Here is a 144179-nt window from a genome sequence, read left to right as displayed (position 1 = left end):
CATGAGTAACAAGAAGAACTTTGCCTACTTCGTGTCTTGCTTGCTGTGTAATTATATTGCCTTCAACGTTCCAGCGAATAGGTTCAAGCTACAAACCTATCAGATGCAGACTTCTTCCTGTACCACTGCTTGAAGAAGGTGTCTTCCAGAAACTGGCAGTAGGACTGGGAGTTCAGCTTGACTCCATCCTCAACCCGAAGCACACCTTGTGCTTTTGGGCACTCCAGTGATGTTGCAGCTCTGAAATATGGCCAAACTGGTGGCAAGTGGCATCTTGGCAGCTGCACGCTTGACTTTTCTCAGTTCATGGGCAGTTATTTTGCGCCTTGGTTTTTCCACACGCTTCTTGCGACCCTGTTGACTATTTTGAATGAAACGTTTGATTGTTCGATGATCACGCTTCAGAAGCTTTGCAATTTTGAGACTACTGCATCCCTCTGCAAGGTATCTCACTATTTTTGACTTTTCTGAGCCTGTCAAGTCCTTCTTTTGACCCATTTTGCCAAAGGAAAGGACGTTGCCTTTTTTTTTTTTTTTTTTTTTTTTTTTTGGTGTCCCGTTTGGATCTTTAGCCATCAGAATTGTTGTCTTAAGGCCAAGAAAGATGCCAAGCGGATTTATTTTACCAAGTGGATCATCATGGCCTTGCCATATTGGTCCATTTGATTGACCTTTATTATAATTATGAATTTATTTTATTTTCAGTTGCTACAAACGGGACAGACATGACTGGGGGATAGGACAGGGAGAAAGAATGAAAGAAAGAGAGGGAGAGAAAGAGAACCAAAGGGGAGAAGAGACGGTGAGAAGGGGGGGAAGAAAGAAAAAAAAACACCTGGGTCACCTGTATGGAGAAAAAAAAACAGAAGAGTAAGCAAACAACAAAGAGCAACATAATAAAAAAAACGGCACCATCACAATAAACTAGCTAGCAGTAGATATCAATAGATACTAAATAATAAACGATATTGTGCAGCACGCAAGATAGACAGCGCACAATGTGCTTTGAGGCAGCAGCCAAGAAAGCTGTAGTCCGCGTCTGTGAATACCCGTGTGTACACCTGTGTGCATACCTGTGTGGATCAGCATGCTTGCATTCCAAAGGTTTCTCCATGTAACGATCTGCTAGGGAGTGTGGGGAGCCACAGCCCCGTCCTCCAGGGTATGAAGCAGGTATGGAGGAGATCAAACCTCCAGACATCCAGAGGCCCCCAGAACACAAGAGACCAAGGAAGACCAACAGAGGGGCAGCCGCGCCACTGTCCCAGTAAGAGCTGAGGAGAGTCCCAGATGAGGGCTCACTCAGCAGCCGCGGAGCAGAAGCCAGGGGGAGTTGCAGTGACGCGCCCGTGAGCTCCGCCGGCAGCCAGCTGTGCCTGAGTGACCGAGCCCCAGGCCGAGAGGCCGGGGGCACCCCACCTCCGAAGTGGCCCGAGCGAGCCCCAGGCTCCAGGCCCTGATAAGCGGCGGCCAAGGAGTGAGCCGGTGTGTACCTGGACGCCCATCCCCAGACACAAAGAACCACCAACGCACCGACACCTGAGGGAGTCCGCCACTGGCAGGGGAAGTGGTGGTGGGTGGAGATAGGCCTCCAAACCTTGGAGGGCCTGAGATGTCCCCAGAGAGGTGGCGTCTGATACCCAACCTGACATATAGACACGGACATACAGGCACACACAGACACAAACATCCATTCCAACCCTCATGCTCTCATATGCACTTACTCCACACTCAACCAACGTGGAGACAGACATAAAGAGACGCTGTACACACGATCACACTCCCCAAGCGTACTCTACGAACCGGGTCTAGGTACCCTTGCCCCTGGAGGGGGAAACTGCACCCAGACCCAGGTGGTGTTACCCTTTTCCCTGCGGTGGGGAGAGGCAGACTCCGCAGCAGCAGGGAGGCCCGACACTCCAGACCGCAGTCAGACAGCCAACTCCTCCTAGCCCCCCCGCTCCAGCAGGCCGCAGAGAACGGGGGTGAGAGAAGACTCCAAACCTCCCTCCACCCGCTCATTGTAGTGTTGATGCATGTGTGTTCTAAGGTGCAATTAAAACCCAGGAGGGCATGGAGCTACCTGCCAGAGAGCAGCAGGTAAGCGCATAGTCCCTCCTGCTAGCCCTCAATGTCTACGTGTATTCAAAATTGAGAGGTGGGCAACGACGCCAGGGGTGAGGTGTACACCCTGATGGTAATTTGGACTCCGTGTAGCGTGCCCACCCCCAAGATCCTATATGTATGTGTAATGAGAGTGTGAGTAATGTGAATGTCTAAGTTGTGGGATAAAATTGAGGCAGAGGCAGCCAGAAGGGGACAGAGGGGGGGATAGCCTCCTCTGCACCCTGGTGACATACCCCTACTCCAAGGCCCTGCATGTGTGGGTGGTTGTGGTGGAGCGGGAAGAGGGAGGCAGCTGGAGATGGGGAGGGAAGGAAGGGAGGGGCAGGTGACCCCTCCCTGGGGCCAGCTCCCCCGCTGACCCCAGTAGGCACTCCCATACTCCGCGACCCGCCAGGGAAAGGGGGCCCAGGCCCAACTGCAAACTGCTGCAGACAGGCCATGCTGTTGTAACAGATGCAGCATGCAGTATGTCTTCAGAGGTAGAGTTGGGGTCATCATCGGTGATGACTCAGACCTCCTCTAGGTTATTGTTCAATTCATCCATCCATCCATCCATCCATCCATCCATCCATCCATCTTCATCCGCTTTATCCGAGGCCGGGTCGCGGGGGCAGCAGCCTAAGCAAAGAGGCCCAGACCTCCCTCTCCCCTGCCACCTCCTCCAGCTTATCCGGGGGAATACCAAGGCGTTCCCAGGCCAGCCGAGAGATATAATCTCTCCAGCGTGTCCTGGGTCTGCCCCGGGGCCTCCTCCCGGTGGGACATGCCCAGAACACCTCACCCAGGAGGCGCCCAGGGGGCTCCTTTCGATGTGGAGCAGCAGCGGCTCTACTCTGAGCCCCTTCCGGATGGCCGAACTTCTCACCCTATCTCTAAGGGAGAGGCCAGCCACCCTTCGGAGGAAGCTCATTTCTGCCGCTTGTATCCGCGATCTCGTTCTTTCGGTCACTACCCACAGTTCGTGGCCATAGGTGAGGGTAGGGACGTAGATCGACCGGTAAATTGAGAGCTTCGCTTTTACACTCAGCTCCCTCTTCACCACGACGGACCAGTGCAGCGTCCGCATTACTGCAGCTGCAGCCCCAATCCGTCTCCCTTCTCCCATCACTCGCGAACAAGACCCCGAGATACTTGAACTCCTCCACTTGGGGCAGGAACTCATCCCCGACCCGGAGTGGGCACTCCACCCTTTTCCGGCTGAGAACCATGGCCTCAGATTTGGAGGTACTGATCCTCATTCCCGCTGCTTCACACTCGGCTGCGAACCGTTCCAGTGCGAGCTGGAGGCCCTCACCCGATGAAGCCAACAGAACCACATCATCCGCAAAAATCATATATTTTTCTTAATGTATATTTTTAGATATTTTATTTATTGTTGACTCTATTTAATTTGTAAAATATGTGTACACACACACACACGTAGAAAAATATTTAGTATACACATCCAGAAATGCATATACTATTATATATTGTACATATATTTATTAGTTTCAGATGTAGCCATTCTTGTATTTTGCTTGTTTACATTATTGTATTTTGCACGACTCTGTTGCTTGTGAAGCTCGCACACAAGAATTTCACTCACATGTGCTGTACCAATGTACCTGCACATGTGATGTGACAATAAAAGTGATTTGATTTGATTTGAAAATCAGAGACGAGATTCTGAGGCCACCAAAGCGAAAGCCCTCCGCCACTTGGCTGCGCCTAGAAATCCTGTCCATAAAAATTATGAACAGAACCGGAGACAAAGGGCAGCCCTGGCGGAGCCCATCACCCACCGGGAACGAGTCCGACTTATTGCCGGCAATGCGAACCAAGCTCTTGCAACGGTTGTATAGGGATCGAATGGCCCGTAGCAATGGGGAAATGACCCGGAAATTGGCGGGTCATTCCCCTCATCCCCAGACTCTGCTTCCTCCTCGGAAGACGTGTCAGTGGGATTAAGGAGGTCCTCGAAGTATTCCTTCCACCGCCTGACAATTTTCTCAGTCGATGTCAGCAGCGCTCCGCCAGCACTACAGTGCAGGTAGAGCACCGCTTTCCCCTCCTGAGAACCCTGACGGTTTGCCAGAATCTCTTCGAGGCAGTCCGAGAGTCTTTTTCCATGGCCTCTCCGAACTCCTCCCACACCCGAGTTTTTGCTTCAGCCACTGCCCGAGCTGCATTCCGCTTGGCCTGTCGATACCTGTCGGCTGCCTCCGGAGTCCCACAGGCTAACCAAGCCCAATAGGACTCCTTCTTCAGCCTGGTGGCTCCCTTCACCTCTGGTGTCCACCATTTGGTTCGGGGATTACCACCACGGCAGGCACCAACCACCTTGCAGCCGCAGCTCAATGCAGCGGCTTCGGTATAAGGCTTACATGATTTACTCATGAAAGTGGCCACTTTCTCATTACTTTCATATATTGTTTTAGTAAGTATCCAAAACATACAAATTTCATTTAGCGTAATTGTCGGGCTATAAGCTTCTACTTTTGAACCCTGCGGCTTTTAGTCAGGTGCGGCTTTTCTATGGATTGTCCATGATTTTTGTCATATCGTAAGACTATTTGTTTTGTTTGTTCCGCTGTTGTACGGCACTACGTTGCCTGGCGGAAGGGCATATGATCAGACACACAGTATCGGGGTTCAAGAGTGGTGTGTTGGTCACATGTCCATTCACCAGGGAACATAGTGCCGTACAAGTAGCGCGGAAAACAAACTTCAAAATAGCGCTACGCGTTCAGCGGGAAGGCGTGGATGACGAGCGCCGATAAACTTGTGAAAAGCAAGTTATGCTCAACTGCACCAGTGGAATCTGACAGCATGGAAAAGTGTGAAAACATCCACGATCACCAACGGATTTCGAAGGGCTGGACTGCTGCATGATGGAGAGGAGGACACCGCCACGGCCCTTCAGAGGGTGTTCGACTCTGACACTGACAACGAGGATTTGTTTGGTTTTGAAAGTGACAACTAAGGAAAGAAGCTGAGAGTGGATGATGAAGCCACCCTGAGCCTATTCGTTTCCGACACTGGAGAAGAGGACTTCGGTGGTTTTAGTTTGCAGGAAGAAGAGAAAGATGGTGGTGAATGACTGACTTTTCTTCTTGTTAAAGCCGTGTCACTGCACCTGAGCCTAAAAGGTAGTCCGAATCTATTTTTCTGGTGTGCTGTAGGTTATTGTTATGTACTACATTTGTTACTCATTTATGAAGCACAGTACATGTTTCGTACTTGTAATTACCGCTACTTGTACATATACCTAAAAAGTTATGCAAATATGTACCCATAACTTGTTTTTCAAAATATTAATAAAAGGGGTGTATCTCCAAACAGCCATCTCTTTCCTGACAATTCCCTTTGTGTCAGAGACATGCAGAGCGTGGAAGGACCCGTCTGAATCGGTGAATATATAATTACAAACTTTAATAACACAATTTGTTAAATATATTACGTAGATGTCTTAACAGTAGTAATAACAGTAATATTCCAACTTTTGCAGATGGATAAGAGAGCGCAGACTCTCATTAGCATCACAGTTGATTCCTTTGTCACACATTAGGTGACCATTCAAAAGGCTCTCCAACCATCCACAGCAGGTCAATGATTGCCAAACCCAGGCCCAAGTATCCTCTCTGTGATTTTGACACATGTAAACAGTATTCCAGGAATCACTGACAGAATGTATTTAAGGAACACAGTTATTTTTTACACTTTGTATTTTCCCCAACTTTATAACAAAGTTCAAATGAGGGATTTTTGAGTTTCTCATTTTGGTGCTTGTTGTTCAGCTGCCGCGCTTCATTTGCATATTGTCACCTCTTAATGATGTGAAATAAGAACCAAGATGGCGGCGCGCACAGACGCAGCGGCCCGGAGCTCCTACACTTTTGCACTTTTGGTGGTACTGTGTATTATTTCACACAGTCTGGGGTTACTTCAATACAACAGAGATGATCTACTACAACTAAGCCGTGGAGATCTTCAACTAACATCCGAGTATCTCATCCCCCCGGAGATCGTTAAGCAACCCCCGGGGCTACCCGCAACAGCAAGCCGCAGGAGGAGACGTTGCGAGCGGAGGCAGAAGAGAGGCAAGCGGGGAGGCCTGTGGGCACGGCTAAAGACTAGTCCGTTTAAACCACCACTCCCGATCATATTCCTCTCCAACGCCCGTTCAATCCGTTACAAACTGGATGAAATACGACTGCAGATCGCCACTCGACGGACTTTTAATAACTGTTCGTGCATGATTTTCACTGAAACCTGGCTGGACAGCGCCATTCCCGATGCGGCTATCGATCTAGCAGGCCGCACCGCCTATCGAGCCGACAGGTCTGCGGACTCGGGTAAGAAGACTGGCGGGGGGCTGTGCATCTATATTAACAACCTTTGGTGCACGAACGTCACGGTAACGGAAAAACTGTGCAGTACAGAGGTAGAACTGTTGGTGTTAAAGTGCCGTCCATTCTATCTCCCTCGGGAATTTTCTGCCGTTTACATCTGCGCTGTTTACATTCCACCAGATGCTAATGCTAAGCTAGCGTTAGCACAATTGAGCAGCAGCATCAATAACAGCCTGGTAGCACACCCGGACAGTGTCTTTATTGCGGCTGGGGATTTTAACCACGCGGACCTGAAATCTGTACTTCACAATTTCCACCGTAATGTGAAGTGTGCTACCAGAGGAGATAGAACGTTGGACCAGGTGTACACCAACATGGCGAATGCGTACAGAGCCCAGGCTTATCCCCACCTGGGTCTGTCAGACCATCTCTCCCTTCTGCTACACCCAATATACACACAAAAGATCAAGAGCACTGGGATTACAACCAAAACCGTGAGAACATGGCCGCAGGATGCTATTCCGATGCTTCAGGACTGTTTCCACTGCACAGACTGGGATGTATTCAAGGTGCAGGACACTGACAATCGTGTCGCATTGGACAGTTACACCTCCACTGTCTTGGACTACATCTGTTTCTGTGTGGACAATGTAACAACTTGGAAACGATTCCGTGTGTTCCCTAATAATCCACCCTGGATGACACACGGAGTTCAACAACTTATTCGAACAAGGAACAACGCTTTCAAATCCGGGGACCAGGAGGCATACAGTGCTGCCAGGGCCAACCTGAGAAGAGGCATCAAGACTGCCAAGCAGCAGCACAGGAGGCGTATCGAGGCCAGGTTTGAGAACAACACAAACCCAAGGCAGGTCTGGGAGGGCATCAGGGCTATCACGGACTACAAAAGAAGAACACCATCACCCTCAGCCGACAGTTCTACTCTGGCTGAGGATCTAAATCTCTTTTATGCCCGTTTTGACAGGGAGAACACTCCCCTCTCCCCTCAACCGACCCTGCTCCGGTCCTGAGCACTCATGAGCTGAGGCGTGTGTTCCGGAGCATTAACACCAGGAAGGCGGCCGGGCCGGATGGAGTGCTGGGCCGGGTGCTAAAAGACTGTGCTGCGGACCTGGCGGACGTCTTCACCTCTATATATAACACCTCGTTGTCCTGTTCACTGGTACCATCCTGTTTCAAAGCAGCAACCATCGTTCCCATCCCAAAACAGTCAAATGTCACATGTCTGAACGATTTCAGACCTGTGGCACTCACCCCCATTCCCGCCAAATGCCTGGAGAGACTGGTCATTAAACACATCAGAGCTGCTTTTCCACCATCCCTGGACTCGCACCAGTTTGCATACAGGGAGAACCGGTCAACCGAGGATGCGATCGCCACAGTGCTGCACACATTACTGAAGCACTTGGAACACAGGAACACCTATGCACGGCTCCTCTTTGTAGACTACAGCTCGGCTTTTAATACCATCCGGCCATACAAACTCCGTCCCAAACTCCACCAACTGGGACTTAACTCCTCTCTGTGCAACTGGATTGTGGACTTCCTCACTAACCGTAGACAGAGTGTCAGAGTGGGTAAGAACACCTCTTCCACCCTTGTGGTCAACACCGGTGCCCCTCAGGGGTGTGTTCTGAGCCCTCTGCTATACACTCTCTTCACCCATGACTGTATTTCCTCCTGCGCGTCCAATCTCATTGTTAAGTTTGCAGATGACACTACAGTGCTCGGACTTATATCCAACAACGATGAGACAAACTACAGGACAGAGGTGCAACAACTAGAGTCATGGTGCCACGACAATAACTTGGTCTTAAACACCAAAAAGACCAAGGAGATCATTGTAGATTTCCGGAAGAGGGGTCATAACAACCATCTGCCTCTCTTCATTGGCAGTGAGGCGGTGGAGAGGGTGAGCAGTTTTAAATTCTTGGGGGTAACTGTGACCGAGGACCTGTCCTGGGGCAACCATATCACCTCAGTTGTACGGAAGGCCCAACAGCGCCTCTACTACCTGAGGAGACTGCGGAGCGCACACATTCCCAGATCTCTGATGTTGAACTTCTACAACTGTGCCATCAGCAGCTTCTACAACTGTGCCATCAGCAGCGTTCTGACGTATGGATTTCTAGTGTGGTTCCCCAGCTGCACCAAGGCCGATCAGCAAGCACTCCAGCGGGTGGTGAAAGAAGCTGGCAGAATTATTGGAACAAGTCTGCCAGAGATCAGTAATATCTTCCCCACTCGCTGTCTGAGGAGGGTGCACAGTATCCTGCGGGACCAACATCACCCTGCGCGCCACCTTTTCCATCTGCTGCCCTCAGGGAGAAGGTACAGGTCTATACAGGCCAGAACATCCAGACTGGCCAACAGCCTGTATCCACAGGCTGTGAGGCTCCTGAACTCTCTGCCCCCCTCTCACGGACAATAACCATATCCAACTTCTTAATAGCAATGAACTGGTCTGCATTGGTGCATCATATCTTTATTCTCTTCCCCCTCCTGCCCCCCCCCCCTCTTTCTTAAATAGATAACTATCATATCTGATATCATATCTCACAGTACAATAATATTGAATGGGTTGCCTTGTTGTATTTTGTCATGTTTCTCAGGTCTTTGTCTGAATTTCTACGAACATTATTGCTAAGGATTGTCTTATTGCATTGGAGTCACACTGGGTTAAATATGTACACTTGGGTTTTAAGGGGTATTTATTATTTTCTTCTTTTTTTTGGGTTGTATGGAAGCCCCAAACGCAATTTCATTGTTCTTGACAATGACAATAAATAAATAAATACCTAAATACCTAAATACCTTCTACAGACAAGCAGCAACCGTCCATCTCTGCCTGTCTGTGAAACCTTCTTAGTGAATGCCATTAATGGTTTTTGTTCTTTAAAAAGATATTCACAAAGGATTTTTTTTAGATTTTTACATTACTGTTAGTATGCAGTCCAGAGTATGTTAATAAAACTGTTGTTAATACATCTGCAAACTTGTTAACATCATGTTGAATTTATAACAGAGAGTAACTTAAAATATGCTTAAGTAATTTCCACTTGATTTAATGACCGGGGCGATCGTGGCTCAAGAGTTGGGAGTTCGCCTTGTGATCGGAAGGTTGCCGGTTCGAGCCCCGGCTTGGACAGTCTCGGTCATTGTGTCCTTGGGCAAGACACTTCACCCGTTGCCTACTGGTGGTGGTCAGAGGGCCCAGTGGCGCCAGTGTCCGGCAGCCTCGCCTCTGTCAGTGCGCCCCAGGGTGGCTGTGGCTACAATGTAGCTTGCCATCACCAGTGTGTGAATGTGTGTGTGAATGGGTCGATGACTGGATATGTAAAGCGCTTTGGGGTCCTTAGGGACTAGTTTCTAGTGTCTAGTTTATGTCAAGAAACAGTTTTAAACACAAAGCTGCGTTCATGAAAACTCCGACATCAGATATCAGTCTTTTTTAAAAATTCTGGGATAACTGTGAGAGCTTTATGCTTGAAAAAGTTGAAGGTTTTAACAGAAACAACAAAAGCTGAATATCAAGTTGTTTCCTGTCTTATTGTGAAAGTCTTTGTCTTATGTTAGTGTGTGCAGCTTAGCTCCCCCGTCTCGTTAGCCCTGATCTCCCCCAGCTGTGTCTCCCTTCTGTTACCCATTCCCTGATTACCACCCTGTGTTGTCCTCAACCCAGTGTTGTGTTGTACCCTCAGATCCTGACTGTGTGTTCCAGTTAGTGTTTTCATGTTTGATTTCTGTTTTGTTGGTGCCAGCAATAAAGCTGTGGTTTTCAGTTATATTTCCGTCTGAGAGTCCTGCACTTGGATCCACATCTCCACCTGCCCGCACACAGAGCCCTGACACATAGGAGTTTAAAGAAATAAATGAAAATATGAAGTTGCAACCTACTACACTTCTGCTATATTTTTTTTGTATTTAACAAAATAAAAATGCAGACATAAGTGTACACATTAGGTTTTTTTTTTCAAGTTTATTTATTTATATAGCACTTTTAAAAACAACAGCTGTTGACCAAGGTACTGTACAATAAAATAGTAAAATCAGAAGACATACCAGATAAAATAAAATATAGATTAAGAGAAAATAGAATCATGGAAAGAACAATAGTAAAAGACTCATATTGATTTAAAGGCCAGAGAATAAAAGTTGGCCTTTAGACAGGTTTTAAAAGTATCCAGTGTTGGGGAGGTCCTGATATGCAGGGGCAGCGTGTTCCATAATTTAGGTGCAGTCACAACAAATGCCCGGTCTCCTCTGTGTTGTAATCTGGACCTTGGGAAAACCAAAAACATTTGGTCCGCAGACCTCAAGGATCTTGGGGGAGAATACCAGGGCCCTATTTCAGGAAGCCGGTTTAGTGCAAACTCTGAGTAAGTATACCCTGAGTCAACGAAAACTCTGGGTTTTCAGTTTCACAAAGCGAGTTTAGATTAATTCTGAGTGAGTTACTATGACGACACACTCCGTGAAGCTAACCTGCCCCCTAGCAGGTTTACTTCAACTAACCCTAACTTTCTCCGCCTCTTTGTCGGAAACCTGACTGTAGGAAGTGTCAGACATGGCGTGCCCCTTCCTTGAAGAGCCAGTAGATGTTGAAGCCCAAATTCTCCGCAGAGCTCTCCGCCGGGAGAGAGTGATTAGAGCGCGTTTGGACATTTTATCATTTCCTGATGATTTTCTGTGTGAACGTTATCGTTTTTCAGCACAATCTATAATTTATTTGAATAACATCCTCAGGCCTAATATTGCTCATGTGACACATCGCGGACATTCTCTCAGTTCTGTACATATTATTTGTATTGCACTTCGGTTTTTTTGCAAACGGGAGCTTTCTGTATAATATTGGTGATGCTGAGCACGTTTCCAAGGCTACCGTCTGTCGGGCAGTCAGGAATGTTACAGTTGCACTGAAACGTCTCCTGTACTTGTTTGTGGTGTTCCCCGGTCATAGACCCACAAGATTTATCAAAGAGGGATTCCACAAAATTGCAGGTATCAGGATGAACAAAACTTAATTCATGATGTGGTGATACTTGAACTACTACTTAAATTTTACATTTATTCTCACGGTTCCCAGGCGTGATTGGCTGTATAGATGGCACTCACATTCCAATCATTGCTCCTTCAGTAAATGAAGGAGACTATGTGAACAGGAAGTCTTTCCACAGCATTAATGTACAGGTACATATTTCCCTGTAGCATTTCAAACTAACAAATTATTTCATTATAGTAATGGATGCTAATTTGTGTTCTCTGCACTGTGAAGATCAACATTATCACAAATGTGGAAGCCAACTGCTCAGCCTCTGTGAGTGGTGGTGGTGGAGGACCTCCACCTGTTTTTCGGGCCTCTGCTTTTTTTCTAGTGGCTATAACGGGTCGCAGTTGAGCATACAGAGTAAGCAAATATGTACTTGTAATGTGCTCAGATAATTTCAATAAGTGCTTACAGAGGGGAAATTAATGTAGCCTCTAACTGCAATTGATTTACATCGGACAAACAGACCAAGCACTATGGCTCATAATACAATTACACCTTACCTGTTTGGACTATATTTTTATATTTCATTTTTACTTGCTGCCAGGAACGTTTGGGGCCTGTTGGGTTGCACCTGCGCTCACATCACATCACAAAATAAAATGTATGAAATAAAAAATAAAATAAAAAATAATAAAATAACGTGTTAAATGGGTGGAAATCCCTAGATCAATGTTTAAATTAACACTCACACATTGACTCTGTCGGCTATGTTTTGCCATGCATGCTCCCTTTCTTTTGCAGCTGAGACTGTGTTACTTTTTTTCCGCAAAATTTGCATGTTATCGCCCAGCCCCGTGACATCACGCTCCAAAGCCCTATACTGCCATCAGAATTTCGGCCTCAAGCGCTGTAAAATACTTTGACCGCGCCTTCTTTCCCTCCGTCTCCATGGTGACTCACTTAATCTGTGCTCCACTAATCAGGGCTTTATGTATCCTTGTGCGTGCGCTTAACTTGGGGTTAAAGCAACTCCACGTTGATTGAACTAATTGTTATCAGCCTTTCTGAAACCGAATATTCCGAGTTGGACAGTTCGGGGTTACTTAACCCCGTGTATCATTTTTAACTCTGAGTTTTCTAAACCGGCTTCCTGAAATAGGGCCCAGGTTAGGAGATCAGGGCCCTATTTCAGGAAGCCGGTTTAGTGCAAACTCTGAGTAAGTATACCCTGAGTTAACGGAAACTCTGGGTTTTCGGTTTCACAAAGCGAGTTTAGATTAATTCTGAGTGAGTTACTATGACGACACACTCCGTGAAGCTAACCTGCCCCCTAGCAGGTTTACTTCAACTAACCCTGACCTTCTCCGCCTCTTTGTCGGAAACCTGACTGTAGGAAGTGTCAGACATGGCGTGTCCCTTGCTTGAAGAGCCAGTAGATGTTGAAGCCCAAATTCTCCGCAGAGCTCTCCGCCGGGAGAGAGTGATTAGAGCGCGTTTGGACATTTTATCATTTCCTGATGATTTTCTGTGTGAATGTCATCGTTTTTCAGCACAATCTATAATTTATTTGAATAACATCCTCAGGCCTAATATTGCTCATGTGACACATCGCGGACATTCTCTCAGTTCTGTACATATTATTTGTATTGCACTTCGGTTTTTTGCAAACGGGAGCTTTCTGTATAATATTGGTGACGCTGAGCACGTTTCCAAGGCTACCGTCTGTCGGGCAGTCAGGAATGTTACAGTTACACTGAAATGTCTCCTGCACTCGTCTGTGGTGTTCCCTGGTCATAGACCCACAAGATTTATCAAAGAGGGATTCCACAAAATTGCAGGTATCAGGATGAACAAAACTTAATTCATGATGATACTTGAACTACTACTTGAACTACTACTTAAATTTTACATTTATTTTCACGGTTCCCAGGCGTGATTGGCTGTATAGATGGCACTCACATTCCAATCATTTCTCCTTCAGTAAAGGAAGGAGACTATGTGAACAGGAAGTCTTTCCACAGCATTAATGTACAGGTACATAGTTCCCTGTAGCATTTCAAACTAACAAATAATTCCATTATAGTAATGGATGCTAATTTGTGTTCTCTGCACTGTGAAGATCATATGTGATGCTGCCAACATTATCACAAATGTGGAAGCCAAGTGGCCAGGCTCTGTGAGTGGTGGTGGTGGAGGACCTCCACCTGTTTTTCGGGCCTCCGCTTTTTTTCTGTTGGCTATAACGGGTCACATTCGAGCATACAGAGTAAGCAAATATGTACTTGTAATGTGCTCAGATAATTTCAATAAGTGCTTACAGAGGGGAAATTAATGTAGCCTCTAACTGCAATTGATTTACATCGGACAAACAGACCAAGCACTATGGCCCATGATACAATTACACCTTACCTGTTTGGACTATATTTTTATATTTCATTTTTACTTGCTGCCAGGAACGTTTGGGGCCTGTTGGGTTGCACCTGCGCTCACGTCACATCACAAAATAAAATGTATAAAATATAAAATAAAATAAAATATAATAAAATAACGTGTTAAATGGGTGAAAATCCCTAGATCAATGTTTAAATTAACACTCACGCATTGACTCTGTCGGCTATGTTTTGCCATGCATGCTCCCTTTCTTTTGCAGCTGAGGCTGTGTTACTTTTTGTCCGCAAAATTTGCATGTTATCGCCATATACTGCCATCAGAATTTCGGCCTCAAGTGCTGTAAAATACATTGACCGCGCCTTCTTTCCCTCCGTCTCCATGGTGACTCGCTTAATCTGTGCTCCACTAATCAGGGCTTTATGTATCCTCGTGCGCGCGTTTAACTTGAACTAATTGTTATCAGCCTTTCTGAAACCGAATATTCCGAGTTGGACAGTTCGGGGTTACTCAACCCTGAGTATCGTTTTTCACTCTGAGTTTTCTAAACCGTCTTCCTGAAATAGGGCCCAGCAAGATATATAGGAGCTAGTCCATGTAACACCCGGACAACAAGTCCAGGTGTTTAACACTAAAGTTCCATTTAACACTAAAAACAAGTATTAAAATCTTAAAATCAATTCGAAAGCTGACTGGCAGCCAATGTAATTATGCAAGTATGGAAGACATGATATCCCACTTGCACGTGCCAGTTAGGAGCTGTGCTGCAGCAATTTGGACTAGCTGCAGTCGGCCAATTAATGTAGAAGTAATACCACAATAAAGGCTATTACAGAACTTGAGGTTAAAAGTTAAAAGGTCATTAAAACCTTTAAAAAAAAAAAAAAAAAAAAAAAGCAGTTTCAGTGCTGTGGTGCATTTTTAAACCAGACTGGAATACTTCGCCAATGTCATGTTGATTTAAAAAGGTCTGGAGCTGTAGAAGGACAATTTTCTCCAGAACTTTTGACAAAAAGGCAATTTAGAGATTGTCTGTAATTTGATACGACTGTTGCGTCCAGATTCTGCTTTTTTGGGATGAGTTCCACCACAGCATGTTTAAAATCAGAGGGGACGGACCCAGACTGAAGACTGCTATTAACAATGGAAAGCAAACATATACCAACAGAATCAAAAACTTCTTTCAGTAAGCTAGGTGGAATGATATCCATAGTACAATTTGAAGGCTTCAAGTTACTGACTACTTCATCAAGTAATGAAAGAGACACTGGCTCGAAGTAATCAAAAATGGCTGAAGTTGGAGTATAAACACATGGGTCATAAATGGGAGGGATAATGGGAGACCTAATGTCTACAATTTTGAAGAATTTCATTAGATTCTCGCATGTTATGTTCGCTGCTATATGAGAATCACTAGTGGGAAGATTAAGAAATGAATTTATAATACCAAATAAAATATGAGGTTTATGATAGTTGTTAGACACAACCTTAGAAAAACACTTTGTTTTTGCTGCTCTTACTGCTTTCTGGCAACTTGACAAGGATTCTCGAAGTGCCTCAAACAAAACTTTGAGTCGGTCCTTTTTCCACTTTCATTCCGCTTTTCTACATGCCTGTCTGTATTTTCTGGTATCATTATTCAACCACGTTGGGTTTTTGGTTTTAGGTACCATAGTATTTCCTAACAAGCTGAGTTAAATTGGGAAAGTAGGCTATCAGTGGTCAAGTAAGTGGGCCACTTAGCAGGTAATGCATGATTTAGATTTTTATAGAAGCAGGCGAAGTGATCTGCTGTATTTGAATTGATCGTACGAGATCGGAGTTTGGGCATTGCTGATCTACTTGACTGACCTGAAGAGGAAACTCAAATAGTCAGTGTTGGGAAGGTTACTTTTAAAATGTATTCCACTACAGATTACAGAATACATGCCCCAAAATGTATTTTGTAACGTATTCCGTTACATTACTCAATGAGAGTAACGTATTCTGAATACTTTGGATTACTTAATATATTATCATGCTTTTTACAACTACATGAATGTACTATTGCTGTGTGATTTATTACTTTTACTGAACATTATTCACCATACCAATAGCAACTAGATTTTTAAATCTTAATATAAAATGAGTAACAGTAGGGTGGACAATAGGTAAGGCTGCACTTTTTGCAGCGATCTTATATAGAAAACTATCCGCGGCTTCGAACCGTAAAGGCATAAAACCGTAAAGAGACCTCTGGCTAATACGTCGGGTTCTGTGTCGGCTTCCATCTCCGTTTCTGGTCAGTGACATCTCTTACTTTTCGACTCTTTGTCTCCCTCCCTGGTGCTCACAGACACATAACGGGTATGGCAGTCCATTCTCCCTGCAGCACGGACTACACTGCCCATGAGGCTACATTCTTTAGGGCTATGCCTGTAACACTCTGCCTATTGCCTTCATATTAAATCATTTTTGTGAATAATTTTTAAAAATATTTCTTCACGTCATTATGCGGGCTGCAAGTAGAAGTGACATGGACCGCGAGATTGAGACACAGACATGAGAGCCTCTTAATATGTGTTTTGTTTGGGTTTCCACCTACGTGGAGACCAAAAATATAGAGTTCATAGCCTCATGAAACAGGGAAATACCGCCGCGTAATCCATTCATTTCAACAAAGTAACTGTATTCTGAATACCACCTTTTAAAACGGTAACTGTAATGGAATACAGTTACTCATATTTTGTATTTTAAATACGTAACGACGGTACATGTATTCCCTTACTCCCCAACGCTGCAAATAGTACAGGCATATGGTCCGAAAAATTTATGTTACAAATTTCAAAAGTCAGAGAGTGACAGGCCGCAAGAAGGTACAAGTTTCAGGGTATGACCGCGTTTATGCAATGGGCCTGAACAAGATTAAAAGAGTCTAAGATTTAAAAAATCATCAGTCAGCAGAGCAGCGAAGCAAACATGAATATTAAAATCCCTTGTGATTAAAACACTGTCATACTTTGGTAAAATTCCTGCCAAGAATTCAAAAAATCTTGTATAAAGTTCTTATTATATTTAGGAGGTTGATACACCAGTGCACATAGCACCAGTGTTGGCAGGTGCAATTCAAATAGCTGCAGTTCAAGCGTCAGCTGTTAAGTGTCGACAGCTAAAGCAGTTTTTATAAACAGTGGCTAATCCTCTGCCTCGACCGGTCATTCGGGGTGAGTTGAGGTAGTTGCAGTCTGGGGTGACAAGTTCAGAAAATGGACTCAACTCACACAAGTTCAGCCAAGTTTCAGTCACCAAGAGAAAATCCAAGTTACGAGAGATGAAAAAATGAAGGTTTTATTGGCTAGCGACCTAGGGTTAACCAGGGCCAGTTTAGCTAGCACATGATTCCCTGCCAGCTGAGATGATCGACATAGGTTTTGATAATCCACTCCACCCCTGCAAAACGTGGGGACCGATGCCGTAGGCACTGGATATTAAGATGTGGAATCACTGGTATGATCCAACGGGGAGTTGATTCCAGGGAACGCCAGGAAATAAACCGCTTGTTGTCCAGGGCAAGGTTCTTGAGCTGGGAATGTAGCCGTTCATGTCGCCACACAATTTTTGAGCTTGACCAGTATTCCAGACCATTTCCTTCGGTGGGGTGGTGAAGCACTTTAGGAGGCCGGCTGCGAAGCCAGCGGAGGCGACGAAGCACTTCAGGAGGCCGGCCACAGAGCCAGCGGTGGTGACGAAGCACTTCAGGAGGCAAGCCATGGAGCCAGCGGTGGCGATTGGGCAAGTCCTGGAAGGTGGCCGCCAACGCCAAACCAGAGGTGGACGAGGTTCAGCAGGCTCAAAAGACCCAGGATCGTGACAGGCGCCATCTTTCTTGAGTCAAAGCACAATGCTGAGTTTTTTTTTTTAATAAATAACTCTCTCACTGAACTAACACAGCCAATCCCTCAACATACTTGTACTCTCTGCTCATGTTGCCTTCATATTAAAATTTTTTTTGCTTTTTAAAGAACTTATTTTAACATTGCACTAAACAAAAGACAAAAAAGGGCCAAATTGCATTATATTTCTTCACGTCAAGTAGGGGTAACGTGGGCCACAAATGGCCCCGGGCCACAAGTTTGAGACCCCTGTTTTAAAGTAAAGAGCCGACAATAATACTGAAAAAATCATGTGTAGCTAACTATCCAAGTCCAATTTATTTGAAGAAACCGCCATCTCTTGGTGACACTCAATTGAGTAAAAGTGTTGTGTTTATAGTGGAAAGTAGCTACGCCCCAAAGAAAGGAGGGTGGTCTCCCAGCCGGCTGACCTCAGTTTTGAGTGGCTGTATCTGTAAGTGGACAAGGATGGATGGATGGATGTTGTCAAATTTTTTTGCAATCAAGGGACAAGTTATATTTGACATTATAAAAATACTGAAAACATGTTTCATTATTTCCAAGAAAGCACTTCCTGCTTTTCTCCAAAGGATTAGGGGCTAGTGTAGGGGTTTTCGGTGCTGATAACTTGAACCTGACAGAATTAAAAATCCATTATCATTATTATTATTATTATTATTTCAACTAACATCTAAAAACCACAATTTTTCTCATTGCATGTGGTGAAGTTATTCGTTGTGTAAGGACAAGTTTAGTCTTTACTCTTGATATATTTTAAACTGGCATGTTACAAAATTCATATGTGAGTAACATTAAATACCTGTAACCACTAACAGCAGTCAGGCAAACAGTACCCATGTTTAATTTCCCGGAGAGGCTGTGCTTGTGTCTGATAAAAAAAAAAAGAAAAGAAAAAAAAACAGAGATGTCACATAAACTACACTCATCGATTACATATAAACATAAAAAAAACCCATCCACATCACCCTCTATATAACCAAGCTGACACTAAGCAGAGAGCTTTTGGAACTAATGGAGTTCAGTGAGAGGTTTTTCCAAGATGTTTCCCCTGGGAGGAAGACAGCCGACAACAGTCCATCATTAATCACAGAGCAGGCCTGGGAATTTAGAGTAAAAGACAGTGTTACTTAATAATCTAGTGCATTAACAGAATCGTTTACTTAAATCAATGGTTGCATTTTTGAAAGCCATATGGACTGTAACACACACACATATACATATACACACATATATACACACATATACATATATATACACACACACACACACACACACACATATATATATATATATATATATATATATATATATATATATCTGTCATATATATATATATATATATATATATATATATATATATATATATATATATATATATATATATGTATATATATATATATATATATACACACACATATAAATATAAACAGTAAAGGTTTGGAATGTTTTCTTCTTTTAGTAAATAAAACACGAATGCTGTTTTCCAGTCAGACTTACATTAAGAAGGTTGCACTGCTTAACAATGTATTTGTTGCAGATGTTCAAACAAATATGGACTTTTCAGGTTTCTCTGGAAAGGTTTAGTGAGCCTCAAACCGACCCGCTGCCAAACAACCAGAAATGCAACCAAGCCCTTCAGTGAGCACAAAGACTGTTATGGGTGGGTTTGAAGGACAGCTGAGAGTAATGTGAAGACAAATCCTTCAATCTGTCTTAATGTTTTTTTTAATAAGCCTGTATTATGGATGTTTGTTGACCATTGAATCTGCATGGATAGATGGTGATACTTTGTGATCCTTAAATTAATATTTTGGCTTTAATCAGTAACGAAAAGCATCTATAGGTGGTACCTTTGCCTTTTCATTCTTTTTATCCAGGTTCGCTATCATGCCCTTAGGAAGTGTGTGTTAATTATTACATCTACCTGGTTTTTATGGCTCAGCAGTAAAATCATCCCAGTGCTCAGAGAAACTGCAAAAAAGGCTAGTACTACATCTCAGAGTCTACAAGCCTCAGTTAGCAGATTAAATGTTAAAGTTCATCAGAGTACAATCAGAAAAGTCTGAAAAGAATTGCCTTAAGGAAGCCGCTTCTTTCTAAAAGTTCCTTTGGACAAATGAGACCAAAGTAAGATGTCTGGCTATAATAGACAGTCCCACGTTTGTTAATAAACAAACAAATACAGCATATGAGAACAAATACCTCATAACAACTGCCAAGCACGGTGGTGGAGGAGTGATGACGTGGGCTTTTTTTTTTTTTTACAGCCACAGGACCTGAACACCTTGGAGTCATGGAGTCAATCACAAAATCCTCTGTAGACCAATAAATCAAAGGTGAGACCATCTGTTCAACAGCTACAGCTTAGACAAGTCTGGCTCATGCAACAGGACAATGATTCTGAATGAGTGAAAAAGAAAAAAGTCAACATCAAGACCTTAAAAGAGCTGTACAGAGCCCAGAGCAGTACAAACACAGTGGCAAGCCTGGTTCACTTGTTTTTAATATTTTCTTTTTGAAGGTTTGATATTTTAGAGGAGAATTCTATGGAGACAAGCTCATTTTTAGACCCAGCCTTAAATGGCCATTCGAGAAAATGCAGTTTGTAGTACAAACACTTTATATTTCAGCTCTGGAATTTGGCGCCTGTATTGGCCAGTTCTATTTTTAAACCTGCATATTTGTTGTCAGTTGGCTGCCTGTTTAGTGACAAGTGACAGGGAGTGGTTGCTATGGTTACCTGCAGTTTAAAATAGTTTCACCATTGATTCTTAGTGGCTATGTGTAACATGTCCACATATATTATTTCTTAACTAATATCATATGAATAACACATGAAGGCCAAATCTCTAAAAATACACACAAACACACTCACATATAATTCACATTCAATGAAATGCACATATTAATTTAACACATATTTACTGACATGTGCACACTCAAATATGCCGTACATACACAATTACACCACTGACATGTCACATTTTTCATAGGTGGGGAGCAGTGTGTGAGAGGCTTGCTGAGAAATGGCACACATCCCAGCCTGATCACACACTGGTGGGGCTATGTGCACCTATTTTCTGCTCCACTGTGATTTGTAAATTATTAATACAGTACTGTGGGAGGCTGTGCAATTTATTTTGACTGCTGCTGAAATTACATGTTTGACAGTGACAAATCTGAATGTGTTGTAGAGGGATGGATGTGGGTCGCCGGCTTGGTGTTAGTTTAACTGGGGGGTGTTTTGTGTGTGATTACATATAAACACTTTACTCGTGCCATTTTTTTTCTCCTTACCTGTCCATATCTTATTTACCAAGTAATTTAAACGTGTTCACATGTGCATTAACATACATGAGCACATTTATCTCCTGGTTAAGAAGTCAAACAAGGAAAATCGCTCTCAATCTGTGCTTGTCTGAGGCTCACATGCACACTCCACCACCAATTCCACATCCCAACTTTTACACACATGTGCTTAAAGAGAAAGACTTTAATTGTAGCATTTCTTCTCTAATATTTCCCTAGAGCCAGTGTAATTTTTCAGACTCAGGGGAAAGCATACATTGTATTTCAACATTAATAACTTGCAGCTGATGGATTTTCAATAAATAATTGCCCTTGTTACCTTGATTACTTCTGCATGAATTGCATCCACAGTATGATGTGCAGCCAAAGCAAACACAACAAAATACCTCAAGCAGAGAAAGCTTGATTCTAATGGAGTCAAAGTGCTATTCAATAATCAATTAATCATTAATAAAAACAGAGAGTAGAAGTGGGACTAATGTATCACCTTGCTAATGAAAATCACTTTATTTAGTTCAAATTTGTAGCCGCTTCATTCAGTTTTTCCTTAGACTTAGCATCCAGCAGGTCACTAATGAATTATTAAGAGCTTTGCTGCATTTTAGCCACATGTTAACAAGCATATTTTCAGATATTAGAAGATTTTACCTTTTTAATCGTCTTGTCTTGTATTGTATTCAATTTGTCCATTTCTTCTCATATAAGGTTTTCATTTGGGTATTTCAAAAGCTACGCTTTTACTGTATTTTATTTTAAGTGAGTCATCTAATAAATAAGGCTTGAATTTCATATTGTTACTCACATATGAATTCGTATTTCCCCATAGTTTTCGTCAACGACCATTTTTGTTTGTTTTTTGGACAAAAACAACCACTGTGGGTTGCCAGCTCTTCTAAAAAAGCTTGCTAGCATTTGCGCCATCTTCTCCTCTGCATAGGGTCAATTCTGTATTTAAATTCTGTTATGGTGGCAGTCAAAATGCTAATGTTGCAGAGTCCAGAAATCAATGGGTGAAGTTAAAGTGGATTTTTCCATCTTTTATATAAAATGTTTTCTTAAAAGCTCGGGCAACACTCTGCAAACTTAAATAACTACATGCAATGTGTGAGATCACACTCCCCTACGTGACACCTTTGTTAGATAAGCTTTCAAAAAGTAACAACACCTTCATCCCCAACACCTTACTTTAAAAATGTAATACTTCCATGTATTCAGCTGGGTCTGACGGTTCCTAAGTCAGAAATAAATTCAACAGGAGAACAAGAGACTAATCTTGTTAACAAGGTAATAGAAACCTGCTTCAGGGGAAATCTGGATTGTAGCCGAATATGAATAAATTGTGTGAATGAAGGTGATGGGGAAGGGAAAATTAGAATCATAATGAGCAGTTCTTTGCTGAGAGAACAAAATATATTTATAGAGAAGACACACTTTATTAATAATTCTAAAGATGAATTAATGGCTGGTCAATATGTCATTTTGCAGAGCTTTTGAATCAAACTTGCTTATTGTACCATGCAGTAATTTGAGCCTGTGCTTGTGTTTTATTGTGACAACCAGATCACTCCCAAGCAGTGTGCGGAATGCCGCAAATACAAATTGATAGTTGTATGAAGCCACGAGTTAAGTGATCCTCCACTGGGACACACCTGAGTGTAAGGCAATTTCATGGTTATTGGTTTTTCCTCTGGCTGTGTCTTCCACCTTGATTTGGTCCTTGAACTCTCCCATAGACCAACCTGTGGTAAGCTGGATGTTTCTTGATGCACAGAGCAGCTTTCCCAGAGGCTCCCATACAACACTGCTTCCCAGATGGTGTAGTTCATTAAAAAAATAAATAAATAAATCAGGGACTAACTTGGGTGAATTTAAAAAGGAGTAACAGAATATATTAAATCCACCACTCCATGTAAAGGAATAAGCTGTATCGCCAAGCTTCCTCCCAGCTTCCTCCCACACTATTCAGAGATCAAAGAGAAGCAGGGAGAGCTGAGATTCCCTTTGTGGATATGAGTAGTAAAAAAAAAGAGAAGAAAGAAATATGTTCTAATTTAACAGGCTGCAGGGATGAGATAGGCATTGCCATCCTTTGGCAGCTCATCAAAACAAAATCACAATCTGCTGCATTGCCACTTCCTAAGGTCATACCAGTGTACTGTAGATAGCACACAGGCATCAAAATCTATGGAATGACATTTATGTCATAAGTATGCACAAGCAAAAACATAATCTGAGCAACTTAGTTTATTTCACAGGCTTAATTAAATTCCTTGCACGTAAATTTAACAACCCGTGCGCGTAGAAGTCACACTCGAGTGTCAGCTCTCGCAGGTAGCTCTCTGCGAACATTAATGCACAGTTGTTATGAGTTTTTTGTTTGTTTGTTTTCTAAATCCTAGAAGTTACGTAATACCGTATAACAGGTTAAAGGGACAGCAGTGCAGAGGGTTCACAACTTGCCTTAGAACAGACCTTCCCAAAGTGTGGGGCCGGCCCCCTAGGGGGGGCGCAGAACCATTGAAGGGGGGGCGCGGTGTGAAAAAACAAACAAACACAAACACAAACGCAAAGCAGGAGATGAAGCATTGCTGAATATGTTTACAAAACAACTTCATTTTAAGCCAAAGACTAGAAATGGCTTAAAATTTCTAGTCTTTGGTTTCACCTGCGCAAGTGCCAAGGTAGGTCTCCCCTGCAGAATTGGTTTTCCCTTCCTCGGGAGCAGCGCTGGGCTCTCCAAATCACGGACAAACAGTGTTCCACATTCTTGATTTTCAGTTCACAAACACTTGTTGTAATGACTAACTACTCCTGACATTTTGGAGATGTTAGCTCTTTATACAGTAAAGTTACAGTGGGATACAAATAACATCAGGCTGATCCTGCCATGATTTGTTCCCCCTGTCTAAATCACGGACAAACAGTATCCCACAGTTGTTTATGTTTTTAAACCCATTTTGCACAGAGAGGCATTTTTTGAAAAATGTATTGATAGCAATGTTGAACATTATTACGCAGGGAAAAAACAACTGCATGTAAAATAATTACACCGTGAAGCCTCTGCCTTTCTAAATAGAGGGACAGTAACTGCGTGTTTATATGTAAGCGTGTAAAACCTGAAGATAGAGGAGTCATTCCATGAAAATGGCACAATTTGAGTCCCTCTCACCTCTTATGGTGTATTTCATCTATTGGGTCACCAAACTTTCTATTTAAACAGCTTTACATATATATTGAAATGTACCCTTTAATACAGTTTTTTCATTTGACACCATCTATTTTGTCATGTCCCTCATGGCCTTGATGAAAGTTTACTTTGAAAATACCAAATAAAATTATTTAAAAAGTCAATAAATTTTGGTATCAACCTAAACATCTATTTGTGCTCTTTTGCTGTTAATATTTCTTTTTTTCAAATTTAATTGTTAATTATTCATTAAAATCACAATTATTCCTGTACCTGACTAACCTTTCAACCCCGTTACATGAATGATCCCACCCCCATAAATACAATGGTGTGATCCAGAATTTCATATACATCAGGAAGTGACATCACTGAAGTCTTTTGGACAACAGGACCACAGAGACAGGCAAGTTGCTCCCATCTTTTCCTTTATTTTAGTCATTTATCTTGTGATATTGTGGTTGTCAACCTCAATGACTCAACACCGTAACATGAAAAAAATATATAAAACTATAACTTATGAAAAAGTTCTTTCTTAGTTCATGAATATATAGTGATTTTGAATTTCATGCATGCCATGTGTTCTCTGTCTGGTATTCACTATATTGAGCAGCGGCCAGTTTGTGCAAAAATCTCAACCCAGTCACACTCAACCCTGTTATGTTTTTGATTGTAACGGTGTTGTGAGATCGTGATGGGGTTGAGATTTTAATACTTTGGTTGTTAAGTTATCCAATTATTTAAATTAATTATTATTATATTCAATCACCCTTCTTATACTGCATGCATGCTGAATGTGATTTATGTTCCATGTTAAAGATGGCACCAACAACAGCAGCAGAAAGGCAAAGGAAGTATCGGGAACGCCTTAAAGCTGATCCTGAAAGAAGGGAGAGATACCTGCAGAGTGAGCGTGAGAGATGGAGGCAACTGTCAAGGTGACAGTCAAGAAATCTTTGGAGGGCACACAAGAGGACTTCATTGAGCTCTTCCTCAGCTTTGTAAAGAAATTTAAAATGCATCACTTTAATATCAAGCAGCAGTATGCCTTCTGCCGTGAGCTGAAGAACAACATGTCAGGGGAGGAGACTTTGATACATGTTGAATTCTCAGAAAACTACAGCTGTAAATACAGTTTTCAAGTTCAGGTGGTCCACTTTGGGGCTTCATATCAGCACTGATACATGTGAGACTTCATCAGAATTGTGAGCATCACAGCAGATGCCTTTGTGTAAAAGTAACTGAGAATAAAACACAGAAAAACATGAAGGAGATTTTCCTGGTCTGGCTTTTTATAGCAGATAACCTTAAAAATATTCTACAATGTTCTGCATATAAAGTTTAAATTTCTTCAGTATTGAACAACAGAAAAAATAGGCTTTCTTGTCCGAGGTCATTTAAGTGAAAAAAGAAAAGAAAAAGACAGCAGCCAACAGCGCTGTAAACAACGGTAGACTGGTGGGTAATAAGCAAATGAATAATACAGAAAACAGAGATTGGAGACGGGAAACTGTTCTTGAAGTACAGAGAGAGATAGAGAGAGCTAGCTGTGCATGAAGTGTGATTTTAATAGTCGTGGAAGCAAAACAGCAAAATTCATGACGACATTGATCAAATGTGAAGCGCAGTTTGCTGCTTCTTTTGGTGCTGGCTTGGTGAATTTTGGTTGGAGAGACAAAACCTGCAGCTCAGAATCAGCGCAAAAAGACGTAATCACAGCGCGGACCGGACGCATCAGAATCGCTAAGCTCCGACAGCGTGTCCTTCTACGGGCCGTCGGGTGAGAAAGCCGAGAAAGACAAAGTTGATTCTGATGCGTCGGGTCCGTTCTGCGTTTACGTCTTTGTGTGGAGTCCGTGTACCTGCTCTCATCTGCTGTTTGGTTGTTGTTGAAATGGTTTTGTGAGCTTTAATCTGAGAATCTGGCATTTCTGGCAAAACACAGTTATATTTAAAAGTCGATTCAGGATTTAATGAATTGATATCGCTTTATTCAAGCTACTCACCTCCCACTTCCATCTGCACTTTCAACTGGACCACGGCCAATCAGAGAGGTCCCGCCCCTTACTATCTCTGATTGGTTTAGTCCACAATAGGGGCATAATGTGTGTCTGTTGTTGACCACAGGGAAGGTTGCAGATTTTTATTTTTATTTTTTTTTGCTACCCGAACATTTGGTCGCACAGGTGCAACCAAATATTTTTTTTAGTCGCACCACTAAAAAGTTTGGTCGCATTTGCGACCAAATTGGTCGCACTCTAGAGCCCTGATACACACACACACACACACGCATTATGTTACATTTGAGCAATTCACTTTACAATGTTTGTTAGTTGTTAATGTGCTGTTGTGGTTGTTTTTACTTTAGATTAATAAAACTTAATTCTACTGCAATTTGTATCTGGTGTCCTTCCTATGGTTACAAAGTGAGATATAATGCTAATGGTAAGCCCTATACATTGAATTTAAGAGTAAACAACTGTTTATATGTAAAGCTGTATTTGTCTCTTCAACCCTGTTATGCTAGTCTCAACCCCGTCACACCTACATTTTCATATATTATTTTGTTAAAATGTTGAAAAAATAATTTAATGTTTGGGGATTTCTGTCTAAAATATTGAGCGCTATCATCTGATCATTGATTTTGATTACAATTCTTAGTTAAACTAAATTTTTGATGAAAAATGACAAGATTGCGTTCACTCATTAGTTACATTTCAGGATTTAAGAGAGTAAAAATGTGTGATTTTATGTCGTTTTTCTATTTAAAATTATTGAATTGGTATGGGTGACATCTAATTAATGTAAACATATTGATTTCTTTAGAAATACATTTTAAGATAATATTCAGAGAGCCTCCAAAATGTCCATAACGGGGTTATGGACATTTTTACATTTTTACAGTCACTACATCTTGAAAATATGATCAATAATAAAAGAAAACTAATGCCTGAGATGGGAAAATGCATTTTTCTGATAGTTAAATATATCCTTAATGATGTGGGATATACATATAAATAATACATTTTGGTAAAAAATGTGAAAACATCCAAGTCCAATTTTAACCATTCTCTTGGAATGACTCAGAGACAAAATACTGTTAATCTGACTATCTGCCATTCTGCAATTCATCTCATGTAAACAATAACGTGGCGCACAGCGTGACGTGAAAAAAGGCACATACCTTTGACGTTGCGTGACGAACTCTGTATTCCTCATCCACAAAACAGCTGCGTTTTCAAAAATACCCGTGTAGGTGTGGAAGTAGCATAAAAGAGTTAGTAGTTTATTTTCTTACTATCTGTAATTTATTGCAGATTACTTGTATTTGCTTAATTGTTTACTGAATGTTTGAGGTGTGAAATAAACCGCAATGGAGCAAAATATGGGTGTGTGTGGCTGGAGTATGTGTTTGTGTGCGCGCGGGGGGGGGGGGCAACATTTTTCATGTAAAACAAAGGGGGGCCCAGCAAAAACATTTTGGGAACCACTGCCTTAGAATCATCTTGTTTAAAGGATTTCTTGAGCAGTGAAGTAATCCTGTGACAGTAGTCAGTATTTCCACTGCCGTACAGCAAACCATAACTGTTGATAATTCAAACGGCAAACTTTATTTTTCAAAATATAAACAAATACAGTTTAAAAACAGCATTTCTGTCGCTGCCACAATGTAATGCAGTTTAACTGTCCGTCAAAGTGACCAATCACATCCTCACGTGTGCGCTGGCTTCTTTGTGCACGTGGCTGCCGAGTTCTACAGGAGCGGTTTGCTGAAGTTATGTGCAAGGAATTTAATTGCGCCTGTGAAATGAAATTATTTGGTCAGATATTTTTGCTCGTGCATATGTTATGACATAAATATCATTCCATACAAGTCCTTTCATATATATTTTCTTATTATTTCTCCTATGTATGTGAAAACTGGGAATCAAACTAATAACTAATATGTGTTGATAATTTGATTAATAACGTATTTGTACAATTCTGCAAAAAATATTATAATTTTAAATCATGCCATTGTCAACTGTAATATGAAGATAATAATAGTATCATATGCATTCATATGAAATAACAGTGCAATAGTTCCCACAGCCACTACTGTAGATGGAGAGTAAACACTTGAGGTTAGCCTTTTAGGGTTAACTGCTAGCGTAGCAGCACTTTTGATAGCAGTTGTTCCCAACTGCTATCAAAATATTTGATTTATGTGTGCTATAGATCCCGAGCAAACCCAATCTAAACGACTTATTAACGTATTCAAAATTAAAATACTTCAGTTTTTTGTGCATAATGACATCAGTAATGAATATCACAGAGCCAAATTTGTTCTGAGCCTTTCATTATTCTTCCAAGCTTTTTTTTTTAAAACAAACTCTCAGTGACGGCATTAAAACATCCCAATTCAAGAAAAAGCAAAGACAAGAATGATGGATCCCTCTGAGATATTTTCTCTCATGACTTATTTCATCACACAGTCTCTATCGTTCCTCATGCCGCAGCTCCCCTGCTATGTCCCTGTCTTGGGCGTACAGCTGACTGTATACTTTATCGCTTGGTGTTTTATGAAGAAAGAAGAGGATAATGCAGTGACAAAAAAAAGTCTGCCTGCCATCTATTTCTGTCCACCAAGTCCATCATCCATTCCAAAATTAGAATGTTTGAAATAGGAAGCAAAGGGCCTATTTAAAATTTAGCTAATTATAGGACAATCCATGAGTAAAAAACAAAACAAATTGTTTGCACAGTTTGCTTTTATTGATCATTTTCTTATGACTAAAGCTTGGATATTTAAATGCAAAATTGTTGAATAATGGTAATAGAGTACTGACTGCAGAATTTTAACTCAATACTAGCATTCAGTTTGTTTACATGTTTGCATGTCATTTTCGCATAAAGCTTATGCACATATAGGTCTGAACAAGTATAAAAGTATATTAGCATCTACAAAATTTAGTCAAGCTAAGTAGTTTGTTCTGATTACAGCACTAGAGGAAGACTGCTATAAGGCAACTTCAAAGCAAACCTGTATTTATGGGGCAATGTGAGACATTTTTAAAAATCGTAATGCATCCCTATGTAAAAGAAAGCAATGAATCTCACTGGCCACTTCATTAGATACACCTTGTTAGTACTGGGTTCAATTCTGCTGTCAGATTTGCTTTAATTCTGTGTGGCATAGATTCAAGAAGCTAATTATACGGAAGCATTTTGGTTTGTATTGACAAGAAAACTTAATTCAGTTGCTGCATATTTGTCAGAAGCACATGTGTGATGTGAAAAATGGGTTTGCGGATCATTCCAAACATGGACACCAACCCCCTGATGATCCTCTAAACCCCCTGAGCCACACCCAGTTTCACACCTTGGCTCAGGCGATTAGAGGATCATCAGGGGGTCCTTTTGTCCCTCTGTGGGGGGATACTCCCACTAGGTTTATATCTGGGACTCTCCACCATTTGACCTTAGAACTGAAGAAGCTTCTCGGATGAGAGGTGAAACGTCTTCAAGTAATTTAAAGAAGTCCAGACGCTTTTCTTTGCAAGCTCCTTTGACTTCGTTGTGCTAACTTTTTACAGTCAGTTACAATAACTCGTGCTGCGTACTAGCTAGCATGACGGAGTTTCTATACAGTTGGGTGGGTGCTATGATGTTACTGGTGAACTTTATGTTATTCATATGGTTAGTTAGTAGAGTTGCCTGTCGTCCCGTAAAAAACGGAATCCTCTGGTATTCACAGTTAATATTACGCATTTCGTATTGAGCTGAAAATAAACGCGATTTGTCCCATTGTCTGTCATTTATTATTTTTAATATTCAGTAATGGTCATGTCTCACGTCTAGTCTTCTCTGTCTTAATTTCAGGTTTCCACCATATGTTGTAGATAGTTCAGGAAGTTAACTCAACCAAGCAGTCTTTGGGTTTCGGCTAAGTACTGTTTAGAATACCAGAATAGGGAGGATGGTGTAGGTTTAAGTTTATTAGATTGATACATATGTACCAACAAGACAGTGTACATCACTGTCACAACGACGTTTGTTTTCATTCAAAGGCTTTATGGTTTTTCCTATAATACCTGGTGGGCCGGTTTCTAGTCAAAATGCCCGGGCCGATTTTTTTGTCCCAGTCCAGCCCTGCTAGTAACTGCCTTATTAATCATGAATTTCACTATTAAAATGAATATTAATAAAATCTCTATTAAGACACTCAAAATTTGCTCATATCTTAATCATTATACAGTATATGTAAATGTGCATCTAAATACTCATTTAGACTTTATAAATAATACAATGGTACAGTTATATAACAGTTTATTAAAAAAGAAGAGATATTTATATCTATATTTATGAATTACATACTAAGGAGGAGTAATGCTCCTTACTAGTACCTGACTGATGCTTATTAGTGTGACATTATTCTAAAGTGTTACCGATTTTAAAACTACTGCTTTGTTCGTAGAAAACTCATGATGCATGGACATCCAGGGCAAATGTGTCTGTGTTTCATAAAGGTTACATCATATCTTCAACAATGAATAAGAAAAAACATGACAGGCCTCTTAACAATACATGTAAACACACTCACTGACTGTGCAGCTCAGCAGCATGTCGGCTTCCACCAGCAAAAATAGTACTGCTGCAGGAGGAGAGACTGATGTAAAAGTGGATACATCTGTGAACAGAGAGCACCTGACTGTTTTTAAATGGGTTTTGTCACAACACACAACAGAACCCCAAAACATGTGACCTGTTTGCTGTCAGACTTAATGATGTAAATGGCAACATTTTAATCAAGAAACACTTTAGCTTTATGTGTGAGTTTTTTGCTCAAAATTAGTTTTTAAAAATGTAAACAATATTGAATAAACTCTAATTTTTCCCAGTTTTAGATAAAAATAATAACTATACAGGGACTTCTTCTTGTGGCGTTATCTTTATTACTTAGGTTTAGTTAATAGTAATTATCACAATATATGTTTTGCCTCTTCATTTTTGTGTGATGGCAAACCTGAAAGTGAGACAGACAAAGCAATGAAGAGGACTGATGATGACAGCGGGCAGTAGAATCACGATGCATGAAGGTATATTGGATAAAATGGCAATTTACTCATTAACTGAGAAACAACACCTACTGAAAATGCTGACATAAAACTGGTATGGGGAATTGTAAGACTAGGGGCTTACAGCAGAATAACAGCATGCTAATAAAAAGTTAGAATAGTTCAGGAGGTCACAAATGGATAAGCTACTTTTTTCGCATCATTTTGAGATTCGTATTTCATTTTAGAGGTATTGCACAGATGAAAGAAGGCATATGTTTAAAAAGGACTCCATGGTTCCCCACAACTCTTTAGAAACCCTCTTAATGGTCTTGGTGCCTCAAAACTATAAACACTGACTTGTTGTTAGCTTTAGGGTCCATCTACAATAAGACAACAACAAAAAGTTGCAAACAAGAAAAGACTAGATAATAAAAACAAATAAACTGAATAAAAAAATTTAATCTAGCTAAGATATTAGTAAGCATTTAGCAGTCATTAGTTTTTGGTGCAAATAATTCTTAGCACAAAAATAATAGTGTTTCACACTAATAGTACCTAGTTGAATTATTAAGTTGATATTATGATTGTAAAACTTAACTGTAAAATGCTAACTGCTAACATTTCTCTGTGATTTAGTCCAGAGTTGGTGTGAAAATTTATATGCTTCTTTTTAGTGAAAGACTCCTCAGCAGGCCGATGACTGGTTAACAATATTTCAGAAATTGTCTGGTTTAGAGACAAAATGTGTTATTCCATATGACAAACTATCGTTGTTACTATCCATCCATCCATCCATTCGCTTATCCTTTTCAGGGTCACGGGGGGCGCTGGAGCCTATCCCAGCTGTCATAGGGCGAGAGGCGGGGTACACCCTGGACAGGTCGCCAGTCTGTCGCAGGGCCAACACACAGAGACAGACAACCATTCGCATTCACATTCACACCGAGTGGCAATTTGGATTATCCAATCAACCTATCCCCACAAGCTGCATGTCTTTGGACGGTGGGAGGAAGCCAGAGTACCCGGAGAGAAACCACGCAAACACGGGAAGAACATGCAAACTCCACACAGAAAGACCCTGGCCTGATGGTGGAATTGAACTCAGGACCTTCTTGCTGTGCGGCAACAGTGCTAACCACCGTGCCACCGTGCTGCCCCCGCTGTTACCATTTCCAAGATATTTAATTTTTGGTATTTAGACTCATTTTGATATAAATTTTAAGCTTTTATCTTCTCATCTGTTTACGATAACTTTGTTTGATTACAGTGGTGAAAGTTCTTTGTGGAACCAGCTTCCAGTTTGGATTCGGGAGACAGACACTATCTCTACTTTCAAGACTAGGCTTAAAACTTTCCTTTTTGCTAAAGCATATAGTTAGGGCTGCACCAGGTGACCCTGAATCCTCCCTTAGTTATGCTGCAATAGACGTAGGCTGCCGGGGATTCCCATGATGCATTGAGTTTTTCCTTTCCAGTCACCTTTCTCACTCACTATGTGTTACAGACCTCTCTGCATTGAATCATATCTGTTATTAACCTCTGTCTCTCTTCCACAGCATGTCTTTTATCCTGTCTTCCTTCTCTCACCCCAACCGGTCGCAGCAGATGGCCGCCCATCCCTGAGCCTGGTTCTGCTGGAGGTTTCTTCCTGTTAAAAGGGAGTTTATCCTTCCCACTGTTACCAAAGTGCTTGCTCATAGGGGGTCGTATGATTGTTGGGTTTTTCTCTGTATCTATGAAGCGCCTTGAGGCGACTTTTGTTGTGATTTGGCGCTATATAAATAAAATTGAATTGAATTGAATACTTTTACAGTACTTTCAATAAGGGAAGGGAAGTAAGTATCAAGTAAGTATCAGTAAGTAAGGGAAGAAAATGAAAAACAAATAATTGAGGGACATTTTAATCTGCTTAAAGAAATAACATCTAACTTTGTAGCATTTTAAGTTCCCCACTTCTAGGAAGGTCAAATTCTCGTTAAATAAATTGAAATTTTTTCTCATAATTGATACAAGTCCTGTTTATACAAATCCAGTTACATCAAAACTATACGAATAGTTTAGTGAGATTTGCTATCTGAAAATTAGCGCCTAACACCATTTGGGCCAAAACATATTTTTTACATTCTCCTCAGAAGCATTTTGGCTGTAGGCAAGAGACCTGAAACTATGAAATACAAATAGGCCCAAAAGTTTCACACAGCTCCCTGGAACGACAGAATTAGGTGATAACTGTCTGTGTTTTTTTGCAAGCTTTCTTTGCAAGCTCCTTTGATGACCTGGATGACTGAGAACCTTCACAGACATATCTGTGTTTTTTTGCTTCTATTTACAGTGGCTTGCAAAAGTATTCGCCCACCTTGAACTTTTCCACATTTTGTCACATTATAGCCACAAACATGAATCACTTTTATTGGATTTCCACGTGAAAGACCAATGCAAAGTGGTGTACACGTGAGAAGTGGAATGAAAATTATACATGATTCCAAACATTCTTTACAAATAAATAACTGAAAAGTGGGGTGTGCGTAATTATTCAGCCCCCTGAGTCAATACTTTATAGAACCACCTTTTGCTGCAATTACAGCTGGCAGTCTTTTAGGGTATGTCTCTTCAAACGAAAACGCATTAGTGTGGACGTAGTCCATGTTTTTGTGTCATGCAACACAGAAACAGAGGTGTTGCCATGAAAGCCAAGTCATAATCATGATCTCTCAGTGGTCCCATTTCATTTAAGTTTTTATACTTTAAATACATTTACATACTATACACTCAGAAAAATAAAGGTGCCAACTGGAATTAAAAGTGGTTCTTTAGACTGATGCCATAGAAGAACCTTTTTTGGTGCCACAAAGAACCTTTCAAACAAAAGTTCTTTGAAGAACCATTTCTTTCAGTGGTTCATTGAAGAACCTTCAAAGGTGCCCCAAAGAACCATCAAGAAATGGTTCTTTGGGGCACCTTTAAAGGTTCTTCAATGAACCACTGAAAGAAATGGTTCTTCAAAGAACCATTTTTAAAAAGATCCTTCAAATGGTTCTTTAAAAGAACCATTTTAAAGAACCTTTTTTGAGTGGTTCTTTAAAGAACCATTTTAAATCTTTCAAAATAAAATGTATCATAAATTGAATTTGAGTAGGGTAAAATAAATACAAGCACATAGACATATATTAATGGTTTATTGGCACTTTGTATTACAGAAAAAGACATTTTAATGCTAAGCACAACACCACTACTAATAATAGCATATAAGTCATTTAAACAGTAATAATTAAATATCTTTACTATAAATACATATAAATATTATACTATAGATAAAACAACAATTTTTACATTAGAAATAGCAATACTTTCATAACAGACAATTAAACAACACATTTTCATCAGCATGTTTGCATTTTCAGTAAAACTATTTCAAGAACAATCTTTTTATTTAAATTATCAATGAACTGCAGCCTTAAGTTATGTAAGTTAAGTTTAATGTGAGACTCATGGTCCTTTGTTAGTCCACACTGGGATAATTTCAGTCTCTCACCTGCACTATGCTGGCAATCTATGAGATATTTAATGCATTTGCCACTCTTTGCACAGCTACTGGTACAGGTGTAGTCAGAGTTCCCAAGTTGAGAACAAATGCCTCCAAAAAGCAAAATGTCTTTTTTAGTTCACTTGGATAGGCAACATTGTAGACATGGTACAGGGAGAAGACAATACCCATCGCCAATGAAATGTCCATTTCCCCACTGTCCAGAATCCTTTTTTGTCCATCCATCTGGACATTGACCTCAGTTGAATCACTCAAGGGCTTGCCGTCACTGCTGCTGAGTACGATTGTAGGTATCGGGCTGTGTGGATCCTGAAACAGAAATTAAATTCTTGAAATGAGGAGTATAGTTTAAATAAGTATAAACAACAGCTGTCCCAATGAAAGTATAAAACTCCTGTAAAATACTGGATTTGTTCAAGACCCCCCCCCCCCCCTCTCACCATACCAAAAAATATATAAATTTACCTTATTTATGACGAAGAGATGAGAGGCATTTTCTTTGAAAATAGATGGCAGGAGAAGAACAGCTGTGTTTACCATCTGACCTGAAAAATAAAGAGAAATATGTAAGTATTTTCTGGCCAATTTTGTTAATACAAAGGTGTAAAGGCCATATGAGTGCCTTTATCAGGAGTTGAATGTCTTGCAGAACATAAGCATTAGTGCAGTAAATGTATACCTAATTAACTTTTCAGTGTAATTCAGTGTAAATGTTAAGCATTTATACAAAACCCCCAGAATGTTGTTCAGTTCTGTAAGTTGCTAGCTTTAAATAATTTGAGTCCTAAAGAACTTGCAAAGCAAGTCTAGCTGCCACTGAACATTTTTTGGGATAAACATTGTGTGAATGACTGAAAATCTTCATAGAGTATTTCCTTGACTTATTCGAATAATGGTGTAATTAATCGTTTTTTTGATGAAATCCACACCTACTCTCCTTCAAAGAACTGGTGGAACTGTATAGTAACGACTCTACATATGTAACGATGCTACATATAGCATCGAGGGTATATCAGTTAAATCTTAAAGTACATCATTGCAGAGACGAGACAGGAGAAATGTCAGTCTGTGGATATTGTAAAGCAGCGGTCCCCAACCTTTTTTGCGCCACGGACCGGTTTATGCCTGACAATATTTTCATGGACTGGCCTTTAAGGTGTCGCGGATAAATACAACAAAATAAAACTAGTACCGGTACCGAAAAAAAGAAAATTTATTCATAACACACGTGAAAAGACCCAGGAAAACCGAGTAAACGATAAAAACGATAACAAAATAACGCTGAAAACTGATAAAAACCCTGAAAAACTATACATTTCACACCTGAGCCTCAACTCTCGCGGCCCGGTACCAAACGACTCACGGACCGGTACCAGTCCGAGGCCCGGGGGTTGGGGACCGCTGTTGTAAGGGACACTGTGTTTACTAATGTGCTGTATGTGAAACCTTAAAAAGTGGTATCTGAGATAGGAGTTAAAAATGTTTTTGCTCATTATTGCCAAGTGCCCTCACCTTTTCTTTCAGTGTCTGTCTGGCTCTCATCAACAGATTTTAAGCAGAGGCTTTTAAGGTAGCTGTTTGGGGCTATTGACACAAGCTTCGCTGCCAACTTACTGAATCCTCGGATTACTTTTTTGTCCACATCAGTTTTAAGTAACATGGAAGCCTCTTCAAGAAGCTAAAATAAAGGATAAACATATACATATTAGCTTTGTACCATAATATATACCATTATATAGCAAACCAGAACAATCATTATTTCACACATCAATTATCATTAGAGAAGAAATTATAATTTTGCATTTGTTTACTTTAATTCTCAAGTACACATTGCTGTGCAAAAGGGATGTTTAGACTATTCTTCCCAAAAAACTATCATTGGCATCAGATTAGTCCAAAATTATCCTGTAGCATGAAAATAAAACCAAAGAGAAAGACATAGTCAATGTGGCAATTTCTGTTAGTGTTCTGTTAGTGTACTTTTATTACTCATGAAATCTGCTGAGTCAGTCACTTTGCCTGTCCTGTAGGTACATGATTATTAGAAGTCTGTATAAATGTGCAGCACATCAGTACATATTCGTGTTTTTGCTGTGCACTATTGTTATTGTTGTTTTTTGCTGCAGTTTTTGATAAAACACTCACCACAACAGGGATAGTGAGACATGGGAATTCTCGTAGAACCTCTTCAGTAGTATGCTGAAGAATGTAGTGTGTTCTGTACTTCTGTATTTTCCTGAGGTGCGTTTGAATGACATCCACATTTGGCCTAGTTTTTTGGCACTCTTGCTTAATCACTGATACATGTTGGTCGGTGCTCCTTTCATCCTCCCCATCGTCAAGAGGATTGATATCCTGGTTATTAAAAAGTTTAGCAAATATTGAGAGAAAAAACAAAGAAACAATACTTTTAACTTTTATGTACAATTTAAAATGGCAAACAAACATTGAGCATATTTAACTTGCCTTGGTTTTTTTCAAAAGGATACAGGGCTGGATATCTGATGATCTTTTTCTTCCTGAATTTGGAACTGAGTATTTCTGTCTCATTTTTTCAATTTCCTCTACGTCTACTAGTGGTCTTCTTTCCTTTTTAAACTTGTTCCTGAGAGACTCATGCAGAGCATCCTACAAATGATAAAAATGTAACTAATTATTCATAAATAGGTGCAACTAGGTCCTCCCTTTATGCAAGACATTTACCAGAAAACTTTGAGTGACATAAAGCTGGTAGGTTTGCTGTAATCATGTCATAACCTAATTAGTTCCTATTTACAGATCTCTTCTTTAACTCTTAGGAGTTGATCGAACACATGATATAAAGGTTTGGAGCACTTTAGATTGGCTAAATACACTATAAAAGGTAGATAAAGTATTAATGGCAATATGTCCTACAAGCATACTCGTCATGATCTTTCAGTCTATATGTTAATACCTCTACCTTTTAATAATAATGTATACTTTATTGATCCCCACAGGGAAATTTCTCTCTTTGCGTTTAACCCATTCACTCAGTGAAGCAGTGGGCAGCCACTAATCAGGCGCCTGGGGAGCAGTGTGTAGGGACGGTACCTTGCTCAAGGGTACCTCAGGGTAGCCGTTCAGTTGATTCAAACCCCCGACCTTCCGATCATGGGATAACCACACTACCTACTGAGCTATCCCTGCCCTATTTTCAAATTTAATTTTTTAAATACAAAAACTACACTATCCTGATACAAAGGCAAACAGAGCTAATATAATGCTGAATTTCACACCATTCACTTGAGAATTCACAGAGAAATGAAACAATTAATTTAAAAGAGCAATTGATATTTTATTTATTGTTTGACCATACTGCACGACATCTGCCTCAAAAATCACAATACTAATACTTGTATTGTAGTGGCCACAAGGGAACAGATAACCTCTGAATATGTAGCAATGAAAATGTTAGCATGTTACACTCATTAGCCAATAATTGGGCAATTCAAAGACAATTTGTTGGACAATTGTATCAATGTTTGCTTTTCAGGAATACTTACATATCCAGAGCCATAACTCTCCTTCAAAAAAGGAAAACTCAGAAGGACAGTCCTCAGAAGGTCTACATACTGCACATGAGAGGGATACCTGCAAATTTTGAATGATGAACTTAAATTCTGATGTACATACTGTATTTTAAATGGATCAAATCTTAATTATATATAGACTTACATTGTCTCATTACTCAAGTGGTCAAACAGTGCTTGAATAAGCATGTTTTTGAGTCTGTTCTTGGTGGGTGACTTTAGTGCTGCATCTTTATTGGTCAACGCAGTGAGCACAGCTGGAGGAAACTGCACTTTGCAGTTAAACATAAGTTGGAGTGCTGACACAGTATGCTTTTCTTTGTGTTGCCTTCCACTGCAAGAAGAAGTAAGAAGTATGTTTAGAGTTTGTTACAAGACATGAATATACGTGTCCTTGTGTCCTGCATCAGGAATATCCGCATATTTAAAACGTACAATAACAGCTGCTGAACTACAGAAACAGAATCATAACAGAGAGTAAGAGTGGCTGTGACATTTCAATTTGAAAGTAAATGGGTGTGTGATGCACATCAACGCTGGAGAAACAGAACAGGGCTTGCGTCAACCCCTTGCCCCCCACCCTCCAACACCATAAACCTAGGGGAGGGGAAACACTGGATTGTATGAATGTACAATTCAGTGAATCAACCAGTCAACTTAAGACTCACTCTTTCAGCTTCTCTACAGCAGACAAAAATTTCACTTGGTCTTTCACTTTTGGAAAAAGACGCTCACTCATTCTTTCAGTCATCTGCAGAAGTGTCGATCCATCGATTTCATTGTCTGTGGCACAGAAAAACAATAAGACACGATCAAAACAGAAATGAGCATGTCGAAGATAAAGAATAAAAATATTATAAAACATTACTAAAAAAACAGCTATGAGTTCATTAGTGACTATAGATGATGACAGACCTGTGGAATAGCCAAAAAGTGGTTAAAATCATTTTAACAGTGGTTGACAACTCCTAACTAAAAAGTCATGGTTTAGGATGTATCTTACCTAACTTTGGTATGGACTGCCTTAAAAGGTTGGTGGATCAGTGTAATGAAGTCTTGACCATCACATCTGTATGCGTCCAAAGCATGAAAGTCTACCTCATCCCCAGGCTTGAATATCAACAGATCATCAGTCTCTCTGATGTGGTATGATTGAAGGTGTCTTATAAACTCCAGTGTTGTGAAAAGTCTTCCAACAAGAAACCAGTTGGCCCTGATATACACAATCAGGACTATTTTCACAAACAGTGGAATTTGCTCTGCATGCACAAGTTCCAAAATGAAGAAATCTCCAACTGCATATTTTACAGAGTTTAAAATGATGCATTTACTTGTCCAGAGTTTCTCATCCACAGTAACGGCTGTCTCCAAGTTTTGCAAACAAATCTGCAAGTTCACTGGAAGTTCTTGAAGTGATAAGTTATTAACTGCTGCTTGTGTATGATCGCTCCTGATGATCCGTTCAGGCTGCCACTCCCAGCATTGACGAAGCTGATTCCTCTTTGCCAAAGTCTGACAAATATTAATATAGTTATTGGTGATTCTTGCTACTGTCTTGAAATATTGATGTCTGGCTTCAAACCTCATGCACCAATGAGAGCGGAGTGACCCATAATCAAGGATGAGCTGAGGATAATGTAGCAGAAAATGCAGCTTGGGTGTAAACACACCAGGAAACAGATTGATGAAATCTGTCAAAAAGTAAGTGATCAGTTCATGTAGATTACTAATCCAGTCAGTGCTGATGGTTGGAGCAAGAATAATCTCTCCTATTTCTCGAACCAAAAGATAAAGCTGCCAAAACTTGTTACCCTTTTCAATCCTGGAGCCTATGACGAAAGGCAGAGTCCTAAATAATGTCCATTTCTCAACAGCAGTTCCAGAGATATTTCCATCCAGTGCTACCTTCTCAGATATTAGAGCAGGTTTGGAGGTGCAGTCATTCTGTCCAAAACTAAAAGTCCTTATGCTGTCATTCACCTCTTGGATAGTAACGGTTTTGTCCTCGTGCAAGGCTTTTACAACAGACTTCAAAACAAGAGGAATGACCCCCTCAAGAAAATCATGCATTACATCAGGTGGGAATGCATTTGTGGTATCAAAATATGACAGCTTGTTGAAGGCACATGGGCCAGTTACACCATACACTGACCTACAGTGGGGGTCATCTTCAACACATTGCAGATGGTATGCATGAACAGTCTTTGTTCTAAGAACACAATCTCCCTCACTAATGATCCTAGACAGGTCCTTGTAATGACACATACAAAACCTGCATATTCTACCATTACTGAATGAGCAGCTAAAACCTGCAAGTGTGTGAGAGGTTAGGTTGTCTGCAGATATTGTGGCCAGACCACCTTTGATGCAGTACTGTCTGTCTTCAAATTTTAATCGTAATCCACGTTCTTGCAAAACCTGTAGGTCACAAATTAATGGTTCTAATATTTTCTCAAATCCATATGTTTTCACCAATCTATGTTTGACAAGTATCAACAGATGAATATGTCTTAAAACAGATCTGTCTTTTGGTGGAATATTTCCCAAAGTAAAATAAAATGCAGACACTTTATGTAGACGTTTCTTTGATCCTAATGGATTAGCAACTTCAAATTCATCACTGTACAACTGAATTCTCAAATGTGGGTTGTCTGTGTTAAAAAAAATCACTTTCTTTGTAAATTTTCCCATCACTAAAATCTGTTAAGGTTTCAGGAGCACGGGATTCTGGCCTAAAAATTTGTCTTAAAATGTTAGGATCATTACATATTAATTCTAAGACTTTTAGAAGTGGCATATACTGAAAAGTGTCCTGTTTCCCAGTAAAAGGATCTATCCCCAGGATACATTCAACAGGTTCAATCAGGTTTAATTTCTCAACACAGTATCTGTCTAGTTGATATGTGTTGCTGACTGCACTGAAGCAATGTTCTACCAAACTATTGTCATCAATATAATGAAAACTTGATATATCAAAATTAAGAGTCTGCAAACATTTAGAAAATATCTCCCTATAGTTTTCAATAAAATACTTGAAAAGTGACTCTACTTCAATAAGAACAAATGTTTGAACTTTTCTATTTACAATACTTTTCTCTTGAAGATTCAAGGAAAACAATGCCAGTTGTTTTCTCACAGTCTCTGTAAAGTTCTCTACAAGTTCACTCAGAGTTCGTTCAGATGATTGGGGAAATTCAACAGTTTCCTGGATGACAGGGTCACAGTCTGGGGCAGACTCTAATCCTTGTTTCTGATATTTATGTTTCTTCCTTGTGTGATTTTTCAAAGATTTCACAGACAAAAACTTTCTGGGACAGTCTTCTAGTCTGCAGACAATGAAGAATCCACATTCACTTTCATGGTATATCTGTTGATGTTTCAGCAGTTTTTCATATGTTGGTTTTCTTGTGGAGCACTGTGGACACTGATATGGCACATCCATAGAAATGCTCACCTACAAAGACCTGTTGATAATCTGCCAATTCATTTTCCCCAAGCCAAAGAGATACTTCTCCAACAGTCCACTGCTGAGCCATGATCTGTTAAAACAAAACAAAATGCCATTACATTGTTTTATTCTGTGACATCAAAAACGTATTTATTTTTTATTCATTCATTTTCCAAGCCGCTTTATCATCATAAGGATCGGAGGGGTGCTGGAGCCTATCCCAGCTGTTTTTTTTAGGCGGGGTAGACCCTGGACAGGTTGCCAGTCCATGGCAGGGTTGTCATTCAGATATGTATGTTTGGATTGTGGGTGGAAACCCACACAGAAACAGGGAGAACATGCAAACTCCACACAAAAAGGCACCCGGTTGACCCCGGGAATTGAACAGAGTCTTTCTAGCTGTGAGGTAGCAGCGCTAACCACTATACCACCGTTTATTCTAACTTTTAAGCCTTCTTCAGATAAATATTGATTATTTTATGCTTTCGATTATCTGGTCTTGTTAGTATAATGACCTCTTTTTTGCCTAATATATGATGTTGGATAAATGAAATGTACATAAAAAAAATTTAACTATAATAAAAACGGACATTATCTTGGTAACATCAAATGACTGGAGCATAATTTGTCAACTACTCTGAAAATAAGTTATACAGTAACAGTCAAAGACAACTTCTCATGTGTCACATTTCTGTTTATTCAAAACACTTATGCATTGCTGTATTTTATACAGCTACTCCACAATTCAAAGTACAGGCTACTGAATTTCTGAGTTTCTAGACCAGACACAGAGCTCACACAACAGGCTTCAGGCGCCATTTTGGTGACTTTAACCATATTATTAATTTTAATATCTGTCTAGCTGACATTAGTTTATGTACGCAGCACGCAATATAGCCACATATTTTACAGGCCAAATTAATTGGGAGCACCTTCACTTAATTGTAACAGTGGTTTTGTTAGGAAAACAGTTCTTTATACCAGATACTAAACTGCGTTAACGTCAAAGGCTAACGTATCTAACCATTACTGTTAGCACAACATTAACAGCAAGCTACAATGACGAGTAACAAAAACAAAACAATAAAAAGGTTTTATGAAAATGTTTTACCTTTTCCAACAGTCCAGGAATCCAGAATCCTTTAAAGACCAGCAGGTACTGAAGACTGTTATCCACTGGCAACGTCCGAGAGAAAGTTTTCTTTCCGTTAGAAAGTTCAAGGCTCGCGCGATCTGTGTGCGCATGCGCATCCCTACAGTTGCCCCCCCCCTTTGGTTGTACTACGTGTTCTAACGTCTCTCTCTCTCCCTGTCATTTATTTGGCTTGACACATATAATAATAAATTGCGCAGTGATAAACAAGTACTCAGATCACATGTGCAATTATTATTTACTTATATTATTTTATAATTTGACTTTACATACTGCTGGGTGGTTTGTAAAGTTCACAGTAACTAGTATTATCATTATGATATATATATATATATATATATATATATATATATATATATATATATATATATATATAGAGAGAGAGAGAGAGAGAGAGAGAGAGAGAGAGAGAGAGAGAGAGAGAGCAAGAGAGAGAGAGCAAGAGAGAGAGAGAGAGAGAGCAAGAGAGAGAGAGAGAGAGAGAGATCTGATATAGATCAGTATCTGAATCTGTCTAATATCCCCCGAATGGATTGTTAATTTATAAATTCACCATATTCATAAACGGCTTAATAATAAATTCTATATTCTGTTACCACATTATTTGTGATCAGTGGGTTTGCAGGGTGGGTGCTGGGGGTCTTCAGGCTTTGGCACCCACCCCTGCCATCAGAATATTTTTAAGCAAGTGTTTCTAACTTTAATTTGAATATTCAGTATCCCACCATCTGCCCCCCCCCCCCCCCCCCCCCCCCCGCACACAAACAAAACACACAGTATAATTTAAACCCTCATTAAAGTGAATATTATTTATGCCATTTTACACCAACAAACTCAGATAGCTAAGGATGAAGAACCTTTTGTTCTTTAAAGAACCATTTGTAATAGCTGAAGAACCATCCACAAAATAAAAAGGTTCTTTGACGTATGATGGTTCTTTAAAGAACCATGAAGACATCTGAAGAACCATTTAAGAACCATAATTTTTCTGAGTGTACTAAAACTGTCTTTATTATTGACTTGTATTGTATGTTATTACCCATGATATTTGCTCGTTTCTGTGCTATAGGCTGAATGATTTCAATTTATCTAATAATCATGCAATGCTTTTTCTAAAATGACATCCATAATAATAAACATCTTCTCTGCTTTTTGAGGAAGATCCAGTCCTCTAACTTACACTAGGGCTATTCGTAGAGTATTAGCATCTTCAGGTCTATAGCATTTCAGATATCTATATATCTATATATCTATCTATCTATTTATTGTGTGTGTGTGTGTGTGTGTGTGTGTGTGTGTGTGTGTGTGTGTGTGTGTGTGTGTGTGTGTACACACACACACACACACACACACACACACAATATATACATATATACTATATATAGTATAGTAGAAAGTACTGAAAGATATATGCAGGTTTTAAAGCAGCACATGCTCCCATCCCAACACTGAATGCTTGACGCTAAACCTATTCTATCTATTATGTCTATTCAACAGCTTGGCTTTGTAGTACAAGAGTCTGGCTGCTGAATTAGCCTGCCTGCAGTCCAAACCTTTCACCAACTTAAATATGTCTTCCAAAAGTCCAGTAACTGGTCTCCAGTGTTCCCAGACATTTAGCAGCTGTTCTTAAGAGAAATGGGGATTTCCTGTTTGAAAAAAAACAAGAGAGTGTGATATGGTACTCTATGCTGTATGGGACTTAAATGAGAGTCTTGGCAGTTGACCCCTAGCTTGCAGTCTTTGCTTGGAGTAATAAAAATGAGCTATCTCAGCTAACTAAAGTAAGAACCCAATTGCACTAATCTCACATGAACACGGGAGCGTTTGGAAAAACTGAATTCTCAATAATCACTTAATAACGAATCATTGATTACAAACATTTCACTGATCAGTTTTCTTTGCAAGTTACTCTCTAGACAGTATTAAAGGTCATGAAAATATATCTCGGGTCCTTCCACTAACTTCAGCACTCTGGAGGACAGTAAACTGCTGGTTGCTGCTTCACCCAGGATGTGCGTACTTCATAGGTGCATGATTGCTGCATACAGGTTGGGAGGTGACATTGGGAGGTGTTGGGGAGCTTTGGATGGCCTGGGCCTCCTGGACCTTTCTCTTTCTGGGGGCTGATTATCAAGTAGCTGGCAAAACACACGCACATGTGGGCACACCTAATCACAGCACTGAAATAATGTACAGATGTAGCAGCTGATGACCCGTTGTACTGATTCGGATGCAGGAAATGAATCTTGGACCTTTTATTTTTTTTCTATTTTTTTGCTTTCTTCTCCTTTCTTCTTACTTGTAATTTCAAGCCTTGTTATAAAAATGAATATGATTAAAAGAAATTGATTACCAAAATGACCTATAGAGAGTTAATAGAGCTCCTTTTAGCAAAGCAAATACATTTGGTACAACCGGGTGTAATCAGAGCATGATTCTGTTTGCTGGAGCTGCTGACATGGCCCTGTCCCAACTTTTTTGACACATGTTGCTCCCATCAAATTTAAAATGACTTTCTTTTTTTCAAAAAGGTACATTTCTCACTGTAGAAATTTTGACGTTTTCACAAGTATTCACTTGTGACTAAGTTATGGGTTTTTCGGAATTGGGGTTGTACTAAGAGTATTGAAGACTATTAAATTTGCAGACTGAGATACACTGATAATCTCTCTAGAAAATTTTAGCCTACTTATTGATAAATTAACTGTTGCCTTTTGTGTCTGTTTTTTTACACATACAAGATTTATGTTGCCAGATGGCCATAAAGCGGCATTGAAAAAAAGCAAATTATACTATTTATGTAAATCATTTGTTTCTACATGGTAAACAAATGCTGCTGTAGTAAATGAAAGAAATCTGTCAGCATGACTCTTGAGCTTAAAATCAGAGGTGGGACCAAGTCATTGTTTTGCAAGTCTCAAGTAAGTCTCAAGTCTTTATCCTCAAGTCTCAAGTCAAGTCTCAAGTAATGTCAGGCAAGTCAGAGTCGAGTCTCAAGTCACTGATGTAAAAGTCCGAGTCAAGTCACAAGTCTGAAACTTTGAATTTCAAGTCCTTTCGACTCTTTAAAAAAAAAAAAACGAAAAAATAATGTTGCAGTTATATGCTAAATGTAAATATTAGACCATGTAATTTTAAAATCTGTGTTTTTCTCAACACATGACAAAATAGTGAACTTAGAAAATATACACAAATTGTGAAATTGCACCTCTTTAAAATGCAGCTCAATTAAACCTAGCTCCAAGAATAATTTTCACCAACAGTTCTGAGATAAGCTGCATGTTATTCTTGGATGCGGTTGTAGGACCAGCTTTAAAATCGCATGACAAAAATATCATACACATTAAAAAAAAATGTATCACCAACGTAGCCTGGACAACATTTGCTAGTTAGATGAAGTCAGCTATCTCATCTTAGCATATTTATATGCATATTTATAATCATACGGTTCTTGGAGTGAGTGCATACACTCATGAAGTTTAGTAACTTCAGGTCACTGCAACAAGCCCAGGTACAGTTTACCGACGGATGGGTACAGGACCTTGAAATGCACCGTGTAGAACGAAAGACCATCGTACGTATCATAAGTTTACCAGTCTCACAAATTGTCGTCATAAATACACATTCCTTAACCGTTTATTAATAGGACCTTTGAGCTCAACGGTAATTAATTAGCAGTGGAAATAATTTCTGGTAGCATTACAGAAATGTAGCAGTGACAACAATATTGTATGCTGTAATCGTACTGGGCAATTAGTGATACAAAAAACCTGTTTTATCCTGTGAATAAAAGTATATGTTTTTGTCAATGTACCATAATAACAGAAGCGAAACGCAATATTGTGTCAGGACAATTCACTATTTATGCACAATAAATAAAGGAGCATAGCGCCACAATTTCTGTTCAGCGCCAGACTTGCTTGTAACCTATATCACTAATTATGTTATGAAAATGACGTATTAACTACTAAAAAACACTGACCTTCGTGTAAATGCTTGGAGCAGACTAACCTGTGAGCTGGAGTGTTCTGGGACGTTATATTTGATCTTTGAATGGCTGCAATCCAGGCCATCCGTCGCGTCTTTGTTATTTCGGAAACATGGCTTGAACAATTTCTCTTCAACGACGTAATCCGATAACAACCGATCTCTTTACCCGTCGGCTTCCCGTGGCTGTCATGCGACCGGCTATTGCAGTTAATAATACAACGGCTTCTTGACATTTTTGTGTTTCTTTTTATCGCTGTATAACTGATTTTAATTGAAAGCCTGCGTGCGTTAGTACCGCTTGCCACGAGTTCCCAGAATCCTTTGCGGTTCTACCCGTGAATGACGTCACATTTTCAATCTCTATATAATATGCATGTTAAATTTTATATTTGGGGTAAAATATCAAGTCTTTTCAAGTAAACCGGTTCAAGTCCAATTCAAGTACCAAGTCATTGGTGTAAAAGTCCAAGTCAAGTCACAAGTCTTAGAACATTTTTTAAGGTCAGGTCTAAAGTCATAAAATTAATGACTCGAGTCTGACTCGAGTCCAAGTCATGTGACTCGAGTCCACACCTCTGCTTAAAATGTAAGAATGTGTGTAAAATTACAGACATCTGTAAATGAATTACTGTGGTTCATTGTGAATAGCCCTGAGGAAGGGTTTAATGCAGGGGTGTCAAACTCCAGGCCTCGAGGGCCGGTGTCCTGCAGGTTTTAGATCTCACCCTGGGTCTACACACCTGAATCAAATGATTAGTTCATTACCAGGCCTCTGGAGAACTTCAAGACATGTTGAGGAGGTCATTTAGCCATTGAAATCAGCTGTGTTGGATCAAGGACACATCAAAAACCAGGCACTCGAGGCCTGGAGTTCGACACCTGTGGTTTAATGGGTAGAAAGCTATCAAACTTTTGAAAATACAGTTAAAGTACAAAATTTCCCAAGACATCCACTGGGCCAGATTGGAGTCTTTTCTGGCCCCCAGGTCTTATATTTGACATCTCTAATGGAGAGGAGCGGTGCTTCAAAGGATAGTTGCAGATATTTGTCAGAATCTTCAGATTATATAGTACAAATAAAATGTTAACGTTTCTCCAACGTTGTCTTCCCAGCAGTTTCACCGGATGGCCAGGAAGCGTTCGCAATGTCTTCTCGGGCACTTCTCCGGTGCTGATAATTGGCGTCTGTCTTGTGTTAGTGACGTAAAAGACGGATTTAATGCGACATGACCGTTCAAACAGCAGTCGCTTTCTAAAACATCAGATATGTATCGGATTCAGTACCACATACGAAAGTGACCCAGATCGGATGTGAAAATATCGGATTTGTGCCATTCACACTGTCATACCATGATCGTATATGGGTCGCATAGGGTCAAAAAAATCGGATTTGATGCGCTTTCGCCTGCAGTGTGAACATAGTCTTAGATGCGCACGTGCACAATTGCGCACTGCTGGCAAATCTGCGTTGCGCACAAAAAAAAAACTAACCTGAATTGAAATTAATACTTTAACAATTCTGTGTTGCAGTGTTAGTCAATAAGTGACTGGCTGCTCCTTATGGGATTAGAACGATGCCACCATATCCCATAGCCCAGCCAATAATGTGATTCGTATATACGAAGCCAATCAACGTCGCTGACAGGCTATGACAGCGTCCTTATGTGCCAACACCGGTGTTTTAGCTAGCAAAGCGGCGTGGCTGATGTGGAGTGAAGCCACGTTAATGACAACGTGTACAACCATTGGAGATGTGAGCAGGACAGACAGAACAATTGACGGGAAAAGTGTGGACTTTATAACAGTTTTTAAATTGTGTTGATAGGCCACGTAAAACCGGAGTTGTGATAAAAAGAAATGCGAATACTATCGTTGTTTATATTTACTGCGGGAAGAAACGGTAAAAACGGCGTTTTATAAGAAAAAAAAAAGCTCTCTCCGCCTGTGAGCAGAAAACAACCCCGCCCCCTCTTCTCCGCTGCCCCTTTCCTATTCGTCCAAAAAAGTACCATGTCGACCAATCAAAAAATGATATGGCAACTTGGCATCTAGTTGTTAAGAAACAGGGGGAAGTTTTAGGAGTGACGGCGGTGTTTTGAGATGTGAGAGATTTGAGACATTTAGCGCAAATCTTGTGTAGTTAGTGTGTAATGTAGTCAATAGTTTTGTTGTGTGTGTCAGAACAATGAGGCGACTGCTGAATGTTACAGGTGTTACAGGAGTGATACATCTCCTGTTGTCAGGCCTGCAGGTATCAGGCTGTTCTCCTTTATCTCATAGTGAACAGAAATAATTTTTTGGAGTGGCACAAATAATTTGTGTGGCATCAAATTTGATGCAGAACAGCTGATTGTTCTGTAAATAGTTTTAAATGTCTATTTAAAAATGCATTGGCTGCATTTAAAAAAAATAGCTGCAACAAACGTTGTTTGCTAAACTCAGTAACTTTTTTGAAGAAGTAACTATATAATTAATTGCCCAACATTGGTCATTATATACTGTATTTTGCAGACAGAGAGTTACAGGACTCTCTCCCAGACCACAGACTCATACTCATAATACAAGTCAGAGCTTTATAAAAAGAAAAAAGTAAGAAAGTTGTGTTTTCGAAATTTTAGTTCAAGTTATTTTTACTTCCAATTTTTACATTTTCATTGTAAGTGGGCTAAAAGTAGTTAATTAAAGGTAGCCTAACATAAATGTAACTGCTGTAATTTGATTTGATTTTAATAAACCATGTAACTTGGATGGATTCGATGCTGGCATCACCACAGTGCACACGTCTGATGTCACTCACAGTGGTCCAAGGGATCGCTGAGGGAGTTTGTGTGTTCGCTCAGACACATGAGAAATTAGAGGGAACATTGTTCATTATTCTCCCCCAGTAATTAAGGTTAGGATATGTATTTATGTATATGTATTTTTTTTATTCCAATCCATTCTTCTTTTGCAGCATTTAAATAACCTTTATCAGATTTGATGATTTTGTTACAGACATTTCAAAAAAGTGTTTTGTTTTTCTTTCACAAATGTGGGGATTAAATTGTATTAAAATGTATAAAACAATGATGTCATGTTTTGAGATGAGGACCCAGGCACAGAGAGACTTGATGAATTTAAGAATCTTATGATTTAATAAAGAAATTTGCAGACTTGCACAGAGATGGTAAAATTATGATGACTGATAACAGAGACGAAGACAACAGACGATGAGGACAGGGAGGAACAGGGGTTTAAATGCACCAAGGAGACAGTTATAGAGAACTCAGGACAATTGGAGACATTTAAGGATGCAGGGACTGACAGAGACAGGGAAGACGTCTCATCGTGACGTTTAAAGTTTATCTTGCCTGGCTGGGCAGCTCTCTGGGTGCTCAGCACCCCCAAAGTAGAGATGGACTGATCCGATATTACGTATCGGTATCGGTCCGATACTGACCTAAATTACTGGATCGGATATCGGAGAAAAATAAAAAATGTAATCCGATCCATTAAATATCACGAAAGCACCTCACAAAACTTGCAACACGCCGTAACTCACCTCAGAACGTTAGCACGTCGGAGCAGTATGCATCATGTGATAGAGCAGCTGTGGCATGCGGGACCTGTCGTGGTCTGGATAGCATTTGGAGCTTCGCTAGCAACCCAGCATTTCATCTCCGACAAAGTTATCCCCGAGAGAAGTAAAGCAAGTGTGTAAGTCCATCTCTGAATGTTTGTAAAGCATTCCTGCGTTAAGCTTAACAAGCGATATGTGGAGCGACTGCCTCTTCTTGCTGCTACTTCAATCATGAAACTGTTTAGTGATCAGCTGATCGGCTTTTCTATAGCGAGTCCGTCTCTCTTGTTTGTTTTTGGCCCACTTTGCACCAGAAAGAGGAAACCAGCGGCTGAACAACAGCAGCACGTTTAAGCTTGATAAGCTGTTGTTAGAATTTATTTAATATTACTTTCTACACCAGGATCTTTTTCTACGTAGCTGGCGGCTGGTAACTGTACAGGGGCAGATCTAGCAAACTTTAGCCAGGGGGGCCGATAGGGCATTAACAGGGAAAAGGGGGCACAAAGACATACTTTTCTTTCTTGTTCTCATTTAAAATGTCTAGCTTTTAATAAATAATTATCTGACACCCAAAGTTTTAATTTGATGTAAAAGGAATAGAAGTCAATTACTGTATATAGTGACTATTAAGTCTAATATATATACCCTAGTAAGCTATAGTACTTTTTCCTTTGGGAAGGTACCATCTGTGCAGTCTGCAATTTTGTTGAAGAAAGATGTTGAATCTATTTAATATTTCTTGAAAAATAATTGATTTCTGTGCATTTTTTTTTCACACTGCATCAAATTAAGGTTGATTACATCGATTAAGCATCAAGAGGTGGAGCGTGAGGGGTGGTTCCCTATTTTCTATTTATTTATTTTTGTTGTTGCTGGGAGTTGGAACCCTATTAGTTAGGTTGCTTAATATTTACGCTAAGTACTCTTTAAAATACCAGAATAGGGAGGATGGTGTAGGTTTAAGTTTATTCGATTGATCAGTATTGCTGAACTATGAAATATTTTTTTTTGCATACAGGTATAACAGAATAGCTTTAGTGTAGTTGTTGTTTTAAACTTGAGTATGAACTTATACAAAATGCAGCAAGATATTTAAAAAACAGTTTTGTTGATTAAAACACACTATATCGGATTCATATCGGTATCAGCAGATATCCAAATTTATGATATCGGTATTGGACATAAAAAAGTGGTATCGTGCCATCTCTACCCCAAAGCTCTAATCCTAGAATCGCCCCTGTGTCAAACTGTTAAATGTTGTCATTGTGTTACTTAAATTTGTAAGTCTTGGTTCAAACTATAGGATCAAAGACATTCTTTTGCTTCTGTTGACCTCCCCAGCCTGCTGGTGGGGGAGGCTGTAGTGTTTTATTATAGGCACATACTATGTGAGGGTTCTGTTTTCTTGTTTAGTAAGCTTTCTGCTTTTATGACCCTTTTGTGGGCACGAGATCACACAAACGCACTCCCAAACACAAACACTCAGTGCACGCACGCACGCACGCACGCACACACACACACACACACACACACACTCTCTCTCTCTCTCACAGGCATACACACACTCATACACACACATGCTTACATGTGCACACACATAAAACACATGGTACCTTATCTTTTATAACCATAGGGGTTTTTTACAATGGGTGGTGCTTGTGTGTACTGTAACTGCTTTCAATAAAAGGCTGCAAGCGGAGACCGGAGTCGAAGTGGTCTGACCGAGGGCAGAAGGGCTGGTCTGAGATCCTTCCCTTGCGCAAGTAAAATCGCTGTTCGTCTTGCTTCCTTGTCATTAACAGAAATAAGTTTCTAAACCAGCGGGGCCTGTGGAAGCGCAGACCCAACAATGGTTAGCACTTCTTTTCGTTTTGCTTGAAGCGATCATCCCTCAGGACTCAAATGCTTCATAATGAGGTCAGAAAAACGGAGAAGAGAGATCTCGTTAACACAATGATATAAGACCCCAATCAAAGCGTAAACTGCAACATGGAACAGAATGATCACTGGGAGCTGAAGTTAAGCCAGGGCTCACTCATGTGTGTGATAGAAGTTGTTGGTTTGTTTGTTTGTTTGCTTGTTTTGTTTGGAGCATTATTGTTTGTGCTGTCACTTTCTTCTCTTTGATGCCTGGGAACACATGAGACCAGCTAAATTATCAATACATTTGAAGCTTAAAATCTTGATTCATGTCAAAATAATATAAAGTCATTCCACTGCATCTTTTCATCTATCCATGAAATTATCTATCTATGAATTCAGTAATTACATTACAGTTACAATTATGTTGTTACTTGCGTAACAAAGGGTCTCACATTGATGCCTCACACCACCACAGACCATAATTTATATCATACATGCGACAGAGTTTTACACTCCATCTGTATTACTTTTAATTACTTTTAATATGTTATTAATATAAAATATCTTATTAATTATAATTACAATGACTTGGTTAGGTTTCAGTATTAAAAAATGACTGTTATTTATTTTATTTTTTTGCCTGTCCCGTTTGGCTCTTTTGCCATCAGAATTGTTGTCTAAAGGCAAAGAAAGATGCCCAACGGATTTACTTTACCAAATTGACCATCCCAGCCTTGCCATAATGGTCCATTTGATTCACCTTTTATTGTTTATTTTATTTTCATTTACTGAATACGGGACAGACTTGACTGGGGGAAAGAAGGGGAGAAAGAAAGAGGGAAAGAGAAACAGCTGAGAAGAGGGACGGGGGAGAAGGGCAAAAAACAAAAACCAACAGAATGAGCAGGAAAAAAAAAGAAATAAAAAATGCATATATCAATCACCTGGATCACCTGCTGAGAAAGAAAAAAGAAAACAAGCAGAAGAGAACAAGAGTAATAGAATAAACAACATCACAATGATATATGGGAATATGACAGTAAATACTAAATATTAAACATTATTGTGCAGCACATAAGATCAACAGAACACAGTGTGCTTTGAGGTAGAAGCCAAAAAGGTTGTAGTTTGTGGGTGTGATCGCCCGTGTGTACACCTGTGAGCATGGACGCGCTTGTTTTGTTTTTTTAAAGGTTCCTTCATGTAATGATCTGCTAGAGGGTGTGGGGGGGCCACAGCCCCGTCCTCCAGGGCATGAAGCAGGTATGGAGGAGATCAAAACTCCAGACATCCAGAGGCCCCCAGAACACAACAGACCAAGGAAGACCAACAGAGGGGCAGCCGCGCCACTGTCCCAGGAAGAGCTGAGGAGAGTCCCAGATGAGGGCTCACTCAGCAGCCGCGGAGCAGAAGCCAGGGGCAGTTGCAGTGACGCGCCCGTGCGCTCCGCCGGCAGCCAGCCGTGCCTGAGTGACCAAGCCCCAGGCCAAGAGGCCGGGGGCACCCCACCTCCGAAGTGGCCCGAGCGAGCCCCAGGCTCCAGGCCCCGATAAGCGGCCGCCAAGGAGTGAGCCGGTGTGTACCCGGACGCCCATCCCTGGACACAAAGAACCACCAACGCACCGATGTCTGAGGGAGTCCGCCACTGGCAGGGAAGTGGTGGTAGGGGGAGATAGGCCTCCAAACCTTGGAGGGCCTAAGATGTCCCCAGAGAGGTGGCGCCTGACACCCAACCTGACATATAGACACAGAAATACAGGCACACACATATACCATCCATCCATTCCCACCCTCATGCTCTCATATGCACTTACTCCACACTCAACCAACGTGGAGACAGACATAAAGAGACGCTGTACACACAATCACACTCCCCAAGCGTACTCTACAAACCGGGTCTAGGTACCCTAATGACTGTTATTTCTAGAAAAACATCAGGTTTTAAACAGTTTTAAAACACAACTGGTTCAAGTTTACTTTCAGGATGACATATCCCAAGTGAAGAGTCACTACACTACCAGTCAAAAGTTTGGACACACCTTCTCATTTAATGTTTTTTCTTTATTTTTATGACTGTTTACATTGTAGATTCTCACTGAAGGCATCAAAACTATATGGTAAATGGACTGATTCTTATATAGCACTTTTCTACTCTCACGGAGTACTCAAAGCGCTCTATACAACATGCCTCATTCACCCAATCACACCCATTCTCATAAGCACTTTATCTACACTTAGTGCTTTCTAATGACATTCATACACATTCATACTCTGATGGATGCATCGGAGAGCAAGTTGGGGTTAGTATCTTGCCCAAGGATCCTTGACATGCAGATTGGAGGAGCCGGGGATCAAACCTGAAATGGTTTTCCAACAGTCTTGAAGGAGTTCCCAGAGATGAGCAAATGTTGGCCATTTTGTCTTCACTCTGCTCTCCATCTCATCCTAAACCATCTCGAAAGGGTTTTTAGTCAGGTGACTGTGGAGGCCAATCCATCTGGCACAGCACTCTATCACCCTCCTTCTTGGTCAGGATGCTGGGTAGCCATGCTAGTTCAGTGTGCCTTCAATTTTGAAAGAATCCCCAACAGTGTCACCAGCAAAGCACCCCCACACCATCAACACCTCCTCCATGCTTTACAGTGGGAATCATGCATGTAGATTTGTGTGTGTAACCCACATCAGATTTGTGGGTTGTGCTGCTGCATAAGGTTGGAGGTGTAATATTCCCTCCCCGCCGCTAGGAGGCGAGATGACTTTCTGTTAGTCAACATTTCCTGTTGTGGAAGCCATTACTCACGAGGCAACCGCCAAATTAGCTGAAAGATCCTGGTAAGAAAAGCTGAAATAAAAGTTAAATTCGCAATTTATCTTCACATACTAGCTGTTAACAGATGGCTATTTATTAGGATCTAAGATCTGTGAAATACGGCCGTGGGAAGCTGCGTCAGCCGGACGAGCTATTTCACCACGAGCTCCGGTAAGGGATGCTACATGAATGTTAGCACCATAAAGACATGTAGTTGACTGCTGTTAATATATTTTCTGCTTTAAAAAACAAAACCAGTCGGAGTTGTGATATTTATGTTTAAAGTACTGTAACATCACTGATGTGCAGATGTTTAATTTTAAGTGCTAAAGTATACATTAAAATGTGCCCAGCTAACCGCTAGTATTAAGCTACTGCTTAGCGATTTCTCTGTGTTCTAACATTACTGTGATTCATCTGAGTTTGTTAGCTTTCCAAAACGTTGGAGAAGCAGTAATATTGTCATGTAGTGCTTAAATGCACCCTTTCAGTTTTGTTGACTTAGAAGTTAATTCATTTAATAAAGATGCAAAAAGTTCATAAAATGTGATTATAAAATGTGAGGGATCTCATTACCCTGTTGATGTATTAATGTTTAAAGAAGTTGATGTATTTTTCTGAGAAATAATTCAGGTTGAAATATCTGAAAAAAGAAGAACAGTTAAAAGCAAGCTGTTAAAAGGATAAATATGGGAGAGTGAATCTTATAAGTTTATTTATTCCCAAAAGGGTAAATATAAGGTATATTTTCTGTTGCACTAAGACCTTGTGTGATGTAACTCAAGTTATTTCATGATGGTTGAGACATTGTATAACTAAAATAATTTGTTATACTTGAGCAATACTTGACTGACCAACTGCCCCCAACATGTCCGGCTGGATAACCACTGTTCATCTACAATCACGATGAACACCGGTGTACCACAAGGCTGTGTGATGAGCCCTTTCCTCTACTCCCTTTTCACCCACGACTGCAGACCTGATGATGGTTCCAACACCATCATTAAGTTTGCAGATGACACCACGGTGATTGGCCTCATCAGTGACAATGATGAGGCCGTCTACAGGGAGGAGGTGGATCGTCTGGCTGATTGGTGCGACAGAAACAACCTACTGCTTAACACCGAGAAGACCAATGTGGCGAGCCAATCCCAAGAGAGTGACTGTAGACGGACTAGAGTACGGTGTGGCCAGCCGTGGGATCCATCTTCAGCGAACCTCAGGACTATTACTACATTCTTTGACACAGATAAGACTAACACTTTAAAAATCTACCCGGGTAGTGTTAGAACCAATGGACAGAAACACACACACACACACACACACACACAAGGAACTCTAATTTCTCTTTCCAAAGAGAAGTGGACTGAGCAACAGGAGCGGAAGCTCTTTAATTGAAACTCTTTGGAGAATTTCCTTTAAGAGGATGTTGTTTTGATTTTAATTTTGAGCCCTTTAATGTGCGTTTGTGCACTGTAGGAAGCCGGCTTTAGACAGGCAGGGTTTGTAAACTTTACAACTTTCAATACAGTTTCTATTCAAATCACATAAAATCAAATCAATATCATCGTGTGGTTCCTTCTCTGCTGATCCTTTCAAGGCTTTATAGTCTTACCTAGAACTTTCTGATACTGGTCCAAAGTTGTCGAGACAATAATTTAATTCATATCTCATGTTATTTAATTGTAATACCTGTTACATGTGGGTGAAACGAAAGATCTCAAATTTGGACTCATCAGACCACAGCACAGATTTCCACTGTTCTAATTTCTATTCCTTGTGTTTTTTGGCCCAAATAAATCTCTTCTGCTTGTCGCAGTCCTGTGTTGTTAACTTGTGATTTCCGAGGCTGGTGACTCGGAAGAGGGCAGTCATCATGTGAGCCAGTTTCATTGTCGCGCTTGATGGTTTTGTGACCGCACTTGGGGACACATTCAAAGTTTTAGCAACTTTAGGCTTTTTAAGGAACTTCTAGAACAACCTAAATTACAATAGTCAAGCCTAGAAGTAATAAATGCCTGAACTAGTTTTTCAGTGTCACTCTGAGACAGGATGTTTCCAATTTTAGAGACATTGCCTAAATGCAAGAATGCAGTCTGACATATTTTCTTAATGTGTGCACTAAAGGATATATCCTGGTCAAAAACGACCAACATCACAGTGTTACTGCAGGCTAAGCTAATGCCATCAAAAGTAAGCTGCAGTCAGACTGCCAGTAAGCTTCTCTGTTTTACTGCTTTCTTCATACAGATGCTACCTTCTACAGCCAAGCCTGTGGAATCACATCTCAACTACTGGTGCTGTACTGTCGTCAACAAGAAGCAGAAAATGCAACCAATATCAATTACTTAATTTATTGCAAGACTAAAATTTGGCAAAATAAAATTTGACATCTTTTGAGAAGTGCAGTGAAACAAAAGCTAGCTGCTGCTGACTTCATCAGACTGTAACCATAAAGAGATCATTTAGCAAATTAACCAACTGCTTTAGCGTTGCCACCTTTTAACAAATGGATAAAAGCTGAAGTTTTACTGGGCACCTTCCTTGTGTGTGAAAATGCGAAATGATTAAATTGGGAAGTTGAACACTGCTGAAACACATGGTATGTGTATACTCAGCAAAGCTTCCCATCATAAATCAAAGTTAAAGGCATGCATATAATGCATCTGGGTAAGGATAAAAATATGAAAATATGGAACATTGTTGAGCAATATGGAGAATTAGTTTGTTCAATCTGCTTCAAATAAACTATAAAAATATGTCTAATTTATGCCTCTATAATCACAGTAAGAGAGAATTAGTTTTTCCTTTCATTTACCTCCTGAGGCACATCTTCACATCTACAGACTGGATTTCAGTGAAACTGATCTGTTCTTAGTCTATAAAGATGAGCAGTTATGGCAAAAAATAATATATGCAAGGGTAAATAAATAAAAACTCTTCTGTTAAAAACATCAGAAAGACAAAGAATTATATATGATACTGGATCAGAATTACAATAGTAGGTACACTGGAGATTTTTTTTTCCTGGCCACAAGGAGGATACTGTCCTATTTCTTCTCCAGTATAACTCACCCATTAAGAAGACATTAAGAAGTCTCAGAAATGGTTTCATACACTCTTAAGTTTAGTTTAACTGGGTTTAGGTAGGTTATAGTTAGGAAAAAAATAAATAATCGAGATAAATAAAATAATTGAGATGCTTCCACATAGACCTTCAGGTAACTGAATGGTTGGTGACTGTACAAATCACACAGCTGTAGCCTTCACAGCCACTACAAGTCAGCTCAGCTGAGCACCACCATCCAAACATCAAATCAAGGAACACATTTGTGGAAGAATGTTGTTCAAGCAGAAGAAATGAACTGCAAGGGAGCTCTGAGCTTTTTCTGGAGGCTCTATTTACCATTAGGTTTACACCACCTGCTTGCTTGTGTCCATGTGCTACAGTAGGGTCTATGCTAGGGGTCTATGCTTTTTAAAAAGCAGTTAGATAATGAAGCTAGTCCATCTGGTTGGGGGAAAGGAGACAAGCAGATGAGAAGAGAGAAAGAGACAGACAGCAGCTGAAGCCAGCTGAAGCACCTCAATTTGACAATTTTTTCTTTTTTGTCCAAACTGCTTCTCACCCTCTCCCATCTCTCCCAAAATAAAATATTCATGGAAGCCCTGGATTTTATCTCCTTATCATCTCGCCAGCTTCCTGCTTCAGCTGGTACTGCTGCAATCGCCACTTCAAAACAACATTGGAGACAGGCAGTATAACTGCTACCTGTAGGTTCACATTCATTCATTCATTCTAGGGTAGGCCTCCTTCCCCTTTTACTTTCTTTCACCCCCAACTTAAGAAAAGCCAAATAATGAAATAATAAACATGTTGGGGTGTGTGGAGGGTTTCTTGCTGGGAGCCAATATCACAGAAATTGGAAGGCGGGACGGATGAGATAAGGGTGGAGAATAAGGATACTGCACATGGTGCTGTGGGAAGAGCACCGTTATGTGACTGTTATATCTCCTAAAATCACAGCAGCTCGTGTTTTTTTTCCTCCCAGCAGAGAAAATATGGAAAAATATTCAATCACTAGAGGGAGAGAACACTCCTGCTCCATTTTCAGAGCTCTTTTAAAGAAATACAGAGATTTTTCTATCAGTCATGTGTCATGATCCTGGGTCTGTTGACCCAGCGTTTTGAGTTTTAGTTTATGTAAGCCCATCAGGTTTCCTAAGTTCATTTGTTATCATGCCTAGGTGTTTCTAGTTCTTATTATTTTCCCCTTGTGTTTCCAACTATGTTAAATCTCCCCTGCTCTTCATGCGTTTCATGTCTGTGTCTTACGTTGTCAAGTTCGGGTTGTCATGTCTATGTCTCTTTATGTTTCCTGTTTCTGTGTTCATCGTGTTCAGTTTTACTCTCCCACGGTGACGTCATTATGTTCATGTGTGCCAGCTGTTTCCCCATGTGTTCCCACTTCCTTCATCATCCTGTGTGTATTTAGTCCGTGTGCTTTCAGTCATTTGTTGTCAGGTCGTCTGCTCATCCATGTCTCATCTCCAGGTACCCATGTCAGTTCACTATGGTTAAGGTTTTTCATGTTTTGTTATTAGTTCACCCAGTTTAGGTTATTGTTTAGTTTTCACCGATGCCCTATTATTTTGTACCCTCGTTGCTAGTCTCAATAAACGGCTTGTTTTGTTAATCCACACCACGTTTTGGTCTGCGTTTGAGTCCTCCTCTGCAACACATACGGTCTGCCCCAGCCAGACCGTGACATCATGCTGGGGAAGCTGAAGTTGCTTCTTCTGAGCATCAGCAGCTTTTGAGCTCAGAGAGGAAGAGCAATCACACCACCTAGTGGATCCTCTGCACACTACCTGGTCAGTATGTCAACTGTTCACTAAGGCTCAGATGTGAAGGAACAAATCAGGGCTGCCACAACATCCAGTCCAGCCCACTGGATGGCTTCACCAAATATGAAAATTGCATTTCATGTATAGTACTGCTGGCAAACCAGCAGTACTATACATGAAGATTTTCTGGATCTTAGGTTGTCAGGTTTGAAATTAGTTTTATTTCCAAAAACAAGACAGGTGAAGACAGATCCACTCTGATCGATTCATTTTAATGACAGTAGATTAACCAGTTGTAAGTAAGTAAAGTTTATTTAATAAGCACTTTTCATTGGCAGGCAGTCACAAAGCACTGTACACAAAAGGAAGAGATTATCTTCAAATATCGAGCTCTTAGTCAACAGTTTTGTAAATTAAAGAGGTGGCCCTTTAATTTGACTCGATTAAAGGGCCACCTCTAGCCTTTTAAAGGGCTGTATAATAACCATCATTAATAAACAGTAATTAGACAGTTAATTAAAGTTAATTATTAAGGAATCATTGTCCTGTTGACAAATATGAAATGATAATTTTTAGTAAGCAGTAAAGGTTATTTGAAAGTGCAATTAATTTTATGACATTTTGTAAATGCTTAGTTTAACAAACCTGGGGTTCATGGACCAAATTAGTCCCTTTGCAGTTTTTCTCACTTTAGTTTTTTCATTCAGGTTTTGAGAAGGGAGTGAAAAGTTTTGAGGAATGTGGATAAGCAGCTAACTTTTTAAACTACATTGGAAGAAAAGCTATGGAGTCTTCAGTAAGACATCACAAATGCATCAAATCTGTTTATCATATATCCAGAATGGCCACACAACAATTCTCTCCTTATTGAAATGCATTCAGACAGCATTTTATTCTGTGCAATTTGATCCTTTTAGAATCACCAGTTAACCTAATATGCATGTCTTTGAAGTGTGGGAGGATCCAGAGAACATGGCACATTGAGAGTAAACGCCACACGGCATTACCGTTCTTGGAAGCTCAGTGGACAATGACTTTCTCTGACAAGCACTGATAGCAGAGCTCATTTGTCCAAAAAGAGCTGTAAAAAAACAACAACCTCACATGTTATGTTATTTAAATGTTTGTTGTCTCAACAAGGTCATGTTGTTCTCCTGGGTGGCCACAAGAGGGCAGTGTATACAAAGCCCTGGTAACTCAAATAATATTGAACTGTGTGGTCATTTTCTAAACAGGCTTCTTGTAGAAATGGAATGTAAATGTTTTCTGTATATGTATACCCACCTACCTACTTTAGATGTAGCTGTTTTTTGGGAATTGCCTTTCTTTGTCCAGTAAGTTGACTGTTGTAAGACCTTTGAATTTTAAACATTTGTGCTCATAATCATTACTCTGCGCCTCTTACAATGCAACTAGCACTCTGACATGACTTGTTTTATATATTATTTGTATTTCTGCCTCAGAGTTGTGCTGAAAACTAGTTCATGCATTTATTACTTCTAGGCTGTACTGTAATTCATTATTACCAGGATGTCCTAAAAACTCCTAAAAACTGAAAAGCTTTCAGTTAATCCAAAATGCTGCAACAAGAATACTGACAGGGACTAGAAAGAGAGAGCATATTTCTACTATATTGGCTTTTCTTCATTGGCTCCCTGTTAAATCCAGAATTCAAAATCCTGCTCCTCACATACAAGGTCTTAAATAATCAGGGCCCATCTTATCTTAATGACCTTATAGTACCATATCATCCCATTAGAACACTTTGCTCTCACTGCAGTTTACTTGTTGTTTCTAGAGTATTTAAAAGTATAATGGGCAGCAAAGCCTTTAGTTTTCAGGCTCCTCTTCTATGGAACCAGCTTCCAGTTTGGATTTGAGAGGCAGACACTATCTCTACTATTAAGATTAGGCTTAAAACTTATAGTTGGGGCTGTATCATGTGACCCTGAATCGTCCCTTAGATATGCTGCTATAGGTGTAGGCTGCTGGGGGATTCCCATAATGCCCTGAGTATTTCTTCTTTGCCACCTTTCTCACTCACTATATGTTAATAGACCTCTCTGTATTGAATCATACTTGGTATTAATCTCCGCTTCTCTTCCACAGCATGTCTTTTATCCTGTCTACCTTGTTATACCCTGACCGGTTACGGCAGATGGCCGCCCCTCCCTGAGCCTGGTTCTGCCGGAGGTTTCTTACTGTTGAAAGGGAGTTTTTCCTTCCCACTGTCACCAAAGTGCTTGCATATAATTGTTGTTGTTGTTGTTTTTTTCTCTGTGTGTACAACAATTTGTTGGACCTTTTTTACCCCTCATCCGTAATAGGCTGATAGGGTGTTGTCCTGGACGCTCACGTTTGTGAAATTGATAACTTGAGAACAACACGATGTAGTGATAGGTGCATCTACAAAATCTCAGATGAGTTCAAAACCCATCACAATTCTGAACATCTTGTGAATATGTTAACGCAAGAAAAAGGCAATGTGGGATTGTAACATTCTTATCACAGACAAATCTACTAAAAATCTCAGACAACTTTGACTCTGACCCTGATCTCAAGGTCAAAGGTCAGGTTTTCTGAAATTTTGTGAACACAATGAATCAGGAAAGACCGAGGATTTTCCAAATGATGCCATAGGTGCATCTACTGGGAGGCTGAGGGGTAGCACCCCATTATTTTCTTTAGTTTACACACTAAATAACTTTTGCTCAAACACAGACATTCTGCACACTATTGCCACACAACAACTGTATTGCAGGTAGCATTATGTTTTCAGAGGTTATGGTAGAATTATAATGAGAGTGCACAGAAAACAGGTTACTTTTTCTCAAGATATAGATATTAAAGAATCAAGCCAGAGGCCGAGCTGGAAAAAATGGACATATTTGTTTGCTCAGAGAACAAGGGGTGCGGAGGGCTTTGATTTGGATATGGTTAAATTACTTCATGAGAATACAGAATTAGTCAGAAATTCCAAAATCAATGAGTTTACCTCTGAGGATTTTCCCAGTTAACCACTGAGGTCTCAGAGAAATGTATAATGTGTCCTTTGCCATCTGAGGCATAAATGGTAAAATTGCCCCTCAATTCAACATATCACATATACTAAATCACTAATCACCAAATCAGAGAAAATGACTCTAGAGTATTCAAGTTTGTGAAAGTCACTTCCATCCAAAAAGATGATGGCGGCATGATTTAGGTTTGTAAAGTTGCATCTGAACAAACCACACCACTTGAAAAATTTCCTTTGGACCAAAGCGGAGATGTTTGGCCTTAATGCACAGTACCACACTTGGAGAAAACCAAACACAGAATGTTAGCACAAATACCTCTTACTGTCAAGCACGGTGATAACGGAGTGATGGAATCTGTTTTGCAGCCAGAGGACCAGAGCATCTTGCAGTCACAGAGTTTATCATGAACTACACCAGGTCAAAGTCACTTCTATGGCCATCTACTGACAGTTAAAACTTGGCACAAATCTACCAATTATTATGATGATGATGATTTAGATTTGTAACGCACCTTTCAAGAAACCCAATAATTTTTTTACAAAAGAGTATATAAAAACAAAAGGTTACAGATTCAAATAGGAGAGAGGTGTAGAGGGTGGGGTCTGCCACAGTGAAAGCTCTGTCCTCAAAAGGTATAGATGTTGGTCCAAGGGACAGGTACCAAACCCATAGCTGAGGACCATAGTGTCAGAGCCTGTGTGGATGCAGCAGGTCAGACAGGTATTGAGGAGCCAGAGCATTGAGGGATTTATAAGTAACAAGTAGGATCTTGTAAGTAATGTGTGGCTTGACCAGGAGCCAGTGGAGATTTATGATGAGTTTTTCACAGGACTGTATGTTTCTTAAAGTCACATTGTGCTCAGTATGCTCAAGTTGTAGGAAACTATCCCTCCTTAAGCTCAGAGCAGTATATTTTGCATCACCAAGACACATACTGCAGATGTCATTTAGATTTGGTTTATGTCAAATTCAGTCATGCAGTAACACGAGTATTAGCAGGAGACTTATGCTGACCATAAGACTCTCAATCCCAAGTGGTACAGTATGAACTTCTTTGCCCTGATTGGTTTCCTTGGTTTTTAGACAAGCACACATTCCTTCGTTTAGCTAGCTCTAATTCCTTTGACCTAATTTTGATTTTGTACACAGCATTTCTCACTGGTGTCATCAGGTCAATGGCAGAAGCTTTTAGAGTTAAGTCTGCCAAGTAGTCCATTTCAGGAAGATTTATGTTCACAAATCACCAGTGAGTTATAGAGGGTTATTGATCAGACATGGTCCAGTCAATAACAATAACAGAGAGCTCACCATGGGCTTCTTGGCTGCATTTCTGATCAGCGCTCTCCTTGTTCGGCCTGTGAGTTTAGGTGGACAGCCTTGTCTTGGTAGGTTTACAGTTGTACCATACTCCTTCCATTTCTGAATGAGCACTTGAACAGTGCTCCGTGGGATGTTCAAGGCTTGGGAAATCTTTTTGTAGCCTAAGCCTGCTTTTGTAGCCTAAGCCTGTCCTGTCCTGTCCTGTCCTGTCCTGTCCTGTCCTGTGAGTTCTTTGGACTTCATGGTGTTGTTGCTCCCAATATTTTCTTAGACAACCTCTGAGGCCGTCACAGAGCAGCTGTATTTGTACTGACATTAGATTACACACAGGTGCACTCTATTTAGTCATTAGCACTCATCAGGCAATATCTATGGGCAACTGACTGCACTCAGACCAAAGGGGGCTAAATAATTATGCACATCCCACTTTTCAGTTATTTGTAAAATATATTTGGAATCATGTATGATTTTCATTCCACTACTAACGTGTACACCACTTTGTATTGGTCTTTCACGTGGAATTCCAATAAAATTGATTCATGTTTGTGGCTGTAATGTGACACAATGTGGAAAAATTCAAGGGGGCTGAATACTTTTGCAAGCCACTGTACATAGTCCTCTATGTTCAGATGTAATTGGACAATTGACTAAAAAGGAGTTTCATAGCCAAATGTTCCCTCAATATTTCATGAGATCTGGATATCGTTTAAAGAGCTGAACTTGGATTTGATAGCTGCTCATAGATATTGGAAAACTGAAATCATCTACTCTGTTCATCTGAAACTTCTCGCATCTTCAGAATGCAAAGCAGGTCATTTGTTAAATGTAACAATTCAACACACATTAGTCAACGCTCAAAGCAGAGAGAATGTATTTGACTGAGGGAGCAGTGCTGAAAGATATACACAGTGAGGGGAAAAAAACATTTTCATCACAATACACTGTTCCACCTTTATTTGCACCATCTTTCAAGAAATCACATAACACAAGAGAGTTGCAAGTTACTGCATGATTGCAATATATAACAGGTAATCAAAACAAGGTACTCAGTGTGCAATACACTTGAAACACACAATTGTTACTCACTGGAATGGCACAGAACTATCGACACACATTTGTTATACAGTCTCATCACTACATGTGAGTCTTGATTAGGGATGGGTATCGTTTAGGTTTTATCCGATACCAATACCAAACTGGTACTTTTGAACCGGTGCTGGTGCTTAAACGGTGCTCGAACCGGTGCTTGAACCGGTGCTTAAAGAATGGAGAACACAAAATTGGTCCAAAAACCTCTCATGTTCAGCTGTTTCTTGTAAAAAGATAACAATGTTAGCCTTTTCTGCAGCTATAGGGGATTTATGGCATCACTCTTGGCTGGAAGCAGTGCTTAAACAATGGGAAAAAACACCAACTTTGTCCAAAAACATGCCATGCCATCATCATCCAGGGCAGGCTAGGGGCCAGGACTCTAATCTTCAGGTTTTTGGGGGATGTTGCTAACTCCGGGTCGATAACAGGCAACCGACCCGCAGTAGATGTGCTCGGTGCTCGGTCTCGCAGCAAGTCATCAAATACGGCGCAGGTGTTACCTCCTTTGCACAGTATCAGCTTAAAGCACTTGTTGCAGGCTGCTGAGTTTGCATCTTTTGCTGTGAAGTACAGCCAGACTTTTGACCGCTTCGCTTTGGGCATTTTTAATCTGTAGCTCTGCTCTAAAAGAACGTACGAACCGGGGCCCGCCTACTACGCTCACAAAGGTAAAATGATTGGCTAGAATCCAAAGTGTGTGACATCTCAGGAAAAAAAAACACCGAAATAAAGCACCGAAATGTGCACTGCTTTTCGGTCTGGTTACTACCGTTTATGTCAGAACCGGTGCCATAATGGCAAGACCCATCCCTAGTCTTGATGCATGCTCAATCATCCAGGTACGGAAATTTCCAAAAGTTGATTCTGTTCATCTGGACATCGTTTACAGTGGGAGAAACGTTTCGTCACTCATCCAAGTGACTTCTTCAGTCTCAGCTGACTGCAGGTTTTCCCAACCTTATAAACAGTACATTTGCACAATGACTGAAACATTTCTTCCACTGATGTTCAGATCAATGGAATCAACTTTTTGGGCACTATATGTGAGCCTTTTGACAAGACATAGAAATGTATATAAAAGCAACATTTTATATCACGTTTGATTTTCTTTGGAGGACACAGTGTCATGTGCATACAGTGTTTGTATTAGACTAACAGACCTAGAGACCAGTTGGAAACTGCACAAGAGAAAAATAAGTATTTGCCAACCAGTTGCAAGAGGTTGCTCACTGTCGCTGTGAAATCTACATCTGAACCCCAGGTTGCCATATGGTTGCCAAATGATCTATACTGTAGGTCTGTGTGACTGACACCTTAAAGAGCTTTTGAAATGAATCATTAGAATCACAATTTGAGACAGAAAAATAAAATAAATAAAAATAATTTAAGTTGGGCTTTTAAATTTAAGTTAGACTAAAAATGAATATAGTAAACCTACAAATTCTACTGACATTGGCATAAGATAAAGGTAATCTTTCCCACTGTAGAGTTTTGAAGGTAGTCAAACCACACAAACAAAATAACCACATGTGCCTTATGTATGGTGTCTCATTACTGCCAAAAATATCTCAATTTCTAAATATTTTGCTCTGGTATTATCATTATTAGTAGTAGTAGTAATACTGATAACCGTTTTTCATCTTTATCAATTGATTTAATGTTGTTTTGACTTTTTAATGTAGTTTTAGTTCTGTTACTTGCTCAAAACCACATTACATCTATATTTTACTGTGTGCCAATAAACTGCATTACAAACATTCAAACGTTTCAAATTCCCTGTTCTTTCTGCAATACAATTTACACATTTTGACCTCATTCTGAAAAGTCTAGCAAAACACTAAAACAACTAACAGCCAATACCTGAGATTTATCTCTAAGCCAAACAAGACACCAATACAGTCATCATTATCCGACAGGCCAGGCATTCAGGATTTCAAATAATTCATTTGCAAACTTCGTAATGGATGCGAAAGATTTTACACATGAACTGAGGGGCAACCAGATGACAACCTGTGTTCGAATTTTTCTCTGTGCATAATCATCAGCTGGATCATTCCTGACTCTTAAAGAAAACTCACCCATGCAGACACAACTGAAATCACAACATCTTTTCAAAAACAAAAAGAGGAATGAAGAAATAGAACAGTTCTCTCAAAAGTATTTAAATAAATTTAAGCCAATGTAATATGTACACTATAAGTCAAATAATTCATAAATACGTCAACAAGCATTTATAGATGCAGGTAGGGAGCTAAAAACCTACCAAGGAAACTGAGAACAAAGGAGAACCAAAGGTAATCTAATACAACAGCCTGCAATATACACCACGTTTTGAATACCTCTGTGAAGATTTTATCAAGAATATATATTGTAAAGTGCAGCTGGTTATGCACAATATAAAAATACATTAAAATACAAAAATACAATGCAGTCCCCTACATCCAATCGTATAAAAGAACGCCTTGATTGGATTTGACCGGATTGGGTTGCTCAAACTGTAAAATTGTTGCCGACTGGCTTAATTATACTAGTTTTCTCTGTGTTCTGAACTTAAAAATGGTCTAGTTATAAAGACTTGATTAAAAAGAAAATAAGTAATAAAATAGGTACATTCTGTGAGTGGTAAACCTCATTTATTGGCTTTCAGCTTTCTAGCTCTACATGTGCCATATTTAGATGACTTGTAGAGAAGCTAACTGTGATTGACACTGGCGTGTTTTTGTTGAGCACAACATTGGACTGAACATTGTGAAACAAAAGGGTCAAATACAGGGGGTGCAGAATTATTAGGCAAATGAGTATTTTGTCCACATCATCCTCTTCATGCATGTTGTCTTACTCCAAGCTGTATAGGCTCGAAAGCCTACTACCAATTAAGCATATTAGGTGATGTGCATCTCTGTAATGAGAAGGGGTGTGGTCTAATGACATCAACACCCTATATCAGGTGTGCATAATTATTAGGCAACTTCCTTTCCTTTGGCAAAATGGGTCAAAAGAAGGACTTGACAGGCTCGGAAAAGTCAAAAATAGTGAGATATCTTGCAGAGGGATGCAGCAGTCTCAAAATTGCAAAGCTTCTGAAGCGTGATCATCGAACAATCAAGCGTTTCATTCAAAATAGTCAACAGGGTCGCAAGAAGTGTGTGGAAAAACCAAGGTGCAAAATAACTGCCCATGAACTGAGAAAAGTCAAGCGTGCAGCTGCCAAGATGCCACTTGCCACCAGTTTGGCCATATTTCAGAGCTGCAACATCACTGGAGTGCCCAAAAGCACAAGGTGTGCAATACTCAGAGACATGGCCAAGGTAAGAAAGGCTGAAAGACGACCACCACTGAACAAGACACACAAGCTGAAACGTCAAGACTGGGCCAAGAAATATCTCAAGACTGATTTTTCTAAGGTTTTATGGACTGATGAAATGAGAGTGAGTCTTGATGGGCCAGATGGATGGGCCCGTGGCTGGATTGGTAAAGGGCAGAGAGCTCCAGTCCGACTCAGACGCCAGCAAGGTGGAGGTGGAGTACTGGTTTGGGCTGGTATCATCAAAGATGAGCTTGTGAGGCCTTTTCGGGTTGAGGATGGAGTCAAGCTCAACTCCCAGTCCTACTGCCAGTTTCTGGAAGACACCTTCTTCAAGCAGTGGTACAGGAAGAAGTCTGCATCCTTCAAGAAAAACATGATTTTCATGCAGGACAATGCTCCATCACACGCGTCCAAGTACTCCACAGCGTGCCTGGCAAGAAAGGGTATAAAAGAAGAAAAACTAATGACATGGCCACCTTGTTCACCTGATCTGAACCCCATTGAGAACCTGTGGTCCATCATTAAATGTGAGATTTACAAGGAGGGAAAACAGTACACCTCTCTGAACAGTGGGCTGTGGTTACTGCTGCACGCAATGTTGATGGTGAACAGATCAAAACACTGACAGAATCCATGGATGGCAGGCTTTTGAGTGTCCTTGCAAAGAAAGGTGGCTATATTGGTCGCTGATTTGTTTTTGTTTTGTTTTTGAATGTCAGAAATGTATATTTGTGAATGTGGAGATGTTATATTGGTTTTACTGGTAAAAATAAATAATTGAAATGGGTATATATTTGTTTTTTGTTAAGTTGCCTAATAATTATGCACAGTAATAGTCACCTGCACACAGAGATATCCCCCTAAAATAGCTAAAAGTAAAAACAAACTAAAAACTACTTCCAAAAACATTCAGCTTTGATATTTATGAGTTTTTTGGGTTCGTTGAGAACATGGTTGTTGTTCAATAATAAAATTATTCCTCAAAAATATAACTTGCCTAATAATTCTGCACTTCCTGTATGTCACTTGAACAACAGTAAACATGTACACACACATAAAAAACCCAGTGCTTTCAGAAGTGTCTTATACAGTCAAAGTCATCTCTGCCTGTTAAAAAACAAACCGGCTCAGTTTTACATATTTTATAAAACTGCATTTAAACATTTATAAATCCATGTTAAAATTGATTTTTTTCCTTTGCTGAAGTGACACAATTTGACCAAAGGTTAAGTGAACTTGTGATCGTTTTTTTTTAGCTCCTAAACGTGACCAGCATATTGGTTATGGGTGAAACTAACCACCTTTAAAGGTCATTTTTGTAACCATCATCTGCAAATTCTGACAAAAATGTTTACCACCAACGGACGTGTGCGGCTGTTCTTTTAACTTTACATGTTTCTTTTTAATTCTTCTCCCAGTTCATTGAGGGGCTTTGACTTTTCCTAGCCCATTCTAAATAATATGTCTTAACAACTTGCTTTGACTCACCTCACAAACTGCAAAATCTTGTGGTAAAATTGGCTTTTACACTGAAATATGGCCCAGCTCTAGTTCAACTTCAGATGATTGACTATTGTGTTGATAGAATACACAGATGTTTCGAACATTAAGTCAGAGCAGCTTATTTCTTCAAATTCTATTGAGTAAAAATAAATTTCTTTAAAATCTCTTTAGCAAATTTTAAAACCTTATTAAAATACATACATTTAGAATCAGTAGCTTTAAAGATAAAGCTGTTCTATAAAGGAAAACTCCACATTACATCTTGCAATGTAAGGTAAATAACATTTATGTGGCTAAAGAGGAAACACAGAAAATGAATCCAAGAATGTAAGTTTCTCAAAGCAAGAAACCAGCGTTAAAAACACTATGTGCATTTAATTCTAGACTGGAAGAGAAAGTGGCTGCTGAGTCTCTGCATGGTGTCCCATACCACCCGCATCCCTTTATTTTTGATGTAAGACATTTTTGCTTTAATAAACATTTTTATTTATTTATTTTTACCACAATCCAACTTTTGGTGATCTGTTAAATTAAAGCCCTAAAAACTAAAAGGTACCTATAAGTCAAAGCGAGGTTCCAGAATCCAGCAACTGATCTATAACTTTTTTTTTTTTTTTTGCTATTTTGCTCAGGAATCTGCTACATTAACCACGATAAGAGACATACATAATTAGCTCTTAAAGTCATACATTAAAGGTAAAAACAACAAAATAGTAAATGCCATTTTGTAACATGTCAATGTAAATAAGCCAAGACAAGTCCTTTTCAAAACTGCTAGTAGAGCAGAGCGATATGGCCAAAAATATTTATCACGATATAGATTTGAAAATTTGCGATAACGATATAACTGACAATATAATTGATGCGAGACAAAATACAACTCCACAACATTACTAGCGCAAAAAAAAGCCCATCCATTTATTTTCACTTAAACAAGCAGCTGTTTTTTATGTGCATTAAACCTATATAAAAATTTAACAGTGCAAATGCAAATTCTTTGCTGAAAGTTTAACCAAAAAACATTTCCAGTAGAAATGGGCTGACATATCCTGAGCATAACCATGTATAATATCCACTGAAGTTAAAAACAGGTGCTTTGCAACATTAAACTGCAGTGTGCCAAATAAAAAAGTCAAATACATATTTTTCGGACCATAAAGTGCACAGGATTATAAGACACATTAAGCGGAACAAAGCAGTCAGATAAATCAAACTTAATTCAACTCATTCTTCTTGCTTCCTCCACTTCTGTACCATTGATTCCTGACTGAAGTTTGGTCCGTTTACAGCATCCTGCCATGCGATTGCATTTGTCTCTAACTATCAGGAACCTTCACGTTAACTTTTATCGAGTGGAAAAGTGAGCGTTCATCCTCCAGCTTCACTGTTTATGTTATGCTAACATAGCTGTGTCGCTAGCGATCACGTAGCACATCATTATATACCAGCTAGCCCAACTTCAGTAACCTTACAAATGTCACTGCTGTTTAGTTTCCTGTCTTCATTTATGTTGGAAGTGATAGCAGAGCTGTACGTTTGAATTTTTTCAGAAATCTCTCAGTCAGAACATGCTATATCATGCTTAGGTAACTAGCAAAACTAGCGAGCTAACTTCTGATAACTTCCTGCTAACTTCTAACTCTGTTAAATGTAATAAATTCTGTTTTCATGGATGCCTGGATGTTAAACTTCATAGTTACGTCTGGTAAAGCAGCAATGCTGATCGTTTTATTAAAGATGAAAGAATTTAGACAGTTTTTAACTCTCAGTGATGCTGCAGTGTTCGTTTGACGGAGTTTAGGACCCAGATTACTCCCAGATTTACAAGCACCTTAGTCCGACAAATACGGCAATAACGACTGCCCGCTTGCATGTTCTACAAAAAACAAAGTGCTTAGGTGTGTATTTGACGGACAAACACCAAACCAGTTCCACACCACTGAAGTTGCACCATTTTTACAAACCACTTCTGATTCATCCGTTTCACTCAATGATCCGCTTTCTCCCTTCTTATTCTCCGTTTCCGCCATGCTTTTTCAGCCATGTGTATGAAAACAAAAGCACTGCGCATGCGCCTTTTACCCATATTCTATCGCGATATTTTATTTTCTTATCGTTGCCTAACATTGTACCGGTATTACCGTGAACGGTATACAGGGAGTGCAGAATTATTAGGCAAATGAGTATTTTGTCCACATCATCCTCTTCATGCATGTTGTCTTACTCCAAGCTGTATAGGCTCGAAAGCCAATTAAGCATATTAGGTGATGTGCATCTCTGTAATGAGAAGGGGTGTGGTCTAATGACATCAACACCCTATATCAGGTGTGCATAATTATTAAGTAACGTCCTTTCCTTTGGCAAAATGGGTCAAAAGAAGGACTTGACAGGCTCAGAAAAGTCAAAAATAGTGAGATATCTTGCAGAGGGATGCAGCAGTCTCAAAATTGCAAAGCTTCTGAAGCGTGATCATCGAACAATCAAGCGTTTCATTCAAAATAGTCAACAGGGTCGCAAGAAGCGTGTGGAAAAACCAAGGCGCAAAATAACTGCCCATGAACTGAGAAAAGTCAAGCGTGCAGCTGCCAAGATGCCACTTGCCACCAGTTTGGCCATATTTCAGAGCTGCAACATCACTGGAGTGCCCAAAAGCACAAGGTGTGCAATACTCAGAGACATGGCCAAGGTAAGAAAGGCTGAAAGACGACCACCACTGAACAAGACACACAAGCTGAAACGTCAAGACTGGGCCAAGAAATATCTCAAGACTGATTTTTCTAAGGTTTTATGGACTGATGAAATGAGAGTGAGTCTTGATGGGCCAGATGGATGGGCCCGTGGCTGGATTGGTAAAGGGCAGAGAGCTCCAGTCCGACTCAGACGCCAGCAAGGTGGAGGTGGAGTACTGGTTTGGGCTGGTATCATCAAAGATGAGCTTGTGAGGCCTTTTCGGGTTGAGGATGGAGTCAAGCTCAACTCCCAGTCCTACTGCCAGTTTCTGGAAGACACCTTCTTCAAGCAGTGGTACAGGAAGAAGTCTGCATCCTTCAAGAAAAACATGATTTTCATACAGGACAATGCTCCATCACACGCGTCCAAGTACTCCACAGCGTGCCTGGCAAGAAAGGGTATAAAAGAAGAAAAACTAATGACATGGCCTCCTTTTTCACCTGATCTGAACCCCATTAAGAACCTGTGGTCCATCATCAAATTTACAAGGAGGGAAAACAGTACACCTCTCTGAACAGTGTCTGGGAGGCTGTGGTTGCTGCTGCACGCAATGTTGATGGTGAACAGATCAAAACACTGACAGAATCCATGGATGGCAGGCTTTTGAGTGTCCTTGCAAAGAAAGGTGGCTATATTGGTCGCTGATTTGTTTTTGTTTTGTTTTTGAATGTCAGAAATGTATATTTGTGAATGTGGAGATGTTATATTGGTTTCACTGGTAAAAATAAATAATTGAAATGGGTATATATTTGTTTTTTGTTGAGTTGCCTAATAATTATGCACAGTAATAGTCACCTGCACACACAGATATCCCCCTAAAATAGCTAAAAGTAAAAACAAACTAAAAACTACTTCCAAAAACATTCAGCTTTGATATTAATGAGTTTTTTGGGTTAATTGAAAACATGGTTGTTGTTCAATAATAAAATTATTCCTCAAAAATACAACTTGCCTAATAATTCTGCACTCCCTGTAATATGGCCCAGCCCTAACTGCTATAGTACTTTTTTAACGCAAAAAATGTAAAGGTCATTAGTCATAACTATAATCTTCATTCTAAAAAATTAACAAATGTTAAAATATGTCAAAATATGAAGATACAGACTTCAAGTATGCCTGACATGCAAGACTTTAGCAACAATCTGCGAATTAGTAATCTATTTATCATAATTATTAGATTTATTTAATCAGAAATGATACCTCAGCCCATCTCAAAAGATAATTAACACTTCATTATGAGGACTTTCCTCAGGTGTAAGACTCATATTATCAATCGATCAACCACTTTGTCTCCATCTTTGTTTGCCAGCACAGTGAAATTTGATTTACTCTAATGATGCAAGCAGATCTGATTCCACCCACTCGATCTATTTCATTTCCAGGTGACTCTGCCGTTGAATGTTCAGAGCATCAAAGAGATCCTGTGTTTGCCAGTGGAGAATCGACCATTTCAGTCTCATTTCTTCACCCATAACAAAGTAGCTATTGTGGAGTTAAGCTGTGTAAGCTATTAATGCTAAAACAAGTAAAGCACATTTCTAACCATTGGTTATATTCCATCCTGAAACATACATGTGACCTTTAAACATAAATTCCATAAACATTTTCATAAATGAGAGACCTCAAGTATGTGCAGAAACATAAAATAATAAACCAAATACACCCAAGTTGAGAAGATTGCTGATAGCAACATGCTTCTAGTCATAATTTTTGAAAAACGCATTGACAGTTTTTCACCCTCTGGGGCCTAATGGGAGATTCATGGTACCATGTTTATATCTCTTTGGGTAGGTATTTGGCTATGCTAAGGGAAGGAATACACAAGCATGACTAAGGTCATCACTGATAATGACTTAGAACTCACAGAGTTAGATATAAATGACTTCCCAATGCTTGGATGCAATTCTATTAGCATATAAGTAGCAATGGCAAGCAAGCAATTGCTAGCTAGCCAATTAACTGCCAGCAATAGCACTGTCTCACACGATGCTTAAATTAGACGTCTTCTCAGTCAACTGAGAGATGTCACTCTCGTTTATCTATAAGTATGAAGCTACAATTGAGAAACAAAATTAGCTTAACACAAATGTACAAAAAATGCAGTCAAGGAGAAAAGGCTAGATGAAAAGTCTAAAAGTTGAAAATCTAGTCTACAGAGAAATCAAAAGCTGACTAATTGAAATCTCAAACTACATCTTTAACAAATGTTACAATTGGTTTTAGTACACAACTGCCCAAGAAACAATAATTTATCACCTTTGACTTATGAACTGGTACCTGGATTAAACAAGTAGTAGTAGTGTTACTTGTTGTTCTGCTAAGATAAAGCTCATTGCCTCTGAGCTATAATTTCATACTTATTACACATGTACAAGATTTTTTTTTAAATTTGATTCTCAGCATTACTCTTTAATGAATCCTGTTATTTCTTGCATTAGCAAAAAAGACACCCAACAATGAACACAATAAAAATGGTCCCTGATTTAACTATTATTATTTCTGTGCCCATTACCACAATATTGAAAAATAGAACTAAAAAAACTTTAGGTGTTGTCACTTTAAATGATTGGTTTCTGCAAAAATTCACTACAATTAGATAAATTGGCTTTGTTTTAAAAGTAACAATGTTAGTTTAACTACTTTTATGAATCAAAGTGACATAACCGGTTCTGTGTAGTAAAAAGCTGAAGAAAACATAGAAAGTAAGGTGATCCAGTACCTTTTGCTTTTGATATATATTTACAGTATAGAAGCCACACGTGTAAGAGTACGAAGGACAACAGTAAAGATACTTTGAGCTTGAGGCCACACTGGCACATGACTTACATGTGCTAAGGTTGTTGCAGTGTTAAATTGCAGTTGAGCATTTGAAATATGCTTAAATTAAACCTTTGAAATATTTGTAATAGTTTTACCTTTTTTTTCTCCACCAAAAAAGGTATATCTTAAGTTTTGGGTTGACAGTGGCGAAGAGCTGGTAGCAAAAATGCTGGTAAGTCAGTAAGATGTGCATTGTTTGCTAATAACATTGACAAACAATGTGTCTGTAATAATGGGGGGGAGGGAGCTGAAAGAGTGGGTTTATCACATGCACACTGCCAATGTAAAACAACACCATTCAAGTGACCACATGGGAAGAACACCACATAGGAAAGATGTTTTCCAAGTAAGAAGTTGGGAGCTGAGGGTTACATGGATATCCGGTGTGGGTGCAAAACCAAGCTGTGATACTTGGGAACAAATGTATGCAGTCCATAATGTGACAGAAAATGTCGAGAGTGATTGGTAGAGCACATAGGACAGGGAACAAGTCCAACTGTCCAAAATACAAGCGGTAAAAAGAAGTCATGTAGCTTCACATTTGTCTCACACTTCAATGTGGACCTCTTTGGCTGGTGGTGTTTCTTTTAATGAGCCAGAGATGGCATAGAACCTGCAGAGATGTGAACATATGATAGAATAGTCAGACCAAAAAAGCTCACCAATATACAAGCAAAAAATAAAAATTGGGAAGCAAACCTTTAAGTATAAAACTTTTAAACTATCTAAGGTCATTGTTTACCAGTAGGGTTGGCTTCGGTTTGGTTAATGTCCACTTTTCTGTCAATTTGAAACACCCAAATGCAAAAGGTTTCAACAATAAAAACTATAATCAAAAGATTTGGGATATTATCTGAAAGTTTAACTAGCTTCTTTTAGCTGCCCCCAAGTACATAAGGGGGGCAGCTAAACAGGTAGTTCCACATATATGATCTGATTTTTTACACCAGATGCCCTTCCTGACGCAATCCCTAAAGGCTTGCGTCTCTACTTTATGAAATGTACCTATTTAGCATGTGGCTAAAATAAAACTCATTCCTAACCTTATAGAGGTTGCTCCAAAACCTAAGGCCCCAATCACACAAACCTAGAGGTCAGTGGGCAACCAGACCACCTAGAAACCACAGGTCACAAGAGAAAAATGAGTATTCCCTGACCAACTGTAAGTTGTTGCTAAAGGTTGCTTTTCTGTGTAGTGCTGTGAAATAGATTGCTATGACCTAGTCACTCAGGCCTAGAAACCAGTCACTGGCCCTCTAATAAGCACTGATTACTAGGGAAAAATCTAATGTTCCAGATGTGGCCAGCTGGCAGGTGACTGGGGGCGGTTCCATACTGTCACTACGTGAAACTGGTCAAAAACAGAATACATTGCAAAAATCTCCCTGTGATTGTTTTGATCACTAGTAGTAGGTTGCTGAGGTTGCCCATAGTTGCTTGTACCCTTACCGCTGTAACCAACAAATTTCATAAGGTCCAACATTGACTTTCATGGTAAATGGTCTTCATGGTCTTTTGTTTCCAGTTTTCATCACATATTTCCAAGTTTCTTGCTGCTGCTTGCTGATTAGTTACTAAGTTTTACAGACAGGCTGGCATGGCATGGCAGACAGGCTGGTATGTGCCATGCAAACTATCATTGACAGCAATCCGCTAGTCACCAAAGCAATTGCAAGGAGATTTCAGGTGCACCATACTCTTTGATTTGGGATCTGGGATTTCTCCCAGTCAATGAATACACATTCTCTCCCAGTGACCGGAGGTTGCCAGAGGGTTGCTGACTAATCTCAAGGCCTCAGCATTAATCCTATATTTTGTGCTAAACACTTTTCTGGAAATAGTTTTGAGCACAGATTATTTTCTTTGAATCCTGATTGCCAAGGCTTTGTTCGACTCCAAAAGAGGTTTTTGAAAGGGTGAAATCCTATAACCATGATCTGTTCTGGGCTAAAGATTGTTTTCTAGCAGAAAGCATCAAGGAAAAATTTTCCCACTGCTAAAACATTTCAGAAAATGTCTTTATGTATGTATAAAGGCTAGTTTTACCTTGACTTTCTAAAATGCCTTTGTTTCTTCATAACCTTAAAACAGGAGGCTGAGATTTTCAGGTCCACAAGCTGGTAGATAATGGGATTGTACATTGCGGAGGATTTGGCCAGCAACGTAGGAACAACAGACACAGGGATGGGCACTGAGTCTGGCTCACCAAATGCTGACACCACTGACACCACTGCATAAGGGATCCAGGCTATCAAGAAGCCTGTGCAGATCACCATTGCCACCTGGACACAAAATTATATTCTGATCATAAATTTGGACTGAGTAGCACTCAAAAATCTTTGCTCTTTGTTCCACTTCCATGATCACTAATGTTGGACCTACCTTTGTGAGTTTCATCTCAAGGGTGTGGCTGTTTTTGATGCGTGCATCATAATGTGAAATTTCTTTAGCAGATGACTTGACCTTGAAGATGATCATAACATAAGAGAAGACAATCATCCCTGCAGGGAGTATAAGACAGAAGAACAAAATGGCCATGACGAAGCTCTGGCCAGACACTGAGGCTTGAGCCAACCACCAGTCCAGGGTACAAGAGGTCCCAAAGGGCTCCGGAGCATAATTTCCCCAGCCCACCAGGGGCATTGTGGCCCAGAAGGCTGCATACACCCATACAAAGGCCAGGCACAGGAACGCGTGGTGGCGTTTTAGCCATGCACCTAGGATTGGAGAAAGAAACCCCAAGACTAATGTTGGTTAAATGGTACATTTTGACTGCCAGACTAATTTTCTATGCCACAAGTGAAAAGGATTCAGAGCATTAGATGTAGTAAGAGACTTACAAAAATTCCTAGAAAAATACTGAGTATTAAAAAAAATAATCATCTGTAGTCAATGACTCTTCACATCAAAAGGTATGTTGTTGACATCAGTAAACAAAAAAAAAGTATTAAACTACTGTAGTGGAATATTTTAATTCTGGGATCTTACACATTTGTATTATTGTGTTTGACTATGAATGACTGAAAAGGAATTTAATTTAAAAGAATTACAATACAGTGTTATAACGGCTTAGCTGTGGTTATAGGCTAATAACAAATACTATACTCTGGAGGCTAAAAGCCCCATCCCTTCACAAAACAGTGCAGTGGAGTGCTGCACTGTTTTGTTTCACAAAACACTGCAGGGATCAGATGATGGGGAGCCCCCCTTAATCTGATGTTTATGATGGGGGGTTCCCACACCATTATAGTAATGTACACTATAATGGTGTGGGAACTGAATGGAAATTAAAAAGTAACGGGAGCACTTACAGTAGATCATGAACCTAGATATTTGTGCAATACAGGCTTACAGATGTTTTGTTAGAGCATCATTTATGGCCTATAACTCATGTGAAGGTAAATCTAAACCTTGTCAAGAAATGGCCAGTGATTCAGGAATAACTCCTTTTATTAAATTGTGATCATTTAAATACGTAGTTATAGTCACAGGTTTGGATCTAGACTGCAGACCTATTCATATCTTTTTTACATGAAAATCAACAAATTCAGTGGTCCCTTGTTTATCACAGGAGTTACGTTCTAAAAAATAACCCGCGACAAGTGAAATCCGCGAAGTAGAGCCATTTTTTTACAATTATTATAGATGTTTTAAGGCTGTAAAATTCCTCACTACACACTTTATACACTTTTCTCAGACAGGCATGGAAATGTTCACACTTTTCACCCCAGGTGCCTTTGACGGTGAAAAACGTTTCGTTGACGTTGTGTTTGTTGGACATAAAACTTACAAACATACAGTACAGCACTTCAGAAACACACTGCTAGCGATCAAAATATTTATGTAAATTTGACAAGCTGAACACATTCTGTACTGTACAGGAGACACAGCACGAGATTGATTGACAATGGTCTACAGCCAATCAGTACCCAGAACACCATGCGCTGTAAAACAAACAAACAAAAACAACATGCATAATTGCACAAAAAAAATCTGCGAAACAACGAGGCCGCGAAAGGTGAACCGTGTTATAGCGAGGGACCACTGTACATATTCCAGGTTTGCAACATCTGTACATGTTAAATGAAATTAGCATTGTAACTGTGACTGAAAGCATTTATTACAGTTATTTGCAGGGGGTCCATCATAAACACATTCAACAATAAACCTAATCAGAAACTTATATTACCTCAACCATCTAAAAATTTACATTTTAAGAGGCTAAAGCTCAGAGCTAGTCACAAGCCAGCAGCCTCAGTATGAGAAAAAGATCAATTCTAAAAAAAAATTACAGAGATAAAACGGAGAAAAAAGGATGGATGTCTTGTTATGTGGTGAATTTATAAGCATACTGGTGAATTTATAAGCATACTGGAAAATTAAGTAAGTACCTGGTGGTTGCATCTGCTTTTGTTTGGTTAGGTAAAATCTGTCGAATAAGATTCAAGCAACAGCCACTCATTTTCTGTTCATTTTTTTTTTGTACGTCTTTTTGTATGTTTACAGGGGTGGCTGTAGCTCAGGCGGCAGAGCAGGTCACCCACTGCTCGGAAGCTTGGTGGTTCGATTCCTGGCTTACCCCTAGTCTGCATGCCAAATATCCTTGGGCAAGATACTAACCCCATGTTGCTCTCCCAGTCAGGGTATTTTTAATTCTGAGATACTGGCAAAATACTTTGGTTCCCTTTAAAGTATGTAAGTGTATATGAACATCTGATGTTTATGAAAATTTGCTGAGTTGTTAGTTACGCACCATATCGGAGATGGCAAATCTTGAGATACCGGTCCAGGCTGACCACAGTCATTGTGATGAGGCTCCCACATCCAAAGAAGAAGCCTGCCCAGCCATAGAATCGACATCCCTCCCAGCCAAACAGCCAGCGGTGGGATAAACTAGACACAATGAAAAAGGGCTTTCCTGTCACTGTGAGGAAAAAAAATAGGAGACAGAGTAGAAGGAGAAGTGAAAGGGAAATGGAACAGAAAAAGAGAGTGTGTGGGCAGAGAAAAAGGATGAAGACAAAGATCATAAAAGAAGGTAGTGTTGGAGTGGGATGGGACAAAGAGAAATATTTGGTTGAAAATGGTAAACAGACAACATGTACCATATTGAAACATACATTCTATTTTTTCAGGGAGAAAACCTTGTGGAACATATCACAACAGAGCTAAATAGCTGCAGATCAGAAACATGACTGGATGTAGGAGAGCAAAAGATAGAAGAAACTGCTTGAAGCAATGTTGAATGCAAGTAGTATTGGTGCCCCTCAAGGATGTGTCCTCTCACCACTACTGTTCTCCCTCTACACTAACGACTGCACCTCCAAGAACTCAGCTGTCAAACTCCTAAAGTTTGCAGATGACACCACTGTCATTGGCCTCATTCAAGATGGTGATGAGTCTGCATACCGGCAAGAAGTTGAGCGGCTGGTACTCTGGTGCAGTCAGCACAATCTGGAGCTGAACACTCTTAAGACTGTAGAGATGACAGTGGACTTCAGGAGACATCCCTCAACTCTGCTCCCCCTGACCATATCAGACAGCCCTGTGTCAACTGTGAAGACCTTCAAGTTCCTGGGTACAACCATCTCCCAGGACCTGAAGTGGGAGACCAACATCAACTCCATCCTCAAAAAGACCCAGCAGAGGATGTACTTCCTGAGACAACTGGGGAAGTACAGTCTTCCACAGGAGCTGCTGATCCAGTTCTACACTGCGGTCATTGAGTCTGTCCTGTGCTCCTCCATCACAGTCTGGTATGGAGCAGCCACTAAACAGGACAGGAGCAGACTGCAGCGGACTGTAAGGGCAGCAGAAAGGATCAGCGGCACCCCCCTGCCCTCCATCCAGGATCTGTACCTCTCAAGAACCAGGAAACGGGCAGGGAAAATCATCACAGACCCCTCACACCCTGCACACAGACTTTTTGATCTGCTGCCCTCTGGCAGACAGTACAGAAGCCTGCAGGACCACCCGACACAGGAACAGTTTCTTTCCCCTCGCCATCTCCCTTCTTAACAGTTGACCTGTCACACTGCTCCCACTGCCAGACTGCAACTGCAGCTTATGTACATTTTGTAGTATTCATTCCACCTCATTCATTTCTGTATTTTATGTATATAAGTTAGATTTGTTATTTATAGTTGGTTTACATAGCTTTGTGTATGTATGTGTAATGTGTATATATAGACACGTGTGTGTGTGTGTGTGTGTGTGTGTGTGTGTGTGTGTGTGTGTGTGTGTGTGTGTGTGTGTGTGTGTGATTTACATTGCTGTGCTTGAGAGCCACCATCTACCGGAACCAAATTCCCTGTATGTGTCTGCACATATACTTGGCCAATAAACACGATTCTGATTCTGATTCTGAAGTAATGCATTTAACATTGCTGTGTTTGTTGGTGTTGAACTGTAGCTAAAGGTTGGCAAACCCTTTATGTTCGACACTCTATTCCTTCTGCAATGCTTAAATGCTCAAAAGTTAAATGACTCAATTCCTAAACCTAAAATTCAATATGTTATTCTTTATTTACATAATTTAATAATTGTAACTGTCTTTGTAATCTTTTTTTAACAGAGCCTTACCATTAAGATACAGTCACGGTCAGTGTTAGGGAGTAACGGCATAAATGTACCGGCGTTATGTATTTAAAATACAAAACATGAGTAACTGTATTCCGTTACCATTTAAAAAGGTGGTATTCAGAATACAGTACTTTGTTGAAATAAATGGATTACATGGCAGTTTTTCCTGTTTCATATGTTAGGCGTGGAATTTTTGGTAATTCCACACTGGTGGAAACCCAAAGAAAGCATGCATTAAGAGGCTGTCTCAATCTTGCGGTCCATGTCACCTCTACTTTCAGCCCGCATAATGATGTGACAAAATATTTTTTAAAATTATTGTTCAAATAATTATTAAATTTTTTTAATTTAATAGGCAGGGTGTGACAGGCATAGCCCTGTGCATAGCCCAGTTGTAAGTAAGCTATTAAGTCTCGACTGCACTGTGTTCGAGTTCTCCCCGAAACAATAAGTTCTGTTGGAGCGGCCTTTCAATGCCTCTCTCTGTCTCTCACTAGCAAAGTTAACCCAGACAACAAAGTAATGCTAGTTTATGAGCTTGGTTATGAGCACGACACGGAACCCGACATATTAGCCAGACTTCCCTTTACTACGGTTCGGAGCCATTTATAAAAGCGCGGAATAGTTTTCTATACGAGATCGCTATAAAAAGTGCAGCCTTACTCAATCTCCACCCTACTGTTACTCATTTTATATTAAGATTTGAGAGTGTGAGAGTGAATGAATAGTGGAATTGTAAAGTGCTTTGAGTGTCTAGAAAAGCACTATATAAATGCAATCCATTATTATTATTATGTATTTTATAAAAAGCTTGCACAAACCTAAGCAATATTTGCATTAATATTGCTTAGATACAGTCATTATAAAGTTCCCAGAAGGATAATTGAATTTTTCCACATATGCTAACCTCACATCCTAATATGGGTTTTAATTATAATACAGCAATCTAACATACTACTAAAAAAAAGAAAGCCATTATATTTTTTTCATCATATACCCAGCAAGGGAAAATAATTTTGATTGCAGCCTTAACAACAGTTATGAGTGCTGCATGTTTAAGCAACAGGAGATAAAAGTTAAACGTGACTTTTCCCTCCATGTCCTGTATCACACATGAGACAGTTCTTGTAACAACTCACTTTAGTTTCTCATTACTGAACAGCAATAAGGAAAATATGATAATACTGACTTTAGCATTAGGAGTAATTCTTGTAATGAATCTTCCGTAAAATGCAGACAGTTTATGTGAAGGTTATGGTGGACAGATAATTGTCTTGGGATTTGAGATCAAAATATCCTTCACACACCACAAGGGCTACAGAGCTCAACACAAAGATCCACTGTATCGCTCACACCACACTGACTTCCTGACTGTTGTGTCAGATTTGGGCCCTCTTCCTAGATAGCTGGATGCAGGGGCGGAGCGGGGGGGTGGCTTACGGGGCTTAAGCCCGGGTTGTTTTGTCAGAAGCCCGGGGTATTTTGGAGTGTAATTTTTTCATAGTTAGATGCCTGGCTGACAACTGTATAAAACAAAAAGTACACACAATATTCGAAGCACATAGTGCACACTGTGGGAATTTACGACTGTGCGTGAATCCCCCCCTGATATTGGTATGATCCAAGCTCAGGCACTAAGCGACTGAGCGAGGGGGCGGGGCAGCTGCTGCCCGTGAGTGCGCTGTTGGAGAGACGGAGCCAGCCATACTAAGGAGAGCTTAAGTTTGACAAGGTACCAAAGCAAATCATTCGTACCGTACAAATAATGTAAATATGACGGTGTATCACGAAAGATTGATATGAAACTGATCACTTGACCAATATTATTTTACTTGCTCTTCAAGTGAATCAACAAATGGCGAAATGAAAATCCGAACAAATGCTATTTTTTTTATAGTCTTAGCTTACGTGTGTTTATTTCATATTTTCAGTTCTTACCCTCCCCGACTAAATCGGTTTCAGTTATGTACTGAAACATAAGAATGGACATTCGAGGCTTCTTTCAAAGAAAAAACTCAGGTAAATGTTATTTTATATATTATGCTTTGTATGTTGTTCAGTATATTTCTATGCAAAACAAGAGGGATTTCAGTACACAGCAGGATATTCACATTTGTAACCAGATATTTACACTTTAGGGAGAAAACATAAAACATTTTTACTGTACAACATCAATTTAGATTAAACTTTTGTTTTAGATAAATATTGAAATATATTTTGAATTAGTTAAATGTCAGAATAAAGAGAGACAGAGCTGTCTATATTTTATCACTTTCATCAAATTTAGGAGTACATGTACACTAAGTTTATTGTTAAATAATAAGAAAACTCCAGACGATTCCATTCTGAGCTGAAGAAGCTTCTGATAGGTTAGTAGAGTCCATGTGAGTAAACTGGTGGCACAGCTGTGGATGCAAATAAGGCAAAACACAGAGCCTGTTTCTGTGACATGGGAACATCAAGAGATGTCAACAAAACACCAGGAAAAGAACTGTGGAGCTCCATAAGTGTGGCTCAATTTTGAATACAATTTGGTGCCATTTGCAATTAAGAAATACAGATAGTTTCTCTCTTTACTCTCAAAGTTAACAAATATGTTTTTATATTTATCAATCTAAAAAAATAAACATTTAGTCTGATTTGATGTTACAATTAAAAAAGTGTTTTTATCTGAAGAGTTTGTAAATATCTGTATATTTGATGATTGTCAGCACAAAGAGGGAGAGAGAGGAACAGAGAGGGAGGGAGAGAGAGGGAGATGGAGAATGAGGACAGAACAGAGATGAACAAGAGCAGGTGAGACACACATGTTAGTCAAATGGTTGTTTACCAAAAGTATAACTGTATCATAGGTCCTCATGTATCTAGTACCTAGTGTTTCTTTTTAGGTTTGCTATTTTTCAAATTCTATATTTATTAAGTTATGCAGCTTGTTTGCACAACAAGGCCAAAATAATTATATAAACTTTTCTCAATCTAAATATTGTACTTTGGTAAAATTAAAAAAATAAATATAGTGCAGGTCTATGATGATTTTTAGTGCTACTATCATCTAGTTCTGATTCTGGTTCTGTCTTGGTTAAGTCCTCAGTAGTCCTGCTTTTGAACTGTTGTAGTCCTGTTTTAATTCCGGATCAGTTCTGGGTCTGGTTGAATTGGGGTTTAGTCCCTGTGTCTTGATACAGCCCTGACTTTGTTCTGCCTCGCTGCTTAATTAAAAAACTAGTTTAAGGTGTCCTGCACATGTGATAAATATTTTTCCCTATATGAAGTCATTCTTTTTTGAACAAAAGTCAAAACAGAGCCAATTAATCTTTCAGTCATTTCTACCCCCCCAAAAAAAAAAAAAAAAAAAAAAATCCCACATGCATACTACCCTTTAGGGCTAAGCCCCGGGTGTTTCAAATGTCTGGCTCCGCCTCTGGCTGGATGGGCAAAAAGCCACAGCGTTCCAAGAATCTCTAGTCGGGATTCCAGACATGATAACCCAAATATTCTCTTGGAATCACTGAAAACCAGCAGGGGTTATACACACACTTCCACACCCCTGTTCACTTGCTTCTAGCCTTAACAAGACTTACATATATTTCTCAGTCATGACATGATTTCTACCCCCATAAACAAATAACATTTTTGTTTGCTCTTTGGTTTGTGTAATGTTGACCATTGCTGTCCTAGGTCACAAGGAAAGGATTAATATGTAAATTGTTATTCTATTCAGAGATATAGCAGCAAGGCTGTGGCATGGTAAGACAGCATAAGGACAATAACAAAAGTTATCTCTCAAAGCTTTACATTCTAAAATTCTGCTGAAATGAAACAATCGGTTGATTAAGGGCCAGATTTATTAAGACCTCAGTCAAATAAGCCTAGAAGCTGGTTAACAACCTCCAGTCAACCTCTAGTATCTAATGGGGGATTTTCATTCTGGTGGTGTGAGTGGTGGTGAGTGGTATTTGGAGGCTGCTGGCTGTCATTAGGTGAAAATCTGTGATTGGTTAAGTCTTTAGCAGACTGCCACATTCAGTTTGCATGGAAGACACTGACTCCCCCGTAGCAAGTCAGTGTCTTCACTCACCATTTACTCTCCAAGCTGTATGAAACTTGGAAAAAATGTGATGCAAACTGGAAATCGCAAACTTTACAGAGCTCTCCCATACTCAGCCATCCGGGATAACCAATTCAAGATTCATGTTTTGTATGCAATCCATAGGATTCTTGTCCTCCCTCCAGCACTCCACATTAAGGTCAGCTCATTTAAAAGTTGCTCTCTTACATCAGAGCAGAGTGAAGACCAAAATTATTTCAGGCCAGGCTCTCAACAGTCAGGGTGAAGACAGGGATAAAACTCTGACGTTGCACTTGGACTTCGGAGCAGACATCCCAAAACCCCTGTGCACTGGTTCTGATCACACTCCTCGTGGCAACTACCAGATAACATGATTTTTCCTTTATTAAATTAATGGGAGGTCTAAGTGTTGCTCATGAATATACTGAATATCTTTTAATTGTAATTCATTACGGCAACCAGTTTTTGATGCTACTATCCATCCTAGATTACAAGCACGTCTAAATGACCTCATAATCTTTATTTCTTGCACTGCAAAAAAAATAATTTCAATAATGGAGATTATTCATAATGTTAATGTATGTGTCCTCTAATCTAGAGAAACTGGTCCTGGACTCTTCTTCCGTTATGAATATGACTAAATGTAAAGCTTTCTGTTTTATATTTATACTGACCATTGTGTTATCTTTCAAATGCCAAAAGCATAACTGTACTAGCTTTTGTTTATGGTGTATTGTTTTTACAATGATCAGGGAGACCACAGCATGTCCTTGTAAGGCCCAGTGAAAAAGGCTTAGTGAGAAAGCCAGTAAACCAAAGAGGAATAGTCAAGATTACAACACAGAGGATGGAGCATTATGGAAGGTATAAATATGTAACGATGTTTAAATGAATGTATATGATGGTGATGGAGGTGATGTAATAAAATTATATCACCTCCATCACCACAAATGGTGTCTGATAATGAATTATTTTCACTCATTTTCCAAATTTTAATAATTATGCATGTATTGATCCATAGTTGTGTAAGCTGACAGGAAAGTAATTAAAAGCCAACAGTCAAATCAAAAACAAAAAACACTCTGAGGGCACTGAGGTCTTCTGCTGATAGTATATTTAAATAGTATATATACTGACAGAAAGTTCCTTTTAAGATGAATTAAAAATGCACAAAGGAGCGGGGAATATATTGGGAGGTAATGGTTAATTAGTTTAGAACAAAAGGGCTTCTGCATTTTGGTTGTACATATACTGTATATACTAAAGTATATACTTAGCCACAGTGACTTTGCACAATAGTTATGAGTAGGGCTGTGCAATATGACCAAAATCTCATATCCCGATATAAGACATTTATCGTCCCGACAATGATATATGTCACAAAAATTTTACATTTTCTGTAACTTCTGTGAATCTCGGGCAACTCGGTTTGTGTGAAGTGTTTTCAGCTGGGCATCATGTACCTGGAGTCAAGTGTTTTGACTGATGCACAAAGCTATACATTTTTAGACAGTTGAAACGCCCGCCATTTTCTTTGTGAGTATGTATTACATGGCGTGCTGCGGGAAAAAGCCTGTTCTAATGTTTGAGTCTAAGGTTTATTTTTTTAGCACCTGACGGCTCTTTTTTGCTTCTGATCTGTAAACACTCTGCACACTCTTTCACGTGATTCAGTTTATTTTGAAAAATCTCAACAGGATCTTCAGCTTTATTGTGAAAGGTTTATGTGGAAAATAAACAAGTGGACAACGGAGCCATGCGATGGTTTTACCGTCGTTGTTGCTAATGATAGGGGATAAAAGCAGTCACTTGTCCGTCCGTAGTGTATATATTAAATATAAGAGAAAGAGAGAACTTTTAGAAATTAATACTACAGTGACCATAAAAATGATGAAAAATTCTTGTCGTTTATTTTGCGAAACCGCGAAACAAACGATAGCGTAATATGAAACAATAGACGTTTGCAGATCGTCATCCGATATATATGGTTATATCGAACAGCCCTAGTTGTGAGGTTTTAAGCTGAGTAGTTGCACTGTCATGATGTTTGGAAACTGGATGTGATCAGTGAGGGACCTTCCTGCTTATACAGTACTGTAGAGCAGGGCGATATGACCAAAAATATTTATCACGATATACATTTGAAAATTTGCGATAACGATATAACTGACGATATAATTGACACTAGACAAAATACTTTACAACTCCACAACTTTATTAGTGCAAAAAAAAAATCAATGTATTTTCACTTAAACAAGCAGCTGTTTTTTATGTGCATTAAAGTTATATAAAAATTTAACAGTGCAAATGCAAATTCCTTGCTGACAGTTTAACCAAAAGGCATTTCTAGTGGAAATTGGCCGACATATCCTCAGCATAACCACGTAACATATCCACAAAACTTAAAAAGAGGTTATACACACACAATACGGTAATATTATGTTGAAGCACAGTACGTATCACTCCGCGAGGCTCCTGCCTACGATAGCCGTAATGCTCCGACAATCCATCAAGCGGTGCGGGTTTGTAGCTTAGCAAAGTCGTACTAAAACATTTGACAGATTTTCGAGCACCGTGTACCACATAAAATCGTTTCAAGGTCAGTAAACACAACCAGAATTCATACAAAAGGCACACGGGATTATAAGGGGCACTGTCAATTTTCAGAAAAATCAAAGGATTGATTTTAAGTGCGCTGTATTTTCCAAAAAACACGGTAATAACGACGGCTCGCTAGCATGCTCTACCAAAAATAGTGTTTTGTTGTGTATCTGACGGACGAAAGCCAAATCAGTTGAATACCACTGAAGTTGCAGCATTCTTACAAACCAATTCTGGTTCATCTGTTTCATTCAATGATCCGCTTTCGCCCTTCTCATGCTCCGTCGTTCCATGCTTTTTCCGCCATGTGCGTATGAAAACAAAGGCACTGCGCATGCGCATTTTACCCATATTCTATCGCGATATTTCCTTTTCTTATCGTTGCCCAACATTATACCGGTATTACCGTGAACGGTATGATAGGCCCAGCCCTACAGTACTGATTTGTTAATGAAATAGTAGGCCCACCCTAAGGCACACCTTTCATATCATTTTTTTTTACCATAATTTAGAAAATCAATATTATATTGAATTTAAAGGCCATTTTTCATAGACTTTTATAGAATTGTGTGTGTTCTTGCAACCAGAAGAGTCTCCCCCTAATGGCCATTAGACAGAATAGGTTTAAGACACTTAAGCATTGTTTTCACTAGCAGACTCAGAAGCTTTGTCAGTTTCTTATTTACATTCTTAGGTAGGGTGACCAACCATCCACTTTTCACGTTCTGTCCGGGGCGTCCGGGGGGGATTTTCGAGATTAATGAAAATGTCCAGATTTTCCTACAGAGGACCCATATGTGTGACGTCATCTCCGAGCAGCTGCTTTGTGAGTGGCTGTTCTGTGCTCACAGACGGGACAGACAGTGTGCAGCAGCGCCTAGTGATGTTTAAAAGATGTCAAAGCACAACTGCAGCTTTTCAGATGAACTGCAAAAAACATTTCCCTTGTACCATCCCGGTACTGGTAATTTCTCTTATAGAGATGAGGCCTTATTTCTGTACCATTATTTAATTCCAGAAGTTTTTAAGTTATTTTTTTTGCCCTTGTTGACTTGTAACAGCCTATATCACATTTTTTTTATTTCACCATTCATTAACTGCACAGAGACGGCATAGCTTAAATATGTTAAAATTTTCTTTAGGCAAACAGTATTATTAAAGTTCTTCATGACTGGGCCAAGTGTCCTCTTTTTTGGAAATCAAAATATGGTCACCCTATCTTAGGTAACAGTACAAAAATCACTTGATAACTATCAGGAAAAAATAAATACTGATGAACAAATTAGATTAAATTTATGCTTAACACTGAAATTTGCACAGTGTAAATTTAAACATTATAATGTCTCATGAGCTTACAGCTGAGATAGAGGTGGGTTGCAAAGTGGCTTGCAGCTGTGCAGGAATTGTAGGCAAGCTAAAGTAGCTGATTTAAGATGCACTATATGTAGCAGTCAACAAAATGTGTAGCAGGCGATTAGTTAAGCTATCAGCTGATGATGATGACCTGCTGTGACTACATCCAAGCCTGACTTTCTGGCCTGACTAAACTAACACTATCGATCTTGAGTCTAAAACTCTATCTCTACACTTACACATATTAATAACCATTTTTTCAGTGATTCAAGTAAAATTGCCTCGATAGGGGAGTGTTTTACAAACAAAAATGTAGATCTTGTCTAGTGAAAATGTATTCTGTGCCTTTTCTGAGACAATTTTCATCAATTACATTAAAAAGACACCCTCAGACCAACAAACATCGTGAACTCACTACTGAATAAAAGGGGCTTTTTATAAAAGGCACCTCACTGCAATCAACTGAATGATTCCACATGCAAAACGAAATAAAGTGAAGATGTGAAAGCATCTGAAGCAGCTCCTGAAATAAGAAAAGATATAGTTGCAGTTGTAGACCAAAAAACCAACAATTAACACATCTATCCATGTTATCTTAGCGATGATCTCAACTGTTCCATCTAAATATTAAATGTTGTTAATTTTCACTGATGCATCGTGGTACCAATATTTAGCATTCTTTCCCAGATCCAATACATATGTAGTAACATTACAGTGAGTTTATCAGAGCTGATTCAATGATAACAGCTGCTGGTGGCAGAAATAACGCTGAACAAGTTATTTTTTTGGCCCCAGGTTTCCTTCTAATCACTTTTAAACTATGCAATTCTCACTCACCCAACCATCCTGCTATTAAAGTTTCCATTTTGCCATATTTCTTTGTTACAAAAATACTTAAGAATGTGGCTTGAGACTAAAATCATAATTTAAAATATTGACATGTACGTGACAAATAAAAGGATCTTGAATCTTGACATCTGACTCAAAATTGAAAGAATCACGAGAAGCACAGAAAAAGAGGACTGACATGAAGCAAAAGGTCCAGGAGTCACACCGTGGAAGAGCCGCTCAGGGCGTATGCACTCGTGTCGTATGAGGCAACCTTCACTGTTTGGGTCACGTCAAGGATGCCTGTCTTTTCTAAACTGTAAAACCATTGTTCAGTTAGGGTTAACTAAGTTGAATTAATGTCCAAACTCAGTTACACATATTTTGTCTTGTCATACTGCCCTAACACTTCCCTTGCATCTAAAAGATTGCTTATTTTCAGGTCTTTCTGGAATCAATCTGAAGTCACCCTCAAAATTAAATCTATAAATAATGCTTCATTTAGCATTTCACTGGTGCAAGAGACTCTCAAAGCAAACCGAAGCCCCTTTCTATTTACTGCATCAATGAATAGATGGTTTTGAATATACATATTGGAATTAGAATCAAAATCAGTTGAGAAGTTCCCAAAGACCCCCATTTTGTTCCCATTCATGTGTAACGGTTTAGGTACTTATTGGTTATCAACCACTGTGACTGAAATTTTAAAAAAAGCTCAATTGACAGTGGCAAAAATAAGACTTCATATTATAGATTGACTTTTTAATGGATATTCTTAACGGCAGAAGCATAAACAGTTTAAACCAGTTTAAAATAAAACTCAAAAAAAGAAATAAGGGGGTAAATAAAGTTGTTACATGTGGCTGTGTGCAGACAGGAATAGGACCCAAGGTGCAGACTCCGGAGACAGTCGTGAACTCAAAACAGCTTTAATGTAAAACTCAAAATATAACATAACTGGGGGGGAAAAATCAAACTAAACTTAAACCAGAGGACTGACAGAACACACAGCTAAATAAACGGTAGATCACGACACAGACACAGAGAAACACAGGGCTTAAATACACAGAGGGAGCAATCAGGGAATGGGTAACAGGAGGGAAACACAGCTGGGGCAAATCAGGCCTAACGAGACAAGGGGAAGCGAAACCAGATACATTAACATCAGACATGGACTTTCAAAGTAAAACAGGAAACACATAACACAGACTGAACCAAAGACACAGACTCACATGCAGGCACTACAACAGAGGGAACAGAGACGTGGGACCAGGGCAGACACAGACACTGACTGGACACGGGGATATAGCGGACAGGGGAGACAGCAACTAAGGATTACACAGAGACACATAACTCTAACAAAGAAACCAAAGCATAGAAATGATAAATAATATATAAACTCAAAACCCTGGGTCAACGACCCAGGCATCCTAACAAAAGTAGATACTTCTGCCTACTCCTTTTCAAACAACTGAATGGAATGATATTATGGAATGTTGGTGAATGTATATGTTTGAAATAAAAATGAATTGAACTGAACATCCACCTGTACTGTTTTGGACACCACCTATCAACTCGCTGTTAGATTGTTAGATTAGCCAATATAGCTGCAATTAAGTATGTTCGAAAGTAGGGTTAGCGTGCACCTACAGCAATGAACAAATTTAAGTAGTGACCATACGGTGACAGGTCTTAACAGCTAAACTTTATAATGTCATAAAATCTGCCTGGTTCTTTTTTGTGGACCTATAGTTCAACTAATAAGCTAGTTAAGGCTGTTTTCATAAGTCTCTTCTCCACTCTTGAGCATGCCCTCCACTATACACACTTTCACACACACACACACGATTAAACAACAACTTGAGATTAACTTCAGTCGCTGCAAAAAGAAAAAAACTGATCACCATAAACACACACTTACATCTTAGCTATCTACAAAGATGCAGTGAAACTATATACTATAAAATATATGCATAATATTATCTCAATTAGCAAGATATCATAATAATCGATGCCTGAGGTGAGGGACACAACCCTGATCTGCAAAGCACATACTGTAAATTATCCTTGTAGTAGTTGCAGCAGTAAAAATAGTGGCCTTTAAATTGACCATAGTTTAATGTAGTGTATGATATTCCTTTCAAAAATTAATACCTACAAAAAATATACATATTTTTAAATTGATGTTTTAACCACCGTGGCATCAGCCATTGATTTCTGAACTTTTCAGAGTTAGTACTTTGAAAACTGTGTTAGCTTTTTGGATATAGGTATTTGAACTAGACTGTGATGCTATTGGCTAATGCCAGCTAGCTTACTTCATAAAAGCTGCAGTACATAGACACACTTCTAAGTACTAAACTTATAGACTGAACTGAAAAACCTCCATAGCTCAGTGGTTAGAACACTGGTTTTCTAAACCAGGGGTTGTGAGATCAGTCCTCACTGGGGCTAAGTTGGGTGATAGAGGATGTCACCTACCAACTAGAAGGCCGGTGGTTTTTATTTGATCCCTGTCTACTATAGTCTGCATGCCAAATATCCAAGATACTAGCGATGCATCCATTGGCGTGTGAATGTTAGAACAGAGTGCTTTGGCGAATGTGGCAAGATGTGTAAAGCGCCTTGAGTGCTCAGATAAAGTAGGGAAGCGCTATATAAGAACTACTCCATTTACCATTTACAAAGCAGCTTATTTGTCAGGTATCTCCACTGAAATCTTCTAAAGGCAACAACAGCACAAACACAGTTGAGAGGTCCAGTTAGTGGAGTTGAGGCCTTGCAGACAGCTATCAATTACATTTCTATAATGGAATAAAGCTTCATATTGCCCTCTTAGTCAAAGAGAAGCTAGCCTCAACCAGTCAGTAAAATAACAGGTGAATTTGACTTCATTCTTTTAGTCCCCAGTGTTGTGGCTTTTGGCAAACACACTTTCAGGAATAATCAAATTTAATTAAATGTACACCTAATAAAGATGTAATATTAAGTCTTCCAAAACACTGCTAATCACTGCAGCATGATTCAGAATTCTTGGCTGATATGGTTCATAAGTGTAGCAAGACATTCTGACCTTTAAGCGAGTACTCAACTGACCCAATTTTGAATAAAAGTCTTAAGTTTTTCTCAATAGAGCGATGTCATCATTCATATCACAAGGCAGCAGAGGACAGCAGGATGGTTTGAAAAACACTTACTGTGAGGCAGGACAACTGCACAAGTAGCTAGAGGGGAAACACATGGGTTGATAAGCTGGCTCTGTTCACTTTCGGTGTGCACATGGTCTTTTTTGGTTTAACTACAGACTGTCTGCACAGCGTGGGGCACACAGGTCAGCATCCCACGCTAATATGTGCAAACAGAATCCATGCACAGCAGGCAGATGATGATCAAAATTCATCATATAAAAAGCACACTGAAGGTGTATGCCATTTCATCAATGTCAGTACTTTACAGGCATTCTACAATCACAACTGGATGGTAATGGGCTGGTACTTATATAGTGCTCTTCTACTCTAAATAAGCACTCAATAAGCTTTTGACTACAAGAATCATTCATCCAGTTTCATGCACATTCATACAAGAGCTTCTTTCTAAGCACCTTTGATGCACTTGTGCAATATTCACACACACACAAACACGCGCGCGCGGAGCATGTCAGGGTTCAGTATATTGTCCAAGGATAATTTGGCATGCAAGCTGGAGTAGCTGGGCGAATCAGTCTACCAACCTCGATGCAAATTTTGTAGCACTTACGCCAATCCTGCTAACACCCAAAAAGCAAGACCCAAGCTGCAGATGGATGGTTTGTGCTAGAAAGAGGGTATAGAAAGAAACATCTTACTACTGTAAAGCATCTAGTGTCCCCTTGCATTTTGGGGAATGCTACCCAATGCACCACTCAAAGATATAACTTTTTTGTTTTGTTCTTTTATTTATTCGTTGCAGTTTATACAGTCTACGTCTAGTTGTTGAAGAAATCATGTGTGAAGATAAAAATCAAACATGCACTTATCTCAAGTTTTCATTCAAAATGACAAATTTTTAAGTGTTTGAATTAAAGAGAATAGCTTGAAATCTCAATGTATGGATCCCTCTAACTCCAAACAAGCAAAACAATATATAAACATACAGCTATAAGTAAAGTTTGCAAGAAGGCAATTGTTTTAGTGTTCTAAAGGCTGGGGTTTCCCATAACATTTTACATTTTTACTGTACAAAACTACAGGGTGGGCCATTTATATGGATACACCGTAATAACATGGGAATGGTTGGTGATATTAAAGACCTATTTGTGGCACATTAGTATATGTGAGGGGGCAAACTCCTCAAGATGGGTGGTGACCATGGTGGCCATTTAGAAGTCGGCCATCTTGGATACAATGTGACACATCAAACTTATTGGTAATGACACAAGAAAAACAATGATGTGTTTGGTTTCAACGTAACTTTATTCTTTCATGAGTTATTTACAAGTTTCTGACCACTTATAAAATGTGTTCAATGTGCTGCCCATTGTGTTGGATTGTCAATGCAACCCTCTTCTCCCACTCTTCACACACTGATAGCAACATCGCAGGAGAAATGCCAGCACAGGCATCCAGTATCCGTAGTTTCAGGTGCTGCACATCTCGTATCTTCACACCATGCCTTCAGATGACCCCAAAGATAAAAGTCTAAGGGGGTCAGATCGGGAGACCTTGGGGGCCATTCAACTGGCCCACGACGACCAATTCACTTTCCAGGAAACTGTTCATCTAGGAATGCTCGGACCTGGCACCCATAATGTGGTGGTGCACCATCTTGCTGGAGAAACTCAGGGAACGTGCCAGCTTCAGTGCATAAAGAGGGAAACGCATCATCATGTAGCAATTTCAAATATCCAGTGGCCTTGAGGTTTCCATTGATGAAGAATGGACCCACTATCGTTGTACCCCATATACCACACCAAACCATCACTTTTGTTGTTCCAACAGTCTTGGAGGGATCCATCCAATGTGGGTTAGTGTCAGACCAATAGCGGCGGTTTTGTTTGTTTAACTTCACCATTCACATAAAAGTTTGCCTCATCGCTGAACAAGATCTTCTTTCATTTCATTTTCATTTATTTATTTATTTCACACTTGGTACAACAGATCAAACAAATCAACCACACTTTCTATCAATAAAGCACTACAACCATGTGTGAAAAGGAGCAGGAAGAAGAAAATATTCTTATTAAACCCTGCCCCCTATCTACAATCCAACTTATATTACAAGTGGGCACCAAAAATCAGGGAACAAACTAATATTAACATTTCTCTCCGGTCCTAACCCAAACCAAACAACAAATTTACAATCAGAATATACCACTCCACATAGTAACAAGGAGAAAAATAAAATTAAAATAAATAAAACAAAAAATTATAAAGGATCCTTTTTCAATGAACTCCAATTTCATTCGCATTCTTCATATTGAGTTATCGTTTTAAGCATGTAACACTTTTTAAAACAATGTAAACTTATACAATTCTTTAAATTATAATGAAGAGAGTTCCACAGTCGTATACCCCTAACCGTTGTACTCATTAATCTTTGTGTTGTCCTAGCTAACTGATGCTTAAAATAAAATTTCCTTCTACTATCTTCTCCCCCTGAACACATTAAAAATACTCTTTGTAACTTAAAGGGCAAAATATTATTTTTAGCCTTAAACATAATTAATAGTGTCCGTAATTTCACTAAATCTCCTAATTTTAATAATTTTGATTTTATAAATAATTTATTTGTATGTTCTCTATATGTAACGTTATGAATCATTCGTATCACTTTCTTCTGTAATAAGTTTAGAGGTTTTATAGTATTCTCATATGTATTCCCCCAAACTTCAACACAGTAACTAAAGTATGAGAAAAACAATGAAAAATATAAAATGCGCATTGTTTTATAATCTAATAAATCTCTTACATTTCCCAAAATATAAATGCTTTTAACCATCTTCTTTCTAATATACTCAATATGAGATTTCCACGTCAAATTTTCATCTACTATTACACCCAAAAAACGAAATTCAGTAACTCTTTCAATCACTTCTCCATCAATGGACATAATGACTTCATCCTCCTTTACACGATTGCCAAATATCATGAATTTAGTTTTTGTCAGTTTCAAAGATAATTTATTTACATCTAACCATTTTTTTAATCTTAACATCTCAGAAGTCATAATTTCAACCAAATCTTCCAAATTCTCTCCAGAGCAATAAAAATTTGTGTCATCTGCAAATAAAATATAATTTAAACTTTTTGATATATCACAGATATCATTAATATATAAATTAAAAAGTTTAGGTCCCAAAATAGAACCTTGAGGAACGCCACATACAATCTTCAATCTTTCAGAAGTATTGCCGAGATAATGTACATATTGCAACCTATTTTCTAAATAACTCCTTAACCAATTCAATGCCACTCCTCTCACACCATAGTTATACAATTTAGAAATCAAAGTAGAATGTTGTAACGTATCAAAAGCTTTTTTTAAATCAACAAATACCCCCACTGTATATTTATTATTATGGGTTGCAGATGAAATATCGTCAATGAAAGTCAACAATGCTAATGCCATTGATCTATTTTTACGAAATCCAAATTGATTTTCATTTATTAGTTGATATTTTTCAATAAAACTATCAAGTCTTTGCGCAAAGAGTTTTTCAAGCACTTTTGAAAACTGTGACAAAAGAGACACTGGCCTATAATTGTTAAAACTATGCTTATCTCCTGATTTATATAAGGGTATCACTTTTGCCACTTTCATTCGATCAGGAAATACTCCTGATTGTAGCGAAAGATTAAAAATATAGCAAAGAGGAATACTTATACAATCTAAAGTCTTTTTAATTATAACCATGTCTATACCATCACAGTCAGTAGATTTTTTATTTTTAAAATTTTCTACAATTGCTACTATTTCTTTTATGGTAATATCGGCCAAGAATGTGGAATTAACCATTCTATTATCTCCTTTCCAGGCTTCCTCATATTCTGGATCGTCATTTTTCCTAATTAAATTTGCTAAAGTAGGTCCAACATTTACAAAAAAGGAATTGAATTCGTTTACTACTTCAGTCTTGTCTTCGACAACTTGATTATTCTTAATAAAATAATTAGGCCGATCTAAGGGTGTGTTCTTGTTACCCAATACCTCCCTAAAAATATTCCAAATGCCCTTAATTATATTCTTGTTTTCCTGAAAAAGTTTATTATAGTAGTCTTTCTTGGCTTTCCTCAATATTAATACCAACTTATTTTTATAAACTTTGTATTTCATTTCCGCATTCTTAGTTCTCTGTTATATAATCCCTATATAAATTATTTTTCTTTTTACACGCATTTGCAAGACCCTTAGTTATCCAAGGGTTCATATTCTTATTCTTTTTCTTATACTTAAATGATCCCAATGGACAATGTTTATCATACAAGGCCAAATATGTATTTAAAAATGCTCCGTATGCAACGTCGACCTCATTAACATAAACCTCCTTCCAGTCCACTTCCATGAGGTCTTGTCTAAACTTGTTAATTGCCTCGTTATTTCTTACCCTTCTATGACTCATGAAACCAACTTCTTCCTTTCTTTTCATATTTAAATCAAAAGTAAAAAAGACTGGTAGATGATCGCTTATATCATTCATGATGAGGCCACTCATAATATTACTCTCCAAACTATTAATTAAAATATGATCAATTAGTGTTTCTGATTTATCCGTTATTCTACTCGGCTTTATGATTAAAGGATAAAATCCTTTACCAAATAATAATTCAAAAAAATCTGACGAAGCCTTATCATTTGCCTCTTTACAAAGATCAATGTTGTAATCACCACATAAACATACAGTCTTATTTCCCTTAGCCTTACTCAATAAGTCTTCTACTGCTTCTGTAAATAACTCAATCTGTGACCCCGGTTTCCTATATATGCACGTTACAATTATATTACTTCTTCTTTCTATATCCAATTCCACTGTCACAGACTCCATTAAATCGTCTATAGCCACAGACACACATTCAACTTTTTTACATTTCAAATCGCAATTAACAAAAAGTGCCACCCCTCCTGCCTTCTTCTTAGTTCTATTTACAAAGTATAAATCGTACCCTTCAATACAGAAATTACAACCCCTATTCTCATCTAACCATGTTTCAGACAGAGCAATTATTTGAAACCTTCGTGAACTGACAGCCCTGTTCCAATTTTTGTTTTGCTTATTCTGCAAATTCTGTGCACCGATCTGGGTCATTCTCGTTGAGATGCTGCAGTAGCTGGAGTTTGTAAGGGTGCCATTTGTGAGTAGCTAATATCCGCCGAAGGGATGTTCGGCTAATGCCACTCTCCAGTGACATGTGCCGAGTGCTACGCTGTGGGCTTTTGCTGAATGAAGCTAGGACAGCCACTGATGTTTCTTCATTAGTGACAGTTTTCTTGCGTCCACATTTTGGCAAATTCAACACTGAACTGTAGCATGGGAGATGGGTGGTCTCGCAGGGTGTCTTGCATTGAAATCTGCTGCAATGACCCCGTTACTGCGTTCACCAGATATCAACACAATTTCGATCTGCTCCTCACATGTTAAACTCTTCGACATGTCAATGGCTGTGAACAAAGAGAAACTTGTAAATAACTCATGAAAGAATAAAGTTACATTGAAAGCAAGCGCACCATTGTTTTTCTTGTGACATTACCAATAAGTTTGATGTGTCACATGGCACTCTTCCTATTGGAAAAAAAAAGTTGTATCCAAGATGGCCGACTTCTAAATGGCCACCATGGTCACCACCCATCTTGAGGAGTTTGCCCCCTCACATATACTAATGTGCCACAAACAGGACTTTAATATCACCAACCATTCCCATGTTATTACGGTGTATCCATATAAATGGCGCACCCTGTATTGCTAGTATTATTATTATTATTATTATTATTATTATTATTATTATTATTATTATTATTATTATTTGTTTAGGGTTGTTTGCTAGACGACTGAAATTACTCTATGGACACTAGACAAAACAAACAAACAAACATGTAAATATGTTTTAATTTTAGTTTTATATTCAAATTAATTACGTTTTGGTCCAAAATCTTTTTTTCATTAAAAATGAAAATGATTCAAAAGAAAGAAAAGAAATGAAAGAATGAATATAGAATAAATTGTTTTTGAAAGTAGAAGTTATTCTCTGTCTTCTGTGTTCTGAAGGGATTTAAACTAAACCTGATCTGAAACTATTTCAGTCTGGACAACAACATATGGGATGCAGTGCAACAAAAAGGCCTAAAATCTTAAAATGAAATGTAAAGCCAGGAAACAGACAGACAGCCCAATCTCACCAGGAGAGGAAAGAGCTATTGGGATGGAAATTATTTAATTTATCCTGTGTCTGTGAATAAATGAATCAATGAAAATGCTAAGGGTGAGCTAATACAGCTTTAGTGAAGGTGGCCTGAGTGAGGTGGGGAAAGGAGCTGACTGATGCTGGGCAATTTATATTCAGATCGGGTTAGGGAAGCAGTAAGAAACACGATAAAAATTCCACCTTACTTCTTGCTTAAGGGGTTGTTGGACATTAGATACACGTCCACACCTAATATTTAATATCATTACTCTGGCCAGCCCAAATTACAAGGAATGTTGTAGAGAGGAGGAGCATGAGAAATACATTGACATTAAGGACCAGTTACATTTTGTAACACACTAGGATCACCTTCCTTTCCACTGAAGATAGCTGATTGACTTTCTAATGGTTTTCAAGGTTGCTTGTTGTTTGTTAGTTCTCATCAGTTAGTTATACCAGTTCTCAACATTTCCTAACATTTTCACAGTAATATGCTGTCATTTTTTCCCTCGAATAGTTAAGGCTGAAATCTATTGTGCGTATCTGATACTTCAATATTGCTTTATATTTTTTTAACCATGGAACAAGACTTTCCATCACCCTTTTATCTGGCAACTCAGGGGTGTAAACACTGTCCTGCTCACACTTTATAGTGGTTTTGTGGTGCTGCTGGCTTCAACTGAGGATATAGTCAGGTTGTGGAAGGAAGGATCAAGCATTTCAATCCCAGTGACTGGAAAGTTCTTCATCACAGTACTCGAGAAGAAATTCCAGAACAGAGTCTGCTAGTCAAATGTCAGATTTAGGAGGAATAATGTGGTTTTCATTCCACTCGTTGGTCCGCCTCCTTTTTCTCTCCAGGATATCTGAGTATGTGTGGGACTTTGCCCAACCAGTCTATTTGTATTTAGTATTATGTATTTTGCCAACTTAAAGAAGTGGGGGGGGGGGGGGGGGGGGGAAATCGCACTGCAGACAAAAAATTTCATAATGTTTATGGACAGGATATTTTGGTGGCAAGTGGCTGAAGGCTTAAGTGGTCTCAGGATCTCATCTCTGCTTTTTGCAGATGATGTGGTTCCATTGACTTCATCAGGGAGATGGGGTTTTTATATCTTCTCTTTTTAATTAATTAAACCTTTAACTGTAGGGTAAAAATAACTCTAATAAAGAAATTAACACCACAAATATAATTTGGCAGCATGAAAACAAACTCAACCACAGGGAAAAGCTATATGTTTACAAACTCATCCACTGATTCGGACCAGAATACACCAACTATAGCCCTAGCAGACAGTGAAATGGATGTGCGACATCAGGTCAGGAGTCATGAAGTGTTGTTTTTTTCCTGCCCTCTTGTCAGGAAATTGAAGCAGCATAAAGGGATGTCCTGTTCTTCACTGAGCTGGCTGAGCAGGGGCAGCGCTTGAGAGAGGAAATCAAAGCTTTCATGTAGGAGGACACATGTTTCACAACTCACTGAATCAAAGTGGGTCAAAATCTTTTTTTAGTTGACACTATACAGAGGTGTGACATGTTCATTTAGAACATGCGGGGTTCAAACAAACAAGTCAATGTGGCATTTAAGAGTGTAAAAGCGTTCATCATAAAACTGAGATTAGGAACAATGCTGCTCACTACGAAAAGCCTCAGCATACAAGGTTCCTGCAAAACAAGGAACTGCATTCAGTACATCCATCACCCTCTTCATCACATTTAAAAGGGTTAACAGCGGAGCACTTTTGACTACAGTCTCATTATGTGTGAAATGGACATTGAAAAAGTCATGTTAGACTCTACTGGACTAATCTGTATATGAAAAAATACTAAATGTTGTATTTTATCATATCTATTGGTGTCTTTCCTTACTCTTTTGGCAGCTGAATGTGGTGTCTGTAATCATTTTAGATATAAGATTCTTATTCTATCATGTTTATGCTTTGATTTATTCAGCTCTTCTCTTTTAGTCTTTTTTTAACAAATAGAATTACAGCATGTAACAAGTGGGGAGTAGGACTTGAATCTCATTTCTGCCTTCAGGTCTCTTGCAGAGCCTTTCGCCTGATGATGGTAGCCATGAATGAACTGCAGTGCAACACAGACCTGACAGTCAACTTAGTTAGGCACGAGGTAACCCATATGGAAAAGATATATATAAATTTTATAAAGTCTGTATCTGTCTTGTGTGAAACTTGTATGAAAAGCATATAAGAGTGAAAACAGATATAAGATCCCTTGAAAAATTATGTAATGAAACTTGTATGTTTTGGATACTTACTAAAGCAATGTATGAAAGTAATGAGAAAGTGGCCATTTTCATGAGTAATCACATATAAGTTTTTACTATTTCTTTTCCATATGGAAAGCCTGAAATGATAGGACACGTTTCAAAGCTATCAAAACTCTTTAAGTACGAAACATGTCTGTTTGGAAACACATGTCAAAATGTAATAAGTCACATGACACACTACTGCTTATCTCCAGACTGATCTGGCTCACTCAGTGTAACTACAATATAACTTACAGTAGACACTAAAAACATGTAGGACAAAACTTAACTGGAATACTGCATATTGTTAAAAAATATAGTTTTCTAGTTAACACAGGTTAAAGCAACTTTCTAGAGCAATTGCAATTTAAAGTGTAAAATATCTGCCACCTTAAAGACACAGGAACACAGCAGCTCCTAATCAATCAACCACTGTACGATCTGTGTAGATGAGAGAGCAGTGACTTATATGCTTCACCAAGTTTAGATGCTGCTTTTAACGCTTGTATTAAATACAAGTTACCTTTTTGCTTTGGACTCAAATTATAAGTAGCAAATGATATTGCATAATTAATACTGAAGATTTTAAATTCCTAAATAGTGTCAAGCACAATCACAGTTTTTGTAGTACTGTTACTTGAAAGCAATATAATAATTGTATTTATTACTCAATGAAATTACATGCATTGTATAATGACAATAAGTACAAATTAAGGAGTAAAGACACATGAGTTGACTTGATGCAAACAGTTTATAATCAAGTAATGAACAGTAGTTCTCCTAGTTGAAAAATAATATGTGATACTAATAGCTACCACACAGTCTATATCTCCTGTAGACAAATATAGCTGCGTTGAGAGATGTAGTACCTGATATGCCAAAATCAAAGATGGCTAGGTTAACAGTCATGAGCTCAGGAGGCTTTAACTTGGTCTTCCGTTTCATGGTCATATAAATGACATATCCATTCCCTGTTGCAGACATGATTCCTGAAAAAGAGAAAGAAAGACTGCGATCATACCAATTATCCATTAGTTCAGATTCTTTCCCATCATTCTTCATGGTAGATCAAAATCAAGAGAGTATTTTTTAGTACTTTCCATCAGTTTTGACCAGATGCTCAATACCACTATTTAAACTGCAGGCCCAAATCTTGACAGAGCCTCTGTGTTTCACAAACGGCTAACTAATCTAGCTTGTTAGTTACCCCACAAGTTAGTTTGTGAGTATGATTTTCAACAGGAACACTGAGACTCAAACAATGAGTTTGTTGTTCCTAGTTTTAGAGCCCAAAATTAGACCTAAAACAGAGTGTTGATGTTCATTATTTCAACATGTTCAGAGCAGCAGGACAGGCTAAGTTCTCTCCTGAGAAATGTTATTCCCTCTTGCTTAAATTTTGGATTTTCTTTAATATGAAACTGAAAAAGTCCAAAGAGGTGGCTCACTGTTTGGATTTAAATATTGAAGAATTATGGACTCATTTAGACTTAAATGCATCTACTAAACATATCTACATTGACATGTGCTTTAAAATTGGATCCGGCACCACCAGCACTCTTTATGGTTAATATCAAATATTTTATATAATGTTACATAATTTCAGTTCCATTTTATTCGTGGGTTTGGATGCCAAGCGTAAAGACATATGTTTGTCTATTAATAGAAGGCATAATAACCCATTTTTTATTCCTCACAAACTATGTCACAATGTAACATTCAATTCCCCCTGAAATAACAGCATTACAACTGATCTCAGACGATGGTGAAATACTACAGCAGTAAACTCAGCCATAAGCACACTGTCCTTGAGTTAATCTGAAGGCCACATGAAGCTTAGAGTTATAGAACTAACAGCTGAATTTTCAATTTTTAGCAGCAAAGAAATTTTTAGGCGCCATCCTATTACGGTACTGCGCTGGAATTCACTGAGCTCCTGAGAGCCACCGATTCTTTCTCAAATGTTTGTAGAAGCTGTTTGCATGCATAGGTTATTTGCATGCAGGTTTATTTCAAAATAAAACAGCGTCTCAAAGGCATTGGGGTATTTCCCAGTGGTCTGAGGGTCATTTTAATCTGCTGTGTGTCAAATTGACCAGTGCATGATACAGCTACAGGAAATGAGTTGGGAATTCAGAACACATTACTCTCTCACACTCTCTGTCTTTGACAGAGACACTCGGTACTTTCTTCCCTATCCATGTCTTGTACAACATTTTCCCAATGATATGGATGATATCACAAGATGAAACAGGAACATGTAGATAAGGTTAAATAAGATAAGCCAAATGCAGCTTTATTCACTCTCTGGAATGCCTATGTATTGATGGAGACATAGCGAGATCTCTCCTGAGAGGGAATGCAGTTCAGTATGTTACATAGAATCTGATAGCAAGAAGATTTATGGGTTTGTTTGTGTGAAAGTGTGTGTGTGTGTGTGTGTGTGTGTGTGTGTGTTTTGTTTATGAAAATCTAATTAAAAAAAAAAAAAAGTAAAACAAAAAAAAGACGAAGAAAACTGTCATTTTCTTAATATTAACCAGGCCTGAATACAATGTGATAATGCAAATCTACTCCTCCACTTAAAAGCTCCACCATTTTAATCAAATGAAAAAGATTCACAAACAGACATTAACTCACTATTTTCATTAATTTTATAATTAATGAAAATAGTGAATCAGAAGAAGTGTCAAAGACATGCAGAAACCACAGTTTAGTAACACTCCATCTCCCCACTGAACCACTGAAATGGCAGAGATTGTGTGGGATAAAGCGGCCACCCCGTCAGCTGCTTCCTATTCAGCATGTTTGTTTTGCACACACATTCTGTTCACTGCTGAATAAACCAGATTCATTTATGAGGGTTTATTTATAAGGGCACTTGAAGGAAAAATAATTTAACTAATAGCACAATGAGTCCACATTTCCATGTACTCATTTGATGCACAGCACCAGGAAAAAATATAATAGCAAAGACACAGTGCCAAGAAGGGGCTGTAAGAGGATTCCCACAAGAATAAAAGGAACAATGGAAAACCACAACAAACAGAACATGAATCCCCCACGCTGCCTTTTGCTCTGTACATCTGTTTCTGTCATCATACATTAAGCCGCTCTATTCTCCGGTATCTCAGTCACATTGTAAGATAGATGAAAATCAAATTAGGCCACCTGTCTTACTGAATTTACAAGCATATACAGTAACTCATCAGTGCCAGGTAAAAAAGATTATCTACTTCTCGTGTTTAAAAAATTTATCTCCAAGATGAAGTAGTGGCCGTGTCTGTTACACAAACTAGATTAAAGTCTACAAAAACAAATGAGTATCTACTATTATAAGCTGCAGAATACAAAGACAAGGCAGACAGCATCTGTGAGAAGAAATATGTGTATGAAAAGAGGACCTTCGTATTCAAAGTTGCAATAATAATCATGTGGTTAAGGTTATCTAATTATCATTGGTTAAACGGGGACCCTACTTGTTAAGTCAAATATTTTGTTGACTCCAGATTATCTTTCTAGTTCTCACTTCCTCCTTTCTTCCATTCATAATTACTATTGATAGTATACTATTGTCTTTTGTCATGTCATCCCTCGTGGTTGTGTTTCCTTGTTCACTGTTCCCACAATCTACTGATATTCTGAGTCCCTGCCCTGTGTATAATCTGGTTTTCCTGTATTATTGTGAATGATGGCACTTAAACTGATATTTTGAGTCATACCGGTTTCCCAAGTGGTGCATTTGGGTCCACGACCTGCCTGTCACACAGCCAACACTTGACATCCCACATTAAAGGCAAATTTAAAACCAATGGAAAATTATATTTCCTGAATATGGTACATGGACGACATATCAAACTCACAGCTTCTATAACCCTATAAATTCCTGTAAGGAGGGATTTTCTCCTTATTTTGTGTTTTAGCACTGAACTATGAAATATCAAAGGTTTTAAAACCATCCATCCATTCGCTTCTGCTTCTCCTTTTCAGGGTCGAGGGGGCGCTGGAGCCTATCCCAGCTGTCATAGGGCGAGAGGCAGGGTACACCCTGGACAGGTCGCCAGTCTGTCGCAGGGCGGTTTTAAAACCAGTTTTTGGGTAATTTGTAGTACTGCTGTAGTACTACCTCCACTGTAAGAGGAACCTCTGAGTGACTTAATTGTACAGTGACTGATCTAGATCAGTGTGGATGTTGGTGTCTAAGCAAGTTAATGGAGCAACAGTGACATTCAGACTTGATTATGTTATTGAAGAAATACAGCAACATTTTCACTGCGCTATTTCAAACTGCTATTGAGGCATTGACACAGAGCAAAGAATTAATAGAAAAAGAATAAACAGAAATAGGGTTGCAAGAAAGTACAAGTTCACTCTGACTGTGAGTGCAAAGAGCTGCTCCAGTGTCCATCAAGTGTTCTACACGCAACCCGATCTTCCTCCTCCCATTCTGATTACCGTTTTTACATTATTCTCCAGGGCCTTCACAGTAATGTGAAAAACCTATTTACATTAAAAAGAAATCTACTTAACAAGAAGTTAGGGTTCAGAGCTAAGGGTTGGGGTCATCACTGATGATGACTTAGACCTCAGAGGGTAAACAACATTTCTTGCTACTCTGTCATTATAAAAAACAGTAACACACAACAATCACACAGCTCCAATAACAATTTCCTCCTTCTTGTTGCAGCCAGTTTGCTAATTGTATTTCTACTGGCAATGGCAGTGCACATGCACATGCAGTTCGAGAAAGCCTTTAAAGGTGCTGAAGTTACATACCTGGAAGAATCTGTCAGAGAGTCTCCAGACCTCTTTGGTCCTCAAGTCACTTGGAGTACATAAATGCCAACATAAACTTTAATTCTGTTATTAGTTGCCATCCTTGTGCTTAATGCTCCTTCTATTCACGAGGAGTTATGTTTGTGTGAGTTGTTATCATTTAATGACAGAGGCTGTCAAGAGAAATTAGCTAGCAATTAAAAAAAATTAACAGCCACAGACAGCCACAAACTCGGGTAATGTATGTTAATGTCATTAACGTATAATTACAAACACTGCAGAACTCAAAGTGAACACTATCAGCATGGGCCTGACATATAAAGAACAAGAAATGTTTACATTTCCAAAAATGTATCTAAACATGCGTTACTCATTTGGTTTCACTTTGCAGCTGTTTTTTTTTTTTTTTTTTTTTTTTTTTACTTTTTCCTTAATGAAATCATATCATGACAAGCTGACAGCAGTACCTGAACCCTGACAGTTCAACAGAGTCCAACTTAAGAAAATACCTCTAAATAGATAAAGATGGGGGAAAACCATCAAGCTGGCAACACATAAGCTGAAAAGTGTAAAAACAACAAAATACAGAAAAAAACTGCACATTCCTGAAATCAAAGAGCACAGCAACCTGAAATTAATTACAGAAACATCAGAGTCTGGCTGTGTTTCAGCCACAGGCTCAACAGGAACATTTTTAGAAACTACAAGTGGTTACTTTTCAGTTAAGGTTTCACACATATATTTTGGTCTTACAGTTCTGAATTTACTGTTGGATTCAGGCAGACAGATTTACCTCTAGTAAATGGTTTGGGGAAATCAAATCTCCTACTTCATGGAAATGAGCCAAAGGGAGAGCAAACAGACATTAACTTATTACACTCTGTTTTTATCTTCACTTTGTCCGATAACAGGCTATATTTGCCATGCGTTTTAGATTTGGGTTGTGGTTTGTGTTAGCAACTGTGTTCTGTGCTGGCACTGATGTCATTATTTGTTTCCACTATGTATTAGGGCATTCTGTGCTTGGTTGTTTTCCATCTTTCCATGTCCTTTAAAATCCTACACGTGTGTTGTAAATTTGGTGAAGATGTTTTTATCATGTGCATGTGTTTTGCAGATTAAGAGTACAGTGAAATCTACAGACACTGGTGTGATTGAAAATATGTGAGCCTGAAGGTCTCATGTGACTTCCAGCTGATGTTATCAGAACACATTTTGCTTTTGTGGGGAGTTCCAGGCACTGGCTGTGCAAACTGCTTCTGTGCACATTACCCTTTTGCTATTTTCAGCTTGTAAACAATGAAAATCTCACAAGAACAAGAGTAAGCAGTTAATTTTCCCAAGGGGCCACATGAGAAACTGGGACTGTTGTGGAGGGCCACGGCATAAGATGAAGTGAATTGCGAGCTTCCTCGTGCAGCCCTCCACAACATCCCCAGTCCTAGTTTCTAATATGGCCTCTTTGGAAAATTAGTTTCCCATCCTTGTTATAGGGCAGCATGTGTGTAAGTCTGTCATTGTTTGAAGAAATCATCAGTTTGAGCTGCTGTCACTGCTGCAAAGCAAGGACAACTCTTTTCTGTGTATTAAAACTTCTTTGACTATAAGTGGGTCTTTGAAGCATTGAAACATGTTATCCGAATTATGAGATTTGTCTCTGTTAATGACAAACACAAGGTTTCTTCCTCATTAACCCTTGTAGCTTAGAACAGGACAGGGAAGATGTGGGTGGCTGAAAGATTTAAATTCACACTCAAGTAATTACATTGCTAATAGGAAACCACAGATGGACTAATTGTGCATCTCTAAATACACAGTGGGGGATGAGAAAGAAAACAGACAGTGAGAAGTTTATTTCACTTATATTCTGTAGTCCCATGTTTTCTCTTTAACATCTCAAGTTAGAGCTGGACTTAAAGGCACATGCTAAATAGGCATTTTTCCATCAAAACTAGAAGATGTTAAATTTCTAATTAAGTCTCATACACTTTAGTCTGACAATTTTGTGTGTAACCCTCTGGGGACTAATTACAACCTTACTGTTACTCTCACTTGCTGCTTGGCTAGACTGTTTAGGCAAAAACGTCTAGGGCATACTTTTGTTCTTCACTTGCTATTTGTTCCATTTTATTCCAGTTCTTTCATTTAATACCTGCAATTAAAACTTTTTTTCATATAATAAAAATGTAACGTTAAAGAAAGAAGTAATTATGTGTAGTACAAGAATTTAATTACAGCTATTAGTGCTTTTGATATGCCCATTAATACTTAATAGACTGTGCATCTTCATTATGCGGCTCAAATATTATGCGGCTCAAATGTCTCTAATGTCTGCATTTTCCAAAGTAGGGATTAAGCTAAAAGAGCAACAACAGTTGCCAATATTCTATTTCTTTAACATTTTTTTGACACTTTCCCCCGGGTGACAATATGCACTCACAGCATGTAGACGATGACAGGAATTTTACTGAGGAGACTGTGGTTTGTTCTGTAGTTGTCAGGCCGAGTTTCACTTACGAATTTCCCTTGCTGTTTGGCTAGATTTAGGCAAAGACTTCTAGAAGCAAGCCTCGTGACCTCATAACAAATCTGGGTGGTTACTTTGAATCCCCCCAATCTACATCAATCAGGAGAGAGCTACAAATTCAAATCTAATGATCAGTGCAATGTAGAATTGCCAGTGAAATCTGATAAGAAAAACAAACAAACAAACAAACACTTGAAGTGTAATCATACCGCCCATAATATGGTTCAAAAACATCCCCCAAACATGTACTTCTAATATGTCTAATATAAAGTGCCTGCCCATCCCACTAGACACTGAACAAAAATGTATGGTACAGTACAACAAGAAAAAGTAGAAACAAGAACAAGTCTGCAGTACTTTTTATATTCACTACACTAATGAGTAGTACATGACAGATTAAGAAAAGGACTTTTCTAATGTACAAATAATCCCTTTCACAAAACCTACCACATGTTACATGTTGAAGTGAGATGAGTCAATCTCAAAGCAAAAATAAAATATGAGTTGTTATTACTAATATTTGGAATATGTAGCAAGAAAATAAAAATAATAATGCAAAGAAAGACTGTTTCAAAACTTCCAGGTACCAGATCACAATATCACATATAACAGCTGCTTGCTTCATCGACAGGGTGCCACAGAAAACACTTTCTTGTGTTATTTCACATGTTGCATCATTGTTTCAAGTTTCAAGTTTCATTGTCATGTACAGATAAACAGTGTAGCCACATTTACCCATAATGAAATTCTTTGGCTCGTGCTCCTCAGCTTTACATAAGCATATAGAAAGTGTGCAGTTATATTAAGAAGAAAATAACAGAAAATAGCAGTAATAATAATAACAATGATAAAAGAGAAACAGAGAGAAGAAAAATTAAATATTTAGAGAATTTAAGACAAGTTGGTATTTACAGTTTGTGCAAGAGTATTTACAGGTTGTGCATAACTTGTGCAATGAGCATTTAATTGGCATTTGTTTAAGTGATAGTGTGTAGTCCTGTAATTGTAGTGAGTGTGTAATCGTGTGTATAGAATGTCAGCAGTTCAAAAGCCTGACGGCTTGTGGGTAAAAAATGTCTCTGTGTCTGCTAGTGCGGGTCTGAATACTCCTGAACCGCCTGCCGAACAGTAGGAGTGTGAAAAGTCTGTGGCTGGAATCAGAGAGGATCCACTGCGTCTTCCTCATGCAGCACCGTCTATAGAGATCCTGCATGGCTGGCAGATCTCACCACCCTCTCTAGAGCTTTGCGGTCCAGAGCATTACAGCTGCCATACCAGGTGGTGATGCAGCCAGTAAGAATACTCTCAATGGTGCATCGATAGAAGTTTGTTAGTATTCTGTCCAGCCACTGGCAGGATTTCTGGATGTCAGCCACTTCCTCTATCTCCCAGTGGTACATACCGTGCAGGGGCCTATCCTTCCATGATAGTTCCTCCTCTTGCTCTTCTTTCTTGGGTTTCTGCTGCCTGAGGTATTCACTGAGCACGACGTATGATGGAGCTATTTTCCTGATGTACTCATCAATGTTCGTTTCTCATCCTGTGTCTCATCCTGGACCATGGTTCTGACACTCACTAGTCCATGCCCCCTTCCTTCCGCTTAGCATACAGCATCTGGGTGCTTGACTTGGGGTGAAACCCTCCATGTGGTATCAGGAGCTTCCCGGTCTTGATGTCAGTGGCTTCTTTCACCTCCTTTGGCCAGCTTATTATCCCAGCAGCGTAACTGATCAGGGCAGGGCATAGGTTTGATAGCCTGGATCTGGTTCTTACCGTTCAAGCTGGACTCCTCGGGACTGAATAGAATAAACCCTCATTATCCCACGGATGAGAAATTTCGGTGTACTTAGTGGTTGCAGCTTTTCTAGCAGCCTCTTCGTTGTTCCCATTTGCCTGCAGGATCCCCAGGTACTTGTAGCCGCCCTTCGATCCCCTCAGTTGTGACTAACTTCCCTCTCTGTTACCAACCCACTACACTTCTCCAATCCAAACATCCAAATGACATTCCAAGTGTAGTGTATATAGAGTGGTGCTGTGGATCAGTGAATCGATGTGTCATTCACTCTTGACATACAGCTTAATGTTATCTATGTATTGGAGGTGGCTGACAACTGCTCCATTCTGTAGTCGGTATCTGTAGTAAGTCTTGTCAATAATTATGCAAAACATCAGTGGGGACCGCGCATCTCCTTGGTAGATCCCACACTTGATGGTGACTTGTGCTATGGGCTATTTCTTTCTGTGCCCCACTCATGTATTGAGCCATGTGCCTGTTCATCTTAGCTGCTCTAAGCTTCCATGCGGTACTGAGCCAGGTTATTGGCTGGTAGGTTCGTTTGTGCTGCCAGACGCTCATGGGATGCAGTGAGCGTCTTCAACCAGTAGCCGTGTCGGGGCCTGGTGCTGCCCAATCCTTCATGCAGGAGACCCTTTCATGGATGCCTGCCGTATACATTTTTCACAGAGAGCAGACCCTGTCTGTCAGTGATATTCAGGTTTACAGACAACCCATTTTAACACACACTAATAAGCTGACTACATTTTTTTTTTGTCAGACATGTGACTTAATGACATGTCATTAAATGAGTCAGTGTGTGTGATATGTAAGATTGTGTAAAATGTGTATCAGCAACTAAACTAGTCTTCTGCTGACATTTTAATTTGGTGGCCTGTTAATTAGATCATATCCAATTTACTCCCATTGCAAAATTTGACATTACAACAACATTCATTTCACTCAAAATGTGAATTTTAGTGAAATGGTTTTCACTACAAACAATAGTGTTGTAGTGTTCTTGTTATTTTCAACTAAACTCATTTTGTGTGACCAGCAAGCCCCCCTGCAACGCAAAGTTCTCCAAAACAGTGCTTCAAACAGCTAGGATACTGCACAGAACTCTCAAACTCTCAGGCCTCTAATAGAAGCTGAGCAAGTTTGTTTTTTTTAAAAAGCAGTAAAAAGGTAATAACATAATAGCTACACATGGGTCATTTAACAAATGCAAAGTACTAAGCATCAGGGCCACACGTTAGTCCTAAAGTCTTCCTACCTTACACTATCCTTGTAACTGGGAACGTCTGACTTATGTTATGTATTGTAGTTTCTAGAAAACTAATTGAAACATACCAATTCTTATTTAGGGAATACTGCAGCAAAAATTATAGCAGAGATTTGAAAAAGTCCTCCCTAGGGACCCCAAAGCGCTTTACACATCCAGTCATCCACCCATTCACACACACATTCACACACTGGTGGAAGCGAGCTACAGTTGTAGCCACAGCTGCCCTGGAGTGAGTCCCCTTGTCCTCAAGACCTGTGCCCCCCAGCTGTGTGGAGTCTTTCATAAACTGTTTATGCTGAGTCTGAGTCTGCAGAGGGTCCCGGTGATGTGGAAGACATCATGCCTCGTCCCTGTACCAAAGACGCCTCGTCCCAGTGGCCCCCAGGATTACAGGCCCGTGGCACTGACCTCCCACATCATGAAGACCCTGGAAAGGCTCATCCTGGACCAGCTGCGACCCATAGTAAGACCACATCTGGATCCCCTTCAGTTCGCTTATCAGCCTCGTCTCGGAACAGAGGACGCCATCATCTACCTGCTCAATCGTGTCTACACCCATCTGGACCAGCCGGCGAGCACTGTGAGGGTCATGTTTTTTGACTTTTCCAGTGCTTTCAACACCATCAGGCCGACCCTCCTGGGTGATAAGTTAGCAGCGATGCAGGTGGATGCTTCTCTGGTGTCCTGGATTGTTGATTACCTGACAGGAAGACCACAATATGTACGTCTCCCACAGTGTGTGTCTGACAAGGTGATTAGCAACACAGGGGCACCACAGGGGACTGTCCTCTCCCCCTTCCTCTTCACCCTCTACACCACAGACTTCAGCCACTGCACAGAGACCTGCCATCTTCAGAAGTTTTCTGATGACTCTGCGGTGGTTGGATGCATCAGCAGGGATGATGAGACAGAGTACCGGGCTGTGGTCGACTCCTTTGTCACGTGGTGTGAGCAGAATCATCTGCAGCTCAACGTGGCAAAGACCAAGGAACTGATCGTGGACTTCAGGAAGACCAGGAAACACTTGACCCCTGTTTCAATCCAGGGGGTCAGTGTTGACATTGTGGAGCACTATAAATACCTTGGAGTACACATTGACAATAAACTGGACTGGGCTAAAAACACCACAGCACTTTACAGGAAGGGCCAGAGTCGTCTCTATTTTTTGAGGCGACTGAGGTCCTTCAACATCTGCCAGAAAATGCTGAGGATTTTCTATGAGTCTGTTGTGGCCAGTGCGATCCTCTATGCTGTTGCATGCTGGGGGAGCAGGCTGAGGGTCGCAGATGCCAACAGACTTAATAAACTGATCCGTAAGGCCAGCAATGTTGTGGGGATGGAGCTGGACTCCCTCAAGGTGGTGTCGGAGAGGGGGATGCTGTCCAAGATAAAGACAATGTTGGATAACACCTCCCACCCACTCCATGACATGTTGGTCAGTCACAGGAGCTCGTTCAGTGAGAGACTGAGATTACCGAAAAGCACCACTGAACGACACAGGAAATCATTCCTGCCTGTGGCCATCTCCCTGTACAACGCATCCACTTAACACACTGTTTGCTGCTACAACTACACATGTTTCTTTTCCAAATATTTATTTATAAGTGACTTATGTATGTATGTATGTATGTATGTATGTATGTATGTATGTATGTATTGTACTATTCTTAGTTAGCGTATTGTCTGTCTTGTCTTAATGTTGGTTTAAAATGGAGCACTGTAACAAAAAATAATTTCCCCCAGGGATCAATAAAGTATTCTGATTCTGATTCTGATATCGCGCCATCGGCCCGTCTGGCCAACACCAGTAGGCGGTAGTTGAAGTGTCTTGCCCAAGGACACAACGACCGAGACTGTCCGAGCCGGGGCTCGAACCGGCAACCTTCCGATTACAAGGCGAACTCCCAACTCTTGACCCACGATCGCCCCGTAAAATGTTACGTTTTTTTTTTTTTTTCATACTGTCTACACCAGTCCATAAGGATGGAAATAGGAAAGAAAAGAGAAGATAATTCAAAAGTTAGGATTCCATGGTAATGGATCACATGTTGAAGGTAATCAAAGGGCAGCAGCTTTCTCAGAAAATTCATTTGCTTGCGTCATTTACCTCAAAGTCTGAAATGTATTCTTTTAGTTTGCTGCTTACAATGAACCCTATTTAGCACAAATGGCCTCCATTACAAACCTGAATTTGTACTTCTGCGAAAACATGGTTACATAATTTAAAAAAACGAAGGGACAAACAGTATGTCAGTTCACAACTTTTACCGTGACCAAGTGTGATCTTAACAATGACTTTTTGTACTTCTGCCTGCTTGAAGCATCTCCAGAAGGTCTTTGATTTTCTCAGAAAAAAGTCAGGAATCTGATATTCTGTTGGGCTTAAGAAATTGCAGTCACTCATCTTCACATTAAGAAAACATTCTTTGGGAAAAAAAGACCAGGAGACCAGCCTTTAACATTACACGGAAATGATACAATTTACAGTCTGCATACTTTCCAATTGCTGTGCTACTCGTTTCTCATACGGTATGTGTACCTGGAGAAAATACACAGTGCAGATTTACTAGCTGGGACGACTCATCGTTATACTGCAATCAAGCACATATAAGAGTGCCAATGGTCCACTCACATGACACAAATTTATAGACACAGAGGCAACCATTTCATTACAATAATGACTCATGCAATCTAACAAACTCAAAAAGGAGCATCCGTAGGTTTAAGTAGAGACACTCAAAGGCTTTTGTACTCCCTGTATGTGTATAAATGTGACTGAAATGAGGAAACCTGAAGTGAAAAGCCAAACTGTAAGAGCAGTGTTTAGATCTTAGAGACATCCTAATGCACCAATCACGTGCTCCTTCTGATAATGCCGTACCCCCAGTAAATGTAATTCAGTTTTAATTATAAATAGATATCTGCCCCGAGTTTATTCCTGCTGAATAATGGTTTCCATCAGTAATTGAAATCTCCATGAAGTATGATGCATCACCCTAACCCTACCCTCATGCTACAGTTTTTTATGTCTCAGGTAGAACAATAATTTTGACCAATTTCATAAAACCAAAAACTTCTGATTTTTAGGTAGAGGGTTTGAGTTAGGGTTAGGATTTAGGTCATCACGATCATGCCTCAGACCTCAGAGTTTTTATTTATTGTTTTCATTGTGTAATCTCAGTTACAACACTATGTTCAGCAGAGCATAATATTTTTCATCATATACGTCACACTGACACCATGTCCAAGTGTTATGGAATTTCCCATTTTCCCTACGGGACCATTGTACACCTCCATCTGAGTCAGTTAAAGTAAACCCTAACCTTTTGGACCACATTTTGTTGTACAGGACAAGAAAATCAAACTGTATGTTGCATCTTTTTACGTTTGTTAAAGTTAGTTAAAGCAAACTTGAGTCTGTTTTCTCGTCCAATAGAAGTAGGACATAGAGCAGAATGGTAGAAAATCAGACATTTATGCAAACATGATGATTCTTCTTAACAAAAGACTCACCTATGATACAGACGTAAAGGGCTGCAACAACGTCCGCCTCCCTGGAGAGTCTTGAGGCGAAAGGGTCACCACGGAGGAGATAATGTGGGAGGTATGAGGGATGTGGCCACGTTGCGTTCTCCATCACTGCCATCAGCAGAGAATGTCCTGTGAAATACAGGAAAAGGCTAAAACAATGGAGCTGTTTCCTTAAGTTGAAAATTGTTCACAAGCAAACATGTAGACATCAGGTAAGGACACATAATCTACATTTCCGTACTGCATTATGCAAACCTGAATGCTCCATATGCTCCTAAGTCAGCTGCACATGTCACAAGTGTCAACATTTCTGTTCGACATTAATGTAGCAGTCAAGGAAAACTCACTGCACATTTTTCCTGACTGCCAGAGAAAGAACAAAATTAAAACTCTCCCACAAAGAAGAGGAAAACATCAACTTCCATTAAATCAGTTCTAGTGCCTACCAAAAGAAATCAAATTTTTAAAAAAAATAGGGGAAAAATCGATAACAGTTGTAGTGTGCTCGCATGGGTTACAAACAGGGCAAGAACCTTGATAAAGCATTGTGACAACATGCTGAAAATTCAGAGTTTTTGGTTTTTGAGTGCTCTGGTGTTTGCTGTGGTTGCCAACATGAAAGTTGTCCACAGTCCACTCCCTGATTAATTTGGATAACTCAAAGTAATAAAAATAGCGGACTTCCGGCTGGCAGCGAGCAGAATGGCGGCGTAATTTCTGAGCTCCTCAGGGTCGAGCGAATTCTCCCTTAATTTCAAGTTTTCTGACTACTTCTATGTTTAAAACAATGCCGGGGGGGGGGAGGCAAAGAAAAAGAACAAGAAGATACATGAACCAACTGAACAGTATTTTCCAGAAGAACGAGAGGACACGCACGCTGATATGGCAAACTCCGATGAAGAAAATGGCGAGGGGACCAATCTCAATTCTTTGCAAGAGGTCATATAAAATATTAGGCAACAAATCTTTGACCTCCGGACGGAGATGAAAGCTGACTTCAACGCATTCAAAGAAGTCTTCAGGCGTGAGTTGAAAGACAACCTGAAGAAATTCAAAGAAGATATGAACTAACAGCTAACGGCTGATAAGCTAGCAGTCCAAGAATACGACGAGAAGCTTGAGGAAGCTGAAACACGAGTGGCGGGGCTTGAAAGCTGGTCAGCGGTGGCCTACAACGCGCTGAGACAATCGCTAATGGGGCAGAGGAAACTAACCGAAAGGCTAGAAAACCTTTAGTCTAGATCGAGAAGAAATAACCTGCGAATCTACAGAGTCCCCAAAGGAGAAGAGGGCAGCTCGGTAATAAGCTTTGTTGAAAATGTGATCAGAAGAAAGAGGCTAATGGCTGATGGCACTGACCCACAAATACAACAGGCTCACCGATCCCTTGGTCCTAAGCCAGGTGCTGATGCTGCTCCCCGTTCCATTGTCGTCTGTTTTCTTCAGTTCAAAACAAAGGAAACTGTCCTCAGAAACGCATGGCAGAAGAAGATCCTTGTCAAAGACAAACCCATTGGTTTCGACCATGACTTTACTGCTACGGTAGTACAACAGCGCCGTGCACATAGAGAAGTGAAAAGCACACTTAAACAAAAGGGCAATCTCCATTTACAAAACTCTGGAACCACTGGGACACAGGCCCTCAGGTGTACCACAGTCCGGCGGAGGCGGTACGAGAGATGCAGCGGAGAGGATTTACGGTGGAGGAGCCACACGAAAGAGGAGGATTTGACCCTATGTCTCTACTGGAGCAAGCGTCACCATGGCAACCCGCGACCCGGAGAAGCAACAACGGAGCCATTCAGAGAGTGCGCGACAAACTACAAGGAAACAGAGAAGGGTTTGACTTTATAGAAACTATTTCAGTGTAGGGGCAGATAACGTAATCACTCCAAATATGTATCTGGCTCTCTTGAATAATTAATATGTTCTTCATAGTTCAAGTTGTGTATAATTGCTATACCTTGAGGTAGCCAACAACTTAAGATAGGATGAGTGTGACTCAGATCGGGGTTCTCACGGATTCTAAGAGAGAGCCCTCACTTCCAGTGAGGCTCTCCCTCTCATCATTGTGTGGGGGTGTGTCATTTACCTCATATTGGGAGTCATATTGCAATGTTGTTCGAGTTTTGAATTCTACAGTTCTCTTTAATTGTTCATCTATTTGTTCTACCATGTTTTGGTTTAGGTTTTGTTTGTTTTTGAGGTCAGTGGTGGAGGATCATTTTATTTCCACAACAGTATACTATGTCACAGTGTCTGGAATTGATGTTGCTTAACGGCCTGGGAAATCCAATCAAAAGAGCCAGAGTATTAGCAAAAATTAAACAAGAATGCAAAAGGAAGAATGTCATAGAGTGTTAGACTGTAGAATTGGGGTAGCGGATGTCTCAGATCATAACACGATTTTTCTGACAATTCAGTTGGACTCACTTCCAAGGAAAACTGTTTGGCGCCTTAATGTAGGGCTTCTGTCACGGCCAACGTGTGGAGAGTGTGTGTGGTGGACCCAGGCGCGAACACAGGCGAAGAGACGGGAGTGAACTTAAACTGAAAGTGAGCCTTTATTTGGGCTGATGCAAAAGGGAGTAGACAAAACATAACAGGGACAGAGACTGCAACTAACAAAAAACCTAAACTGGAAAAACACTAACCTGACTGAAAGGAATAACTATGAACAGAGTGCTGTGCAGATGCATGGAAACTGTGAACCAAATGGCATGACGAAAACAGACACGAACATGACCTGCACGGAACCTCATCGTGTGGCTGCATGAAAAACAATATAAACCAAATCTGAATGAATCTATTACAAATGAACATATTAAACAAGAAATAGATACATTCATTAAAGAAAATGACAACGGAGAAGTGAACCCTCTAATTCTTTGGGATTCAATGAAAGCCATTCTGCGGGGAAGCTTGATAGCAAAAGCTTCTTTTGTTAAAAAAAATAATAATAAAAAATTGAAAAATATAATCAGCTGACAAAAAATTTAAATTAATTAGGCTTTCCCGTCATATGCTTATGGCTGGCACAACCTTCATGGAAGCCCATTCTATTTATCCCGAAGTAAGATATGATATCAGCAATCCAAAAATGAAATATAGCAGTTACAGAGAAGAACTCCCTTAATGTTGTTAACCAATGGCAATGGGAAGCAGCCAAGTAAGCCAAAATTACTATAGCAGTTGGGAAACCAATAAACCAAATGGCAAAAAGACATGCAAAATAGCTCACTTAATTCCAAAAGTTACATTAGATTATACACTTGCACTTTTGGAGGTAGAATAGGTTGTGTAGGCACTACTTGAAAACTTGAATTTGTAAAATTTAATACCTTACTGTCAAATATTCATTACAGCTATAATGTAAAAATGAAAAATGTTATGCTGTCTTAGCAAATAACAACATCGACCTTGGTACAACAGATGGTTAAAAAAAAACTCTTTCTTAAATCAGCCAATAATGTTCAGTATGTGTGGGTTGCCAATAAGCCTCTGAGATTAAGTGGGATGTCATGAACCATCAGGTTCGATCAGGAAAGTGGACCCAAAAATGCAGACAAACACGGGCGAGGAATGCTTACAATGAATTTTAATCGTAAAAGCGACCTAACGCGACAAGGGGGGGGCCAATCAGGCTAGTTGTAGGGACGGGGAGGAGGTCAGTAAGCCGCGGAAATATTCTGTAACAGAGGAGGAGGTAGTTATAATCTGAAGGGAAAACTGGAGCATAGATAACTAGGAACTGGAGAATTGTTCGCCTTACTGTGCCAGTCCGGGTTGGAATCACTGAGGGGAGGGGAGAGGTCCGTGGAAAGCGTCTGGAGGGTCCCTAGCAGAGCAGAGTGAAGCTGACCCCCCACCCACTTGAAACGTAAAGGCAAATAGGCGGAGCGGTTAGTGCTACGTTTGTGCAGATTTGTGCAGGTAAAATTAGCGTTTGTGCTGCTACGGTTTCCGAGATATTAAACTTTATTTTATAGGTCATTCAAAGGTCACCATCCCCCCAGACTGCTCCAAAACGGGCCAAAATGGTCTACTTTTTTAGTGCTACGTTTGTGCTGATTTGTGCAGGTAAAATTAGCGTTTGTGCTGCTACAGTATCTGAGATATTAAAAGTTATATTTTTTGCTGATGACATCACCATCCCCCCAGACTGCTCCAAAACAAACCAAAATGGTCTACTTTTTTAGTGCTACGTTTGTGCAGATTTGTGCAGGTAAAATTAGCGTTTGTGCTGCTACGGTTTCCGAGATATTAAACTTTATTTTATAGGTCATTCAAAGGTCACCATCCCCCCAGACTGCTCCAAAACGGGCCAAAATGGTCTACTTTTTTAGTGCTACGTTTGTGCTGGTTTGTGCAGGTAAAATTAGCGTTTGTGCTGCTTCTGTTTTAAAGATATTAATGAAAATGTAAAGGTCAACCAGCCCCCCCACATTAATTAAATCAAACAAAATGGGTGTCAATCAACTGTGCTACGTTTGTGCTGGTTTGTGCTGCTAACATTTTAAAATGTTTAATAAAATAACGTCTTGATGCGTGCTTAATCATCCAGGTAAGTAAATCCCAAAAGGTTGATTCTATTCATCTGGACATTTTCAGTTGGAGAAACGTTTCGTCACTCATCCAAGTGACTTCTTCAGTCTCAGCTGACTGCAGGTTTCCCCAACCTTATAAACACCCGTGAGTGAAGTTGCCCCCCCTACCTTCTTCAAATCGAACAAAATTGATGTCAAACATTTGTCCTGCAAATTATTTTGTTTGTGCAGGTTATGTTTCCCTAATTTTATAAACAGTACATGTACAGTGAGAGAGAGATGTTACATCTGTCTTCACTTGCATCCCAGTCATAGAAGCGTTGGAGGTCGTTCATAAGAGATTACAGGATCATCCCAACCTCAGCAACAGGACCACTCTCAGCACTGATCAGTTGTGTTTGCTTTTGGAACTGTCTTAATTCCACCTATTTTGCATAAGGGTCAGTACAGGCAGAAATCTAGGTGTGCCATGGGTTCCCACAGGCCCCTGGTCAAAGTCACCAAACCAGTTCGTAAGCAGGTACAGGTGTGGCCAGAAGGGTCCTCAGAGGCACTGCTTTTCCACCACAGGCCGCCACACACGACAACACCACAGACTTTCAGGAATATACAGAAACTGTCACTGCCTACATCCCAAAATGCATCGATGATGTCACAGAGACCAGGACTATCACTGTCTGGGCCAATCAGAAACCATGGCTCACAGGTCAGGTTTAAATGCTCCTAAAGTTGAAAAATGCAAGCCTTCAGAGCCGGGAATTAGGGGAGTCTAAGAACAGCAAGGGCAAACCTGTCACGTGGCATCAGCTACAGCAAAGCTTCAGCGACAGCAGAGATACTTGGAGGCAGTGGCAAGGAATACAAACCATCACAGACTACAAGCCCACTCTACAGACCGTGGTGACACAATCCCCAGACAGTGTGTGGAGATCTCTCCACCATCATTACTGAACCCAAGAAGTCATCTATCTCCTGCTTTAAGGACTACCGTCCTGTCAAACTCACCTCCATCATTATTAAGTTAAGTGCTTTGAACGGTTAGTCATGCATCAAATCAAATTATTGCTTTCCCCCAACCTGGATCCATTTCAGTTCGCATACCGGTCAAAACGCTCAACCGATGATGGAATTTCAACTGCCCCTCACTCAGCCCTCACACATCTGAACACTAGAGACTCATATGTCAGAGTGCTGTTCATAGACTTCAGTTCAGCATTCAACACCATCATTCCCCAGCAACTCATTCACAAACTGGATCTGCTGGGGATCAGCACCTTGCTGTATAACGGGCTGCTAGATTTCTTGACAGGAAGACAGCAGACAGTACGGGTCAACAGCAACACCTCCAGCCCAAGAACACGGAATACGGGGGCTCCCCAAGGATGTGTGTTGAGCTCCCTTCTCTTCACTCTGCTGACCCACGACGAGATCTACTACAGGGGTGAAGTTAACCATCTGCCAGAGTGGTACAGCAACAACAACCTGTCCCTGAATGTGGAGAAGACCAACAGTGACTCTACTTCCTCTGCAAACTGAGAAGCACAAGAGATTCAACCCCCATTATGAGCACCTTTTACAGAGGCAAAGTTGAGAGTATCCTCACCAGCTGCATCACTGTGTGGTATGACTCCTGCATTGGGTTCTGCAGGAAAAAATGACAACGGGTAGTGAGAGCAGCCGAGAGCATTGTGGGGACCTCTCTTGCCTCCCTCCCCAGGAGATCTACTGCACCTGCCTCATCTGGAAGGTCGTCTCCATTACAGGTGACTCCACTCATCCCTTCAACAGCGTCTTCAGTTTGCTGCCATCAGGAAGGATACTGAAGAGCCTCCGGGGCAGAACCAGCAGACTGAGAGACAGCTTCGTCCATCGGGCTGTCAGGATGCTGACCATCTCTGGATCGAGAAGGGGGGCCCAAGGGTACATCTTTCGCCATCCTACAATGCTGTGATTGTAGCCATTCCCCACTTTCTGTGAATGGTACTCACTGCCATTGATCAATAGGCTTTGATTAGTTGTCATTGATCAATGGTCATAAGAATTTGCATACTAACAATCATGGAATTAACCCCCCGGCACATTGTTCATTCAGTGGCTAGTTTCCTTCACTATGCAAATGTACTGTTTATAAGGTTGGGGAAACCTGCAGTCAGCTGAGACTGAAGAAGTCACTTGGATGAGTGACGAAACGTTTCTCCAACTGAAAATGTCCAGATGAACAGAATCAACCTTTTGGGATTTACTTACCTGGATGATTAAGCACGCATCAAGACGTTATTTTATTAAACATTTTAAAATGTTAGCAGCACAAACAAACATTTTTGCAGCACAAACCAGCACAAACGTTTGACATCCATTTTGTTTGATTCCATTAATATGGGGGGGCTGGTTGACCTCTAGAAATTTTTGTTAATATCTTTAAAATAATAACGGCACAAACAAAAATTTCTGCAGCACAAACCAGCACAAACGTAGCACAAACGTTTGATACCACTTTTGTTGGATTTGGGTAATGTGGGGGGGCTGGTTGACCTTTTGACCTTTACATTTTCATTAATATCTTTAAAACAGAAGCAGCACAAACGAAAATTTTAGCAGCACAAACCAGCACAAACGTAGCACAGTTGATTGACACCCATTTTGTTTGATTTAATTAATGTGGGGGGGCTGGTTGACCTCTGATGACCTCTAGAAATTGTTATTAATATCTTTAAAATGATAGCAGCACAAACGAAAATCTTTGCAGCACAAACCAGCACAAACGTAGCACAAACGTTTGATACCACTTTTGTTGGATTTGGGTAATGTGGGGGGGCTGGTTGACCTTTACATTTTCATTAATATCTTTAAAACAGAAGCAGCACAAACGCTAATTTTACCTGCACAAACCAGCACAAACGTAGCACTAAAAAAGTAGACCATTTTGGCCCGTTTTGGAGCAGTCTGGGGGGATGGTGACCTTTGAATGACCTATAAAATAAAGTTTAATATCTCGGAAACCGTAGCAGCACAAACGCTAATTTTACCTGCACAAATCAGCACAAACGTAGCACTAAAAAAGTAGACCATTTTGGTTTGTTTTGGAGCAGTCTGGGGGGATGGTGATGTCATCAGCAAAAAATATAACTTTTAATATCTCAGATACTGTAGCAGCACAAACGCTAATTTTACCTGCACAAATCAGCACAAACGTAGCACTAAAAAAGTAGACCATTTTGGCCTGTTTTGGAGCAGTCTGGGGGGATGGTGACCTTTGAATGACCTATAAAATAAAGTTTAATATCTCGGAAACCGTAGCAGCACAAACGCTGATTTTACCTGCACAAACCAGCACAAACGTAGCACTAAAAAAGTAGACCATTTTGGCCCGTTTTGGAGCAGTCTGGGGGGATGGTGACCTTTGAATGACCTATAAAATAAAGTTTAATATCTCGGAAACCGTAGCAGCACAAACGCTAATTTTACCTGCACAAATCTGCACAAACGTAGCACTAACCGCTCCGCCTATTTGCCTTTACGTTTCAAGTGGGTGGGGGGTCAGCTTCACTCTGCTGTGTTAGCTTCTCCTACAGCTCCGGACCGCTAAAAATGCGCGTGCTTTTTGTGAGCTCGTTCCCGGCTCGTAACCAGCGCGTTCTGCCGTCAAGGGCGATCATTGGTTAAATGTGATCATGTGGCTGATGCAAGCCAGATCCTTTTATTTAGCAAAACTGTGATTAATAGTTAAATATTATTGCTGAGGGGCACAGACAGGACTCCGCACGCACGCACGCACACACACATAAAAAAAAAAAAAAAATTTTATAAGTTGCCTCAACAAAAGGGCACTTTGGGCACCCATCAGGAAAGGGGCGGGTGCTCAAGCCCCCCCCCCGCACGTGCCTGCTATAAAGGGTCTTTTAGTGTGATGCGAGTATTTGTCTTTTATGGTGCATCTGCTTTGTTTTTTCCAGTCTCAAATGTTGGGATATGGCTTCTATGTTAAGAATGTTTTATATAATAATGCTGAAAAAATCCTAGGGTTATTTTTTTTCTGACAAAAATCAAACTGGCAAAACACAAGCAGAGCAGTCAGAACTGTTCTTTGTTTCACTGTTTCACATTATAACCAAAGAAAAGTAAGCATAAGTATACACATTAGTCACTTAAGCCTAAGTATAGATACTAATGTTAAAACATTTTCTGGTAAATGCTGAAGTAAAAGATAAAAGTAGGTCTTTGGAGGACATTTATACCAGGTAATTTTTTTTGTCAAGCTAAATGAACCTCATATTATGCCATAATAATGCTTAAATATCTGTTACAAAAACCAGAAAAACCAAAGGGAATCTAAAAAGTAGGTCTACTTTCTATACAGCTTCATTACCTTACATTTATACCCTAATATTGATCATGAACATCACAGCTGCTCTGCTCCAGTCAAACACAGGGCTTCATTGCAAATTTCACCAAATTTCTTTCAGTGAACATGTGAACAACAAAATATTCTTATACTTCAACTTGTACTGCAAGATGTTAAAATGAACAAGGACCTTACATCTAAGCATTAAATTTACAGTTGGTCAGTCCTTTTGTTACTTTACATTATGTCTTTTTTCCATCTCTTAGTGAAGAAGTTTTCTCTCCAAGGGAAACTACACAATAACAGCTTATGTGTTCTTTGCAGCTCAAAGAACACAGAACGTTAGCATTTTTCTGTCACTTAGAAAATAATACTTTCTTAAAACCCACATCCTTTGTTTGGTGCATGCTAGCTGCTGAAATACGGAAATACTGCTGAAATAGCTTTCCAGATAATTAAGCCCAAATTTAATAAGGTTTAACTCATTTTTAATTTTCCACTGCCAGTTTGGGTATTTGATCTTCTACCTGAACTGGGAACAAAGATTAATCGACCCTCCATATATCTATAGGAGTATAATGACAAAACATGATGTGGTAGATTAGATTTGTTAGATGCATTAGATTAGAAGAAATTAGCAAATCTAAAAAAACAAAAGCCTAGAAATAGACTGAATTGCAGCAAAGAGAGCAGACATTTGGAAGGGAGCATATCAACTACTATTCACAGTGGGGCATATAAGTTTAAAAAAAAAAAAAAAGCTTCACACAGTGCAGGTACCTGATGGCATGATTAAGACTACTGTTTTTCCTTAAGGCTTCTGCACAATCTATTTAGTCAGTGTCTCCTTACTAAAATCTCAAGTATTTCCTAATACAGCTCATAGTATAAATCCCTCTCCCTGGAGCAGAGTTGAATTATTATTATTAAATTATTCCTGACCTAAAATGACCCCCGCTGGGTCAAAACATCTGCACATGATGTATTTTTAGGATGTTTTTTTAGACACAAGTCACAACTGTTAAACAACTTAATGTTAACGTCATTAGCTATCTACAAACCCAATTTGGAAAACGTTGAGACGCTGTGTAACATGTAAAAACAAAACCGAATGCCATGATTTGCAAATCTCATAAAGCCATTTTTCATTCAAAATAGAACATAGAAAACATATCAAATGTTTAAACTGAGAAAAAGTTTGACTTTTGGGAGAGGAACATTGTGTCATTCTTGTGTGATATAGGGTTCTAGCTGCTACACCCATGCTTTACAGATGGGCGTAGATACTCACTGTTGTACCTCTCTCCTGACATCTTCCATACATAATGACGACTTGAACGAAAAATTCCAAATTTGGATTCATAACCCCATAAAAGCTGTTACCATTGATTTCAAGTCCAGTTGGTGAGTAATTTGGTCTCAGATTACCTCAGATTGGCTTCTTGGCAGCAAACCTCCCATTGAGACCATTTCTAAAACTACAGCCTCAACTGAAGGGCAAGATACATCTCCCAGGTCCCATGTCATTTGTTAGGATTTTTCAATTTTTCCATTTTGCACTGCACACCATGCTGACATATGCCATGTTTTTGGCTAACAGCTCTTTGGGAATCACCTTGCTGGTACAAAAATAATAATTTTTTATGCCTGTCAAACGGTGTTACTTTGAGGGCATTTTTTGTAGATTTAACTAAAGAAATGCTCTCAAGACTAGTAACAACGTGTCTAAAAATACAATTTAAAATAAAAATCTCTACTACATTTTGTTTTGTGTAGACACAAAACTAGTTGATCCCTTGAGTTTGATAGCTTTTACACCTGAATAATTCATAGGTCAGTGTTAAGTGGCTTAACAAACAAGCAAAAAAATAATAAAAAAAAAAATAGTCCTCTAAAATGTTTAAAACAAAATCCTAAGCCTCCAACAAGTCATCATTTTCTCACCAAACGGTTTCTCCCAAGGGCTAAGATGGTTTGCAAATAATTTCTGCTACAAGAAACAGTCTCAGCTTTAAGGTCAAATTCTTAGAAAATCTTATAACTCCAAGAATTTCTAAGAATTTCAGCTCTAGGAGCAATTCTTCATACAAGGAATCTTTGTGAATGCCCAACTGATCATAATGGCGTCATAATTTTCATCGGCGACAGTAACTTCAGTAGCACTTCATGTGTGACATCAAATCTTCTCTGAAATTCTTTGAAAGACTCCTTTTCTCAGAAAACTGATATTTAGGGTCATTTCCGGTGAAAAAAAGTACCAAAGAACTCATGCCTCACACTTAATTTTAGACCCGTACACTTTAGATGAGTTCAGGAGGCTAGCAACAACAATTTAAGTTTCCATACATACGTTTGAAAAGGTAAACAACTACTTGTAACTAACTACAATATATTTACACAAGTACTTATGTATTTAAACACAGCTGCGAACTACATTTACTGTAACTGAGTACTAGGGGTTTGTGCAACTTACACTACCCAGTTATTACATTTAACTGACATTTGTTTGCAAAATCTTTGCCTAAAATAAAATCAACTGCAGAGCACACAAACAGGCTTCTTATGAGATAAAAAATAGTTCATCACGTGTCCATTGCATGCTCCCTCTTTTCAAGTACTTTCTAAAACAAAGTTCAATTCTTCTTCCTTCTGGTGCACCACTGTCTACAGATAAGTCTTTCTAAAGCAAAAAATTTAAAAATGTAAAAATAATTACATTTTCCTTGCCCTTAGTTCTTCTATTTCAAAAAGCATTTCAGTGTAACTTGTAATATAGACATTTAGATAGATAGATAATTTATTTTCTGACAAATTAGATAAATTAATTTCCCAAATATTCTCAGTCTCGTGTTTCCTCTCGTGATCACTGGGAATGGACTGGACTTAATACCAATTAGAACATGACTGATGTATGAGATTTAAAACCAATCCCAACACTGATACTTGGTGATATCAAAAATCCAATATGTCAGGCAATTTTTTTTTCTTTTAGACACACGAACCATAAACAGATTTGCCCAACATTTGTTACATGTAGTTATTTATGAGTCTTTACTAACACAATTCAATTTAAAAATAATCTTGTTTGATTATCAGAACAGTTCATAGATTACTTGCTTACACTCTGCACGATTCGAATCAGATTAGCTAGCTGTTCTGTTTTTGGTAATTCCGAATAAGTGTTGTCAACTGGAAAGTTGCACACTGCTCTCTAGTGGAAAAGCTCAAAACTCAGAACACTACTGTTTTAAATTTTCATATTTCGGCTGTTATACAGTCCAATACTGACCTATTAGCAAATAGCTGATATCAACTCTAATTACAATATTAACTTATAACAGAATTGTTATTATAAATAAACAACATTATTATGAATTTTGTGAGCAAGTCGCAATGAATTTGGTGATCATTTCGTCGCAAAACGTGACATAATAATACTTTAACATTTTGCAATCTACAAAGGTTTGTACTTTGACAAACAACTTGTGAGAACTGTGACTAATGTTCGTGTGTGGGGAAAACAGTGTATAAAGTGTGTGGCGAGGGGCTAGTTATTCTGAGAACCCCTGCTGCAATAAATGAGGGACCACTGTATATACTTTCTCTATGATTATTGTATTCAACCTGTTAACATTTAATATTTTCTTGATAGAACCAACTTATTCTGCAGCAGAGCCATCCCCAATTGCTTCTCCTGGCTCCCTGAGCTCCTGCTGCTGCACCCACAGGTACAGTGGGGCAAAAAAGTATTTAGTCAGCCACCGATTGTGCAAGTTCCCCCACCTAAAATGATGACAGAGGTCAGTAATTTGCACCAGAGGTACACTTCAACTGTGAGAGACAGAATGTGAAAAAAAAAAATCCATGAATCCCCATGGTAGGATTTGTAAAGAATTTATTCGTAAATCAGGGTGGAAAATAAGTATTTGGTCAATAACAAAAATACAACTCAATACTTTGTAACATAACCTTTGTTGGCAATAACAGAGGTCAAACGTTTACTATAGGTCGTTACCAGGTTTGCACACACAGTAGCTGGTATTTTGGCCCATTCCTCCATGCAGATCTTCTTGAGAGCAGTGATGTTTTGGGGCTGTCGCCGAGCAACACGGACTTTCAACTCCCGCCACAGATTTTCTATGGGGTTGAGGTCTGGAGACTGGCTAGGCCACTCCAGGACTTTCAAATGCTTCTTACGGAGCCACTCCTTTGTTGCCCGGGCGGTGTGTTTTGGATCATTGTCATGTTGGAAGACCCAGCCTCGTTTCATCTTCAAAGTTCTCACTGATGGAAGGAGGTTTTGGCTCAAAATCTCACGATACATGGCCCCATTCATTCTGTCCTTAACACGGATCAGTCGTCCTGTCCCCTTGGCAGAAAAACAGCCCCATAGCATGATGTTTCCACCCCCATGCTTCACAGTAGGTATGGTGTTCTTGGGATGCAACTCAGTATTCTTCTTCCTCCAAACACGACGAGTTGAGTTTATACCAAAAAGTTCTACTTTGGTTTCATCTGACCACATGACATTCTCCCAATCCTCTGCTGGATCATCCATGTGCTCTCTGGCAAACTTCAGACGGGCCTGGACATGCACTGGCTTCAGCAGCGGAACACGTCTGGCACTGCGGGATTTGATTCCCTGCCGTTGTAGTGTGTTACTGATGGTGACCTTTGTTACTTTGGTCCCAGCTCTCTGCAGGTCATTCACCTGGTTCTGGGATCTTTGCTCACCGTTCTCATGATCATTTTGACCCCACGGGATGAGATCTTGCGTGGAGCCCCAGATCGAGGGAGATTATCAGTGGTCTTGTATGTCTTCCATTTTCTGATGATTGCTCCCACAGTTGATTTTTTCACACCAAGCTGTTTGCCTATTGTAGATTCACTCTTCCCAGTCTGGTGCAGGTCTACAATACTTTTCCTGGTGTCCTTCGAAAGCTCTTTGGTCTTGGCCATGGCGGAGTTTGGAGTCTGTTTGCGGCTGTGGACAGGTGTCTTTTATACAGATGATGAGTTCAAACAGGTGCCATTCATACAGGTAACGAGTGGGGGACAGAAAAGCTTCTTACAGAAGACGTTACAGGTCTGTGAGAGCCAGAGATTTTCCTTGTTTGAGGTGACCAAATACTTATTTTCCACCCTAATTTACGAATAAATTCTTTACAAATCCTACCATGTGAATTCATGGATTTTTTTTTCACATTCTGTCTCTCACAGTTGAAGTGTACCTCTGGTGCAAATTACTGACCTCTGTCATCATTTTAAGTGGGGGAACTTGCACAATCGGTGGCTGACTAAATACTTTTTTGCCCCACTGTATGTACAGCAAGCACTGATAACGTTTTACTCGATGGCACAACTTCCTCCCACATTCCTCCGACATTTCCGGTTCACGCGCGTCAAAATTGCATATTTTGACGCGCGATTGATTTGTGTTGGACACGCGTTAAGGTGCGAATGTGCACGCGTCAAATTAGGGGCGTCTGGCACGTTTTTGTTCGCGTCAATCGCGTTCGGTGTGCACACACCATTACTGTGAGAAAATACAAACTTTTCCTAATTAAACCATATGGGGAATGCCACAAAAGTATTCATAACAACAAATTAGGGCTGCTCGATTATGGCAAAAATGATAATCATGATTATTTTCACTGAAATTGAGATCTCGATTATTTGACGATATTTATTTAACCCTTTAAGACCTACTATAGAACCAAGTCCGCCAGAGCTTATATTATTTTTTTACATGTTGTAGTGCCATTTATGGGAGCATTTCAAGTTGCTATACAACTGTTATAGCCCATATTTTAATAATATGTATGCATTAAGTCCATAGTAACTACATTAATTGCAAAAAAGTGCAATAAACTACAAAAAAAATTTTTAAATCGTTTTTGTTTGTTTTTTTACATATATTACTTGGAGAAATTTAAGAGGTTTATCCCTCAAAACTTTAAATACAAAAAAGTTGCAAAAAATAGTTTACAACAGGAAATTTATTTTGAGTGTGTTCATAGTTTTATTTTGGAGATACACCAATTTTTATATACTGCAGGAAAAACAAAAAACAATCCTATGATGCAAATTTGCAAAGAAAACAGCATGTGCATCAAAATAAACTATTTCCAGCAGTGCAATTCGAGTTCTAAGCATCCCAGCAACTATTCAGAAAAGTCAAACATGACCAGTATAGGCTTTTAAGGCCTACAAGTAAAAAACTACATTTCCGCGAAAATGACCTCACTTCCGGTTTCGGCCAGGAAATGGCGGACATGTGATAGTTCGCGCTGACGTCTGTTTCACGGTGGGAAGTGTTAAGAACAGCTGATCGGCGAAGCATGTTTCTGGAATATTATGCTTTTGTTCCTGCAAGCGCTTTTTATGCAATTTTTGCAAAGCTATATGTGGAAGGAAACCATGACCGAGGACAAGCTGATGGCATCAGATGTAAGTACAACTCCTCCGGTTTCATATGCAAAACAAATTATTGCGCTAGCTTACGCGGTTCCGGTTCTACAGGGATTTAAAAATAGTTACACAAAACGGAGCGTGCTGCTCTGACCGGCTTTAAAGGGTTAACAATGACTTTAAAAAATAATATAAAATAGTGTGCAACACCACTGAAGTTTTTTTTTTTTACCTCTCTTTTCAACCAACGGCAGTCACTCTCCTCTCCAAATAACTCCTGCTTAGCTTTCCGAGCTTCCCTCGGGTCCTCTTAATCAGCGGTCTCCAACCTTTTTTGCGCCACGACCGGTTTGGACCGGCCTTTAAGGTGTCGCGGATAAACGAGGGAGGGGCTAATAATCGGCTCAGTCATTTTTAATGATCGTTGAAAGCCCAGATCGTAATCGTGATTAAAATTCGATTAATTGAGCAGCCCTACAACAAATCTAACCAGACTTTTAAATTGACCTCACCCACATGAACATTGACACTTTAAAGAAGCTAAAAAAAAAAAGGAAAGTAGCTAAAGGTAAAGCTATCCAAAATCAGCAAACAAGCTACAAGCCAACAGCCTTGGTATAAGCAAATGTTCAAAGCAGTTATGAGAACAATTATGGAGACATAGAGACAAATCCTCTTATCTGGTGAAGTTATAAACATACTGAAAAATGATGTAACTGATACTTGTTTTGTTATAGAAATCTCCTGCACCTGCTTAAGTTTAGCGAGGTAAAATATGTCATATGGGGGTAAAGTAGGACTGGGCGATATATCGAGTTTTTTAAAAATATCGATATATTTTCATACGAGATATAAGATGTGACAATATCGTTTATATCGATATAGTATATGTTACGTTATAATTATACTTGTGGAGCCGCAAGTTTGCCTCTCTTTCATCCACTTTTGTCACTATGCAACGTTACTGGGCCTCGCCTCTCCTTCACTGAACACAACTCCCCCTCCCCCATTGCTTCACCTGCAGGCAACGACAAGATGGACACAGCAAATCTCCATTAACGACTTACCGCGGACCGCCCCGTGCGTGCGGCTGTTCAGCGTCGACGTGTTAGCGAGCTAACCGCGCTAACGACATGCATGGCCTAAAATCCTTTCATTTTCTCAAAAATCGACAGTGTGCCTTATGTATGAATTCTGGTTGTGCTTACTGACCGCGAACCGATTTTATGTGGTACACAGCGCTCAGCAATCTGTCAATAAATGCTTTAGTTCGACTTTGGTAAGCTACGAAGTCGCACTGCTTAATGCATTGTTGAAGCATTATGGCTACCATAGTCAGGAGCCTCGCGGAGTAATACGTACTGTGCTTCAACGTAATATTACCGTATTGTGTGTATAAGGACCATAAATGGCACCTGTTAAGAGACACGGTTATGAAGCAGATTTCAAACTCCAGCCTGTCAGTCACGCAGTAGAACTTGGGAATAGAGCAGCTGTGAAATCTGTCTTTGTTATTATGCTCAGTGTCTTTTAGTTTACATTTTGACTGCACAATTGTGAGCTTTTTTTTTTTTATGCACAAAGACAACATTGTTTTCTTTTATTTATGGAGCATTATTATTTAATAAATGCTGATAATTTATTTTTGAGTAATTTCTTCATGTACATCTACGCTGTATGTTTTTTTTGGGGTTTTTTTGTTTTTTGTGTCCCGTTTGGATCTTTAGCCATCAGAATTGTTGTCTTAAGGCCAAGAAAGATGCCAAGCGGATTTATTTTACCAAGTGGATCATCATGGCCTTGCCATATTGGTCCATTTGATTGACCTTTATTATAATTATGAATTTATTTTATTATTCAGTTGCTACAAACGGGACAGACATGACTGGGGGATAGGACAGGGAGAGAGAATGAAAGAAAGAGAGGGAGAGAAAGAAAACCAAAGGGGAGAAGAGACGGTGAGAAGGGGGAGAAGAAAGAAAGAAAAACAAACAAAAAAAAACAAAAAAACACCTGGGTCACCTGTATGGAGAAAAAAAACAGAAGAGAAAGCAAACAACAAAGAGCAACATAATAAAAAAAAGGGCACCATCACAAACTAGCTAGCAGTAGATATCAGTAGATACTAAATAATAAACGATATTGTGCAGCACGCAAGATAGACAGCGTACAATGTGCTTTGAGGCAACAGCCAAGAAAGCTGTAGTCCGCGTCTGTGAATACCCGTGTGTACACCTGTGTGCATACCTGTGTGGATCAGCATGCTTGCATTCCAAAGGTTTCTCCATGTAACGATCTGCTAGGGAGTGTGGGGGGCCACAGCCCCGTCCTCCAGGGTATGAAGCAGGTATGGAGGAGATCAAAACTCCAGACATCCAGAGGTCCCCAGAACACAAGAGACCAAGGAAGACCAACAGAGGGGCAGCCGCGCCACTGTCCCAGTAAGAGCTGAGGAGAGTCCCAGATGAGGGCTCACTCAGCAGCCGCGGAGCAGAAGCCAGGGGGAGTTGCAGTGACGCGCCCGTGAGCTCCGCCGGCAGCCAGCTGTGCCCGACTGACCGAGCCCCAGGCCGAGAGGCCGGGGGCACCCCACCTCCGAAGTGGCCCGAGCGAGCCCCAGGCTCCAGGCCCCGATAAGCGGCCGCCAAGGAGTGAGCCGGTGTGTACCCGGACGCCCACCCCCAGACACAAAGAACCACCAACGCACCGATGTCTGAGGGAGTCCGCCACCGGCAGGGGAAGTGGTGGGTGGAGATAGGCCTCCAAACCTTGGAGGGCCTGAGATGTCCCCAGAGAGGTGACGTCTGATACCCAACCTGACATATAGACACAGACATACAGGCACACACAGACACAAACATCCATCCCCACCCTTATGCTCTCATATGCACTTACTCCACACTCAACCAACATGGAGACAGACATAAAGAGACGCTGTACACACGATCACACTCCCCAAGCGTACTCTACGAACCGGGTCTAGGTACCCTTGCCCCTGGAGGGGGGAACTGCACCCAGACCCAGGTGGTGTTACCCTTTTCCCTGCGGTGGGGAGAGGCAGACCGCCCCGAGCTGTATGTTAATAAAAGTGCCTGTGTGACATCTGGGACACAGCTTTGACTAAGAACTCTTTTTGTTCTTAACTTATGGCTTAAAAACAAAATGTCGAGATATATATCGTATATCGCCATCCAGCTAAAAAATATCGACATATGAATTTCGGGTCATATCGCCCAAGCAACTAATTTTCAGTAAATTTTCTATATTTCTTTCAAGTAACATACTGGTTTTTGTTTTGTATTGTAGTTTAATCATTTATGTTATTATGAAAACAAGTTTATTTGTGCTTCTATAGGTTGTCAGTTATAATTGTTAGATAGAAAATTAGCAAAAATACGTATCAGTGGGTCACACTTTCAGAGAAATTAAATCAGTGTATCTCTAGTTCTGTGCAATATGCCACACATGATGTCTTAAAAGCGAAATTTTGCTGTGTAAAAATGCTGTACATATCAGGGAAAGGAAAAAAAACATTAAAGTGTGACACCCAAAAATGAAAAAAAAAAAATGTAAGAATGAGAGGACGGGAGAGGAAGATAAGACATTATTATCAAAGGAAATAATGGCTCTTTGTGACACAGATCAGCTGATCACAGCCTGCGCACAAAGAAAAATCTACTGGAACTAAAAACATACATTTTTACATCTGTCATTTGTAAGAGATTCCTTTTCCCATGCTCCACTGCACATCTCCTACACCTGCCAAATCCCACCTTAAACCCTAGGCTATATTCTTTGCAAGCTCCTTTGACTACGATGACCTGGATGACTGAGAACCTTCACAGACACCTAGGCTATACCACACTTCTGCTCATTTTAATACAATCACTTAATATTTTATTATTCTAAAAAAATTAAGTTATGGGGGAAAGAACTTAATTTTGCAATGTAATGATCCCAGCTGTAACACACAGCTATAGTGAACGGATTTTCATCTGCTCAGTGACTGTGATGCACCACTTCCACCAAATCCCAGATGAGAATATTACTAGAGTTGCATGACCATCTGTTTATGTTTAACAAGGAGACAGACCTCTCTGGGGTCTACAGTAGCTGACCAACATCACTAAGGAATTATTATATTAATTTTGCCTGTGGATGACTTTATTTTGAACATTTTACTATGTCTGTAGTCAGAGGCGGAGCCAGACATTTGAAACACCTGGGGCTTAGCCCTAAAGGGTAGTTTTGAGTTTTGTTCAAAGATGACTTCATATAGGGAAAAAAATATATCACATATGCAGGACACCTTAAACTAGTTTTTTAATTAAGCAGCAAGGCAGAACAAAGTCGGGGCTGTATCAAGACACGAGGACTAAACCCCAATTCAACCAGACCCTGAACTGATCCGGAATTAAAACAGGACTACAACAGTTCAAAATCAGGACTACTTGGGATTTAACCAAGACAGAATCAGAACTAGAACTAGATGATAGTAGCACTGAAAATCATCGTAGACCTGCACTTTTTAATTCTACCAAAGTACACTATTTAGATTGAGAAAAGTTTATATAATTATTTAGCCTTGTTGTGCAAACAAGCCTGCATAACTTAATAAATGTAGAATTTGAAAAATTGCAAACCTAAAAAGAAACACTAGGTACGAGATACATGAGGACCTATGATACGGTGATACTTTTGGTAAACAACCATTTGACTAACATGTGTGTCTCACCTGCTCTTGTTCCATCTCTGTTCTGTCCTCATTCTCCATCTCCCCTCTCTCTCCCTCTCTGTTCCTCTTTGTGCTTACAATAATCAAATATACAGTTGAAACCAGATATTTACACACTCTTCAGATCAAATTTTAATTTTAACATCAAATTGGACTAAATGTTTATTTTTTTAGATTGATAAATATAAAAAACATATTTGTTAACTTTAAGAGTAAAGAGAGAAACTATCTGTATTTCTTAATTGTAAATGGCACCAAATTGTATTCAAAATTGAGCCACACTTATGGAGCTCCACAGTTCTGTTTCTGGTGTTTGGTTGACATCTCTTGATTTTCCCATTTCAAAGAAACAGGCTCTGTGTTTTGCCTTATATGCATCCACAGGTGTGCCACCAATTTACTCACATGGACTCTACTAACTTATCAGAAGCTTCTTCAGCTCAGAATGGAATCGTCTGGAGTTTTCTTATTAATTAACAAACTTAGTGTACATGTACTGCTAAATTTGATGAAAGTGATAAAAATAGACAGCTCTGTCTCTCTTTATTCTGACATTTAACTAATTCAAACGATATTTCAATATTTATTTATCCAAAACAAAACAAGTTTACTCTAAATTAATGTTGTACAGTAAAAAAATGTTCTTGTGTTTTCCATAAAGTGTAGGTAAGTATCTGGTTTAAACTGTGAATATACTGCTGTGTAATGAAGTTCCTCATGTTTTGCATAGAAATATACTGAACAACATTCAAAGCATAATATATAAAATACTACCAGAGTTTTTTCTTTGAAAGACGCTCATTATGTCCATTCTTGTATATCAGTACATTACTGAAACTGATTTATTTAGCCGTGGAGGGTAACAACTGAAAATATGAAATAAACACACATGTAAGCTGAGACTCTCTAAAGAAACAGCATTGTTGTTGTTCGGCTTTTCATTTCGCCATTTGTTGATTCACTTGAAGAGCGAGTAACATAATATGGGTCAAGTGATCAGTTTGATATCAATCTTTCGTGATACACCGTCATATTTACATTATTTGTACAGTACGAATGCTTTGCTTTGGTACCTGGTCAAACTTCAGTTCTCCTCTGTCTGCCTAGCTCCGTTTCTCCAACAGCGTTTCTCCGTTTCTCCAACAGCTGCTGCCTGCCGACTGGCAGGCAGCAGCTGCCCCGCCCCGCTTAGTGCCTGAGCTCGGATCATACCAATATTAGGGGGGATTTACGAACAGTCGTAAATTCCCACAGTGTGCACTATGTGCTTCGAATATTGTGTGTAGTTTTTTTCTTTATACAGTTGTCAGCCAGGCATCTAACTATGAAAAAATTACACTCCAAAAGACCCCGGGCTTAAGCCCAGTAAGCCCCCCCCCCCTCCCCGCTCCGCCACTGTATGTAGTGGTCATGCCAAGTGACAAGAAAAACCTGTGTCTTTAAGGGGGTGGAACCTGTGGTCCCAGACTCAATGATGAGCAAATAAAGAGAAAGAAACAAAAGCAATTAACAAAAGAGCTGTTGTTCATTTAAAAAATAAATGTAACAAAATTATTCAGAAAGGTGTCTAGTGGTGTCTTGTTTTAAAAGGTAAAAACTAAAGCAAGAAAAAAAATAGTAAAATAGACCCAGCTGATTGCAGATATGTACTTACCTACTTATTTGTGGAGGCCTAAAATAAAAAAATAAAAAAAGAGAAATAAATAAAACTTTTTTTTAAATGAATGAGAAAAAGAATTGCTGTAATTACAGGAATATTCATTTAAAATGATTTGTAAAATGCTTTTTTTAAGTTCTAAAACATTTTTAACTGAGACTTTAAAGCTTTATGCATTTGTTATTAATATTAGATTTTTTTATTTTTATTTATTTATTTCATCCTGGGAATTCCCTGTGACTAAAACGAATGATAGAAAAATAAAAATTAGTAAAGTAAAAAAAATCCTTTTCAGAAAACATGCTTTACATGAAGCACGTGCGTTTAACAGAAAAACGGTGTTAAAGGGTTGGCTTTTTACTCACTCTTTGATCATCAGTCATCAGTCATTCCGAAGTCAGTGTATTTCCCACGGTCCCACGTTTCAATTTCAGTGTTAGAAAAGAAACCGCTCGGCTGCTGGGGCTGTAAACAGAAAAATTCCCGTGAAGCTGCTTCCACTTTCCTGAGCTGCAAAGGCGCTCTGAAGCTCCACTGCCGAGCAGCAGCTTTAAGTCAGGGAAGCAGCCCAGCTTTAACAAGCGCGTTCAGCCAACTCAAGTTCCGTTCACGACTTTCAAAATAAAACACAAGAGGTTTTTTTCACCACCTTTTTTTCTTTCTTTTTTTTTTAATATGGACTAGCCCATCTCCTGCCTGATTCCAGTGTATGTGAAAAAAAAAAACGTCAGCCCTGACTCTATATAATTTCATAGACCAGGGTTATGCCTAATATCCCCAGGCACAAAGGAATGACTGTGCAGGTAGAAAGGGCTGTAAACTCCTCAGGGTGGGATAGGAGCTAAAAACACATGAGTTAGACAGTAAATGAAGTGATGATCTAAAGCCTAGTGAAGTACTAAAGCCTACTATTGAAAAATGAATATTTTGAACTGGGAATCGGGGAGCGCTATTGTCTTGAATTCACTTTTATTTATGTACCACTGAACTCATAAATGTCAGATTTTTGCAAATCATACTGATTTTATTTTCTTGGGGGTAAATGGATCACCTATTTCTGGGACCACAAAGGAGAGCAAGTATCAGTGGTAGGATGATGTGGCAGCTGTCAGACATGCAATGACTCTTCTAGGACACTTAGGGGAAGAGAGTTGCTTGAACCAAGAAACAGAATGACTAGACTAATGGAACTTCTTACTATCAACCAAATGTCTACTTTTTTCCATCTGTATTTTCTGCTACTACTTTATTAGTCAAAAGGAGGAGGAGAAGTAGCAAAATGCCTTTGCAGAAAAGAACAAATATCAAAAGATGACAGTCATGGGATCTGAGCATGTTGTGTTCATCATTTAATCATTATTAAATTTTCAGCAGTAGACTCTAAACCAGTGGTAGGCAACCTTTTTGATGATGAGTGCCATCTAAAATTTCCTCAGAAGTCAATGTGCCATATAATTGCATTAGCAATAAATATAATAACCCTCTATATCAACAGTTACACACTATATAGAACAACTTTATAGAATTATATTTGTTCGCAGATGTTGGCAGCTATCAGCGAACAGTTATCAGCTATTTTGAAACAAAAAAAGACACTTTTTTTCCATAACAAGAACTCCATAACAGCAAATGAACTGTACAACAGAAAATGCATGTCTTGTTGGTATATGTATAATTTCTATACATTTTACATCAGATAAAAACTTTGGCTGTAAGATTCAGATAATTATCTATTAAAAGCTAGACATTTTAAATGAGAATAAGAAAGAAAAGTCAAAGGAGCTTGCAAAGAAAAGCGTCTGGACTTCTTTAAGTTGCTTGAAGACGTTTCACCTCTCATCCGAGAAGCTTCTTCAGTTCTAAGGTCAAATGGTGGAGAGTCCCAGATATAAACCTAGTGGGAGTGACCCCCCACAGAGGGACAAAAGGACCCCCTGATGATCCTCTAATCGCCTGAGCCAAGGTGTGAAACTGGGCGTGGGTCCCAATCAGCCAGAGTTTCGGGTGTGTTCATTGTGAAACCTGGCCCCACCTTATCATGCGAATTCCTGAGGTCAGCTGGCCCAGGATGTGAGTGGGCGTTAAGGCGTCTTTCATTGTTCATTGTGATGTTAAGTTAGACTCTTTTTCTCCAATTGAAATTTCTGAGTTAACTTCAATAATTACTTCCTCCAAAACCATCAACGTGTCTTTTAGACCCCATTCCTACAAAACTGCTCAAAGAAGTCCTGCCATTAATTAATTCTTCGATCTTAAATATGATCAACCTATCTCTAATAATCGGCTATGTACCACAGGCCTTCAAGCTGGCTGTAGTTAAACCTTTACTCAAAAAGCCATCTCTAGACCCAGCAGTCTTAGCTAATTATAGGCCAATCTCCAACCTTCCTTTCATATCAAAAATCCTTGAAAGAGTAGTTGTCAAACAGCTAACTGATCATCTGCAGAGGAATGGTTTATTTGAAGAGTTTCAGTCAGGTTGCAGAGTTCATCACAGCACAGAAACAGCTTTAGTGAAGGTTACAAATGATCTTCTTATGGCCTCTGACAGTGGACTCATCTCTGTGCTTGTCCTGCTAGACCTCAGTGCAGTGTTTGATACTGTCGACCATAATATCCTATTAGAGCGATTAGAACATGCTGTAGGTATTACAGGTACTGCACTGCAGTGGTTTGTATCATATCTATCTAATAGACTCCAATTTGTGCATGTAAATGGAGAGTCCTCTTCACACACTAAGGTCAATTATGGTGTTCCACAGGGTTCAGTGCTAGGACCAATTCTGCTTACATTATACATGCTTCCCTTAGGCAGCATCATTAGAAGACATAGCATACATTTTCACTGCTATGCAGATGACACCCAGCTCTATCTGTCCATGAAGCCAGATAACACACACCAATTAGTTAAACTGCAGGGATGTCTTAAAGACATAAAGACCTGGATGGCCGCTAACTTTCTGCTTCTTAATTCAGATAAAACTGAGGTTATTGTACTCGGCCCTGAAAATCTTAGAAATATGGTATCTAACCAGATTCTTACTCTGGATGGCATTACCTTGGCCTCTAGTAACGCTGTGAGGAACCTTGGAGTAATTTTTGACCAGGATATGTCCTTCAACGCACATATTAAACAAATATGTAAGACTGCGTTCTTCCATTTGCGCAACATCTCTAAAATTAGAAATATCCTGTCTCAGAGTGACGCTGAAAAACTAGTTCATGCATTTATTACTTCCAGGCTGGACTACTGTAATTCATTATTATCAGGATGTCCAAAAAACTCACTGAAAAGCCTTCAGCTAATCCAAAATGCTGCAGCAAGAGTACTGACAGGGACTAGACAGAGAGAGCATATTTCTCCTGTTTTGGCTTCCCTTCATTGTCTTCCTGTTAAATCCAGAATTGAATTCAAAATCATGCTCCTCACATACAAGGTTTTAAATAATCAGGTCCCATCTTATCTTAATGACCTTGTAGTACCATATCACCCTATTAGAGCACTTCGCTCTCGCTCTGCAGGCCTACTTGTTGTTCCTAGAGTATTTAAAAGTAGTATGGGAGGGAGAGCCTTCAGTTTTCAGGCCCCTCTTCTGTGGAACCAGCTTCCAGTTTGGAGACAGACACTATCTCTACTTTTAAGATTAGGCTTAAAACTTTCCTTTTTGCTAAAGCATATAGTTAGGGCTGGACCAGGTGACCCTGAATCCTCCCTTAGTTATGCTGCAATAGACATAGGCTGCCGGGGGATTCCCATGATGCATTGAGTTTTTCCTTTCCAGTCACCTTTCTCACTCACTATGTATTAACAGACCTCTGTGCATTGAATCATATCTGTTATTAACCTCTGTCTCTCTTCCACAGCATGTCTTTCATCCTGTCTTCCTTCTCTCACCCCAACCGGTCGCAGCAGATGGCCGCCCCTCCCTGAGCCTGCTTCTGCCGGAGGTTTCTTCTTGTTAAAAGGGAGTTTTTCCTTCCCACTGTCGCCAAAGTGCTTGCTCATAGGGGGTCATATGATTGTTGGGTTTTTCTCTGTATCTATGAAGCACCTTGAGGCGACTTTTGTTGTGATTTGGCGCTATATAAATAAAATTGAATTGAATTGAATTGAATTGAATTGAATTGAATTGAATTGAATTGAATTGAATTGAATTGAATTGAATTGAATTGAATTGAAGATCTGACAGTTACCAACTGTCAGCTACTTAGGAAAGGATCCTGGTGTTATTTGTCTCTCAGAAATAGTTCATAACTTCCCTTCAACTCATTCATGTCACCTAAAAAGTAAACCTGTTTCTCCATCACCTGTTCAGCTCTGATGATTCAGTAAGGACATCTCCTGGTTTCATCTTCATGTTTCCCTCTCACCAGATAACCAAACCAATATCATGACCAGCAGCTTCTACAGCTGTGGCTCCAGCAAACATCAGCTGATACTAGAAATTAATATTAAATAAATTCTAACAACAGCTGATCAAGCTTAAACGTGCTGCTGTTGTTTAGCACGACATCCGCTGGTTTCTTCTTGTGGGAGATAAACAAGAGAGATGGGACTTGCGACAGAAAAGTTGATTAGCTTATCATTGATCAGTTTCATAATTGAAGTAAAAACAGGAGAGGGAGAGAATGAGAGAAGAAGAAGCAGCTGCAGGTTAAAGATGCAGAATAACTCCAGCTTTGTGTCTTTTTCATTGTAGCTGAAGTACGGGACAAACTGTTCCTTTTCAGCTCAATACAAAATGTGTAATATTTTCTCTGATGATTCTGTTTTTTACGGGACGGTCGGCAACTCTCAAGGTCAAGGTCAAGGTAACTTTATTTATACCCAAGGGCAAGGTAAATTTGCTTTACAGAAAAATGACAGCATTTGCCATCCCTTTAAAAACACACATACCTAGTAAATATATAAAGCTCACTGTGGCACATATATAGTGATTTTAATATTTCGAATCAAAAACAGTTCTTATTTAATTCAGTGACAGCAACGGGGACAAAGCTATTTTTATAACGCTTTGTCCTGCATCTCGGAAATAGAAACCTCCGTCCTGAGGGAAGAAGCTGAAATTTACCCCTTAGAGGATGGGAACCATTTTTAAGGATTGATAAAGCCATCCTCTGTACCTGCTTAGAGTACAGGGAGGCTAAACAAGACTGTGGCTCACCTATCAGACGACTGGACCATCTCACTATCTGATTTAGAGAGTTTTTATCTGTGACAGAGGTCTGACCAAACCATGCCACCAAACAAAAGGATAAAACAGACTCAATAAAAGAACGATAAAACAAAGTTAAAAATTTTTGGTCAATGTGGAAATGAACAAGTTTCCTAAGGCAATAAAGGTGCTGGTGACCCTTTTTACAAACTGATTTGCAATTTTGATCAAAGTTCAGTTTTTCATTTATTATGGTCCCAAGATATTTATATGATTGTACTTGCTCTATTTTCTGACCTTTAATTAAAGTGACTCCGTGCCCATTTTGTTGTTTCCTAAAATCAACAACCATATCTTTTGTTTTAGATATGTTCAGCTGGAGATAAGACTCCTCACACCACTGAACAAAGTCATCAATGACTGGACCGTGGTTAATTTCACCCTCTTTCAGTAAGCTGACAATAACAGAGTCATCTGCATATTTAATAATGACCCTGTTTTCATGTCTGCCCT

The 144179-nt window shown here is 39.6% G+C and overlaps 2 protein-coding genes and 1 long non-coding RNA gene across 9 annotated transcripts; 1 reads left to right on the top strand and 2 right to left on the bottom strand.

The window, feature by feature from the left end:
* Positions 1-34277: 34277 nt before the first annotated feature.
* Positions 34278-43189, bottom strand: LOC309689611 (sterile alpha motif domain-containing protein 3-like). Of its 4 annotated transcripts, none has more exons than XM_082506174.1 (10): positions 42938-43189; positions 41833-41917; positions 39047-39161; positions 38524-38712; positions 38352-38439; positions 37294-37455; positions 36973-37182; positions 36340-36505; positions 35293-35372; positions 34278-35136 (listed from the first exon to the last, which is right to left on the bottom strand). In XM_082506174.1, exons 2-10 carry the CDS (start codon positions 41912-41914, stop codon positions 34834-34836), a joined length of 1395 nt encoding a protein of 464 aa, XP_082362300.1. In that variant the 5' UTR covers positions 41915-41917; positions 42938-43189; the 3' UTR covers positions 34278-34833. The 4 variants fall into 4 exon arrangements, with proteins under 4 accessions (XP_082362300.1, XP_082362301.1, XP_082362302.1 ...); XM_082506175.1 differs by lacking the exon at positions 42938-43189 and adding an exon at positions 39382-41704 and having other exon boundaries at positions 41833-41872; XM_082506176.1 differs by lacking the exon at positions 42938-43189 and adding an exon at positions 39382-41704 and having other exon boundaries at positions 39114-39161; positions 41833-41872.
* Positions 43190-65333: 22144 nt separating this feature from the next.
* On the bottom strand, positions 65334-139063 carry opn5 (opsin 5). Of its 4 annotated transcripts, none has more exons than XM_082505370.1 (8): positions 138876-139063; positions 138508-138525; positions 116801-116947; positions 103792-103911; positions 80600-80770; positions 78229-78563; positions 77893-78128; positions 65334-76459 (listed from the first exon to the last, which is right to left on the bottom strand). In XM_082505370.1, the coding sequence occupies exons 3-8, from the start codon at positions 116931-116933 to the stop codon at positions 76393-76395; spliced, it is 1062 nt and encodes a 353-aa protein (XP_082361496.1). In that variant the 5' UTR covers positions 116934-116947; positions 138508-138525; positions 138876-139063; the 3' UTR covers positions 65334-76392. The 4 variants fall into 4 exon arrangements, with proteins under 4 accessions (XP_082361496.1, XP_082361495.1, XP_082361497.1 ...); XM_082505369.1 differs by lacking the exons at positions 138508-138525; positions 138876-139063 and adding exons at positions 137927-137979; positions 138012-138038; XM_082505371.1 differs by lacking the exon at positions 138508-138525.
* On the top strand, positions 83853-85847 carry LOC309689551. The gene is made up of 3 exons (XR_014271436.1): positions 83853-84160; positions 84360-84447; positions 85140-85847. It is a non-coding gene; the product is annotated as an uncharacterized lncRNA (long non-coding RNA).
* Positions 139064-144179: the final 5116 nt, after the last annotated feature.

Source organism: Aulonocara stuartgranti (genome assembly GCF_965226115.1).
Source record: "Aulonocara stuartgranti genome assembly, chromosome: 15".
NCBI classification, from domain to species: domain Eukaryota; kingdom Metazoa; phylum Chordata; class Actinopteri; order Cichliformes; family Cichlidae; genus Aulonocara; species Aulonocara stuartgranti.
Note: the sequence above shows the minus strand (reverse complement) of the source record. Positions and strands in the feature narration are given on the sequence as shown.

Excerpts from the sequence above, each read along its gene's own strand:
- LOC309689611 (XM_082506174.1), bottom strand. The coding sequence starts at position 41,914 with ATGGCTCAGCAGTGGACTGTTGGAGAAGTATCTCTTTGGCTTGGGGAA. Across the intron at positions 39,162-41,832 it reads TTATCAACAGGTCTTTGTAG|ACAATGAAATCGATGGATCG; the intron begins GTGAGCATTTCT and ends TCTGTGCCACAG. Across the intron at positions 37,183-37,293 it reads TCCTTTTGAAAAAAACCAAG|GATATCAATCCTCTTGACGA; the intron begins GCAAGTTAAATA and ends TTTAATAACCAG.
- opn5 (XM_082505370.1), bottom strand. The coding sequence starts at position 116,933 with ATGGCAGTGATGGAGAACGCAACGTGGCCACATCCCTCATACCTCCCA. Across the intron at positions 103,912-116,800 it reads CCTTTACGTCTGTATCATAG|GAATCATGTCTGCAACAGGG; the intron begins GTGAGTCTTTTG and ends TCTCTTTTTCAG. Across the intron at positions 78,564-80,599 it reads GATTTGCCATCTCCGATATG|GTGCATGGCTAAAACGCCAC; the intron begins GTGCGTAACTAA and ends CTCCAATCCTAG.